Here is a 133,646-nt window from a genome sequence, read left to right on the forward strand (position 1 = left end):
GTCGTTCCCTGGCTTTTCCTTACCACCTTTCTTAAATAGTGGCACCGCGTTAGCCAACCTCCATTCGTCTAGCGCCTCATTTGCAGCTATTGTTGATACAAATATCTCAGCAAGGGGCTCAGCAATCACTTGCCCAGCTTCTCACAGAGTTCTAGGGTGCACCTGATCAGGTCTCAGGAATTTATCTACTTTTATGCATTTTAAGACAGCCAGCACCTCATCCTCTGTTATATGGACATTTTTCAAAATGTTGTTATTTATTTCCCTATGTTCTATATCCTTCTGCACAGTAAACACTGGTGCAAAATACTTGTTTAGTATCTCCCCCATCTCCTGCGGTTCTACATCGAGGTGGCTTTGCTGATCTTTAAGGGACTTCGTGTGGGTATAGTGAAGATCAGGTGTGTGGAAGCTGCAGGAAGGAGCTATTCCAATTCAGTTTTAAAGTTGAAGTCACAAACCTACAAAAGTATTGAGTACAGGGATTCTAATGTGAGTATTATTTCACTTTAAGTATGTATTAAAGCTGTGTTTTAGGTATTATACAGAAGTTCTTTTGTTACTTTTCAATTCATAAAGAAGTGTTTTGGGATTAATGGGATTATATTTTTAATTGGTGTTTAAAATCTTTAAATTTGTATTATAAGTAGATAGTTTGGATTATTCTGTTTTACCTTTGCTCCTGCTGTGATAAAATTCCATTTTATTGCTAAAGCAAAGTCTGCAGCATTGCGTGCTTCAGTTTCAGTGAGAGATTACTTCATTAAAACCAGAACAAATCAAAATAAGATCTATCAATCCAGATTCTTGTGTGGAATCTGACCTGTCTGTTAATAACATTAGTTATGGAAGTGTATCTGGGGCTGGAAATGTAAGGGGAACACAAATGAGTGTTCTGTACAAAGATCAACAATATTTTATGGATCTCATAAGGGAGTCCTGACAATTTATTTAAGAATACATTGAGTCTTGGAGACAATGGGCAAAAGAAAATGATTGACGAACGACAAGCAAGTAAATTGAACCAATGGGAAATGATTTGCCTGTTACTGGTTAAGGAATTCTCCAGCTAAGTAACTGTGCATTAATATTTGTCTGAAGGTCAGTTACTAACGGATGGATTTGCTGTCTTCTTATGAACTAACTATTGGCTGCATATTGTTTGGGTATGGACCAATCACTAATGGAGATGATTTTTGGGTAAGAACCGATTACTTACTAAGATGAACTATGCGTAAGGACCATAGGAGGTGAGGTTGCTAAGGCACATGGGAACAGGAATAGGCCATTCAGCTCCTCACTTGTATTGTGTCTCTCAATTAATTTGTGACTGATCTACATTTGATTTATCTTCTTTGTTACCATAAACTTTTCATATCCTAACCTAATCATCTCAGTTTTCAAATTTTCACTTGGGGTGTCTGTCATCTGCAGTTTCTCTGGAGTATGAGTTCAGCATGTCTACTAGCCTTTCTATGAAGAAGAACTCCCTGACATTACTCCTGTGCTGATTAGCTCTAATTTTAAGATTTGCTCCCCCTAATCTCCTTAACCTCTCTTCAAAACCCGATCAACTCCTTCCATCATCTTTAACACAAAGTGTTTGAAATAATGGCACAGAGGTTTGTATCCCATTGAGTAAAAAGTGAGGACTGCAGATGCTGGAGATCAGAGCTGAAAATGTGTTGCTGGTTGATGAAGGGCTTGTGCCCGAAACGTCGAATTTCCTGTTCCCTGGATGCTGCGCTTTAACCAGCAACACATTTTCAGTTTGTATCCCATCACCAAGTCACCCTTTATTTATATAGGCAGTACGGTGGCTCAGTGGTTAGCACTGCTACCTCACAGTGCCTGGGACCCAGGTTCAAACCCAGCCTTGGGTGACTGTCTGTGTGGAGTTTGCGCATTCTCCCCATGTCTGCATGGGTTTCCTCCGGATGCTCAGGTTTCCTCCCACAGTGTGTGGGTTAGGTGGAACCAAAAGAGAAAATGCTGGAAAATCTCAGCAGGTCTGGCAGTATCTGTAAGAAGCGAAAAGAGCTGGCGTTTTGACAAAGGGTCAGTTCGACTCGAAACATCACCTCTATTCTCCCCTTACAGATACTGCCAGACCTGCTGAGGTTTTCCAGCATTTTCTCTTTTGTTTTCAGATTCTAGCATCCGCAGTAATTTGCTTTTATATATGTGGGTTAGGTGGATTGGCCATGCTAAATTGCCCTGTAGTGTTCAGGGGTGTGTAGGCTAGGTGGGTTAGCCATGGGGATGCTGTGTTACAGGGAAAGGGTAGAGGACTGGTTCTGGGTAGGATGCTCTTTAGAATGTTAAAAATCACACAACACCAGGTTATAGTCCAACAGGTTTAATTGGAAGCACACTAGCTTTCGGAGCGACACTCCTTCATCAGGTGATAGTGGAGGGCTCGATCGTAATGCAGAATTTATAGCAAAAATTTGCAGTGTGATGTAACTGAAATTATACATTGAAAAATTGATTGTCTGTTAAGCCTTTCATCTGTTAGAATACAGTGATAGTTTCACTTCTTTCATGTGTAAATCACAAAACCCTTTTTTTAAAAGTTGCATTCTCGGGTTAGCTGTTAACAATGGTGATAGCTCGATAACATGTTGACCATTGTTAACAGCTAACCCAAGAATGCAACTTTAAAAAGAAGGGTTTTGTGATTTACACATGAAAGAAGTGAAACTATCACTGTATTCTAACAGATGAAAGGCTTAACAGACAATCAATTTTTCAATGTATAATTTCAGTTACATCACACTGCAAATTTTTGCGATAAATTCTGTGTTACGATCGAGCCCTCCACAATCACCTGATGAAGGAGCGTCGCTCCGAAAGCTAGTGTGCTTCCAATTAAACCTGTTGGACTATAACCTGGTGTTGTGTGATTTTTAACTTTGTACACCCCAGTCCAACACCGGCATCTCCAAATCATCGCTCTTTAGAAGGTCAGTGTGGATTTGATGGGCTGATGATGTTTCCACACTCTTGGAATTCTAATTCCAAAAAAGAAAAAATGCAGAGTACATGGGCTTGGAGCCAGTCCCAGATTCTCCCGTTTACTGATTGGCCTAGATTAATAACCCCACTCAAGGATCTCATAGTCATTGAGATCCACCTGGCCCCGGTTCCAATCACTGCATCACTCCCCACCCCTAAGTCTGGGGATGTAGGCCTGTTCTTTCTCTTGTGGCTTCTCCAGGGATGTTTTTGCCCCATGTCAGATTCCACCGACACTGACCCGGACATGGATGGCATGTACCAGACCATAGATCGTCACTTGAGCCCAGAGCATCTCAGGAGAGTTTCTTCCTCTTTTTATGGTATCGAGGCTGCATCCATCTTGGACTCTGAGGTTTCTTTGACACTGGATGGAGGATGGGGTTGGGATCCCACTGTTTCTGACAGGACTTCTGGCTGTTCTGAGGGGGCCAGGTATGTTTTGTGAGGTAACAGTTTTCAGGTGATCCACGTGTTTGATCAGGATCACCTCATCTACCTGAACTTTGTATGTCACAGGGCCTGACCTTGTGCGATTTCACCTCGTACTCATGTAGGGGCCATTCCCATGGTTTCAACTCCAAACTTTGTCCCCTCAGGTAAACTGTCTCTCTCGCTGAGAGGAGACATGTGGTCGGTATTGGCGTTCCTGCTGCCATTTCTGTGTTAATGAGTTGACACCTTTGAAAGATAAAAAAGGAATAAATGGAAACAGGAACATCTGACTAACAGCAGTTGCTATTTCCTGATAGACTACGACTAGTGGAGAGAATGTCAACTATCCCAGCCCCATTTTTTTTGGAGACTGCACTCTATCGCCACCTGCAGTTTGAAATGTGAATAGTGGCTTTAGTTCAATTAGATTAGATTAGACTTACAGTGTGGAAACAGGCCCTTCGGCCCAACAAGTCCACACCGACCCGCCGAAGTGCAACCCACCCATACCCCTACATTTACCCCACCTAACACTACGGGCAATTTAGAATGGCCAATTCACCTGACCCGCACATCTTTGGACTGTGGGAGGAAACCGGAGCACCCGGAGGAAACCCACACAGACACGGGGAGAACGTGCAAACTCCACACACTCAGTCGCCTTAGTCGGGAATCACAGATTGAATCACAGATTGCTCCAGCACCGAAGACCATTCAGCCCATTGAGCTTCTGTCAAACCATGGAAAGAGAAATTAGTCCCATTCCTCTCCTCTTTCCCCACAGGTCTAAACTTTGAGCAGGACAAGACAGTGTCAACACAGGTAAGATGTTCCCAAAGACTAAGTGACTCCAGGACTAGGGGTCACAGCCTAAGGATATAGGATCGGACATTTAGGACTGAGATGAGGAGAAATGTCTTCACCCAAAGAGTGGGGAGCCTGTGGAATTCTCTGCCCCAGAAAGAGGTTGGTGCAAAAACATTGAATGTTTTCATGAAGGAGTTAGATATAGTTCACAGGGCTAAAAAGGATCATAGGTTATGGGGAGAAGTAGGAACAGAGGACTGAATTGGATGGTTAGCCGTGATCATATGGAATGGGGAAGCAGGCTCGAAGGCCGAATGGCCTACTCCTGATCCTATTTTCTCGATTTCTATGTTTACTTATCAAGCCTATATCCAATTCCCTGTTGAAAGTTATAGCTGAATCTGTTTCCACTGTTCTTTCAGGGAGCACATTCAAGATCACAACAATTCACGATCAAGAACTATTTCTGTCCTTCATCTTCAGCTCTTTTGGCTTTAATCCATTTGCTTTGGTTAACAACCTTTCTGCTAACTGGGAAAAAAAAATCTCTTCTTGATTACTCTTGTAAACATCTTTCCAAATTCTCAGCATCTCTGTCAATTTCCCTGTGATTTCTGCTCTGAGGAAAGCAAGCCTATTTTCTTTCATCAGTCCATATGTCTGGTTACATACGTCACTTGTGCTACATGGAGAAATCTCCTCCATTCCCTCATCAAGGCTTAAAGTGAGGTGCCCAGAAATGGACACAATACTCCAGCTGGGGTTGGGCTTTGGTAAGTCAGTTTTATAAGGAATGCTTAGCACTAATTAGTTAATTGCTTTTGTATTCTTTGCACCTGTTCACAAAGCAAGTCGTATGAGGATTGGTTGAGGACTCAGGGTCTGTATTGATGGTGTTTAGAAGACTGAGCTGGGCCTTGGATTATAGTTTACAGAATACTGACAGGCCTAGGTAGAGTGGAGGTGCAGAAGATGTTTTCGCTAGTAGGAGAAACTAGGACCCGAGGGCACAACCTGAGAGTGAAGGGCCAACTCTTTATAATTGAGTCGAGGAGGAATTTCTTCAGCCAGAGGGTGTTGAATCTACAGAAATCACTGTGGAAGAAGGCCGTGGAGTCCAAGTCATTGAACGTATTCAGGACAGAGATAGATAGGTTCTGGATTGATAAGAGGATCAAAGGTTACAGGCAAAAGACAAGAGAATAGGGTTGAGAACATATCAGCCATGCTCAAAGGGTGGAGCAGACCTGATGGGCTGAATGGATTCTGGATCAGTGGTGCTGGAAGAGCACAGCAGTTCAGGCAGCATCCAACGAGCAGCTCGTTGGATGTTGCCTGAACTGCTGTGCTCTTCCAGCACCACTGATCCAGAATCTGGTTTCCAGCATCTGCAGTCATTGTTTTTACCTATCTTGATGGGCTGAATGGCCTAATTCAGTTCTTATTATGGTCTTACGGTGTCAAGTCATCCTTGCTCCAGTACAGAGTGGAAAGACTTTACACTGGTGAGGGGAGAGCCACAAGGAGTCTCACATTGAGAGACTGCACGATATGGGTGGGTTATGAAACATTCAGGAGAGATGTCACAGAGGAAAGAAACAAAGTGTATTGTGTGGGACTGGAGGCTAGCACGTTCTGAGAGGCTGCGTTGGGAAGTCAGAACGGTGAGTAGCTCTCCTGTCCAGTCTTTGATGTAAAAATGAGCCTTTAATTTTGATTAAGAGTGTTGGCCTTCATTAAAAGAGGGTTTGAGTCAGAGTCACAGAGATGTATAGCACGGAAACAGACCCTTCGGTCCAACTCTTCCATGCCGACCAGATATCCCAACCTATTTGAGTCCCATTTGCAGGTACTTGGTCCATATCCCTGTAAATCTTTCCTATCCATATACACATCCAGATGCCTTTTAAATGTTGCAGTTGTACCAGCCTCCACCACTTCCTTTGTGTTGCAACTCTATAACAATATACTGGACCAAAAAAAAGTACGTATTAAAATTACATTAACTTAATTTCAATACCATATAGCACTGTCGTCATTGGTGCCTGTCTTCTTTCAGCTGAAGATTTCCATGGGTCGTCTTCTGTCTTCTACTGTGAAAATGTTTCATCTGTAAAAGGTACCTTTGATTGAGAGTGTTTTTGAATGGCAATTTTTCTCGATGGCAGTTGTTCTCTTGATGGCAGTTAGAATCATAGAATCACTACAGAGTGGAAACATGCCATTTGGCTCAACAAGTCCACACTGACCTTCTGAAGAGTAACCCCCCCAGACCCATTCCCCCATCCCATCTTTACCCCTGACTAATGCATCTAACCTACATATCCCTGAACACTACGGGCAATATAGCATCGCCAATCCTTCTAACCTGCACATCTTTGGACTGTTGGTCTGTCTGACTTTCAAAGTGCCTGACTTTTTTATTTTATACCCCAAACATCAGATCATCTCATTGGTTCGAGGTTGGAAAAAACAATAAATTCAACTTGGTTGGGTTTTGGTATCCTGGGGCATAATTTATACCGATTGGTTAAATTCGAATTATTGTCAAAACAGCAACAAACTCGGGTATCTATTTCACAGGCAAATGTTACATATTTTCAATTTTCCATACACTTTGAGACTGCTAGGTAATCATATGACAGGAGCTTGTAAGGTCTCGGTGTAAAATAGCATTCACTCTCTCTTAAAGGTTAGGACACTCCTTCAACTTCACAATACACTGGCAGTTCATTCTATACACATACCACCCTCTGCGTGAAAAGGTTGCCCCTTAGGTTCTTTTTAAATTTTTCCCCTCTCACCCTCAACCTATGACCTCTAGTTCTGGACTCCCCCACCCCAGGGAAAAGACCTTGTTGATGGATCCTATCCATACCCCTCATGTACAAGAGCAAGGAAGTCATGCTGTAGCTGTATAGGGCTTTGGAGAGGCCACACCTGGAGTAGTGTGTGGACATATTGGTGTCTGGACCTAACAATGATTTACTTGCCGTAGAAGGGGTATAATGAAGGCTCACCAGACTGATTCCTGAGATGGCAGGTTTGTTGATTGAGAAGAGATTGTGTTGCCTGGGCCTGCATTCACTGGAGTTTTGAAGAACGAGGGGAGATCGTGTGTAAAATTCTAACAGGGCTGGACAGACTGGATTCAGGAAAAAGGAGTCACCGTCTCCGATTACACGATAGGTCTTTTTGGACAGAGATCAAGAGAAATTTCTTAATTCAGAGGGTGAGGAACTTGAGCGATTTCTTACCACGGAAGTTGATGGAGACTGAGCCACTGAATATGTTAAAGGAAGAAATAGATAGCTGGCCAGAGGCTCGATGTGTCAAGGGATATGATTCACTACATTGTGGAAACAGGCCCTTTGGGCCAACCAGTCCACCTCCAACCCTCTCTGACTAATGCACCTAACCCTATGGGCAATTTAACATGGCCATGGAAACCAGAGCACTCAGAGAAAACCCATACAGACAGTCACCCGAGGCTGGAATCGAACCTGGGACTGTGAGGTAGCAGTGCTAACCACTGAGCCACCATGCCACCCTAAGTAATTTGATTGCATAAGGCAGCAATACATTCAACATGAGTATGAGGTGAACTTATTGAAGTGAGCTTAAGAGGCCTGCCTACTTTATGTGGTCTCACAATAGAAGCCACGTGTTCATGGCAGACGAGAGAGATCATCTTACATGATTGAATTTCAATCCAAACACTCCTTTTTTTTAAAAAATTAAAAAATGCATGTATTATCATGTACATTTTGAGTTTCCCATGTTACCAAATATATAACCAACTGTTCTCATGTCTTCACAGCTCCCAATGGACTGTTTATATGAATTGAAAAATGTGTTGCTGGAAAAGCGCAGCAGGTCAGGCAGCATCCAAGGAGAAGGAGAATTGACGTTTCAGGCATAAGCCCTTCTTCAGGAATCAGGGGGTAACATTTTTCAGCTCTGATCTCCAGTATGTGCAGTCCTCACTTTCTCCTGTATATATGAATTCTACACATAGTCTTTAAATCAAACTGGCCTTTTAATGGTACCCATGTGTGTTATGTTGGCTGTGCAGTGGGTGTTGTTTCCCGGGAGAGTGTTATTTCTGCATCATTTGTTGTTGAGGTATTATCTATAATATTTTCATTTCTGTTGGGTTGCTGTGGAACCTCTGGGTCTGATCATAGAATCCTTACCATGTGGAAACAGACCATTGGGCCCATCGAGTGGATAATGGAGAGTCTCCTTCCACAATGTGAACACAGCATCATTCAGAGTCATAGAGACATACCATATGGAATAAAATCCTTTGGTCCAACCTATCTATGCCAACCAGATATCCTAAGCTAATCTAGTCCCATTTGCCAGCACTTGGCCCATATCCCTCAAAATTCTTCCTATTCATATACACATCCAGATGCCTTTTAAATGTTGTAATTGTACCAGTCTGCACCGCTTCCTCTGGCAGCTCATTCTGTTCATACACCACCCTCTGTATGAAGACAGTGCTCCATAGGTCCCTATTAAAACTTACCCCTCTCACCTTTAACCTCTGAACTCTAGTTCTGGACTCCCCCACCCCAGGGAGAAGGCCTTGTCTATTTACCCTATCCCTGCCCCTCATGATTTTATAAACCTCTATAAGGTCATCTCTCAGCCTCCGACGTTTCGGGGAAAATAGCCCCAGCCTATTCAGCCTCTCCCCTGTAGCTCAAATCCTCTAAACCTGACAACGTCCTTGTAAGTCTTTTCTGAACACTTTCAAGTTTCACAACATCCTTCCTATAGCTGGGAGACTATACTTGCACCCCATTTGTTTTAATACCCTGAATACAAAGCAATCTTGATTGTGGTCAGCAATGGCTTGATTGTGTTTATAAGCTAGCAGACCATTCACTGTAACCTCCACCCCAGAAAGATCACCAACCAGGTCCATGTTGATGTTCATCTAGAGCAGCAGAAATGCCAAATGGCATGTGCAACCACGTCCTGAACAGCATCCAGAATATAATTAGAAAATTGCTATTTTTCACCTGTTGGTAACCACCGATATACCGAGGGTGCTGAGGATTTTTGCTTTTGTGGCGAAATTACATTGATAGTTGACATAAGGTAATAAGGTCACTTCAGGGCTTGATTTAAATCCTTTGGATCAATGCAAACACACACAGTTTTTCTGTGACCATGCAGCTAATCTGTTCGGTAGGATTTATCGATTTCTCGATTTACTCCTTTCTTTTTCAATACTACTATCTTGTCTTTGAGGCTGGCCTAAAAGGGCAGGAGGAACTTTCCCCAGCAGCTGCTGAATTGATCTTGCTTTTGCTTCAGATAATATTCTCCCGGGAGACGCCCTAGTCCTGTAAACACATCACCAGCAAACTGTGACACATTGTAAATCTCCTTTGGCAAGCTGACAGCTCCCAGATTTGGGGTGAAAAGATGTTTCCTCTTGTGGGTGAGTCCACAACTAGGGTGCAATGTATTAAAATTACACACCACCTTTTCAGGACAGAGATGAGGGGAATTATTTTGTTTTCTCAGACTGTTATGTGAATTTGAAACACTCTGCATCAGAAAGTGGTGGAGGTGAATTCATCATTGAATAGTTCTGAGACTACAAGAGAGTCGTGAACACAGTCCAATCCCTCACACAGACTAGCCTTCCATCCACTGACTCCATCTACACTTCCCACTGCCTCAGGAAAGCAACCAAGCAATCAAAGACCTTCCACTCCCTTATACTCTGTTCCACTCTCTTCTGTTGGTCAGAAGATATAAAAGTTTGAATATGTGTACAAATAGATTCAAGAACAACATCCTCCCTGCCATTATCATTCTTTTTAACAGACAATTTAAATGTTAAATCTGACCTCTCTCTCTCTGCACCTTCTCAGCAGCTGTAACACGGTATTCTATACTCTGTTTTATTACCCTGATGCACTTTGTGAGGTATGATCTGCCTGTATAGCACATAAAACAACACTTTTCACTGCATCTCGGTACATGTGACCACAATAAATCGATCGAACAAGATCGAGATGATGTTAGGTAACGGAATCAAGGATTATCAGGAGGTAAGTGGGAATGTCGAATTTGATCAGATTGAGCATAATTGTATTGAATGATGAAGGAGGCTAGAGGGGCCAAATGCAAGAAAATCAACATTTTGGACATAAGCTCTTCACCAGGATGAAGGACTTAAACCCGAAACATCGAATCTCCTGCTCCTTGGATGCTGCCTGACCTGCTGCGCTTTTCCAGCACCACACTGTGAACTCTGATCTCCAGCATCTGCAGTCCTCACTTTCTCCTGGAGGGGCCAAATGGCTTACTTCTGCTCCTTTTTTCAAGTGTTCATAGGATGACCTTCAAAAAAGATAAATATTTGATAAATGAAGGATAAAATGGTGGCTGTGATCAACTGATCATGTTAAGCCAAGCTCAGGAACCAAACTTAAGGATCTGTTTGTATCTCTCCCAGTTGATGCATATGAGAGATGAAAGGCTTGCTCATCAATTTGCCAGTTTAAATGCACAGTGATGCCAGACACCAGAATCAACAAAGGAACTGCATTTCACCAGCTGTTTGACCAGAGACAGGAAAAACCAGTCTGTATGCAAGAATTAAAAGATCTGCACTCTCGCTTTCTCTTTGCATGTCCCTTTCTCTCTCTCATCAACCTCAAATGTAAGTGCCAAGTGAAAAAAAGCAACTTGAGACAACCTTACACTGAGAGCTCATAGATCTCTGCCAATTTTGATGTGGAGGTGCCTGTGTTGGATTGGGGTGGACAAGGTCAGAAATCACACAACACCAGGCTAGAATCCAACAGGTTTATTAGAAATCACAAGCTTTCAGAGCACTTCTTCAGGTGACAAAGGAGCAGTGCTCCACAAGCTTGTGATTTCAAATAAACCTGTTGACTGTAACTTGGTGTAATGTGATTTCTGAGCCTTTGCAAACTTTGGCACTGATTAAGAATCAAGACAACAACGATAGACTCAGGACTCAAGTCATTCTCACAACTCAAAGCATTTTGCAATTGCCTTATTTATCTTCCTGTTTGTACTAGATATGAGACCACACCCCACTTTTTTTTAAAAAAAAGTATTACCTGTTTGTGTGTGTGTGTGCTTGTGTGTTAGTTTTCTTCACAGTAAGCAGTAATAAAACACCTCTTTATTTCACTCAAGAAAACCTGCAATTTGGCATCTTAACTTTCATGTAGTCAATCGTGTTTGAATTAAGGTGTAACAGCTACATGCAAAACAACAGCCAGCCCAAAGGGTGTTAAAAGAATTATGTTGATTCCCCCTTCTCACCTGGTTATAACATAAACTCCTGGCAGTGGAGGGATTGCAGAGGCTGCAATATGAAATTTACATATAAATTGCCTGTTAACATTGCAAATGCGAATACTGAAAAAATATTGACTTGAATTGAAAAGGTAGTTGAGGCAGAAATCCTTATAGCACTAAGGAAATATTTAGAGGTACACTTGTGATGCCAAGGCATACAAAGCTATGGGCCAAATGTTAGAAAATAGGATTCGAATCGTTAGATGGTTGTTTATGACTGGTATGGATGTGATGGGCCAAAGGGCCTTTTTCCGTGCTGTAGGTCTCTATGAGTGCAGACAGAGAGGTTTTTTTTAGATTGCTAGTATTACTTAACTAATAGCACGCTAAAATAAGAGTAATATGAATGCTTGAGGTACTTGTGATTAAATCATTTTGGCTTTGTAATGTTAACCGCCAGGTCTGCAGGTGAACACATATTTATTAATCTGCTTGCTGTTTAGGGAGACAATGAGTTTTGAATGATTGGTGGTGATGGTAGTACATAAATGCCCTTAACCATCATATCGTAAAGACCCAAAGGTGTAATCTTTGATCTAGAACTTTGAAAGTGTGGAAGTATTCATGTAAACATGAAAATGTATGATTGGGTTTTCCACAATCTGTTCTGACACTAGTCTTACCAGCAAGCTGTTTCAGTTTGAGCTCAATAACCCATCCAGTTTGGTATAGGGTGGTGGGGAATATTACAGGCCCAGGATAGAGTGGACATATACGAAAATCAGAGCCAGGCCATTCAGGAGAGAAATAAGAAAATAGTACTTCATGCAACATGTGGGACACATGTAGAACACACTCTGACAATAACAGTATGCTTTAATATATTTAATCCATGGAGAGCAAAGAATTTTTGTTTGTCTGGGGAGTTATGATTCAGACCAACCTTTATCTCATTTATTGGTGGAAATGGTCAGAAACACACGACACCAGGTTACAGTCCAACAGGTTTATTTAAAATCACAAGCTTTCAGAGCATAGCCCTGTCTTCCAGTGAAGTGAAGAGGAAGGACACAGAACATAGATTTGATAGGCAGGGAGATATCAAAAGATCATATAAATGGTGCGAGTGGAGTGTCAAATAATAAGGCTCTGCAGGTGACCAAGGGTGTAAGACAGTGTGAGTAAAGTGTCAACAGCTTAATAACAAGCAACGGGATGATCCATAATCTGATTAAATGAGGCAGAGAGACAATTACGCAACATTAAAAATAAAGTAGTGTCGGAGACAAACCAAATGACTGGAATAATATGGAACACAAACAGAAGCTGCTGGAAAAGCATCTGTGAAGAGAAACCAGGGGAAGGGTCACCAGACTCGCAACATTAACTCTGATTTTCCTTCACAGATGCTGCCAGATCCACTGATCTCCCCCATCAACCCTGGCCCCTGATCCTGATTTACAGAATTCGCAGGTCTTTCAGTTTTTATTTGTCTGGAATAACATGATAGTATAAGAGTTGCACGTCAAGGGTCTAACCAAAGTAATAAGTAATCCAAAACTGTACAAACTAATTAAGGTAGAGAGATCATAACAATTTTTCAAAGTGATGGTGTCAAAATAGTACAGTAAGGAAGATTGTACAGATACAGTGGGGTCACGCGTAGCACAACATGAACCCAAGATCATGGCTGAGGCCACCTTCACGGGTACGGAACTTGGCTATCAGTTTCTACTCAGTGACTCTGCATTGTTGTATATCTCGAAGGCCGCTTTGGAGGCTGCTCATCCAAAGATTGGAGGCTGAACGGGGGAAGCCTGCTGCCAGTCCAGTGTCGTGCACCATGTGATCCAAGGGTAAGATGGAGACCAAGACATTTATATCCTCAGATCTCATGCTATAAGAAAATAATATCATGAGCATGTCTCTTAAAGGCATCCCACAAGAAAAAAAGTACATTAATTGAAGAGAAACTCCACAAAAATTACAATGATCAAAGAAACTTAAGGTGGAAACTACGGTTGATCTGAACAGACAGGTCCAGCTGGTGACCACCAACAAGAAGGTGAGAGAGTCAGTGTCTGTAGATGTAGTTTCTCAATGACTGACTTATAACATTGCCCTGAATTCCTTAGTTTATCAACAAGTTTATTAATGACAAACTTAATGTGAATGTCCTGAATTTATTAGTGACTATCTTATATTAATACTCAAAATTTATTAGTTTGTTAATAATTTTTGTGTGATTGAGATCAACACCCACATATATTAATTTATTAATACATTTATTATTGACTGAGATTGACTCTAAGTTAATTAGTTAATAAATGGGTTTATTCAATAACCAGAAAAAAAATCAAAGAACTGCAGTTGATTTGATTTATTACTGTCACGTTACCATGGTACAGTGAAAAGTGATGTCTGATGTGCCTTACAGACAGATCATACTGTACAAGTGCATCAGGATAACAGATCAGAATGCAGGATACAGTGTTACAGCTGCCAAGAAGGTGCAGAGAGAGGTCAACATTAATGTAAAAGAGGTCCATTCAAAAGTCTGATAATGGTATGGAAGAGGCTGTTCTTGAATCTGTTCATTCATGTCATAGAGTCATAGACATGAACAGCATGGAAACAGACCCTTCAGTCCAACTTGTCCATGCCGACCAGATATCCCAACCCAATCTAATCCCACCTGCCAGCATCTGGCCCATTTGCCTCCAAACCCTTCCTATTCATATACCCAAACTTTTATATCTTCTACCCAATGGAAGGGTGGAAGAGAGGATAACCAGGTTGGGAGTGGTCTTTATATTGGAATCTGGAAATCAGAAATAAAAACAAAAATTGCTGGAGAAACTCAACATGTCTGGCAGCATCTGTGGAGAGAAAGCAGAATTAATGTTTCAGATCCAGTGACCCTTGTTCAGAATTTCTTCGGGCCCCCTGGCCTTTTACCTGCACTCGACCTGTTCATCAGGAACTATCAAAGTGACATTTCGATGAAGTGACTGATTGATCGCCCTGAGTTTATTACTTACGTTAATACTGACTGATTAATTGATCCCCTGTGTTTATTAATTAATTTGTCTGCACCCCCACACCCATTTGAAACTATCTCCCTCCAAACTGACTGCACGCTGTTCTCTGACTTGGTAGTCAAGCCTGCCGACAAGGACAGTGCTATTGTTATCTGGCATATTAAGCCTGTTAACCTATCTCCCTGGACCATGACCCCACCAGGCCATTATGTTCACAACAGTCACTAATCTTGCTTGATCTGACAATCTTCACCCAACTGCCTCCAAGCTCATAGTCCCCCAAGCTCGCACAGCCTGCTACTCCCTCCTTCCCAACATCCCAGTGTTTCTGCCTGCTCCTGTTCCACAGAACGCACCTCTCCTTACCTCAACACGATTTGTTTTCTCTCCTTGTCCAGTCCCTTCCCACTTACAGCCACAAATCTTCCAAAGTTTCACGTCAGTATCAGTTTCCAGTTTGTGTGCTCCAGCTGTCTCCTCTTCAACATGGGTGTGTAATCCCGTCACACGTTTCTGAAGAAGGGTCATAAACAGAACTAGCTGGAAAAGCTAGGCAGGCCTGGCAGCAACGGTGGAGAGAATTCAGAGTTAATGTTTCATGTTGAGTAACCCTTCCTCAGAACTCAATTCCAGCAATTTCTATTTTAGTCTCTGATTTAGAGCATCCACAGTTCTTTTGGCTTTTATTCTGAAGAAGGGTCACAGGATCCAAAATGTTAAAGTTACTTTATCTCCACAGATGCTGCCAACCTACTGAGTTTATTTCAGCAATTCCATTTTTATAATGAGTTTATTATTAACTGAGATTGATGCCGAGAGTAAGAGTTTATTCGTGACACTAATTGATCCTGAGTTTATTAATTACTTTATTGCTGACTGATTAATTGATCCCGTGTTTATTAATTACCTTATTACTGACTGATTGATTGATTCCCATGTTTAATAATTACTTTATTCCTGACTGATCCCCTGGGTTCATTAATTACTTTATTATCGCCTGACTGATTGATCACCTTGAGTTTATTACCTTATTACTGTCTGACTGATTGATCGCCCTGAGTTTATTAACTACTTTATTACTGACTGATTAATTGATCCCCTGTGTTTATGAATTACTTTATTACAGACGGATCCCACTGAATTTATTAACTAGTTAATCTCTGACTGATTGATTGATTCTGAGTTTATTAATGAATTTATTACTGACTGATCCCAATGAGTTTATTACTTACTTTATTACTGCCTAACTGATTAACCCCCTGAGTTTATTAATTACTTTATTACTGACTGATTAATTGATCTTCCTGACTTTATTTATTACTTTATTACTGACTGATTGATTGATGACCCTGTGTTTATTAATTACTTTATTACTGACTGACCGATCCCGCTGCATTTATTAATTACTTTATTACTGACTGACTGATCCTCCTGAGTTTGTTAATTACTTTATTACTGATTGACTGATCCTATTGAGTTTATTAATTACTCTACCACTGACTGACTGATCCTCCTGAGTTTATAAATTACTTTACTACTGACTGACTGATTGGTCCCCTTGAGTTTATAAATTACTTTATTACTTATGAACTGATTGATCCCCCTGCGTTGATTGATCACTTTATGACTGACAGACTGATTGATCTCCTTGTTTATAAATTACTTCATTACTGACTGACTGATCGATCCCTGTGTTTACTCATTACTTTATTACTGATGAACTAATTTATCCACCTTTATCACTGACTGACTGATTGATTGATGCCTTTGAGTTTATTAATTACTTTATTACTGATTGATGCCACTGAGTGTAGTAATTATTTTATTACTGACTGACTGATTTATCCCTAAGTTATTAATTACTTTATTATTGACTGATTAATCGATTCCCTGAATTTATTAATTACCTTATTACTGACTGATTGACTGATTCCCATATTTAATAATTACTTAATTACTAACTGACTGATTAATCCCCAAGTTTATTAATTACTTTATCACTGACCGACTTTTGTTTGATCCACCTGCATTTATTAATTACTTTCTTACTGAATGGCTGATTGAGCTCTCACCCAAGTTAATTAATTACTTTAATACTGACTGATTGTCCCTTTCAGTGTCTAAAGCACTTTATTACTGACTAACTGATTGATCCCACTGTGTTGATTAATCACTACATTATTGAATGTTTGATTGATCCCCGTGTTTATTAATTACTGTATTACTGGCTGACTGGTCCCCCGGAGTGTATTAATTACTTTATTACTGACTGATTGATCCACTTGAGTTTATTCATTACTTTATTTACTGACTGACTGTTTGGTCCCTCAGAGTTTATGAATTACTTTATTACTGTCTGACTGATTGATCTCTCTGAGTTTGTTAATTACTTTATTACTGACTGACTGATTGATTCCTCGAGTTAATTAATTAGTTAATTACTGACTAACTGATCTCCCGAGTTTCTTAATTACTTTGTTACTGACTGACTGATTGATGACCCTGTGTTTATTAATTACTTTATTACTGACTGACTGATTAATTGCCAAATTTATTAATTACTCTATTATTGATGGACCAATTGATCCTCCTGAGTTTATTAATTATTTTATTACTGACTGATTAATCACTGAGTTTATTAATTACTTTATTACTGACTGACCAATTGATCCTCCTGAGTTTATTAATTATTTTATTACTGACTGGTTGATCAATGCCCCTGAGTTTATTAATTACTTTATTACTGACTGGTTGGAACCAATGTTATAGGAAGGGAAAAGGTTGAGATTTTGAAGGGATATTACAGGGAGTTAGGCAGAAATTTAAAAGGAGGTCCTCAAGAGTAGTAATATCTGGGTTACTCCTGGTGCTATGAGCTAGTGAGGGCAGGAATAGGAGGATAGAGCAGATGAATGCATGGCTGAGGAGCTGATGTATGGGAGAAGGATTCACATGTTTGGATCATTGGAATCTCTTTTGGGGTAGAAGTGACCTGTACAAGAAGGATGGGTTGCACCTAAATTGGAAGGGGACTAATATACTGGGAGGGAGATTTGCTAGAGCAGCTTGGGAGGATTTAAACTAGTAAGGTTGGGGGGGGGGGGGGGACCCAGGGAGATAGTGAGGAAAGAGATCAATCTGAGACTGGTACAGTTGAGAACAGAAGTGAGTCAAACAGTCAAGGCAGGCAGGGACAAGGTAGGACTAATAAATTAAACTTAATTTATTTCAATGCAAGGGGCCTAACAGGGAAGGCAGATGAGCCCACGGCATGGTAAGGAACATGGGACTGGGATAGCATAGCAATTACAGAAACATGGCTCATGGATGGGCAGGACTGGCAGCTTAATGTTCCAGGATACAAATGCTACAGGAAGGACAGAAAGGGAGGCAAGAGAGGAGGGGGAGTGGCATTTTGATAAGGGATAATATTACAGCTGTGCTGAGGGAGGATATTCCTGGAAATACATCCAGGGAAGTTATTTGGGTGAAATTGAGAAATAAGAAAGGGATGATCACCTTACTGGGATTGTATTATAGACCCCCTAATAGTCAGAGGGAAATTGAGAAACAAACTTGTTTCTCAGCTATCTGTAAGAATTATAGGGTAGTTATGGTAGGGGATTTTAACTTTCCAAACAGAGACTGGGACTGCCGTAGTGTTAAGGGTTTAGATGGAGAGGAATTTGTTAAGTGTGTACAAGACAATTTTCTGATTCAGTATGTGGATATACCTACTAGAGAAGGTGCAAACCCTGACCTACCCTTGGGAAATAAGGCAGGGCAGGTGACTGAGATTGTCAGTGGGGGAGCACTTTGGGGCCAGCAACTATAATTCTATTAGATTTAAAATAGTGATGGAAAAGGATAGACCAGATCTAAAAGTTGAAGTTCTAAATTGGAGAAAGGCCAATTTAGACGGTTTTGGTCAAGAACTTTCGAAAGCTGATTGGAGGCAGATGATCGCAGGGAAAGGGACGGCTGGAAAATGGGAAGCCTTCAGAAATGAGCTAACAAGAATCCAGAGAAAGTATATTCCTGTCAGGGTGAAAGGGAAGGCTGGTAGGTGTAGTGAATGCTGGATGACTAAAGAAATTGAGTGTTTGGTTAAGAAAAAGAAGGAAGCATTTGTAAGGTATAGGCAGGATAGATCGAGTGAATGCTCAAAAGAGTATAAAGGAAGTAGGAGTATACTTAAGAGGGAAATCAGGAGAGCAAAAAGGGAGCATGAGATCGCTTTGGCAAATACAATTAAGGAGAATCCAAAGGGTTTTTACAAATACATTAAGGACAAAAGGGTAACTAGGGAGAGAATAGGGCCCCTCAAAGATCAGCAAGGTGGCCTTTGTGTGGAGCCACAGAAAATGGGGGAGATACTAAATGAATATTTTGCATCAGTATTTACTGTGGAAAAGGATATGGAAGATATAGACTGTAGGGAAATAGATGTTGACATCTTGCAAAATGTCCATATTACAGAGGAGGAAGTGCTGGATGTCTTGAAATGGTTAAAGATGGATAAATCCCCAGAACCTGATCAGCTGGGAAGCTAGAGAAGTGATTGCTGGGCCTCTTGCTGAGATATTTGTATCATCGATAGTCACAGGTGAGGTGCCGGAAGACTGGAGGTTGGCAAACGTGGTGCCACTGTTTAAGAACGGCGGTAAAGACAAGCCAGGGAACTATAGACCGGTGAGCCTGACCTCAGTGGTGGGCAAGCTGTTGGATGGAATCCTGAGGGACAGGATGCACATGTATTTGGAAAGGCAAGGACTGATTAGGGGCAGTCAATATGGCTTTGTGAGTGGGAAATCATGTCTCACAAACTTGATTGAGTTTTTTGAGGAAGTAACAAAGAAGATTGATGAGGGTACAGCGGTAGATGTGATCTATATGGACTTCAGTAAGGCGTTCGACAAGGTTCCCCTTGGGAGACTGATTAGCAAGGTTAGATCTCATGTAATACAGGGAGAACTAACCATTTGGATACAGAACTGGCTCGAAGATAGAAGACAAAGGGTGGTGGTGGAGGGTTGTTTTTCAGACTGGAGGCCTGTGACCAGTGGAGTGCTACCAGGATCAGTGCTGGGTCCTCTACTTTTCATCATTTACATAAATGATTTGGATACGAGCATAAGAGGTACAGTTAGTAAGTTTGCAGTAGACACCAAAATTGGAGGTGTAGTGGACAGCGAAGAGAGTTACCTCAGATTACAACAGGATCTGGACCAGATGGGCCAATGGGCTGAGAAGTGGCAGATGCAGTTTAGTTCAGATAAATGCGAGGTGCTGCATTTTGGGAAAGCAAATCTTAGCAGGACTTATACACTTAATGGTAAGGTCCTAGGGAGTGTTGTTGAACAAAGAGACCTTGGAGTGCAGATTAACAGCTCCTTGAAAGTAAAGTCACAGGTAAATAGGATAATGAAGAAGGCGTTTGGTATGCTTTCTTTTTTTGGTCAGAGTATTGAGTACAGGAGTTGGGAGGTCATGTTCCGGCTGTACAGGAAATTGGTTAGATCACTGTTGGAATATTGCATGCAATTCTGGTCTCCTTCCTGTCGGAAAGATGTTGTGAAACTTGAAAGGGTTCAGACAAAATTTACAAAGATGGTGCCAGGGTTGGAGAATTTGAGCTCTCGGGAGAGGCTGAATAGGCTGGGGCTGTTTTCCCTGGAGCGTCGGAGGCTGAGGGGTGACCTTTTAGAGGTTTACAAAATTATGAGGGGCATGGATATGGTAAATAGGCAAAGTCTTTTCCCTGGGGTCGATGAGTCCAGAACTAGAGGGCATAGGTTTAGAGTGAGAGGACAAAGATATAAAAGAGACCTATGGAGGCAACTTTTACACACAGAGGGTGGTATGTGTATCGAATGAGCTGCCAGAGGAAATGGTGGAGGCTGGTACAATTGCAACATTTAAGAGGCATTTGGATGGGTATATGAATAGGAAGGGTTTGGAGGGATATGGGCTGGGTGCTGTCAGGTGGCACTAGGTTGAGTTGGGATATCTGGTCGGCATGGACAGGTTGGACCGAAGGGTCTGTTTCCATGCTGTACATCTCTATGACTCTATGACCGATTAATTCCCGAGTTTATTAATTACTTTATTACTGACTGACTGAATAATCGATGCCCCTGAGTTTGTTAATTACTGTATTACTGACTGACTGATCATTGCCCCTGAGTTTATTAATTACTTTATTACTGATTGACTGAATAATCCCCAAGTTTATTAATTACTTTATTACTGACTGACTGAATAATCGATGCCCCTGAGTTTGTTAATTACTGTATTACTGACTGACTGATCATTGCCCCTGAGTTTATTAATTACTTTATTACTGATTGACTGAATAATCCCCAAGTTTATTAATTACTTTATTACTGACTGACTGATTGATTGATCCATCTGCATTTATTAATTACTTTCTTACTGATTGAGCCCCCACCCAAGTTAATTAATTACTTTAATACTGACTGACTGATTGTCCCCCTCAGTGTATAAATCACTTAATTACTGACTAACTGATTGATCCCGCTGTGTTGATTAATCACTACATTACTGAATATCTGATTGATCCCCGTGTTTATTAATTACTGTATTACTGGCTGATTGGTCCCCCGGAGTGTATTAATTACTTTATTACTGTCTGACTGATCCACCTGAGTTTATTCATTACTTTATTACTGACTGACCGTTTGGTCCCTCAGAGTTTATTAATTACTTTATTACTGTCTGACTGATTGATCTCTCTGAGTTTCTTAATTACTTTATTACTGACTGACTGATTGATCTCTTTGAGTTTACTAATTAATTTGTTACTGACTGACTGATTCCTCGAGCTAAGTTTATTAACTATTTTATTACTGACCTACTGATTGATGCCTCTAAATTAATTAATTACTTATTTCTATGGACCAATTTATCCTCCTGACTTTATTAATTACTTTATTATTGATGGACCAATTGATCCTCCTGATCGTCCTTGACTGATTGATTGAACCCTGCATTTATTCATTACTTTATTACTGACTGACTGATGCCACAAAGTTTATTAACTATTTTATTCCTGACCTACTGATCGACGCCCCTGAGTTTATTAATTACTTAAATACTGATTGACTGATCTTCCTGAGTTCACGAATTACTTTTTTGCTGACTGATTGATCCTCAAGTTTATTAATTAATTTATTACTGACTGAATGATCCTGCTGCATTGATTAATCACTTTATTAATGATTGAATGATTGATTGATCCCCCTGTGTTTATGACTTACTTTATTACTGAATGACTGATTGACCCCACCAATCTCAGTTTATTAACCACTTTATTGTTGACTGATTTGATTGATCTCCGTGTTTATTAACTACATTATTGCTGACTGACAGATTGATCCCCTTGAGTTTATTAATTACTTTATTCCTAACTGTCTGATTTATCCTGAGTTTATTAATTACCTTATTACTGACTGACTGATTAATGTAGTGGTTCTGTTCGCCGAACTGGAAGTTTTTGTTGCAAACGTTTTGTCCCCTGCCTAGGAGACATCATCAGTGCTGTGGAGCCTCCTGCGAAGCGCTTCTTTGATGTTTCTTCCGGCATTTATAGTGGTCTGTCCTTGCCGCTTCCGGGTGTCAGTTTCAGCTGTCCGCTGTAGTGGTTGGTATATTGGGTCCAGGTCGATGTGTCTGTTGATGGAATTTGTGGATGAATGCCATGCCTTTAGGAATTCCCTGGCTGTTCTCTGTCTGGCTTGCCCTATGATAGTAGTGTTTTCCCAGTCGAATTCATGTTGCTTGTTGTCTGAGTGTGTGGCTACTAGGGATAGCTGGTCGTGTTGTTTCGTGGCTAGTTGGTGGTCATGTATGCGGATTGTTAGCTGTCTTCCTGTTTGTCCTATATAGTGTTTTGTGCAGTCCTTGCATGGTATTTTATAAACTACATTAGTTTTGCTCATGTTGGGTATTGGCTCCTTTGTTCTAGTGAGTTGTTGTCTGAGCGTGGCTGTTGGTTTGTGTGCCGTTATGAGTCGTAGGGGTCGCAGTAGTCTGGCTGTCAGTTCTGAAACGCTCCTGATGTATGGTAGTGTGGCTAGTCCTTTTGGTTGTGGCATGTCCTCGTTCCGTGGTCTATTTCTGAGATAGACCACGGAAGGAGGACATGCCACAACCAAAAGGACTAGCCACACTACCATACATCAGGAGCGTTTCAGAACTGACAGCCAGACTACTGCGACCCCTACGACTCATAACGGCACACAAACCAACAGCCACGCTCAGACAACAACTCACTAGAACAAAGGAGCCAATACCCAACATGAGCAAAACTAATGTAGTTTATAAAATACCATGCAAGGACTGCACAAAACACTATATAGGACAAACAGGAAGACAGCTAACAATCCGCATACATGACCACCAACTAGCCACGAAACAACATGACCAGCTATCCCTAGTAGCCACACACTCAGACAACAAGCAACATGAATTCGACTGGGAAAACACTACTATCATAGGGCAAGCCAGACAGAGAACAGCCAGGGAATTCCTAGAGGCATGGCATTCATCCACAAATTCCATCAACAAACACATCGACCTGGACCCAATATACCAACCACTACAGCGGACAGCTGAAACTGACACCCGGAAGCGGCAAGGACAGACCACTATAAATGCCGGAAGAAACATCAAAGAAGCGCTTCGCAGGAAGCTCCACAGCACTGATGATGTCTCCTAGCCAGGGGACGAAACGTTTGCAACAAAAACTTCCAGTTCGGCGAACAGAACCACTACAACAAGCACCCGAGCTACAAATCTTCGCGCAAACTTTGACTGATTAATGCCCGAGTTTATTACTCACTTTGTTATTGATTGATTGATTGATCCCTTTGAATTTATTAATTACTTTATTATTGACTGACTGATCGATGCCCCTGAGTTTATTAATGACTTTATTACTTACTGACTAATTGATGCCCCTGAGTGCAATAATTTCTTTATTACTGCCAGACTGATCCCTGAGTTTATTAAACACTTTATTACTGACTGATGAATCCCTGTGTTTATTCATTACTTTATTATTGACTGACAGATTCCTCAAGTTAATTAATTAGTTTACTACTGACTGACTGATCGATGCCCTGTGTCTATTAATTACTTTATTATTGCCTGACTGATTCCTCAAGTTTATTAATTACTTTATTACTGACTGACTGATTGATACCTCAGAGTTTATTAATTACTTTATTACTGACTGACTGATTGATCCCCTAAGTTTATTAATTACTTTATTGTTGCCTGACCGGTTCCCTGAGTGTATTAATTACTTTATTACTGCCTGATTGATTCCCTTAGTTTATTAATTACATTATTACTGAATGACTTATTGATCTCCAGGTTTATTTATTATTTTATTGCTGACTTTATTACTGACTGGTCCTGATGAAGGGCTTTTGCCCGAAACGTCGATTTTATTGCTCCTCAGATGCTGTCTGAACTGCTGTGCTCTTCCAGCACTACTGATCCAGAATTTATTACTGACTGACTGAGTGATTTTGCTGCATTGACTAATCACTTTATTACTGCCTGACTGATTGATTAATCCACCTGTGGTTATTAATTACTTCCTTACTGAATGTTTGATTGACTGAATTACTATATTTTTGCTTTACTGAATGATTGATGCCCCTGAGTATATTAATCACTTTATTACTTACTGCCTGAATCCTCAAGTTAATTAATCACTTTTTTACTGACTGATTGATGCCCCTGAGTTTATTAATTACTATATTACTGACCGACTGAATAATGGATGCCCCTGAGTTTATTAATTACTATATTACTGACTGACTGAATAATCGATGCCCCTGAGTTTATTAATTAATATATTACTGACTGACTGAATAATTGATGCCCCGGGTTTATTAATTACTATATTACCGACTGACTGAGCAATCAATGTCCCTGAGTTTATTAATTACTATATTACTGACTGACTGAGTAATCATTGCCCCTGAGTTTATTAATTCCTATATTACTGACTGACTGAGTAATCGATGCCACTGAGTTTATTAATTACTATATTACTGACTGACTGAGTAATCGATGCCCCTGAGTTTATCAATTACTGTATTACTGACTGACTGAGTAATTGATGCCCCTGAGTTTGTTAATTACTATATTACTGACTGACTGAGTAATCGATGCCCCTGAGTTTACCAATTACTATATTACTGACTGACTGAATAATTGATGCCCCGGGTTTATTAATTACTATATTACTGACTGACTGAGCAATCGATGTCCCTGAGTTTATTAATTACTATATTACTGACTGACTGAGTAATCGATGCCCCTGAGTTTATCAATTACTGTATTACTGACTGACTGAGTAATTGATGCCCCTGAGTTTGTTAATTACTATATTACTGACTGACTGAGTAATCGATGCCCCTGAGTTTATCAATTACTATATTACTGACTGACTGAATAATTGATGCCCCGGGTTTATTAATTACTATATTACTGACTGACTGAGCAATCGATGTCCCTGAGTTTATTAATTACTATATTACTGACTGACTGAGTAATCGATGCCCCTGAGTTTATTAATTACTATATTACTGACTGACTGAGTAATCGATGTCCCTGAGTTTATTAATTACTATATTACTGACTGACTGAGTAATCGATGCCCCTGAGTTTATCAATTACTATATTACTGACTGACTGAATAATTGATGCCCCAGGTTTATTAATTACTATATTACTGACTGACTGAGCAATCGATGTCCCTGAGTTTATTAATTACTATATTACTGACTGACTGAGTAATCTATGCCCCTGAGTTTATCAATTACTGTATTACAGACTGACTGAGTAATTGATGCCCCTGAGTTTATTAATTACTATATTACTGACTGACTGAGTAATCGATGCCCCTGAGTTTATTAATTACTATATTACTGACTGACTGAGCAATCGATGTCCCTGAGTTATTAATTACTATATTACACACTGACTGAATAATTGATGCCCCGAGTTTATTAATTACTATATTACTGACTGACTGAGTAATCGATGTCCCTGAGTTTATTAATTACTATATTACTGACTGACTGAATAATCAATGCCCCTCAGTTTATTAATTACTATATTACTGACTGACTGAATAATTGATGCCCTGATTTATTAATTACTATATTACAGACTGAATAATCGATGTCCCTGAGTTTATTAATCACTATATTACTGACTGACTGAATAATCGATGTCCCTGAGTTCATTAATTACTGTATTACTGACTGAGTAATTGATGTCCCTGAGTTTATTAATTATTATATTACTGACTGACTGAATAATTGATGCCCCAGGTTTATTAATTACTATATTACTGACTGACTGAGCAATCGATGTCCCTGAGTTTATTAATTACTATATTACTGACTGACTGAGTAATCGATGCCCCTGAGTTTATTAATTACTATATTACTGACTGACTGAGCAATCGATGTCCCTGATTTTATTAATTACTATATTACTGATTGACTGAGTAATCGATGCCCCTGAGTTTATCAATTACTGTATTACTGACTGACTGAGTAATTGATGCCCCTGAGTTTGTTAATTACTATATTACTGACTGACTGAGTAATCAATGCCGCTGAGTTTATTAATTACTATATTACTGACTGACTGAATAATCAATGCCCCTGAGTTATTAATTACTATATTACTGACTGACTGAATAATTGATGCCCCGAGTTTATTAATTACTATATTACTGACTGACTGAGTAATCGATGTCCCTGAGTTTATTAATTACTATATTACTGACTGACTGAGTAATCAATGCCCCTGAGTTTATTAATTACTATATTACTGACTGACTGAGTAATCGATGCCCCTGAGTGTATTAATTACTATATTACTGACTGACTGAGTAATCGATGCCCCTGAGTGTATTAATTACTATATTACTGACTGACTGAGTAATCGATGCCCCTGAGTTTATTAATTACTATATTACTGACTGACTGAGTAATCGATGCCCCTGAGTGTATTAATTACTATATTACTGACTGACTGAGTAATCGATGTCCCTGAGTTTATTAATTACTATATTACTGAGTAATCGATGTCCCTGAGTTTATTAATTACTATATTACTGACTGAGTAATCGATGTCCCTGAGTTTATTAATTACTATATTACTGACTGACTGAGTAATCGATGCCCCTGAGTTTATTAATTACTATATTACTGACTGACTGAGTAACCGATGCCCCTGAGTTTATTAATTACTATATTACTGACTGACTGAGTAATCGATGTCCCTGAGTGTATTAATTACTATATTACTGACTGAGTAATCGATGCCCCTGAGTTTATTAATTACTATATTACTGACTGACTGAGTAATCGATGCCCCTGAGTTTATTAATTACTATATTACTGACTGACTGAGTAATCGATGTCCCTGAGTGTATTAATTACTATATTACTGACTGACTGAGTAATCGATGCCCCTGAGTTTATTAATTACTATATTACTGACTGACTGAGTAATCGATGCCCCTGAGTTTATTAATTACTATATTACTGACTGACTGAGTAATCGATGCCCCTGAGTTTATTAATTACTATATTACTGACTGACTGAGTAATCGATGTCCCTGAGTGTATTAATTACTATATTACTGACTGACTGAGTAATCGATGCCCCTGAGTTTATTAATTACTATATTACTGACTGACTGAGTAATCGATGTCCCTGAGTGTATTAATTACTATATTACTGACTGACTGACTGTCCCTGAATTTACTTCTGACTGTGATTGGTGGCTTCCCATTGTTTATCGGTTGCCATGGCGATTCGTATCAGTAGGGGTGATGTCACATATTTCACTCACGCATTTCGTGCATACGTCACAAACGCTGTTGTGACGTATTTCCGTTCCCTGGCGCTGGGGCCCGGTGCAGGTCGGGATATTGGAGGAGTCCGCCAGTGGCTTGGTGACGTGTGCGGGCTTGAATACCATGGCCGACGGGAGCAGACGGGCCAAGCTGGCGGCTGCCAAGAAGAAGGTGAGGAACAGGGAGGGAGTGAGGGGTCACGGCGGAGTGCGGGAGGCCAGGGGAGTGGAAGCCAAAGCTCCGTGACCGACTGTCTCTCTCTCCACTCGGGCTGATTGGCTGTTTCGCCGCCTGTCCGCGCTGGGGTGGGGGAAGCGGCTTTACGCGAGTCCGGGGTCCCACGGCCTATCCCCCCCCGAAGGGAGTGAGCCGCCGCCTGGGCCTGCCGCCGCCGCCGCCTTGTCCGCCCCACCGGAGAGGGGAGCAGCGGCATGTCAGACAGAAAGGACAGCCCCGTCCCCTGCTCCACTCCCTCTCCCTGTCCCCTGTTCCTTCACTCCCACCTCCACCTGCCACCCCCCATCCCATCCCCTCCCCTCCCCTCCCCCCCCATCCCCTCCCCCCCCATCCCCTCCCACCCCATCCCCTCCCCTCCCCTCCCCCCCCATCCCCTCTCCCCCCCCCTCCCCTCCCCTCCCCCCATCCCCCCTCCCCTCCCCTCCCCCCATCCCCTCTCCCCTCCCCTCCCCCCATCCCCTCCCCTCCCCTCCCCTCCCCTCCCCTCCCCCCCATCCCCTCCCCTCCCCCCCATCCCCTCCCCTCCCCCCCATCCCCTCCCCTCCTCCCATCCCATCCCACCCCCTCCCCTCCCCTCCCCTCCCCCCATCCCCTCCCCTCCCCCCATCCCCTCCCCTCCCCCCATCCCCTCCCCTCCCCCCATCCCCTCCCCTCCCCCCCATCCCCTCCCCCCTCCCCTCCCCTCCCCCCCTCCCCTCCCCCCCCCCTCCCCTCCCCTCCCCTCCCCTCCCCTCCCCTCCCCTCCCCTCCCCTCCCCCCATCCCCTCCCCTCCCCTCCCTCCCCTCCCCCCCCTCCCCTCCCCCCCTCCCCTCCCCTCCCCCATCCCCCCCTCCCCTCCCCCCCCCTCCCCCCCTCCCCGCCCCCCTCCCCTTCGCCCCCCCTCCCCTCCCCCCCGCCTAGCCCCCTCCCCTCCCCACCCCGCGGCTCCCCCCCCCCCCCTCCCCTCCCGGCCCCTCCCCTCCCCTCCCCTCCCCTCCCCCCCCCCCCTCCCCTCCCCCCCCCCCCCCCTCCCCTCCCCCCTCCCCCCCTCCCCTCCCCCCCTCCCCTCCCCTCCCCCCATCCCCCCATCCCCCATCCCCTCCCCTCCCCTCCCCCCCCCCCCTCCCCCCCCTCCCCCCATCCCCTCCCCTCCCCTCCCCCCCTCCCCTCCCCCCCTCCCCTCCCCCCATCCCCTCCCCTCCCCCCCATCCCCTCCCCTCCCCCCCATCCCCTCCCCTCCCCCCCATCCCCTCCCCTCCCCCCCATCCCCTCCCCTCCCCCCCATCCCCTCCCCTCCCCCCCATCCCCTCCCACATCCCCTCCCCTCCCCCCATCCCCTCCCCTCCCCTCCCCCCATCCCCTCCCCTTCCCCCCCATCCCCTCCCCTTCCCCCCCATCCCCTCCCCTTTCCCCCCATCCCCTCCCCTTTCCCCCCATCCCCTCCCCTCCCCCCCATCCCCTCCCCTCCCCCCCATCCCCTCCCCTCCCCCCCATCCCCTCCCCTCCCCCCCATCCCCTCCCCTCCCCCCCATCCCCTCCCCTCCCCCCCATCCCCTCCCCTCCCCCCCATCCCCTCCCCTCCCCCCCATCCCCTCCCCTCCCCCCCCCTCCCCTCCCCCCCCCCATCCCCTCCCCTCCCCCCCATCCCCTCCCCTCCCCCCCCATCCCCTCCCCTCCCCCCCATCCCCTCCCCTCCCCCCCATCCCCTCCCCTCCCCCCCATCCCCTCCCCTCCCCCCCATCCCCTCCCCTCCCCCCCATCCCCTCCCCTCCCCCCCATCCCCTCCCCTCCCCCCCATCCCCTCCCCTCCCCCCCATCCCCTCCCCTCCCCCCCATCCCCTCCCATCCCCTCCCATCCCCTCCCCTCCCCCCCATCCCCTCCCCTCCCCTCCCCCCATCCCCTCCCCCCCATCCCCTCCCCCCCATCCCCTCCCCCCATCCCCTCCCCTCCCCCCATCCCCTCCCCTCCCCCCATCCCCTCCCCTCCCCTCCCCCCCATCCCCTCCCCTTTCCCCCCATCCCCTCCCCTTTCCCCCCATCCCCTCCCCTTTCCCCCCATCCCCTCCCCTTTCCCCCCATCCCCTCCCCTTTCCCCCCATCCCCTCCCCTTTCCCCCCATCCCCTCCCCTTTCCCCCCATCCCCTCCCCTTTCCCCCCATCCCCTCCCCTTTCCCCCCATCCCCTCCCCTTTCCCCCCATCCCCTCCCCTTTCCCCCCATCCCCTCCCCTTTCCCCCCATCCCCTCCCCTTTCCCCCCATCCCCTCCCCTTTCCCCCCATCCCCTCCCCTTTCCCCCCATCCCCTCCCCTTTCCCCCCATCCCCTCCCCTTCCCCCCCCATCCCCCCCCTCCCCCCCATCCCCCCATCCCCCCATCTCCCCATCTCCTCCAACCCCCCCCCACCATCATCAACAGTGTACTAAACCCCCCCCCCCCCCCCGGAGTGTGATCTCCACCCTGCCTCCCGCTCTGGATGCAGTGCCAGCTTATTGGAGATAATCTTTACCCTGTTTCTGAACTGGACACATTGCCAGCCTACTGTCCTTGCAGCCCCAGGCTCTTTGGGGGAGGAGAGGTGGAATTCTATCCCCTTCCTCACCCTCTTTCCCACACCCCAGTCTCACAATGCCAGCCCTGTTGGCATCCCACCCTACAACCTGCCTGATCACTCCAGAGTACTATGCCAGACCGGAGGGGGAGGAATCCAATTTGCATTCCCCTAATCTCTGGCCACAATGTCAGTTTGAGGGGAGTCTTGCCTGCGTCTTATTCTCCTGACTGCCCTGCACATGTCACCGAGTTTCCCTTTCCCTTTCCCAATTTGAGATCAGATGTAAGAATGATGTTCCAAACGTGATCAAAAACCTCTGCTCAACGTTCGAAAGATATCCCAGTGAGTGTTCTCCTGGGAGGTGTGGGTGTCTGTGGATCACATTCGCTCAAAGATTGCCCACCTAATAAGGGGAGTCAGTGATGAAGTTCATTTCCTGTAGCATAGTTCCTCGCCAGGTCAATGTGCATTCCTTTCTGGTTGTTGTTGATTAAATTCCCCTTATTAACTCTATAACCATTCAAGTCAGTGCTGCTATGCTGACAGATCGTGGGAATGTTTCTCATCCTTTTGGCAATTAAGCTGTTGGTTTTAATTAAACACTGAAATGAGGAAATCTAGCAATTTTTGTAGAAAAAATCTTTCCGATTTCTTGAATGTTAACGCATCTCCTCTTGAATTCATTCCTTTTATCCTCTGGCCTTTACATTTGGGTCACTATAATAGTATCTTTATCGACTAGCGCATTATAAATTCCTGACAGATTAGATGACAAAGCTGATATTGAAATCATCTGTTTTCATGATAGCTGGTGCAGACATGTTGGAATACTGTCATTTCTTTCCATGTTTCAGATCTTAATAAGTTACTTTTGGAAGGCTGATATGTGCATTGTCTGTTTAAGTAGGAAGTTAAACTTGTTTTGGACTTGTCAGTTAAACAAATAATTGATCAGCAAGGCAATGTTGTCTCCATTCATGATTTAGAAGTTCAATTTATCAAAAGTCATCAGCTTGCTAGAAGTAGCATAAGAGTGAGTGTCAGTATGGTAAAGTGCTGATATTTTTTGTCATGGAATTGAAATTTTCAATTATAATTATTCATTATAACTTATCCTTGAGAGATACTGTGCCCTGCTTTTCGAGAGGGTGAGATGATCTGCAGATGAGATTCCCAGCACCTGGTTACATTTTGTAATGGACAAGTGGCCATTGTGCCAATTGGAAGATTGATTTATAATCCTGTGATGGCAGCTGTTACAAGTATCAGAATATCAAAATTGCACATGTATCTAAACTACTCTTAGCATGATGGTTTAAAATTTGATGTATTCGTTGTACCCAGATTTGAGTCTTTTCTTGTAATGAGCACATTCTTGAAACAACTTGTGGTGGAATAGAACATAGAACAATACAACGATACTTTGGCCCTCGATGTTGCACCAACCTGTGAATTATTCTCCGCTCATCCCCCTACACTATCACAAAATCATCCATGTGCTTATCTAAGGATTGTTTAAATCTCCCTATGTGGCTGAGTTATGGACTTAAATCTTAGAATAGTTTTTCCAATCATAAGTGAAACCTATTATTTAGGTTTGTAGTTTATTTTAAACAGTGTATTTTAAATATGTTATCTCGAACTAATCTCATGAGACTTTCATGATGCTTAATGATGTTTCTCCTTTCAAAAGTTGAAGGAATACCAACAGAAGAAGGTGGCTCCACCTGCCTCTTCAGGAACCAAAAAGAAGACAGCAGATGACCGATCTGAAACCGCGCCAACTCCAATAGGGAATAATGATGAAATTTGTGAGGTAAAATTTGGTTGATTTATAATATTGTAGTGTTATACTTGTACAGTATTCAATTTTTCCCTCAAAAATGCTACACAGTGACATTAACTTCAGCCCAAATTAATTCCACAAAATACAAATCTCAATCTTCAACTTGTTTTCACATTCATTAACAACATCATCGTTAATTAAAAATGAAAGCTATTTGGAAAATCTGTTTTGAGAGTTTATTTTCTCATTTTGTAAAGAGTTTCTGTTTCTTAAAACACTTTTTTTTTATACAAATGCTTGTAGTGGTGGCAGGTGTTCCACGGCATAACTTTTTTTTTCCTCATTGGTATGGTTTAGTTACTTCTGGACATGTGCCCTGTTATAATAATTTGAGTTGTTTGCCTCCCTTTGTGGAATTTTGGCCTACCTGTTGTCCTGCACACATCTTTGTTCAAGCATGGTATTATTATAATCCTCATCACTTTGGGTTGGACAAGGTGGAAAAATGGTGGAAGTAGGATTGAGGCATTCCCCATCTCTCTTCCCCCCCCAAAAAAAAGCAGGGCAGCCGTGGCCAGCTTAATCCGTGCAGAGTGGTGTTTGACTCTGGAACCACTTCCCTGTGTGGTTCAGTTGTTACACTTCTGACAGGTCGAATGAATTGTGGGATCGGTTCATGAATGATTGATTAAGCATGCATTAAGAAAATTTTTTTTGTAAAATGAATCATTTATGCACTGGATGCCGTAATCTGCTCTGAGTCATGTTGCTGGTGCCGTTTGGTTTATTGTTGTGTAAATCTGCTATCTTTATTATATTTCCATTGCCTGATTCAGAACGTAGTATGTTGAAGCTTGGAACCTCTTAGCTCACTTGAGTTCAATGCAATTGTGGGAATCTGCATAAAATGTAAAACACTTTGGAGTTTGCTGTGCATTAATTTAATAATTAAATGCTATTGCACATTTATTGAGAATAGTAATTCTGTTGAAAATTTAAATTTTTGGTAAATCTTAATCGGGGGTTTTATCGGGCTAGTGTTGTAGAAGGGAAAGGAAAAGATTAGGCTGGGGAAGGATTTGTAAATAGTTATTAGTTAATTGTTCTCTGTTATACTCTAAGAAATAAAATTGTTAATTTTTACTTTAAATAGTCCTTGAGCCCTCTAATTTTCACAGATGACTGCATGGGATAAATTGTTTGTGTTGCTGGTTTTGATTAAGAAGGTGGGCTTACCCCCTGTTGTAACAATGGAATGAGATTTTCCAATATTGAATATGTACAAAGCTGTCTTGTATACTGAACAGCTCTCAAGGGCAAGAGTGTTACAAGTAGATTGTAGTCCAAGTGTATGTGGTTCCTCTTGCATATATGCTTGAGCTAAAGCTGTAATACCATCCTTGATTAGTATTGATCCTAGACATAGTTAAGTCATTGTGCATAAACTAAAGTAACTTGCTTCTGTAGAAATTTGAGATCTACAGGTCTGAAGCACTCTCTTTTTAATTGTTATTAACTTCTGCTGCATTTCTTCCCTTCTTGCCTGAATGTGTTGATACCTTCAACAGCAGAAGGTTGTTGAGGTTGGATCATTTAGGTATATTGAAGTTAGAAATATTTTTAATCTGTAAAGGAGTCGACGTTTGCAGAAAAGGCAGGAAATTGGAGTAGAGGATTATCAGATCAATTATAATCTCAATGAATGGGAGAACAGACTTAATAGGCTGAATATCCTGACAGAAAATGACATCACCAACCCAAAGAAATAAATAGAAAGAAGGAATCATCAACAATGTTTTGTCTGGAGGCTCACTGAAGATGTTACCTAGTGTGGTGACTAAATGTCTGAAAATGAACCTTCCAGCTCAGCGAGCAAATCTACATCCATTTTTTAAAAATTGTTGTATGTTGTGCAGGTGATGGGGCGATGGTTAGATTACTTAGTGTGGAAACAGGCCCTTCGGCCCAACAAGTCCGCACTGACCCGCCGAAGCGCAACTCACCCATACCCCTACATTTACCCCTTACCTAACACTACGGGCAATTTAGCATGGCCAATTCACCTGACCCGCACATCTTTGGACTGTGGGAGGAAACCGGAGCACCCGGAGGAAACCCACGCAGACACGGGGAGAATGTGCAAACTCCACACAGTCAGTCGCCTGAGTCGGGAATTGAACCCGGGTCTCAGGTGCTGTGAGATAGCAGTGCCACTGTGCCACCGTGCCACCCATGATGTCTTTAAAATTACCATCCAGAATCTGTTGTCATCTTGAGATCTCGTTTTCTTGCAGGCATCATTTAAGACTGACTCAATCAACATTAGTTACATTCAGTTGACCAAAACAAAGATTTTACCCCAGTCAGATTTTGAGATCAGTTTAAAAAGAGACCTGCTTTTCTGTTCAGTGAATGCATTCTGAAGGAACCGCACTGCAGAAATGTGAAAAGAAATTATTGCGGGAGTGTTTATTTAAATATAATTATAGTTATGATTATTTTGCCTGAAATGTTTAATGAAATTAGCTCCTAGGCTTATTTATAAGTATTTTCAATTTACATGGGCAGTAAATAAGTATTGAGGGTTCTTGCTCTGTGTAGAGTGACGATAAGTGCCGAAGCAGCTACAGTGACTTAAAACAAGGAAGGAATATGTAATTGTTTTTTGACACAGTTTGCTCAGTTAATTGAACTGTGTAAAGTCTACAGTGTGAAGGAGCTGAAGAATTTGACAGTGACCCAAATGAGAGCTTATTTTTGCTGAAAACTGCCAGAAGTTCTGCCCTTTGGAAGTTATAACTGCTTATCAGTACTGTACTTAATGAACAAGAGTGGGCTTCACTTTTTCAGGATGGTTTTTTTTCTCTCTCCTGTGTTTGCACAAGTGAAACATTGCAGCTGTAAAGAGTTTTGAAGTTGAATTGGATTGTTTAAAATGACTTTGATGTGAGAGCAAACACCACCTGCACTCGGTTAAGGCCATCAAAATTGAAAACTCATCCAGATAGTCAAATGTTTATCCAAAGTGGAAGGAGAGGGCGTAACATTTTTATTTTGAACAGAAGTGCCTCTCAATACTTTAAACTGTACGATATCCCTATCTCATTTATACGGTTACTGTGAACAATTGAAATTCCTTAATTTAAAGAATTGGGGTATACTTCAGGGTTTTAACACAGGTTTGGTAAATTTGTGACAAGACTTCTATGTTTTGCTGGAAAATGGGGAGTTAAGTGGCTACTATTCTTTCCTTTTTATAAAATCAGATTTACAAAAACTACCGTCTGACATCTTTTTTTAATGTGGTAAAAGTTGGCTTCTCTTGTAAGAAAGTAAGACTGTAGAGTATGCCTTTCCTGTTTAATCTTGGGTTCGGTATGTTTGCTGGACTCTACAGTTTCATCCTCTTTCTCTGAGTTACCACTGTCTCTTTACTACTGTTCAGATGCCTCTGCAGAACATTCTGAAGGTGTTGGTGGCAGACCGCAGTAAATCCAATGGGGTAAAACTGCCTTCATTGGACAGGCTGAAGGTGAGCTAGCTATGGATGTAACCTATTTGTTTGGCTGGCTTACTATCATTGCATGTATCTGTTCTATTTGAGTGGAGAGTCGGGAGATGGGTACAGTCTGCTTAAAAGTTTTGCTGTTGCTTCCACCTGCTTGCTTTTCTTTATACTTGTAAGCAAGGCTTTACATCCTGTTGTTGTGACTGTAACTTTGCTCAGGAGCTGGTGTTGCTTCTGCCTGTGAACCATCTATTTTGCTTGACTGGCATTTGTTCAAATTGTCTGTAGATGCTTGTCATGTATGGTGGAGCAAGGTAATGGTGCTGATGAATTGTGGACTCTCAGTACAGAAAGAGGCCACTTAGCCCATCATGCTGTGCTGGCTTCTTGAGAAAAGCAACTGCATGGATTTGTTGGGAATTTACTCTTTGTTTTTGTACATCTTTTACCTGGCACTTGGAGACTGAGGCATAACAACTAGGATTCATCCCATTCCTCACAATGTAACTGTCTGATATGACTTTCCATACTATTTTTTTTCACCTGTTCGGATTAGAAGTTCTGTTCAGCACCAATTATCAGTTTGGGAAGTGGGCAGTCTTTTTAAAATAGTTTTTTGTTTTTAAAAAAAAGAACTGTAGCCTCGTTAATGTTGTCATTAATGCTTCTAGTTCTTTGCAATTCAAATGAACTGAAAGTGGAATGAGTGGATATATCAGTGTTTGAGGAACTGGATCCTGTTGTCTTCAGATATTTTTGGCTGTTTGGCACATCTCTGCCTTTTGGATTATTCAAACCACTATAAGTGCCGAAGGAATCAGCACCGAAGTGCTTCACAGGAGGCTCCCAAGCACTGAAGATGTCACCTAGAAAGGGGACGAAATGTTTGCAACAAAAACTCCCAACTCGGCGAACAGAACCACAACAACGAGCACCCGAGCTACAAATCTTCTCACCAACTTTGAATAATCAAACCCAGTTTGTTAACTACTTAAATAATTTTTCTTTACCTGAAACTCTGTCATCTGTTTAACTGTGTATTGTAAAGGTTAGCAAATTTCATCATCATGATCCATGAGTTTAATAACTCCTAAAACATTGGAACAAAGTACGGGAGATGGTGGTCTAGTGATAATGTCAGCACAAGGGGGCACAGGATAAAAGCGTAGGGTGTTAGATTTCGGATAGATGTCAGAGGTGGGTTCTTTACTCCGTAGTAGGGGAATGGAACGCCTTGCTCCTTAGATGCTGCCTGACCTGCTGCGCTTTTCCAGCAACACATTTTCCGCTCTGATCTCCAGCATCGGCAGTCCTCTCTTTCTGCCTGCAACAGTAGTAGACTTGCCAACTATAAGGGCATTTAAAAGGTCATTGGGTAAACATTTGGATGATAATGGAATAGTGTAGGTCAGATTGGTTCCACAGGTTGGCACAACATCGAGGGCCGAAGGACCCGTACTGTGCTGTTATGTTCTATGTTCTCTATCTTGGTTTAGTAAGTCAAGGCCCAGGCTAATCCTTCGCGAACAAGGGCTCAAAACTGCAGTGGCATCTGGTGAAATTTAAATTCAGTGATTAAGTCCACAGTTGGAAACTAGTCTCTGTAACAGCGAGCAAGCTGTCATCAACTGTTGCAAAAATTCACCTGGTTCTCTAAAGTCCATTTTAGGAAAGGAAATCATCTGTTCTGACCTGGTCTGGCCGGCCTGTGATTGCAGATCGACACCATGGTTGATTCTTAACTGCCCTCTGAAATGGCAGAGGAAGCCACTCAATTTGAGAGCGGTTAGACATGGAAATCACAGGCTGAGACTGCACTGCTGCCCACATACCTCCACAGTATAAAGCAGACTTGTGACCAAAAAAAATTCCAACATAGCACAAAGCATAATCAGTGATACTGCGCCTCAAGGATGATACTTAATTACTAAGTTTTGAAGGAGGTTTAGAGGAAAAAAAAAGCTCATTTTCATTGGTGCAGAGGCTATTATGATCAGATCTGGTAGAAGCATTCAAAATGGTCGAGATTTTGTTGTGTTAATGAAATGTAAACGTTACTTTGGCTGATTGAGTTTTTAGTTTTTTTTGTTATTCAGTTCTTAGCTTGAGGCCAGTGAGAGAGTTAATTGACATTACAAAATATCTTTTTCAATGCATCATGTTGATGAACCATGGACGACTTCAAATAAGCCTCGATGCACCCAGAATCTGTGTAGTTTTTGAAAAAATATTTGGAATAGAAAATCATGTAGAGAAGAATGTAGAGGGTTTTGTTTATTGTTTAGCTGAAGTGTTGGGACCATCAAAATAACCCAGAGTGCCCTTTTGAAATGCATGTGGTGCATGAAACAGGAAAACTCTATAAATTGGTTTAATTGATTTTTCTGTGACCAGTGCAGTCATCAAAGATTCTAAATTTAACAATGCAACAGCACTAATGCATCAGAATCCTTTCACCAGAGAAACCTGTTCATTTCAAAGTATATAAAAAAGCTGCTACTTTCAATACCACATTCCCAACCCTTCCTTATTCCAGTTCAGGACGTGCTCTTGTTTCGTCACTGTCTTTCCTTCTCTACAGAATTTCACAACCTAGTTATTGTACTCTGAGATAATTGAACTGTTCTTTTGTTATTATTGCAATTGCAATTAACTGCAATTATTAGAACCCAAGTGGTTGGTGCTGTGGTGTGATTGCTATTGGAACATGCTGCAAACTGCCCACCACTGATCCTTTGCTCCTGCACCAAGTTTTAATTTCGTGTGCATCGTGCACGCTGAGAGCAGACAATAAACTGGCATGGAGTGACTAAGCCAAATAGCTATTATGCATGCATTTTGGAAGAATTTAGTTTAGGAATTCATTTGTTTTACTGCTTCCTGCTTTCTCTGCAGGGGTGAGGGAGATTCAATTATCCTACTTGCCCCTCTTCGCCATTGCCTTGCATGTTATTGAAAGTTGATTTTTAACGATGCTTTCATCACTCTATCAGGCAATAACATTGCCCTACCGGGTCTTAACAATTCTTAGAGTAAAAAATGAGGTCTGCAGATGCTGGAAATCACAGCTGCAAATGTGTTGCTGGTCAAAGCACAGCAGGCCAGGCAGCATCTCCAGTCCCTCCTCCCTACCTTTTATCTCCATCGCCCCTCCCCCTAGTCCCTCCTCCCTACCTTTTATCTTAGCCTGCTTGGCTCTCTCTTATTCCTGATGAAGGGCTTATGCTCGAAACGTCGAATTCTCTATTCCTGAGATGCTGCCTGGCCTGCTGTGCTTTGACCAGCAACACATTTGCAGCTTAACAATTCTTAACCCAGCAAATCCCTTTTACTTTTGACTTGCTTTGTAAACTGTTGAACCAATCCTGGTTCTGACTGTCATCAAGAGCTGAATTGACTGGCACTGTGTTATCCCTGCAGCGTCGGAGCCTGAGGGGTGACCTTTTAGATATTTATAAAATTATGACTGGCATGGATAGAGTAAATAGAGAAGGTCTTTTCCCTGGGATGGGGGAGTCCAGAACTAGAGGGCATAGGTTTAGGGTGAGAAGGGAAAGATATAAAAGGGACCTAAGGGGGAACTTTTTCATGCAGGCGGTGGTGTATGTGGAATGAGCTGCCAGAGGAAGTGGTGGAGGCTGGTACAATTGCAACATTTAACAGGCATCGGGATGGGTATGGGCCAAGTACTGGCAAGTGGGATTAGAGTAATTTCGGCTCTCTGGTTAATAAGGACAAGTTTGACCAAAGGTTCTGCTTCCGTGCTGTACATTTCTATGACTGTATGACTAAGAACTGTTTTCTTTGTGTATGTGGTGAGAAAATGACACCAAACAAGAAACCAAATGTTGTGTCATATTTGGAATGTTGGCGTCTACAATATTTGATTGTGGGTGTAAAGCTGATAGCATTCCTAAGAATTTCATTACCTATCAGTGGTGCTTTTTTTATTCTTAGCATATTAATACTGATGCAGAAAAATTCTGCAGCCATACTGAGGATACTGTTAAACTATACAAACTTTGAACAGTTTGAGCAACTTGGGACTGGGCACCCATGAAGTGCTGTTAGTTATTATCAGCAGAATTACACTCCACGATCTGCAAGCTCATACATCGCCATATCCCCCTACTCAACCAGTACTATCAAACCAAGAGAGCAATCCTTGTTTTACAGTGCTGGAGGATGTGCCAGGAGTACAACCGGGCATATCTAAAAATGAGGTGTTAACCTGGTGAAACTATCACACAGGACTACTTGTGTGCTAAACGGCATAAGTAACAGGTGATAGCCAGAGCTATGTGATCCCACAATGAACAAATCAGATCTAAGCTCTGCGGGCCTGCCACATCCAGTTGAACGGTGGTGGACAACTAAACAGCTCATTGGGGATATTTGTGAATCCTCCTCCTCCAAAGTCAATGATAGAAAAACCCAATACATCAATGTAAAAGATAAGGCTGAAGTTTTCACAACAGGTTTTGGGTGGCAGTGCCAAGTGGGTGATCCATTTCGGCCTCTTCTATGGTCCCCAGGTCACTGGTGCCAGTCATCAGACAATTTGATTCACTCCCTGACATGACGTGATATCAAGAAACGATTGGAGGCACGGGGTAGTGCAAGGGCTAGGGGTCCTGACAATAGTACTTGTGCTCCAGAATTAGCCAAGCTCTTCCAGTTCAGTTACAACACCAGCATCTACCCGGCAATGCCTCGGGATGTCTCCTGTACACACAGGACAATCCAACCCGGCCAATTCCCGCCACATCGATCTGTTCTCGATCATCAGTAAAGTAATGGAAAATATTGTCAATATTGCTGACAAGCAGTACCAGCTGAATAATTCCTGATGAAGGGCTTATGCCCAAAACGTCGAATTTCCTGTTCCTTGGATGCTGCCTGACCTGCTGCGCTTTTCCAGCAACACATTTTCAGCTGAATAATAACTTGCTTACTGTCACCCAGATTGGATTTTGTCAGAGCCACTCGGCTTTCCTGATCTCGTTACAGTCTTGGTTCAGACATAAACAAAAGAACTGAATTCCAGAGATGAAGTGAGAATGCTAGCCTTTCATGCCGAGGCTGCATTCAGCAGAGTGTGGCATCAAGGAGTCTGAGCAAAACTGGAGTCGGTGGGAATCGGGGGACAAACTCTCCACCAGCTGGAGTCCTACCTGACATATAGGAAGATTGGTTGTTGGAGGTCAGTCACCTCTGGTCCAGGACATCTCCACAGAAGTTCCTCTATACTGTCCTGTACCCAACCATCTTCTATGGCTTCATCAATGACCTTCCCTTTGTTAAAAGGTCAGAAGTTCGAATGTTTGCCCATGATTGTACTATTTGCAACTCCCCAAGATACTGAAGCAGTCCATGTTCAAATGCAACAGAATCCAGGCTTGGTCTATTAAGTGGCAAGTAATATTGATGCCCACAAACGCCAGGCTATGATCATCACCAATAAGAGACCATCTAACCACTGCCCTTTCACATTCTATGGTGTTACCAGCCCTGAATTCGCCACTATCGACATCTTTGGGGTTTCCACGGACCAGACACTCAACTGGACTCTCCATATAAATACAGCAGCTGCAACAGAAGGTCAGAGGCTATGAATCCTGCAATGAATAACACACCATCTGACTCATTTGTACTATCTCCAAGGCACAAGTTAGGAGCGTGATGGAATACTCTCCATCTGCCTGAATAAGTGCAGCTCCAACAACACTCGAGTCTGTCACCATCCCGAACACAGCATCACATCCACCCCCTCCATCACCGAAGCTTAATAGCAGCAGTGTGTACCACTTACAAAATGCAGTGCTGAAATTCACCAGGTTGTTACATAGCACCTTCCAAACCCACAACCACTTCCACCTAGAAGGACAAGGGCAGCAATTGCATGGGAACACCACTCCCTGCTCTCCAAACCACTCACCATCGTTACTTGGAAATGTATCATCATTCTTTTTGCGTGCTGTTTGGTCAAAATCCTGGTCTTTCTAGCAAACAGCTTCCCCCCCCCCCCCCCCACGCGCGCACACCCGCACACAAAATGGCATGGTGGGTCGATCTGCAGTTCAAGAAGGCAACTCACCACCAGAGCAGCTAGGGACAAGCAATAAATGCTGGTCCAGTCAGCGATGCCCGCATTGAGTGAATTTAAAAAAAACTAAGTTCCTATCACATTGAAATTCTTTCCACCCATGTGAACCTTTTCACATTATTCGATAAATGTTCCTTGCTGATTGTACAACTGTGTCTAATCTTGTCGTGAGGGTGTGTGGTTTCAAAGGTTGCGAGGGAACAGGTCACTTTTAAGGATTGTGAGGAAGAAGACTCAATGAATGGTATTGCTACTTGGTGTCTCAATATTTTCCCAGCCAGAATTGGCCTATTTTTCCACTTTAGATGCCTTCAATTGCTTTCATTTAACTGCTGCAATCTTTAATTTGTAGCATCTGATTACTAGTTCAAGTTACAAGTGTGAAAACTGACCTGACTTCATTGTAAAACTGAAAGGCCCCAATCATACTGCTTGGCTTGCATTTAAAGCCACAGTTATATGCTGTACTTGGTGTATAATATGGTGTAATGGATACCTTTTTTTTCTCTTTTGTTAAATTCTACCAGAATGGTTTTCTTTTATCCCTTCCACAGCCTGAAAGTGGGCTAACCGGACCACAGTCAAAATGAAAACCCCTATGTTCAGCCAGCTCATTTCAACAATGCCTCCATGAAGGTAGTTTCTTGAATTATCAGGGACATAGTACAGGTTTGTGTAGGTTACAAGGGTATTCATTGTATTGAAATGTAAAATAACTTTGCGAGGAGTAGTGAGATCTTTGGCGTTCCGGCTGTTTCAAATCCAGCAAATTACTGACTTCCAGTGTTTTTTTTTTGGCAGGCTTCCCTAGAAAATGATGTTGACAATCTTGGTAGAGGACAGAGGCTTGATGATGCCACGTCTGCTCATTTCAACATCTCCAACAGCAGCTTGCCAAATACTGTGTCTGTAACACAGCACATTGATCTGACAGTACAGAATGAAGCTTCCTCCCAGGTCTCTGCTCTAAGCGTTTGTAACGTTATCAGTGTGCTCATTTTGTTTGCAGTTTGCTGCTGTGTGGTTTCGGAGTTTTTTTTTAAAAAAATTTCCACTTGATGGTGATTTCAGTTTTTAGTCAACTACTTTAACTCACTTGCCCACCCCATCAATGACATGCAAGTCCTGGGCTACCTCCTCCACTGCCAAATCCAAGCCATCTGATGCCTGGAGGAAGGACACTTCCTCTTCCACCTTGGGACCCTTCAACTGCATGGCATCAATGTCAGTTTCACCAGTTTCCTCATCTCCCCTCCGCCCACCTTGTCCCAGATCCAACCCTCCAACTCGGCACCACCCATTTGAACTGTCGTTCCTGTCCATCATCTTTCCCACCTATCCCTGCTGCACCCTCTGTTCTGACCTATCACTATCAACCCCCCCCCCCCCCCCCATCTCCCTATGCCTTCTGAGCCATCTTACCCATTTCCACCTAGTTCCCACCCCTCCCATTTATCTCTCAGCCCCCCCTTATGCCCTCCCCACGTTCTTGATGAAGGGCTTATGCCTGAAACAGCGATTCTTCTGTTCCTCGGCTGCCTGACTTGTACTTTTCCATTGCCACACCTTTTGACTCTGATCTCTAGCATCTGCAGTCCTCACTTTGTTTTCTCCTCCAAATAAGATTTTAATTTGGGATATGCAGAAGACAACTGCAACCTTGGCATGGTCATTGCATTCACTGCATCTTTGAGTAATTCTGAATGGAATGATTTTCTCTTCAGCACTTTTTGTTTTCTCTTGATGCATTAAATGATGTTGTGTAGCTTGATTTCAGCTGTCTAGATTTCAAAACTTCAAGCACGCTAGCGTTGAGGGAGAACTTCACTTCATTTAACCTAAAGTTTTTAAATTTCTTTCCCTCTGCAGATAATCCTGCCCACAGAGGAAAATCAACCCGAAGAAAACAGGTAGGAGAACACCTGGGATTTCATTAGTGTGTATCTCTTCTATGTTTGAGGCTGGACATGAAATCCAATTGTACAGTGATTATGTTCTTGTTCACTAGTCTTTCAGTGAAGTGTAATGGACAAAGCAATGAGGCTGTGGGTTTTGGCCTTTTCAAATTTGTATTGTCTGCTGAGAGGATTTGAGACAGGAAGGGGGTGAGGGGCAATTTATAATTGATGGATTGTGATAGATATAATACAGCAGGGTAGCATGCATGTCACATGATCAGAACTGATTTGCTAGTTTAATCCATTGACTGTCTGGGTTTTTGGCTGTTTGAAGACTTAAAATTGACCTTCTTATAAAAGCAATTCAGAAGAAACCTTCTTGTCTCTCTTCTGCTCATTGCTTACCACTGTTTAGAGGTGCACTGTAACTTGGCTTGCTATCGTCAGCAAGAACTAATTCATTCAAGTCCACTCCTGTTCTCTTTACACGTGTAAACTTTCTCTTGGGATTAAGAATTTCATCTGATTTTTTTCTTGTCCTGGCTTCTTTTGTGTCTAGAAAGATCATAGCTTTAGACCAGCTAACAGGCATTCAATCTGGGGCCAGCATAGTTAAAATCTTGAAAAAATACATTGCTAAATCATTGAAAGTGGTTTTATTTTGCTTTTTTCTACAGGGGTGTGTCCTCCACAGAAAGTCTTCGACAATTGTCCACTCAGTTAAATGGCCTGGTTACTCAGGTAAGGCTGTTCGCGAAAGCGGTTAGAGTGCATGTCTAAAATATGAAAGCAGGCTTTACTTCACTTAATTTAACCTTTTGCAAAGGTGTTGAGTACCGTACATGCTACACTAAGTATGCAGAGGACTCTTCTGAATATGCTACCCTCAATTCAGTTGGTATGATCTTTTGACCCCTTTACCCACAGTGGTGTGGCTAAAATCAAGAATAAAGGCAGACTGAAGACAGTCAAATCTCGAGTTTCGTTTTCCTTTGGATTCCTGGACCTACTAAAGACGCCATAGTCCCCAGATGACCATAGCACTGCTGTCTCATTAAACAGCTGGTTTAACCTGAGGGTCACTGTGTGTCTCTGGGAAGAGGTTGAGAAGGCAAACCCTTTGTGGTAAAGTTCAGCAGGTATGGGAATTGAACCCATGCTGTTGGCATCACACTGCGTCACAAACCAGCTGACAATCCACAAAGATGCACGAGGACTTGTTTGTGTATTGCTCTTTCCTACTTCAGTCTTCCCCTCCACTGATATTTTTGAGATTCTGTGGTGAGCAGTCTGCCCGTCTGTACTCGCCACGCACTGCCACCTAATCCACTGTTGGTCCGTGAATTTTCTTGTGAGCTTCTTCTCACCGTCCTTCTCAGTGATCTCACTTCACTGCTTTAACCTCACTATTTTGAAATCTGGGCATATGGCTTTGTTTTTTCAATTCTTATCGTCTTTCCAACATCTGTAAAACTATGAAAATGCCACGCTGCAGAGAAACACAGTTGATGTAACCTCAGCAGAGTTAACCCCTCCCGCACTGGTGGTATTTGTACTTTGTGGAAGTCTTGTATTGAATGATGATACAATAACATAAACATCCCTACAATGTAAATCATATCCCATCTCAAAAAAAAATCCAAGTTCCTGTCCACATAAAATATAACAAGATATTGGACCTGCAGAATTTTATCAATTAAAGTTTGTAAAAGAAAGTTTGATGTTTTCAAGTTATACTCTTGACTTAACAGTTTGTAGATTGTTTGGTTTTCATTTTGGCTTTCTAGCCATGGAAAACAATGAACAGTAATCAATTTGTGGGTTTTGAGTGACTGACTGCTTGACCTGCAATTTGATATGGCACCTGAACTTCTAAATTAGATTTTCACATTGCAATCCACTCTTTCCTCTCCATGTATTCTTTACGTATCCCAGTTTTAAATAAATGAACCGAAGATTATGCAGTCATTGGGAGTACTGTTCAACCAAAAGAATTTCTCTGATGCCGGTATTTAAATTGCCCTCTGTTCATCAAAGTTCTCTTCCTCAACTTCCTCCTTCTCCTGTTAAGGTGTTCTTTAGAGCTTACCTCTTTGATCAAAATTTTGAGCACTTGGCTCTGTCAAATTTTGTTCTGTGAAACTGCGAATCACCTTTTAAGATTGTTAGAAGTCACAAAACACCAAGTTATAGTCCAACAGGCCTATTAGAAATCACAAATTTTCATAGTGCTTCATCACCTGGCGTTGTGACTTCTGACTTTGTCCACCCCACTCTAACACCGGTACCTCCAAATCGTGGCTGTTGCCTTGAGATGTTTATCTATCTTTATAGTGCTGTATTAATGCAAGCTGCTGTAACATCTCAATTGACTCATCAGCTGAATTTTTTTGTTTCTAATTTCCTTACTTAGACCACTTACATGAATGGTGAAAGTGCAGCCTGTACCATAAGTCCAAGTGAACTGGAGGTAAGGTGACAGGTGAAGAATATATCAAGAATGATTTTACTGCAAGAAATAAAAGTTACACTGTAGTTTATTTTAAATAACTTAATGCATTTTACCTGTATTGGGTGGCACTTTTTAACATGGTCTTTTCTCACATCTTTGTATATTTGTCAAGGTTCTCTGAATCCAAGTACATTTTTAATATTCTGCTCATGTGTAGAATGTGACTCTTGAGGTGAAAAATAGCTTCGCTTTGCTCCAGGTTAGACTCCTGTAAAACTGATCATCCATTTTACAAATTTGCTTTCATCAATAGTCCCAATCTTCTTGTGTAGAAGCAACTTGACAGTAGAATTATGCAGTTCTTTGGTTTTGTAAGATGCTTGCAGCCTTGAGTAATGTGGCCTTATCAATGAGTATAAATCACTTTAAGCCTGACAAATGTTTTATGTATTTTTGTTTTCCTTAAACTCCCTCACCAGCCTGGCATAACTTTTTTTTGCTGCTGTTCCTGAAGCCCTTCATTCTTAACTGGTGTTCTGTTTGTCCCCATTATTAGTGAGGTTTTGTTTTGAAGAGGTGTCCGTGTACAACACCCACAGCAGTTGGTTAATGGTGGCAAGGAACTTGCTACTTGTCCCCTCAAACAACCAACTCAACCAATCGAGTTTGAACCCAAAACAAACTCCAGAATCTATGTTTGTATCACTCAGTTTAAAAGGGAAGTGGTCTGAGAGATTATAATAACAAAAAAAGTGCTGGAGAAACTCAGCAGGTCTGGCAATATCATGGAGAGAGAAACAGTTTTAATATTTTGAATCCAGTATAACTCCACTGCAGAATCCTCTTCTAACTTCCGTTCCGGTCAGACCGAACGGTAATTCAATTTCTCTCTCCATATGCTGGCAGTCCAGCTGAGTTTCTCCAGCACTTTGTTTATATTTCCGATTTCCAGCTGTGCAGTATTTTGTTTTTATCGGTCTGTGATACTTGCTCAGTGGTTTTTGTTTCCAGTTGATTTGAGCCAAGGTGCAAGCTATTAGAAAGAGGCTCAGGTGCTGATATTAAAATATTTCTCTGGGTCTGAATTATAGCACTCAACAAGCTGATGCTATTTTTGGTTTTGAAGTTGCTGCAATGCTAATTGACCATATTTGCTGGGGAGGGAAAATGAATTCTAACTTTATAGCATCTCTGCATCAGTTAAATAAATTATTTTTAGTCTGTGATTACATGTGACTGATGTGACCCATGAGTATGACTTGTATCTAAATAAAAAGTAAATGAAACTGTATCTTGTGTGTTGAAATTAAAACGTGCACTCCTGGCTTCTGCCATTATTGACATTGTTTAAATGCTTGTGCTTCCATGTATGTCTTTATTGGATTATGTCATGCATCGCTGAACACATTTGGTCATTCACGAGTATCTTATTGTAGATCTAAGATCTAAAACGTTTTTAGGTTAATTACTTCATCTGAAGAGTAGTCTATGCCCTCATGCTAACTTACATTCGAAGTTAATAACCATGAACTTCAATGCAGTTCAGAACTTAGCTCTGCACCCCCCACCCACCCCACCAAAATAAACCCTGCTCAAAAATTTCCTCCCGCGCCAAGTGAAATGGAGAAGTTCTGCTTTCCTATTGGGCATCAATCCAGATAGTCCTAATGACTGTTAAATGATATTTGATACTTGTACCTACCGCAAGTTTGTAAAAACTTTCACCGTTTGTAACCAGTCGTCTTTAAATTTGGAAAAAGTGCAGACTGCGGATGTTGGAGAGTCGGTGTGGTGCTGGAAAAGCACAGTAGGTCAGGCAACATCTGAGGAGCAGGAGAATGGTCATTTCAGGCATTAGTCCTTCATCAGGAATACTCGGTGGACAGGGTGATCGAGCATCTACTCGGGCTGGAGCAGCCCACATTCCTGATGAAGGGCTTATGCCCAAAATGTCGACACTCCTGCTCCTCGGCTGCTGCCTGACCTGATGTGCTTTTCCAGCGCCATACTTTTCGATTTCTTTAAATTTGGTTCTACCTGTCGTATGTCACCAGAATGCAAAGAAATTTCAGTGGATGGCAGTTTAAGTTCAAAGAATTTTTGTTGACTGATGTAAAGATTTAATCTAAAAGATAAAATTTTAAATTCTTATTTTTAAGGCAGTGCATTTGTTTTTGCCACTTAGATGTACAGTCCTGACAAAACATTTTATACAAGTAGACAAAACCACTGGATATTCAGACAAGTCAATTTTTATTTCATATATGTTCGTCTTTTACAATCTAGTATAAGCTGAAAATGTGTTGCTGGTCAAAGCACAGCAGGCCAGGCAGCATCTCAGGAATAGGGAATTCGACGTTTCGAGCATAAGCCCTTCATCAGGAAGGGCTTATGCTTGAAACGTCGAATTCCCTATTCCTGAGATGCTGCCTGGCCTGCTGTGCTTTGACCAGCAACACATTTTCAGCTGTGATCTCCAGCATCTGCAGACCTCATTTTTTACAATCTAGTATAAAGCAACCTTTATTGTATAGAATGTAGTTAGTTGCCAAACAGTGTTAATAATGTTCACCATTAGTCCTCTTGTTACATCAAAAACGCCAGAACTGATTATTTGTTGGGAGTGCCGAGATATCTCTGAACCAAATGGTTGGCTATTTCTGGCCTCTACACCTGTCTTCACTAATGCAGCACATGTAGACAGCAGCTGCATTAGGTGTCTGTTCGGGATTAAGCCCTGACGTGCAAAGATTTGTCAGACCTCTTCTGTTGTTATGAAATCTTTAAAACTTAATGAAAGTCAAGTGCTGTCCTGGTGATGAATTACTGGAATATCTTTATTTTACTGGTTGATTAATGCCACTCCACAGATCTGTCCAGATGTTGATTATAATGCATTGCTACCAGAAGATAAATGGTTGTGTCCACCAATTAAATTTATTCTGAATTTGAATGAAGAGGAGCTGGTTGACACAACATGACTTTTTTTAAGAAAAAAATTTCTTTCCACTGACTTCATTGACCTTTATTGTGAAGCTTCTGATAGCAACGCTTTTCTAAAACAAGAAAAATGAACGTTAAACCAATAGCACTGAGCAAGAGCTTGGATGAACTTCTACAACTATCCAGGGTAAAGATTCCAGACATTTATTATCTTTTTTAGGGGGGAAAAAAAGCTTTACATCTCAGTTTTAAATGAAAGTTATGGAATAAGGCAACAATGTTCCCAGCTGGAGATTCTACCCCCCTCCACACAAAAAAAAACTAGTGGAAACATCAATACCTACCCTGTCAAGTGCCCTTCCCAATCTTGTGTTGCGATAAAGCCTTGCACCAGTGTAGTGTTCAACCTCAGTAAGCGAACTGGGAAGTAGATAAATAAAACGTGGAAATCTTGGGCTCAGTACTGCCATCAATTCCTAGCAGAGATTTCTCAATTTAGGTTAAACATTTTTGAATTCTGCAACCTAAAATAATTCATAAACTTGTCTTAAACTTCTGTTTAATTTGACCCTGTGGTTAATTCAAAGGTCAAAGATGTTCAAAGGCTATTTTGGATTAAGTGGAGCAGAGACTAAATTAAACAAAACAGGAAAAGCATAACCCTTTTTGAAGAAGTAAATAAACATTTTAGCATAGTGATTCAGAAGTAAAGGTTGGAGTGCAGTGTAAAGCCAAAGATTCCATGGATGGATGGGTGCAATTTCATTTACTTTTTAAGCATGCATTGATTTAAAAATCAACTATATTTCACCATTTTATTAATTTACCTTCTCTTTCATTTTTGTTCCTCTGCTTCACTCTGTGCATGTGCACAAAGGCACGAAACCAAGAGTTGACTGTAGCACTTGACTCCAGCAATTTGACAAATAGAGAACAGAGTGCAAAGATAGAAGAATTGGTAAGGGAATGTAGAGTTTGATGTAGCAATGTACCATATCATCACTGTATATTAGGCAGCCTGAAAAAAGACGTTGATCAGTTATTACCACATCAAATATGCCGAGGCTTGATTGTTATTACGAATACCACAGATTCCAAATGGTATTGAAAGAGGGGTGTAATTGAGGCATGTGTGTCTGATATACTTGATATATCCTCTTGAACAGTTGTATTCTCAAAGATGAAATGTAGCATGAGTAAGTTTGCCAGTGGATGTTCTGCAATTAGCTGATTTAGTAAATGTCCTATTGGGAAATAGCCCTGATTTATTGGCCATGTTGTCTTTCTGTTGTTCCTTCACTTCCGGTCAGTATGGTGTTTTTTATCCCTAATGAGAGAGACAGATAACACAGTTGCAGGTTCCTGGCACTATAACTGAATTTTGTTATTCATTCATGGGATGGGGGCATTGCTGGCTAGGTCAACATTTATTACCCATCCCGAATTGCCCAAGGGCATTTACAAGCCAACACATTGCTGTGGGTCAGGTGTCACATGTAGGCCAGACCAGGTAAGGACAGCTAGTTTCCTTCCCTAAAAGATTAGTTTTTCCAACAATCGACAATGGATCCACAGTCATCGTTGGACTCTTAGTTCCAGATATTGAATTCAAATTCCATTATCCAGGATTTGAACCTGGATCCCCAGGACATTTCCGGGATCTCTGGATGAACAGTCCAGCGATAACCGCACAGTGCCGGTTACCCGAGTTCAATTCAACCCTCGGGCGACTATCTGTGTGGAGCTTGCACATGCTTCCCTTGTCTGTGTGGGATTCCTCTAGCTGCTTTGGTTTTCTCCCACAATCTCAGGTGAATTAGCAATGCTCAGTTGTCCAGGGATGTACAGGTTAGGTGGATTAGCCAATGGGAAATGCAGGAATGGGGAGTGGGAGGTGGGTCTCGGAGGGATGCTCTTCAGAGGGTCAGTGTGGTCTGGATGAGCTGAATGGCCTGCTTCCATACTGTAGGGAATCTATGAAGAGTACTAGGCCCTTGCCTGCATGTTGCAGTGTTCAGTAGGTAATTATCTGAGTGCAAGTTTCTGAACATCCCACTTTTTCTCCATGTGCTGGGACAAACTGTGCTGTTCCGAAGTTTTTTGAAGAGAAAACCTGCAGTCTGAGCAAACTTATGTTGTGTGAGATTTCCCAACACCACTTCTCTTCCCCCCCCCCCCCCCCCCCCCAACCACCTCAAAAACACAAAACTGACAGCCTATTTCAAGCCTCGAAAGTAAACCAGATGGATGTGAGGAGAATGTGGAATGAAAAGAACTGAGGAAGTTTCACATTTTCCTCAAAGCACGTAAAGCTACTGTTTGTAGTGTCACACAAGCCAGGCCTCCTGATTTTGAATAGTTTTGGCTCCGCCCACTTCATTGAGGTCATGACCCCCTGTTTGGGAAGCCCTGAGTTGCCTGGTTTCCTTGGTTCAGTAAAACCTTGTCAAGGAGCATGATATTTTAGTATCAATTTCAGCCCTACCTCCTCGATCCAGATGTATATCATTAAGTTGCAGAAAAACATAAACCTTGCAGCTGTATAAATACCGAGGCTGCAAATTCTGCAGGGAGAAACTCACCTCCCGACTCCCACCATCCACAAGGCACAAGTCAGAATTGTGATGGGATATTGCTCTCTACTGTGTTGGAGCTGCACACATCCAGACAACACGAAATGCTTTCCGCCAGACCAATTGATTAGCACTCCATTCTCCACCTTCGACATTTGTTCCTTTCAGCACTGAGCAGTGGCTGCAGTGTACCACCTAGAAGATGCACTGCAGTTACTCACCAAGGCTCCTTGACAAAATCATCCCAATGGCAACTTTTACAGCTAGAAGGTCAAGTGCAGCAGGTGCTTGGGAAGACCATCCGGTAATTCCCCTTCAGTCTCCTTGGAGTTTTGTGTTTCCTTCATTGTCATCGAGTTCGAGTCCTGGAGTTCCTCTCCTCGCAATGCTGTGGCTGTCTCTGCACTACCTGGGCAGTAGCGGTTCAAGAAAGCATTCGCCACGACCATCAGGGTAATTAGGGATGGGCAATAAATGCTGGCCTGACCAGCAACATGCACATCTTATGAGCAAATTTTAACAATAAAAGCTAGACTGTTACACTGTGCGTGTGTAATAATCCGCTGCGAGTCCAGCATTGTGGAAAACACAGTAACCGATTTGCACATACAATTTCCACAAACAATGATGTGGTGATCAAGATTTATTTTAGTTGATGCTGACTGAGTGAAAAATGTCATTGAGGATTACTCTCCAGCTGCCCATGGAATTAGGACCAATGAGCTTTTACAGTCCCCTCTCTGCAAGGTCAGATGGACCTCAGTTTAGTGTCTCATCTGAAAGTCTTGTCTCTCAAGCAGTGTAGCTCTCCCTCAGCACTGCACTGGATGGTCAGTTTAAAGTGGCCAACTCTGTAAAAAGGCAAGGAGCAGTCTGACTTGACTGTGAGGCGGGGATGCTACAGAGACTGAAGTTGGGGAAATCCAGTGCATGTGAATGTTGCACATGCACCAAACTCAAACTGTCGCTCAAGTTACTCAAATCCGAGACAGTTTATACCTCCATTCATTTCATTCCACCCTCTCCTTACGTCCATCTGATCTACTTTCCACCTTTAAAGTCCTGATATTGGCCTAGATTTTTCTTGCTCAAATGGAAGGTGGCAGTAACGTGTACCATCTACAAGATTCACAGCAGTAACTCAGGCTCTTCTAACTGAACTTTCCAAACTAACATCAATCAATTAAGGCAACAGGTGAATAAAATTTCTTGCAATGCGCTATTGGTTACATTACTAGGAAACAGGGCAAGATTGTGTCTTGTAGTTTTAGATCTTGATGACCCTCGGTCTTACTTCAGCATCGTTAAACTGCATGGCCAGGTTGGCACTTTGTTTCTGTTAGCATCTCTGTTGAAGCCTGTGATCTTTATTTCATATCAATGGCAGGTCTGAAATCAAAACTACCTTTTAGAAAATGGAGCCCTATTTTTGGTTTGTGATATTAACTGATCAACTTCTTGTTGTCTTTGAATTTTCAGACCACAAAAAAGCTGCATGTAATGTCATGTTTTTATTATCTTGTGTGCATGCCTGTTATACACTGCATGACTGTTCCACCTGTAAACTAATTCCTTACTATGATCTGTAAACTGGCTGCACTTTTTTTCAGTTTTTCACCTGGAATGCATACCGAATTCTGTATGAAAATGGATCCTTTACTTAAATTTTATTGGAGCCAGTTCAGAGAAGGTTCACTAGGATGATCCCTGGTAGAGAGAGATACTCTATGAGGCGAGGTTAAACAGGTTGGGTTTTTACTCATTGGAATTTAGAACAAGAGGTGATCTCATTGAGACATATAGAATTCTTAAGGGGCTTGACAGGCTAAGTGCTGAGAAGATGTTTCTCCTCATTGGGAGAATCTGGGACCAGAGGGCATAGTCTCTCAATAATTTAAGACCGAGACAAGGAGGAATTACTTCTGCGGCTTGAGATACTCTTTGGAACTCACTGCAAAGAGGGTTGTGGGGACAGAGTCTCTGTGTATAGTTAAAGCTGAGAAAGATTCTTGATCAGTTGGGAATCAAGGGTTATGGGGAAAGGACTGGAAAGTGGATGTGAGTGATGTCAGATCGCTATTCAATAGGATTGTGGCTGGAGCAGGCTGCCAGACCAAATGGCCTACTCCTGTCCCTATTGCTTCTGGTCTTATGTAGTCTGGTGAAGAAACTATAGGTGAATAATGATTTGGGATGAGATTGGGAGTAAGCGAAGCATTGGCATGTTCGAGATGACCGTTGCGTTCATGATCTTTATCTTGATGGTGATTTGGGTGCTTGGTGTTTCGTCTGGAGGGGATGAGAAAGAAAGGTTGGAGGAAGTGGTTGATTGCTGCAAAATAGCAGTTGGGTTTTTTTTTTAACCTCTAAGGTGGTCTGGATATGGCTGAAGAGAGCAAAATACAATTTTGGTGTGGTCAGTCTAAACCTGACCATGAGGCGTTTGGTCAGTTTTATACCTGGTCCAGTCAAGTTTGCATTCTGATTTGAGGGAGAGGAAATTGTGTTGCATTGAAGAATTGCTGGATGGTAGATAGTGCTCATGCTTCTGGGTACAAAGCCTAGAACACATTGCTGTTAGACAACAGCATTTTCCGTCTCTTGCTGTGAGCGATAACAGGAGATCTGCCAGTTTGTGGAAGTATATGGCTGTGTTTTCCCCTGCACCCCAAACTTTGAAACTGAAATGTTGCATCAAGTTGATGGAAACAAAATTTTCTCAAGTACCTTCTTAAATTGAGGACTCCTTTGTTGAATGTGCATAGAAAGCCACCTTGAAACTTACTTTGCATTGAAAAGTAGCAATCTCTTCTGAATATTTTTGAGGAAGTAACAAAGAGGATTGATGAGGGCAGAGCAGTAGATGTGATCTATATGGACTTCAGTAAGGCGTTCGACATGGGAAACTGATTAGCGAGGTTAGATCTCACCGGAATACAGGGAGAACTAGCCATTTAGATGCAGAACTATCTCAAAGATAGAAGATAGAGGGTGGTGGTGGAGGGTTGTTTTTCGGACTGGAGGTCTGTGACCAGTGGAGTGCCACAAGGGTCGGTGCTAAGTCCTCTATTTTTTTGTCATTTACTTAAATGATTTGGATGCGAGCATAAGAGGTACAGTTAGTAAGTTTGCAGATGACTCCAAAATTGGCAGTGTAGTGGACAGTGAGGAAGGTTACCTCCAATTACAACAGGATCTGGACCAGATGGGCCAATGGGCTGAGAAGTGGCAGATGGCGTTTAATTCAGCTAAATGCGAGGTGCTGCATTTTGAGAAAGCAAATCTTAGCAGGACTTATACACTTAATGGGAAGGCCCTAGGGAGTGTTGCTGAACAAAGAGACCTTGGAGTACAGGTTCATAGCTCCTTGAAAGTGGAGTCGCAGGTAGATAGGATAGTGAAGAAGGCATTTGGTATGCTTTCCTTTATCGGTCTGAGTATTGAGTACAGTAATTGAGGTCACATTGCGGCTGTACAGGACATTGGTTAGGCCACTATTGGAATATTGCGTGCAATTCTGGTCTCCTTCCTATCGGAAAGATGTTGTGAAACTTGAAAGCGTTCAGAAAAGATTTACAAGGATGTTGCCAGGGTTGGAGGATTTGAGCTACAGGGAGAGGCTGAACAGGCTGAGGCTGTTTTCCCTGGAGTGTTGGAGGCTGAGGGGTGACCTTATAGAGGTTTACAAAATTGAGGGGCATGGATAGGGTGAATAGGCAAAGTCTTTTCCCTGGGGTGGGGGAGTCCAGAACTAGAGGGCATAGGTTTAGGGTGAGAAGGGAAAGTTATAAAAGAGACCTAAGGGGCAATGTTTTCTCAAAGTGGTGCGTGTATGGAATGAGCTGCCAGAGGATATGGTGGAGACTGGTACAATTGCAATACTTAAAAGGTCTCTCTGTCTGTCTGTGTGTGTCTGTCTGTGTGTGTCTGTCTGTGTGTCTGTGTCTCTCTCTCTCTCTCTCTCTCTCTGTCTCACTGACAGCAATTATGCATCAGTGACTTTGTTGGTTTTGTCTGTTGTTAGAAATGAATTTATATTCCGTGGTAGTTGCTGCTTCACGTTTTTATTGGAATACAGGAGTAAATCGTCAATAGGTTAGTTTTGATATTTTACAGTAGCCTTCACCTCTACTTTTTATTTACCTCACAGGACAAACACATTCAAGAGCTTAAAAATCAGCTGGAGAAGGTAAAAAGAATTTAAAAACAACTTTTCTGTTCACACTGCTGTCTGTTTTGCCAAATTCTGTTGGTTGTTAGCTTATCTCCAGTTAGTAAGATAACACTCTCTACCTGTGTCTAGAGTTTGATTAGATTAGACTTACAGTGTGGAAACAGGCCCTTCGGCCCAACAAGTCCACACCGACCCGCCGAAGCGCAACCCACCCATACCCCTACATTTACCCCTTACCTAACACTATGGGCAATTTAGCATGGCCAATTCACCTGACCCGCACATCTTTGTGACTGTGGGAGGAAACCGGAGCACCCGGAGGAAACCCACGCAGACACGGGGAGAACGTGCAAACTCCACACAGTCAGTTGCCTGAGTCGGGAATTGAACCCGGGTCTACAGGCGCTGTGAGGCAGCAGTGCTAACCACTGTGCCACCGTGCCGCCCAACCACTGTGCCACCGTGCCGCCCAAACCACTGTGCCACCGTGCCGCCCAAACCACTGTGCCACCGTGCCGCCCAAACCACTGTGCCACCGTGTCCTCCCAATTCCCTTTTCAAATTGGGGTTTTGGGTCAATTCCCCTCTTCTCTGTGCCCACCTCACTTGTAAAGTGCCACTTTTTGCGTTTTGATAAGGCCTCTTACATTATCCTGGCATCAATTTTGTTTGTAAATATGATAATTCCCCCACAGAAGCAATTCTCATGAAGTGAGCATTCTTTCAAAAACCAATTGAGCAATTTCTCTGAAGTGTAATGGAACAATACACCGTGCTAAGGCTTGAACTTCTAAGCATTTTAGATATTCTTAACCAACCTGTTCAGAGATGTTGTGGAGCAGGTGGGACTTGAACTTAGGCCTCCTCCACGAATTCCCTCCAGCATTGGCAGCATACTGATCAGCCCTCAACTTTAGGGCAGATAGCAAATGAGTTGAATTGTCCTGGGGAATTGTGAAAGAGGGGGGTGGGAAATTGTCGGGGTTGGGGGGGGGTTGGGGTTGGGGGTGGTGTTAGTGTTGGCTTACTGGGCAACCTGGGGCATTTCACTTCGCCTGGGTATCTGTGAGCCAGTTTTACAGCTCCTGACTACCATCCAGTCGTCATGTCTGGAATGTTTATGTAAGGGCGGTTAGCTCAGTTGGCTGGATGGTTGGTTTGTAATGCAGGGTGATGCCAGCATCGTGGGATTAATTCCCACACCAGCTGAGTTTGCCATGAAGGTCTCTCCTCCTCCATCTCTCCCCTTACCTGAGGTATGGTGACCTCTCTCCAATGAAAGAGCTGTGCTGTGGACTGTAAAGACTCAGACTCTGGCTCTGTCTCCTTCCCTAGATGAGAGCGATATAAGTCATACTTTTGAAGATACTTTAGATGCTTGTTTCACTTGTTTAATTTGTGAACTATCATACAGCCTTCAATAATACGTTAAAATAAAACAATAACGTGTTAAATTAGTTACATTTAAAATTTAGTCATGATTTGTGCTGTTGGTGAAATGATTTGTTCTGCATCATCAGACATGATTTGTGCATCTCTCTTTCTGCACAGGAAAAGCAAGCTTTTGACCAGAAGTCCAACCAAAAGTGTGAGTCCATGAAAGAGCAGCTTAAAGTAAGTTGAACTGGTTGGGAAATTGATACTCCACGATTTTTCTCTCTACTTCCCATGTCCTCTTGTAAAGACCTTAAAGGCGCACCTATTTCTTGCTAAGTTAGTTCTCTGTGGGTGTTCTTTAGTACTTGTCGATTTTGCCTTGGGGTTAGAGTCCAAAGCAAGTCAGGAGGTTGTGAATTCGATTCCTGTTCCAGAGGTTTGAACAGAATACCCTGGTATTGCCATCTTTCAGGTGAGATGTTAAACTGGGGCCTCACCTGGTCTTATAGCATGCTTGTAAAAGATCCCATGGCACGTCCACTTAATAGCAAGGGAATGCTCTTGATATTCTCACCAATATTTATTTTTTAATCCACATAAAGCAAATTTCTGATCATCACTGAGTCTGGGGCCATGCTGTACACAAACCAGTACCACCTTCACTTTCGTGTATTTTGTAACTGAGTTTGTTCATTATTTTCTTTTTTTCTTTCCACTCCCATCAAGACCCATGAACTAGAGGATTCCTTTCCTTTCTCTTGACTCTCCTTCCAAAAGCTCGAGCAGTGCCGTGCCAACTGTAGGGCCTTCCTGCCATCCAAGTAGAGATTTCTGATTGGCAGAATTCAGACTGAAAAAGAGCGAATTTCAACCCGAATTTAGTTTTAAAAGGAAATTCTTATTAAATGATAATCATGGATATCAAAAATTCGCTTTTAATTCCTGACTAGTGTGCTTGAGTTAGATGTTTTAACCAAAAGGGCAGCACATAATTAGATGCATCTTCAACATCGCTTTGATTCACACTCGATGCATTCTGCTATTTAACGAACTTCATTGGATAAACATATGGAATAGTGTAGGTTACATGGGTTTTAGATTGGTTTCACAGTTGGCACAATATCAAGGGCTGAAGAGCCTGTACTGCATTGTAATGTTCTATGTTTTGTCAAAACTACTAATATCAGACAGCCTTTCTTTTTAGATTAGATTAGATTCCCTACTGTGTGGAAACAGGCCCATCAGCCCAACCAGTCCACACTGACTGTCCGAAGAGTAACCCACCCAGACCCATTTCCCTCTGACTAATGCACCTAACACCATTGGCAATTTAACATGACCAATTCACCTGACCTGCACATATTTGGACTGTGGGAGGAAACCCACACATACACGGGGAGAATGTGCAAACTCCACACACAGTCTTCCGAGGCTGGAAGCGAACCTGGGACCCTGGCGCTGAGAGGCAGCAGTGTTAACCACTGTGCCTTTGTGTCTTAATCCTATCTGTTTTCTAAAATGTTTACTATTAGCCAGACGTACGGTACAACTGCATTGTTTTTCGAGAAGTGAGGAGTAACTTGCACATTAGTCATGACTTCCAGTCTAAAATGTTGAATAGTTATTCATTGTAATAGTTACTGAGCCAATGATTATATCATTTTGGTTCTTCAGCGGTCTGAATAATTTTGATTTGCAGCTTCACGTAGACACCATTGAGATTTTGGTTTCTGAGAAATCGGAGCTGCAGTCGGCGCTGGCTCATGCGAAACAAATATTGCGGAGTAAAACAGGTAAAGCTTATTAAGTTAAATATCAATTGATCCACATGCAAATGATCCCTGTTGCTAACTGCTTTAGGCACAGACTTTGAACAAAGGAAAGATTTAATACTGCAAAGTTCAGATTAATGCTTTTCGTCCTTTTCTGTCCCTTTCCCCACCCACAAAATCAATGCCTTCTGAAATCTGGGTAACATGGAGGCCTCAGCATGTTTTCTTCAAAACAGAAGACCCAAATTTGCAAGTATTGTAATGTTTTGCTTCATTTACAAGGATGTTGCCAGGGTTGGAGGATTTGAGCTATAGGGAGAGGTTGAGTAGGTGAGGGCTGTTTTCTCTGGCATGCTGGAGGCTGAGGGGTGACCTTATAGAAGTTTATAAAATCATGAGGGGCATGGGTAGGGTAAACAGACAAGGTCTGTTTCCTTGGGGTGGGGGAGTCCAGAACTAGAGGGCATAGGTTTAGGGTGAGAGGGGAAAGATATAAAGGGGATCTAAGGGGCAATGTTTTCATGCAGAGGGTGGTACGTGTATGGAATGAGCTGCCAGAGGAAGTGGTGGAGGCTGGTACAATTACAACATTTAAAAGACAACTGGATGGGAAATGAATAGGTAGGGTTTGGAGGGATATGGGCCGGGTGCTGGCAGGTGGGACTAGATTGGGTTGGGCTATCTGGTCGGCGTGGACGGGTTGGTCCAAACGGTTTGCTTCCATGCTGTACATCTGTGACTCTATTTGCAGTGGGCTTTTGTTAGCACGGAGAATGATTCTCTGAACTGTAGATTCATGTAGGGCAGTGCCGGAATGAACAATTCTGGCAGAACCGGTTTTTAAGGTCCCGGTATGCATGGCAACCTGAAACCAGGGCGTGTCTTGTTGTAATACACCTGTAAAAATTAGTTGGGATCCATATTGTCTGTTTGTAAATGGGATATAGATTAGTTTCCAGTACATGGGTTTGAACAAAATTGTACCAAGGATTCCAGAGCTTGTGGAATTAAAATTGGGAATCTGTGGCATTGAAACATCTTGTGGCTCAGTAAATGACCTTGATCCAGAAGTTCTTTGTTCTGCCACCACCACCTCACCCAAAAAAAACCCCCTGTCACCTACTGGAAGTAAAGAAAATTTGAAAAGCTTGCATCACAGTTATAGAGCATTGCAGATGGGATAACATGGTGCAGGGCAGGACATGTGCTCAGTGGGAGACCCTCCCCCTCTGGAGTTGCTGGCCCCTGCTTGCTGGTACAGCCAGCAGTCCTGATGATGACTGCCTCGTGGTAAGCAAAGTAAGCGAGATTGTCAACACTCCCAGGAAGAAAGGGCCCAGTGTACCCCTTACACAAGGAAGTAAGGAGAATTGGGCAGGCAGAGCATTTAGCAAAGCGAAAGTGCGTACTGCAGATGCTGGAGATCAGAGTCTAGATTAGAGTGATGCTGGAAAAGCACAGCAGGTCAAGGAGCCCGAAAATCAGGAATGATGAAGGGCTCCTGCCTGAAATATCGATTTTTCTGCTCCTCTGCTGCCTGACCTGCTGTGCTTTTCCAGGAGCATTTAGCAACTGTAGATAAGGTAACAAATGGGTTGGGATGGTGGCTTTTTTCTTTAAAAACGTCTCTGCAAGGAGACAAAAAAGGGATGTATTATCACGTTTTGGCATGCATCCAGTACGCAGTGGGAGCTCTCCAAACCCAGTATCCCCTTTCCTGTCATTCTTTTAAAGACTTTTTAAAAGAAATGGCTGCCTAAGCCAGCCGCATGATAGACATATGGATGAAAATGGAATAGTGTTGGTTAAATGGGCTGCAGATTGGTTCCACAGGTCGGTGCAGCATCGAGGGCCGAAGGGCCTGTACTGCACTGTAATGTTCTATGTTCTGTTATGCTGTGGGCAGCGTCACATGGTATCAAGTAATTTTCATACCATTTTCCTACTGTTTCCTCCTGTCTCTTAAGGCGATAAAGGATAACCCAAGAAGCTACAGACCTGTCACCTTGATGTCAGTAGTGGGAAATCTAATGGAGGCCATAGTACAGGATAAGGTAGACGTACACTTAGAGAAAAATAAGTGAACTTAACAGTGAATGGCATTTGTCAATGGCAGGTCATGTCTGACAAATGTAATTGAGTTCTTTGACGAGGTGACACAGGCAGTAAATAGGAGGGTAATGGATGTTGTATATTTGGACTTCCAGAAAATGTTTGATATGGTGCAACATGACACGTTGGTTAGAATTAGGAGAAAGTGAGGACTGCAGATGCTGGAGATCAGAGTTGAAAAGTGTGGTGCTGGAAAAGCACAGCAAGTCAGGCAGCATCCGAGCAGCAGAAGAGTCAGCGTTTCAGGCATAAGCCCTTTATCAGGAGTGTTACAACCATGATGAAAGGCTTATGCCCGAAACATCGACACTCCTCAGATGCTGTCTGACCACCTGTGCATTACCACCCCCACACTTTTCGCCTCTAACAAATTAGAATCGTTTGGGATTGCTTGGCAGCATGGTTTAGAAGTTGGATAAAGGATTGTAAACCGAGGGAAGGTGTAGATGGGCATTTCTCAGATTGGTAATGAGTTGAAAGTGGTGTTCCCCAGAGAAAGTGCAGCACGCTGCTGTACAGAGGGACCTGGGTGTCCTTGTACATGAATCACAGAGGGTTGGTCTGCAGGTACAACAGGAAAGCAAATGGAATATTGTCCTTCATTGCTTAAAGGCTTTGCATTTAAAAGCAGAGAGGTTATGTTATGGCAGTACAAGGTGCTGGTGAGGCCCGTGTGCAGTTTTGGTCACCTTATTTGAGAAAGGATGTAGTGGTACTAGAGGGAGGGGGGGGGCGGGAGGTGGAGAGGGAGGTTCACTGGGTTGAATCTGGAGTTGGCTAATGAGGAGAGACTGAATAGACTGGGATTATATTCATTGGAATTCAGAAGAATGAGGGGGGAATCGTGAAAGGAAGAGATAAGGTAGAAGTAGAAAGGTTAAGCTAGGACAAGACGGCATAGCCTGAAGATCAGAGGCAGCAGTTTTAGGACTGGGTTGAGAAGGAACTTCTTCACCCAGAGGGTTGAGAGTCTGTGGAATTCCCTGCCCAGTGAAGGAGTTGACGCTACTTCAGTAAATGTTTTTAAAACTGAGGTAGATTTTTTTGGACGATTAAGAAATGAAGAGATACTGTGAGGGCGTGGGTAAGTGGATCCAAGTCTATGAAAAGATCAGCCATGATCTTCTGAATGGTGGAGTGGGCTTGAAGGGCCGGATGGGAGAAAGTGAGGACAGCAGATGCTGGAGATCAGAGCTGAAAAATGTGTTGCTGGAAAAGCGCAGCAGGTCAGGCAGCATCCAAGGAGCAGGAGAATCGACGTTTCGGGCATAAGCCCTTCATCAGGGCCGGATGGCCTACTCCTGCTCCTAGTTATGTTCTTATCGGTGTTGGGACTCTTTTTCTGATTTATATAAATGATTTGGAGGTGGGTGTTGAGGGTAAAAAGTTTAAATTGGTAGGTGATACTAGGGAGAATAATGAAATATCAAGGGAATGCTGAGTGACTTCAGAGGACGTTGACAAGTTAGGCAAATGGGCAGGCACCTGGCAGATGGAAATTCAATGCAAAGAAATTGGAGATAATGCAGTTTGGTAGAAGCAATGTGGACAGACAGTACAGGCTCAGTAATACAACACTGAGAGGAGTACGGGAGCAGAGGGACCTCGGGTTTCATGTTCACTGAGAGTGGCCGGGTAAGTTGAAACCATTGTTAAAGAAGGCTTGTAGGATCCTAGACAGTGTATAAAGGCAAGGAGGTGATGTTACACCTTCACAAATCAATGTCGAGACTGTGTTGCTGGACAAACACACCAGGTCAGGCAGCATCCGAGGAGCAGGAGAATTGATGTTTCGGGCAGGAGCCCTTGATGGCCTCTGGCCCGAAATGTCCATTCTCCTGCTCGGATGCCGCCTGACCTGGTGTGTTTTTCCAGCAACACACTCGACTATGATTTCCAGCATCTGCAGTCCTCACTGTCTCCTAGTTGATTTCAACCTGACTGCGAAGCCTCTTCCAAGGATGCCTACCTTGAAGAGGAATTCCTCCTCGCTCTGCAAAGATCTCAATGGGTCCTTGTCTCACTGTACTCCCCCAAGTCCTCTCCTCTGCCCTGGAGCTCTTTTTCGAGCAGACTCACTGCCACAGTCGCATCTCCTTCCTTAGTACCTGCCTACGGAACTGTCTGATCTCACGCAGACTCCGGACCACATTCAGACCAACACAGTTTGGACCTGAACAGGATACACAGAACACACTGCAAATCTGAAACCTTCAACAACTATTCACTTTCCCGATCCTCCGCCCCACGCTATCAGCCATGTGTCGCCACCTACTCTACCTACAGTCAGTCCTGCCCCAGCTCAGAGCCTCACTTTCCTAGACCTGCAGCGGATCTCTGTATTTCGACATCCTCAGGAGGATACACTCTCTCAACAAACAGTATTTATCTACTGCATCGGACAGAAAAGAACAAAAGCTAAACAAACTTTCATGTACTTCCCTCCATACATGGGTTTCCTCGAACCTTCCAGAACCTTCTCCTGGCCTTTGGAACCAGCCAGACGCCATTAGCCATGTGGCCGTTCCTTCCACGACTGCCAGGGCATTCGATGACATCACTTCTGCCCGCGATGCCGCTGCATAGTTTGCAGCCGTTACCGACTGTACCACCTCCAAGATCAGTGTCCACCCAACCATCTCCACGACTACAGAGAAGACTACCACTGCAGGATATACTGGCACCGCTGGATTCACTGTCACAGACGTGGTACCTACCTTGAACATCATTTCCACCCTCAGCTGCCGCCGCGACAGTCACTTCTGTCCCGCTGGTAGAGCCCATTGGTGATGTCACTTCCGCCTCCACTGACATCAGCAGCCAAGTACCCAACAATCACATTGCCCTTCCTGCCTGTGGCATTACTTCTGACCACGTTAACTCTACCATCAGCACCACTTCTGCCCCCTTTGTAAGTGCCCCCGCCTTTCGGGGCGTCATTACTGACTCCATAACCAAGCCCACTCACCCATTGTCTCCAGTCCCACTCCAGGTCCCAGTTCCCATCCCTGCCGTGTCTTCACCCTTCTCCCCCCACCCTCCCCACCTCCAGACCTCCTCCTTCCCCCCCCCCCCCCTCACTGAGAACGAACATTTAGTCCTCAGTAAAAGCCTCACCTTTATCCCTCTACAGTCCCAGATTAATGAATTCGACACACCCTGTGACCTTGAACTTCTGCCACCCCTGCCTCTGTGCCTACTTTTACAACCAAGACACCCGTCCACCCACAGAGGACCCCTTCTCCTGCCTCCAAAACACTCCATCCACTTGGACACCCCATGCTGGCCTACTACCCGCCCTTGACTACTTCATTTCAAACTGACGCCATGACATCTACTGCCTTAACCTGTCCAACCTTGTCACCCAATCCAACCTCTCACCCTCACAACGTGCAGCCCTCCACTCTCCACTCCAATTCCAAACTCACCATCAAACCAGCGGACAAAGGGGGTGCAGTGGTAATTTGGTGCATTGACCTCTACACTATGGAAGCCAGACACCAACTCGAAGACACCTCTTCTTACCACCTCCTCAACCATGACCTAACTCTCCCCACCCCCCAAATCACCAAACCATCATCTTCCCCCAGACCATACACAACCTCATTACCTCAGGGGATCTCCCACCCACAGCTTCCAACCACATTTTTCAGGATCCCCGCGTCACCCAATTCTACTGAAGGGCTCCGGCCTGAAACACCGATTTTCCTTCTCAGATGCTGCCTGATCTGCTGTGCTTTTCCAGCAACGCACTCTCAACTCTGATCTTCAGCGTCTGCAGTCCTCACTTTCTCCTTTACAAATCACTGGTCAGACCATATTTGGAGTATTGTGTTCAATTTTAGACACCTTATTTAAGGACGGATGTTAAAAACCTGGAGAGGGTTGGGGGTGGGGGGGATTTAATCGAATGATACCAGTAATGAAGGATTTTTGCCACCATGAAATATCAAAGAGATTGGGCTTGTCCTCCTGTAGCAAAAAAGATTAAGCGGTGACCTTATTCAGGTGTTCAAAATTATGAGCAGTTCTGACTGGGTAAAGAAAAGTGTTTTATTTCCCACTAGCTAGTATGTCAGTAACTAGGGGGTCACAAATTCAAGATTGTCAGCAAGTGAGCTAGGAGTGAGATGAGGAGAAACTACTTTATTCAGAGAGTTGTTAGGACTTGGAATGTGCTGTCTGGGAGAGTGGTGGAAGTGGATTCCATAGGTTTCAAAAGAGGGCTGGTTTTGGATGTAGGTTTGCTCGTTGAGCTGGAAGGTTCATTTTCAGACGTTTCATCACCATACTAGGTAACATCTTTAGTGAGCCTCTGGATGAAGCATTGCTGGTGTTTCCTGCTTTCTATTTGTGTTTGGGTTTTCTTGGGTTGGTGATGTCATGTCGTGTGGTGATATCATTTTCTGTTCTTTTTCTCAGCGGGTGGTAAATGGGACCCCATTTATCACCCCCTGATATAAAGAACAGAAAATAGTAACTTGATGTCCTCTCTGACCTATCACCTCCATCCCCACCCCCATTCACCTGTTGTACTCGATGCTACTTTCTCCCCACCCCCACCCCCCTCTCTTTATCTCTCCACCCTGCAGGCTCCCTGCCTCTATTCCTTGAATGGCTTTTGCCCGAAACGTTGATTTTCCTGCTCTTTGGATGCTTTCTGATCTCCTGTGCTTTTCCAGCACCACTCTAATCCAGAAGTGGAACTAGCTGCATAATTGTTTTGGAGTTGATACAGACATGATGAGTCGAACTACCTCCTCCTGTCCTGCAAAATTCTGACACGATTCAGTTGTATGAATGAGCCTCTTTAATGGGTGGCAAACCGAGGTGTGTTGGGCACCTGCCCTATTATACTCTGTCCTGCAAAGAATGCATGTACAATCCAGCCTCAAGACCTTTTGAGCCCAGATGGAATGCTCATGGTGCTGATTGACAAGTCGATAAACAGCTCGTAAATCCTTCCAACACTTCCTTGCTATTTCCCAAAGAAAGAGAAAATGTGCATGAAGATGCTAAACAAATGGTGGCTCGATTTCTGCTGCATTTCCTTGTATGGCTGGATTTGGATGTCCAAAGCAGTTCACATAATGTTACTGCACTCACTAATGCAAGTTAATGGCTATCTGCCATCGGACATGCAATATGTTCCTATCCTCCTATATTTGTACAGGATTTGTAGCACACAAATGGCCTAGTGTCTCATGTTAATGCCCCTCTCAACCTCCTCCCACCATAACCCTCCAAATCCCTTCTGCTCTTGCCTCCAGTCTTTATCAATCTTTCTCTTAAATGCGTTTGTGCTATTTATAAAATGGAGACCAAACTGGTCATAATATACTTTTGAGAACTCTGAGGAAAAAGTGAGGTCTGCAGATGCTGGAGATCAGAGCTGAAAATGTGTTGCTGGTTAAAGCGCAGCAGGTCAGGCAGCATCCAAGGAACAGGAAATTCGACGTTTCGGGCATAAGCCCTTCATCAGGAATGATGAAGGGCTTATGCCCGAAACGTCAAATTTCCTGTTCCTTGGATGCTGCCTGACCTGCTGCGCTTTAACCAGCAACACAATGTGCACAGTTCTCAAAACTGAAAATGTTCCTGGCAATTTTCTATCAATTTTCCTACCAATCAGTTGAATTCTTCTCGAAATGAGTCTTTTTACTTCTTGAATGGCTTTATTAAACTGGGAGACTATTGTCGTGATTTAAGTATCTGCATCTCTTCTGTGTCAGCTATTAATATTTAAGCATTATGCCTCCCTAACCTTCTCAAAATGCAGTATATCTCTCATTCTGCAAATTTATTAGTGCGTATTTTGTCACATTGCCAATAGTTTGACATTGTTCTCTGGTGCTTCTAGAAAGCTAATATTCACCTCCATGAAATCTGTTGTTAGTGGTATTGAAGTAGCTAAAGAGATTACTGGTCTAGAACTGACTGTGCTGCCTTTAGTGACTATCTAATAGCAGACGATGGAGAGAGGAGGAGCTGCTTGAGAAAGCACTGTGAAGTAAATTATCTCTGAAAAAGAATGCTTAACCTTCAATCAGTCTCACGAAAACAGGTGGTCTAGTCAGTGTCACATTGCCTGTGGAAACACATCTTACACAAATCGACTGTTACAATTCCTGCAGTCTAATGAGGAGCATTTCTAATTTCTTCAAAACATGGGCAAAATTTTGTTTTATTTTAAATTGTATCGATTGTCAAGGGATCAATTTACAATTTTTCTGGAATAATAATTAGCTTGACCCTGGCAATCCTTGACGTGGAAGCAGTATCACAAGGAAGAAAGTTGAGATCAAAAGCCATATGGCCAGGCCCAAAGGAGAGCTGAAGCAGGGGAAGAACCGGGAACAGGCATATGTATAAGGAGCTGTGTGTGTAATGCAGTCACCAAGGACAGAAAACTGAAGACTGATGAGTCAGATAATGTAATGGCTGTTTGAGTTTTGCGAGAGTGACCAGGTTGTTTAACAAGGCTTGTTGAAGGGGTGAGGTGTAGGAGTCTTTTGGGTGTCTGTGCCCCAAGACTGTTGTGAACCTAAGCCAGGGATACTGTACAGGAATGTACTCTTTGGATAATTGGTGTGTCGGTCTGTGTGGACCACAGACATAATCCAGCTGCCAGTGAATGTTACTAGTGGGACAAGTTGAGCTTTTTTAAAAAAAAAAGTGAGCCATTCCAAGCCCCAGAGCTGAATGAGAGAACTTGGGAATTGCATGTGGTGCCAATAAACTACAGAGTTTGATGTGTGTGTTTCATTGTAAGATTAATCTCTATTAATTACTTTAAAATTAATTCAGACTTTTTATTGAAAGTATCACTTGCCTATTTGTTCATGTTAAGTCTGCATTTGTTCTTATTTGTGTTGACATAAAAGATGCAAAAGCAGAATCTTGTGGTTAACTTCATTCAGGTACAAGGTGCATTCAGTAAAGTTTGGTACTTTGATTTACAGTTCTCCAAGAGGATTGTAACAACAAAAATGACCAAGTAAAACCAAGCTGTCTTGGCATTCTGCTTATTACTGCATGGTGCGTTGTGAATTTGACGGGAATTGTACTTGATTGCAACACTGAGGGAATGTTTCATTGTTGAAAGTGCTATCATTCAGGCAGGTGGTGTGAAATACTCCAGGTGTGTATTTTGGGGTGAACAGCTTGTGCCGCCAGCATCTTGATCAATAGTCTTCCTGGGCCTAAGCATGGGTTAATTGACAACTCAGTAACAGCAATAAGGTTAATTATGTACAAATTCTGATTGCTGTATAATATATTGTTGTACTGTTAAATATTTGAGCATAAAATGAGACATGACAAGTATTGTATAAGCAAGTTAATTTTTAAATTGTAAATTTGCCCTTTTTTTCCCAGATGCTTGCTTCCAAAGACCCCTTTCTCCTTAGATTCACAACTTGAGAGTATTTGTAAGTTGGGAGGAGAACACTATGGAACTTCAGAAGGGCATTGACACATTGGTGGGGAGGGCAGATGGCAGATAAAATTTAGTAAAATAAAAGGTACTATTCCAGAGTGTGCAGAAGCAAAGACCTGGGTGTTCATTGAAGTGGCAGGGCTGGTAATGAGAGAGATTAATTGAGGATACAGTATAAAGGCTTCATAAATGAAGGTGCAGTGTTCAAGAAGAGGGAGGTTATGATGAACTTGTGTAAACCACGGATTAGACCTCATCTGGAATATTGTGTATCATTCTAGCTGCCACACTAGGAATGGTATCAATGTATTGGCGAAAGTGCAGAAGAAGTTTACAAGAATGGTTTCAGCGAGTCAGTTATGAGGAAAGCTTAGAAAAGTTGGGACTGATTTCTTTGGAGAGGGTGAAGAGAGATACTCTAAAATTTTTAAAATGAAAATCATGAATAGAGATGGAAAGAAATGGTTCCCACTCAAGTGGGTAAGGACCTGGGTTCAGTTTGTAAATTATTTTGCAAAAGCAAAGTGAGAAACTTGTTCAACCACTATGTGGTTACAGTTTGCAATGTATTGCCATTGCAGAGACAGTGGGTCAAAGAGCAGCCATCCTGCACTGTAGCAGTTTTGAGGTATATGTTACAACATGGAGGTCAAACCTCTTTGTTAATTAAAACCAAACACCCAGAAAAGCTCACCTCTCCTTGTAATCTGTTAAAACTGAGGGAATGAAAGAGTTCTTAATTTCCATCATTTAAAGAAAACTAACAATTTTCATAACAGAAAGCTAAACAAAACTAGTAACAAACTGCACACAAACTGAACACAATCCTATTAACATGCTGTTCCAATAACACACTTATCAAACTTTACGTTAACTTAATCTCAAGTCCACATGTCTTTGTCTTCGCTGTCCTCAGTCTTGCATCTGCTGATCTCCCTGTGTTTCTTCCTCCTTACTGTATGTTTTACAGGAAAGAATACCTTTTGATACAGAGTGCCTTCTAATTTCTTTTGAGAGCAAGATTTTAGATGGGCAGTTGGTTTTTCAACTCCATGGCAGTTGCTGTGCTGTTCAGTGGCAATTGCTCGCTGACCAAATTTTGCAAGTGTCCTGGCTTTATACTCCCTATCATTCCCTGTAATTGGTCCGATGTTGTCAAAACAATAAATTTAAACTCGATTGGGTTTTAGTAACCTGGGCATACTTTAAATTAATTGGTTAAATTCAAATTGTCAACAGCAACCAAAACTCGGGTGTCATTCTAACAGCCAGTTGTTACATGTATCTATTTGGGAATAGCCCGTCTCCCAGTCTTTCCATTTGGGCAGCTGAGCCTGCACTAAGTTTACTTCCAAATTCAGAAAACGTTCCCTATTTTAAAGTGAACATAAATGCTTTTGACTTCGTAACATGTCTGAAGAAAGATGTTCTGGTCTTTTATTTTTGCCTCTGTCTCTTTCTCCAGATGAAACAGGAGAACTCCATAGCAAGCTGAGTGCTTCCACTCAGAGAGTGGCAGAACTGGAACAAACTCTATCCAGCATTTCATTCCAACAGAAGCAATCTGATAAAGTAAGTGGCTAAATCTCTCTTTGTTGCAAGAGTTAAATTAGTTATAGAAATAAAATTTTGCTGTTATATTTTGAAAGCATCTTCTGTTCACAGAATTACAAAGAACTTGAAAAGGAGAGAGAGAATCTCAAACAAGAGGTGGAGAAACTAAAGTGAGTGAGGAAAAAAGTAATTTGTAATGCCATTATAAAATCATTAATGTATTCCTGAAGAAAAGCTGAGCGGAGAGATAAACCAGGCTTTTTTAAATTTACAGTAAGATGAGTGACGAGATGAGGCAACAGAACTCTGAGCTTGCAGAACAGTTGAGCTCCAAGGTATCAGAAAATGACTTGGTGAGGAGGAACATTCAAGAACTTCAGAAGAGACTGGAAATGGCAGAATTGACAATTCAGCAGGTAGAACAACTTTTTGTTTGCTTGACCTGGTTAAAGTGATCCATCTGACAGCCATAGAGCATGTTAGCACTTGTGTGACTGCGATTCCATTAACCTTCTAATCCCCAATTCCATGTTCACACCACCTCCCCCTTTTTGGAGAGGATTTATTTAGGCTTACAGCGCAAAACGTAATATTGCGAGGTAGCTATTTGGGTAATACCTAGAGTGGGACAGGAAAGGGGAAGTGTAGCAATGTCTTTTAAAAGCAGCAAGTAGGGACAAAAAAATGGTAAAAAAGGCTAAATTTATAGATTTTTGCTTCAATGCATATTATATTCAGAACAAAATAAATGAATTAGTACATTTTAGAGGTTAATGGATATGATCTTAGAACCATTATGGAGACATCGTTTTAAGGTAGGACAACTACGGACAGACAATAGAACATAGAACATAGAAAGATACAGCGCAGTACAGGCCCTTCGGCCCTCGATGTTGCGCCGACCGAATCCTACCTAACCTACACTAGCCCAATAACTTCCAAATGCCTATCCAATGCCCGCTTAAATGACCATAAAGAAGGAGAGTTCACCACTGCTACTGGCAGGGCATTCCATGAACTCTCAACCCGCTGTGTAAAGAATCTACCCCTAACATCTGTCCTATACCTACCACCCCTTAATTTAAAGCTGTGTCCCCTAGTAACACCTGACTCCATTAGCGGTAAAAGGTTCTCAGTGTCGACCCTATCTAAACCCCTAATCATCTTATACACCTCTATCAAATCTCCCCTAAACCTTCTCTTCTCCAATGAGAACAGCTCCAAGTGCCTCAGCCTTTCCTCATAAGATTTTCCTACCATTCCAGGCAACATCCTGGTAAACCTCCTCTGCACTCGTTCCAATGCCTCCACATCCTTCCTATAGTATGGCGACCAAAACTGCACACAATACTCCAGATGAGGCCGCACCAGAGTCTTATACAGTTGCAACATGACCTCAGGACTCCGGAACTCAATTCCTCTACCAATAAAGCCCAGTACACCATATGCCTTCCTCACAGCACTATTTACCTGGGTGGCAACTTTCAGGGATCTGTGTACATGGACACCAAGATCCCTCTAAATTGCAGACCAGCTAGCGACACCCATGTCCCATGAGCAAATTAAAAAACACAACTGGAAACTAAATACCCAACCCTGTGTGACTTGTTGAAAAGACAGCCAGCAAGGGAAGGGTGATGGGGTAGCTAGTTAGTATGAGATCAAATAAGTACAATAACAAATGGTCGTGAATTGGAAGATGTAGTAGAATCCGTATAAGTGAAAGTAGCAAATAACAAGGGGAAGAAGTCAACTGTTGGAAATTGTCTGTAGGCTCCTAACAGTAGCAATATAGTGGTACAGAATAATTATGAAGTGATTAGGTTTTGTAATGAAGACAGTGTATCGATCATGGTAACTCTAATCTTCATGTTGATTTGAAAAATCAATTGGCTAGCAGTAGCCCACAATGAAGAATCCTTCATAATGAATTTGGGATAGTTTTTAATGGAACAGTATCTGGTAATGTGTAATGAAGCAGATTTAATAAATGACTAGACAGTGAAAGATCCCCAATGTATCAGTAACCCTGTTACACTAAAATTTTGAGTTTGGCTTGAGAGTGAGAAATATTGGTCAGAAGCAACTCTGCTAAACCTATCTAAGAGCAATTCTGGAGGCATGAGGGTAAAATTGGTTGGAGTGGACTGGGAAGGAGTTTAACGGGAAAACCAGTTAATGAACAACGGCAGACATTTTTCAAAAATGTTCATTACTTGCAGCAAAAGTTATATCCGGTAAGGAAGAGGAGATAAACTAACCATGGTTAATCAAATTAAGGATGGTATCAAATTGGCAAAAAAAATTACCATTAATCTTTGTCACATGGTAAGATAACCAAAAATAGTAACAAAGAAGAAAATAAACTGAGTGTAAACAAGTAAGATCAAGCAAACTATAAGCACCTCTTTAAATATATAAAAAGGAAAAGAGAGGCTAAAGTGAACATGGCCCTAAGACAACTGGGACATAATGGGAACCTGGAAATAGAGGAAACAAATAAATACTTTGCATCAGTCTTCATGGTTGAAGACTATTAATATATCAACAATACCAAATAATCAAGGAACATAAAGGTGGGGAAGAATAAATACAACAGTCATCACCAGAGGGGAGAGATGAGTGAATTCATTGGGGCTAAAAGCCATTCGATCCCCTGGACTTGATGGGTTGCATGCGAGGATATTCAAGGAAGTAGGTACCAAGGTGGTGAATGCATTCATAGTAGTCTTTCAAGAATGATACTTTCTTGAGAACGTCCCAGAGGATTGTAAAAGAAGACAAAAAACAAACCATTTTAGGGTATTTTGCATAACCTCTATCAAGAGGGAAATCTAATAGCAGAGCACTTAGAAATGCATAATATAAATAAGCAGAATTAAGGAATGTATCCCAGTAGGTAGTTTTCTGCCTGTTTGTCCTAATGTCATTTACAAAATACCTTGCTAGAACTGTAACAAACACTACATTGGACAAACAGGCAGAAAACTAGCCAGCATGAACATCAACTAGCCATAAAACAACATGACCCACTCTGATGAGGAAGGACACTACTTCGACTGGGACAACACATCATCCTAAGACAAGCCAAACAGTGACACGCATAAGAATTCCTAGAAACATGGCATTCCAACCAGAACTCTATCAACAAACACATTGACTTGGATCCCATTTACCACCCCCTGAGAAAAAGAACAGGAAATGACATCACCATATGAAATGGCATCACCAACTGAAGAAAACTTAAAACATATAAATAGAAAGTAGGCTACACCACTGTTGTTTCATTTGGAGGCTACTGGAGATGTTATCTAGTATGGTGACGAAATGTCTGAAAACAAACCTTCCAGTTCAACGAGCAAACCTATATCCAGAGTGAGAATATTCTGGAGTTGTCGAGGATAAGACATTGAAAGAATATTGAGTAGGAAGGATCTGTTTTTGGGTTGGAGTGTGAGGAAAGAGAGATTGATGTTTATTGTTGTTTTAAGATAAATGTTGCACAGCGTGTGTTATATGTGGGTCAATGTTTAACATTTCTTTATTGCATGTTTTATCTTCTATCATTTTCTCCAGTTCTCAAATCAGTCGGAGCTTCCAGATGCTAATCAGCAGCTGCAACTGGTTCTTGAAGAAAAAGCTCATTTAATGGCACAGATGAATGAAGTAAGGATTATTTGGCTGAAAAATTGCTGAGCTTGGCTTCAATCTGCGTGCACGTTTTTGTGTTCAGTCAATTTCCTGGGTGCCGTGGTAACCAACAGCATAGAATTATGGGAAAATGTCTTGCAGATAAATTGATTCCACCGTAATAAGTAGTTTTGCAATTGGAAGTGGTTTAGGAGGGACATATGTACCTCAAATAGTTTCCTGTATTTTCTGCCATACCCTTTGACTCCCTTGTCAATCAAGTAGTATCTAACTCCTCTTTAAAAATATTCAGTGACCTAGCCCTCCGCTGCTGTCTGGGAGAGAATTCAACTAGCCACAAAACAAAATCTAATTTCCAAACTTGAGAGAAACTTCTTGTCCTTAAACTGTCCCCTCTAGTTCTATTCACTCCCACAAGAGGAAACTTTTGATATTCACTCTTCCCAATCCTGTCAGGATATTAAAAACAAAAACAAAAATTGCTGGAAAAGCTCAGCAGGTCTGGCAGCATCTGTGAAGAGAAATCAGTTAACATTTTGGATCCCGTGACCCTTCCTCAGCACCCGAAACATTAACTCTGATTCCTGTTCACAGATGCTGCCAGACCTGCTCAACTTTTCCGGCAACTTCTGATTTACAGCATCCCTAGTTCTTTTGGTTTTTAATTTAGTATTCCCCGCAGGATATTTGTTTCAATGAGGTCATCTTTTGTTCTACTGAATTCCAGTGAATACAGGCCCAAACTGTCCAAGCTTTCCTGATCCGATAATCCCTTCATCCCAGAACTGCCAAGTGAAACCAGCTTGCATGGAACCCTGCTTGTTAACACAGAAGTAAAGGGAAGGAGCCGCTGGATGTTGCCAGAGGTGAAGTGAAATGAAATACAGCCCAACGCCAAAACTTGATGTGAGGGAACTTTTTGGATGATGTTCCACTCTGCATAGATTTGGGAATGCTCATTTGAGTCACCCAGAACTTGATGTACAATTGGTCAAGCTCACTACTTCAGTGCCCAAACATTCCATTGTCTGCAGAGAATTGGATAAAATGTAGAACCTTAGAAACTAGGAGCAGGAGTAGGCTATTTGGCTAATAGAGCTTGTTGCAACATTCAGTGTGATCATAGCTAATCTTCCAATCGGAAAGATGTTGTGAAACTTGAAAGGGTTCAGAAAAAATTTACAAGGCTGTTGTCAGGTTTGGAGGATTTGAGCTACAGGGAGAGGCCGAACAGGCTGAGGCTGTTTTCCCTGGAGCGTCAGAGGCTGAGGGGTGACCTGATAGAGGTTTACAAAATTATGAGGGGCATGGACAGGATAAATAGGCAAAGTCTTTTCCCTGGGGCCGGGAGTCCAGAACCAGAGGGCATAGGTTTAGGGTGAGAGGGGAAAGATATAAAAGAGACCTAAGGGGCAACTTATTCGCACAGAGGGTGGTACGTGTATGGAATGATCCGCCAGAAGAAGTGGTGGAGGCTGGTACAATTGCAACATTTTAAGAGGCATTTGGATGGGTATATGAATAGGAAGGGTTTGCAGGGATATGGGCTGGGTGCTGGACTAGTTTGGTTTGGGATATCTGGTCAGCATGGACAGGTTGGACCGAAGGGTCTATTTCCATGCTGTACATCTCTATGACTCTATATCCCTGGTGCCTTTACTATCTATAAATCCATCAATCTCTTTCTTAGACATATTCAATTACTTGCTTTCCACAGCCTTCTATGTTAATGAATTGTACAGGTTGACCACAGGTTGAGTAAAGAAAGTTAAAAATCGCACAACACCAGGTTATAGTCCAACAGGTTTACTTGAAAGCACTAGCTTTCGGAGTGCTGCTCCATCATCACGTAGTTGTGCTCACAGTCACTGGATGAAGGAGCAGCGCTCTGAAAGCTAGTGCTTCCAAATAAACCAGGTGGACTATGACCTGACGTTATGCGATTTTAAACGTTGTGCACCCAATCCAACATCAGCATCTCCAAATCGAGTAAAGAAATGTTTCCTCATTTCATCCCTAAATGGCCTATCCTGTATTGTGAGACATTGACCCTGGTTCTAGCCAGGGGAACTCCTCCCTGTGTCTAGTCTGTCTAGTCCTGTAAGAATCAGCTAGGCAAAAGTGAGGACTACAGATCCTGGAAACCAGAGTCTAGATTAGTGGTGCTAGAAAAGCTTGAAGGATGAAGGGCTTTTACCCGAAACGTCAATTTTCTTGCTCCCTGGATGCTGCCTGACCTGCTGTGCTTTTCCAGCACCACTCTAATCTAGTCCTGTTAGAATTCCAATCGGGTCCCCTTTCTTCCTTCTAAACTCTCATGAATACAGCCCCTGTTGGACTAATTTCCCCACGTACAATAGACCTGCCATCTCTGGTATGAACTTAGTTAACCGTCACAAATTCCTCTCTCAGGTAAGAAGGCCTAAATTGCGCACACTACTCCAGAGATGGAGTCTCAAAGTTTTGCTGAAAAGACGGTAACTTGTTACCTTGCTTAAATGATGGGTGAATATTCAAAATATTTTAACTCTCAAGATCCTTTTTTTTTCTGACTTTGTGGTGTAATACGTTTAAAAATCAATGTTCTTTCATTGCTATATTAGTAAGAGAATCAAACTGGGGAGGAAAGAAAAACGAAGTTTAAATCAAACTCAATGTTGTCTGTCCCAATAGAAAATAGAAAGTGAATTCGACAGAGGGGTGAAAACTGTGTTCTCAGAACCTTCAATATAGTGCCATTCTGTTTGCAGCTATCAAAAGCACAGCAGCTGCTACTTGTTGAGCGAGATCAGTATGCCCACAAGCTGATGGAGGAAGGCAATGTTTGGCAGCAGAAAGTTCAGCAGCTGGCAGAACAAGTAAGTGACAACGTGAGGAATTAGGCCTGTCATTGAAAATGCTGTTCCAATCCCTGCTCAATCATATATTCCAATTTTGCAGTTTCAAAGACAAAATCCACATAGGTCATGTGTTCAGTTTTCAAGTAAAGTTTTAAAGAAGCCTGCACCATAGATTGGATATACTCATACAGAACTGTGGGAGGGCATCCTCCCTTTGGGTTGTTTCAAAGGAGACTGCCTTCCTTGAAGCCTGATGAGTATTTCATTTTAAATTATATGTCCACTTTATTCGAAAATGAATTAAGTTTTCCCTTTTTATTTTTCAGGGAGTTGCCATAGTTTGCGGTGTGTAGGGGTGTGGATGATTATCTTTTTTTCTCTCTCATCCACTGTCCTGCACCCAACTATTTTGAAGGTTATTTTACGCATTTTTTTTTGAATGTTGGCTCTGTGATTCTTATTGTGATGTTTTGAGATACTGTTTGTGACATTTTGATATTTGTGGAAGGGCAGTACAGGTTAACATTGGCAAAAGGCCAGTGACTGACCTGAAGCTGGAGACTGATGGATCACCTTTCATAGTCAGCATCACCAGGGCCAGACCAAAGGACAATGCAACTGCAAAATTACTTGGAATCATACAGACAGAAGACTATATGATCCATTATACCTGTGATGGCCCTTTGTAGCAACAACTGTATTTGCAGTAGTTTAAAATTAAACAATATACAAAGTCCCACTTTTTTTGTTTTAAAAAAGGCACCAAATTTGTACAAGTACAAAATAGCACTTTCAAACATCCTACTGGACACATTTTTGTAATGCATATTTGATTTTTAATTCTTGGCTTGCATGCAGTGCGGAGTTATCTTACTCAGGAATTTAATTGGGTAAATAATCTTGGGAAGCACTTGGACAATTTACCTAAGTGCACTTTTAACTAATGTGGCTTTGCTTTGGGAGCACACTGGGAAAATTAATTTTGTTCTCTCCGTGTAGTCATTTATCGTTTTGTCTTTGCAGGTAAATGCACTTTCAGAGGAGAGGGAGCAGAATCTCAGTCGTGTTCAGGAACTAGAGGCCTCGTTGACTGATCTTCAGAACAGATCAGGTAATTCTATAGTTCTTGCACCAATGGCTAGAAGTTGTCTGCTTGCAATAGGAATTGAAATTAGTTCATTTGTTCATATTAGCGAATCTCGCTAAGGAATTCTGGCTTTATTTCCTTATTTCTGAAAGCTTATCACTCAGAATTGATTTACTCCAGTGGAACTATGGAAATGTGGTAACTGTGATCCAAGGAATTTATACTGCATCAACCATTCAGCCAAATGTTGTACCACCTTGTGTATTTAATTTGTTTTTTATTCATTTAAGTCAATTGATGAGCAAAACTGATAGGACCTCAATTCTTAGTGAGATCTAGCAAGTCCTGTTGCCCTGCTGTCTCCCAGTGGCCCTCAAGCAGGGCTTAGAGTAAGCAGGGACAGCACATAAATTCCACTCAACTTCAAGTACATTTGCAAAAAAAAACCAAAGCCAAGGGTAAATATTTCAAGGATGTTCTCACAGCCCTGTTCATCTATGGCACAAATGGGGAAAGTGCAGGTTAAAACTAGCAAAAACTCCAACGGCCAGTTCCCTCCCTTCCACTCTTGCTGCTCCCTCCGAGAGAGAACCTCTCAATGGGGAGCCGCAAGGAGAGGAAGAAGGGGAACCTCTGACTGGAGTTCAAGGACCAATTCGCTTGGATGACGACTTTTTCATATACTTTATTCTCATTAATTCCTTTAATTTTATGATGCAGTCAAGAATTGTATTACCTTCTGTATTTGTATTGAATTTTTTTTAGTTTTCTGTAGGAAAATGCAACAGTGCAATCGCAAAAATCGTGTGTGTAATGTGTACACACACACACACACACACACACACACACACACACACACACACACACACACACACACACACACACACACACTTCCCAAATTATATACTCACCACAATAATCCTTTTTTCACCATGCACAGTGACCACTTCTCATTCCAGAATGGTTAGCTGATCTTGTGCATCAAAATTGTTGGAATAATCAAAAGCCCTTTTAGTTTGGGGTCACCAATATTTTTCTTTCTTGAACTGCTTGATCTAAGATGGTCATGTGGTCAGTTCTCTATGGTTCAATAATATGTGTCTTTTGGAGCAGTTTGTCGGCTTTTAGTTCGAGCCTGTGTGTAGTGCCAGCATATTTTGATTTGACAATGTGACCATCAATATCCTTGTCTCCTACTGTGCAGCCATTCTTTGGAGGGAGTTTGATTTCTTTGGTAAAGCTACATTTAAGTTCAGCGTCCTTTAAAATACATGAAAGGCTGGATGAGTATCAAAGCCATGCCCAAGGTGTCTACTGTTTGATCATTTAAAAATCAGATGCTGCATTGTTAAATACAGAGTTTATAATTAGCCCCTCTTCTCCCAGCTAACTGACACTGAATGGGGGTATTCTGTTTCACCATCACTTGTCAGGTCAAAACTTCAGCCCTGATGTTTTCTCAGGCTGCCTAGCCGATACCTATCCTCTGTTCTTACCATCAAAGTTGGCAGTGGAAGGAATGCATCTCTCTCTGAATTGTCCATTGTGTGATGGTGCTGGATCTGCCAGAGTAACTCCCTCAGCTTATAAATCAAAGATCCTGCGTCTTTGGAGGAACGACTAGGATGGAAGAGACAGAATTGCGGACTGGACCAGCTGGAACAATGGGCGCAGAGAGACACTATCTATGATTGAAGGAGCGACAAATTTATTTCCCAGAAGTGCTGCTGCAATCTCTTTTTGAAATCATTGACAATCTTCCACATCCACCAGTCTCCATTAATTTCACAAATCCTAGGGTTACTACAGTGTGGAAGCAGGCTAATCGAACCACTGAGTCCATACCGACCCTCTGCTGAGCATCCCACCCAGACCCAACTCCCCTAATCTATGTCAGTAATTTTGTATTTCCGGTGGCTAATCCACCTAGCCTGCGTGTCTTTGGACTGAGGGAGGAAACCGGAGCATCTGGAGGAAACCTGATAAAGTCACATAAATTTGCAAACTCCACATAGACAGTTGCCCGAGGGTGCACCCAAACCCATGTCCCTGACGTAGTGAGGCAGCAATACTAGCCTTTGAGCCATCATACTGCCCTTTGACAGGAATACCCATTGTTGGTGGAGGATGAGCTAAACATGAGGGGCCTCATCGAGCATGTCTATTCTTATTTCTTCCTTTTCCTATATGTTTATCTCCCTTAAATGGCTGCTTATTGTCTCTCCTACTCCATCCAATAGAACTTGTTCTTGATGTGTAATTTGTTGTGGTTCTGTTCGCCGAGCTGGGAGTTTTTGTTGCAAACGTTTCGTCCCCTTTTCTAGGTGACATCCTCAGTGCTTGGGAGCCTTCTGTGAAGCGCTTCTGTGCTGATTCCTCCGGCATTTATAGTGGCGTGCTCTGCCCCTTCCGGTTGTCAGTTGCTGTCCGCTGCAGTGGCTGGTATATTGGGTCTAGGTCGATGTGTTTGGTGATAGAATTTGTGGATGAGTGCCATGCCTCTATCACCAAACACATTGACCTAGACCCAATATACCGGCCACTGCAGCGGACAGCAACTGACAACCGGAAGGGGCAGAGCACGCCACTATAAATGCCGGAGGAATCAGCACAGAAGCGCTTCACAGAAGGCTCCCAAGCACTGAGGATGTCACCTAGAAAGGGGACGAAACGTTTGCAACAAAAACTCCCAGCTCGGCGAACAGAACCACAACAACAAGCACCCGAGCTACAAATCTTCTCACAAACTTTCTGTAATTTCCCTAAAATTCTGAAACCACAGCATTGCAGTTGGATGTTTTTAAGAGTTCTACACATTAATTTATGGGGAGCCAATGGCCTATGGTAGTATCTCAGAACTGTTAATCCAGAAACCCAAGTACAATTCTGGGACCCAGATTCAGATCCTGCCCTGGCAGATGATGGAATTTTAATTCAATAAAAATCTGGAATTAAGAGCCTAACGACCACAAAACCTTTCTCAATTTTTCGAAAAACACATTGATTCACTAATACCTTTAGGGAAGGAAACTGCCATCCTTACCTGGTCTGGCCTACACTTTTTGGTCATGGTGAATGATCATGCACATTAACTTAGGGGAAAAATTAAATTGGCGAGTGTAGCCTGGAGGCAGAGTTCATTGAATGTACGTGAGATTGTTTCTTAAAGTAGTATGTTGGGGAACCTGATGAAGCGCTCTGGCCCGAAACGTCGAATTTCCTGTTCCTTTGATGCTGCCTAACCTGCTGTGCTTTAACCAGCAACACATTTTCAGCTCTGATCTCCAGCATCTGCAGACCTCACTTTTTACTGTTGGGGAACCGACCAGGAAGCAGGCTACCTTTAATATGGTATTTTGTAATGAGAGATTAATTGATGACATTATAGTAGTGACCATAGTATGACCGATCTCAAAGTTCAGTTTGGGGTTAAGAAAGTGAAGTCCAGCAGTAGTGTTCTGGAATTAAACAAAGGAAATTACATCAACACGAGGACAGACTTGGCCCGAGTGGATTGACCAGGAAGGCTAAATGGTAAGACAGAAGATGAGCAGTGGTAGAGCTATAAGGAGCTACTTGATACCCCTCAACTAAACTTTATTAGAGCTAAACTGTACAAGATGATGAAAGGCATAGATAGTGAATAGCCAAAGACTGTTTCCCAGGGCAGAAATAGTAATCATAAGGAGGCATAATTCTCGGGTGATTGGAGGAAGGTTCAGCGGTGATGTTACATAGTAATGGGTGTGTGCAATGCATTGCCAGCAGTGGTAGAGTCAGATACATCAGGAACATTTTAAGTGACTGTTGGATAGGCACGTGGATGGTAGTAAAATGTAGGGTATGTAGGTTAGTCTGATCTTAGAGTAGGATAAAAGGTCGGCACAACATTGAGGGCCAAAGGGCTATACTACTCTATGTAAAATATACCCCAGTGAGAAAGAGATGGTAAGGGGATGGGGTGGTTGGGTAAAAAACATGCTTGGCTAAACAAGGAAGTCATGGATCCACGTATAGCCAAAAACTAAGGTATACCATATTGCAAAGGCCAGTGGTAGAATGGGAGATTGGGATACCTTTAAGCATAAACCAAGAGATATGAAAAAATTAATAAAAAGAGCTCAGGTAAATTACAAAAGAAAACTAGCGCAAAATATCAAAAAGGATAACAAAAGCTTCTACAGGTATATAAAAGGGAAGAGAGTCACTCGTGAATGTTGGTTCTTTTGGAAGATAAAACCAGAGAGTTAATCTTGGGGAATGCTGAGATGGCAGAATCAATACTTTGCCTCCGATTTCACGGTACCATTCCTGTTAGATAAGGTAGAACTTAGAACAATCAACGACAGTGAAAAGATACTATGCAAACTATCAGGATTGAGGGTAGACAAGTTCCTTGGACCTCATTGCCTACATCTTAGAGTATTAAAGGAAGTGGCAGCATAAATAGTAGATCAATATTCCAAAATTCTGTGGACATGGGGAAGGTTCCAGTGGATTGGAAAATGGTTAATATAACGCCCAATATAATGGAGGGAGGCAAAATGTGCGAAATTACAGATCCATTTTATTAACATCTGTTTTTGGGAAAGTGTTAGAATCAATTACCAAGGACAGTTGGAAAGTCAAAATGCTATCCATCAGTCAGTGTGGTTTTGTGAAGGGCAGATCATGCTTGACTAATTTGCTAGAATTCTTTAAGGAAGTAACAAGCAAAGTGGATAATGAGAATGCTGCAGATGTCATTTATCTGGACTTCCAGAAGGTGTTTGATAATGTGCGGCACAAAAGGCTATTTCACAAGGTTGGATCATATGGGGTTAGGAGTAATTTATTAGCCTGGATAGGCGACCTAGTTGATGGACAGAAAACAAGGTCAGGGTAAATGGGTTTTGGCTGGATGGCAAGATGTAACTTGTGGGGAGCCACGGGGCTTGTTCCTTGGACCTAGCTATTTTCAATCTACATTTGACTTAGATACAGGGATAGAAGGCTCTGTGGCCAGATTTGCCGAAAGCACAAAAATAGCTGGGACACTAAACTGCAATGAGGATAAACCTTAGGGATAAGTGTGAGGTTGTGTATTTGAGCTGAAAAAATGGGAAAGCCATCTATTACCTTAATGGGGAGAGACTTCGGGGTGCTCTGGTGCAGAGGGATCTCTGTATTTATTCGAGTCCCAGAAAACTAGCACATAGGTACAGCAGATAATAAAGAAAGCAAATTGAATGTTGGCTTTTATTGCTAAAGGAATAGAATATAAAGGGAAGGAAGTATTGTTGTACTAATCCAAGGCATTGGTGAGACTGCAAGGTAAAAACAATGACTGCAGATGCTGGAAACCAGATTCTGGATCAGTGGTGCTGGAAGAGCACAGCAGTTCAGGCAACATCCAACGAGCAGCGAAATTGACGTTTCGGGCAAAAGCCCTTCATCAGGAATAAAGGTGAGACTGAAAGGAATTGGTGAGACTGCACCTGGAGTACTGTGTGTGGTTTTCATCCCCTTGAGGAACGATGTAGTGGCATTGGAAGCAGTTCAGAGGAGATTCACTAGATTGATCCCAGAGAGGAGAGGTTTGTCATATGAGGAGATTGAACAGTTTAAGCCTGTACTCTTTAGAATGAGGGAAGATCAAATTGCGGTATTCAAGATGATAAACGATGTGGATAAAATAGATATGGAGAGGATGTTTCCTCTTGTGCGTATTCCAGGAAGAGAAGTCACTGTCTTCTGGTAAGGGTTAGCAGATTTAAAACTGTTGAGAAACTAGTCTCCCAGAGGGTTGTGAATCTGTGAAATTCACTATTCTGAAGTGTAGTGGATGCTGGGACGGTGAGTAAATTGAGAGGAGGAGTTAGACAGATTTTTAAATTGGTTGAAGGAATATGGTGAGAAGGCAGAAAAATGGGGGTGAGGAGCATCTCAGCCATGATCGAACGTTAGAGCAGACTCCATCGGCAGAATGGCCTAATTCTGCTCCTGTATCTTATGACTCCAGACCCACAGCAATGTGACTGACTGACTGCTAATTGACCAGAGGACAGTTAAGGATGGGCAATAAACGCTGGCCTAACCAGAGATGCCCTCATCCCATCCATGTGTTTTATTTAAAAATAAAACTTCAAATTGGAGGAACCAAAGAATAGCTGAAGCAGATAACACAGAAGGAGCTCCTCTTCTCTGAGCATTCTCATTTTTTTTATTTGAGAATGTAGTACTGAGTTGCCTTCTTGGACCACAAAATTTGAGTTTATGGGCACCCATATCACTGTCTGGAAAAGAAATTCTAGGATTTAGACCCAGTGACTGTGAAGCAATGGCAGTATATTTCCTCACCACAGTGATGTGTGGCTTGAAGAGTGACACTGGAGATGATGTCCCCATGCATTCTTGTAGGGTTCAGAGTTTTCAAAGATGCTGTTAAAGGAATATGTTGATGGAAAGATTTGTGTGATGAAGCAGTTGCCACTGATTGGTTAAAAGCATCTTTATTAACTGTGAAATATTTGCATAACTTTAGCCTCTGTATTATCAATGATTACAAAATTGCCTTGGTATTTTGCTCCCTCTCATGGTTCGATTTGGTAATTTCTGAAGGTCGGCTTGTGTATTCTAATCAAGCAGTAGATTGCAACAGAAGGTGGCGTAATGGCGGTTTTATTTTCTCTCCTGTGAGATCGAGTTGCAAATCCAAGCCCCTCTACCTGTTCCGTGCAGTCATAATCTGGTACATCAATCTTGAAATTCTTCCAATTTTGTGAATTGTGAAAATGAAGAGAAAAGAAAATTTACATTGAGAGCCTCAAATGCAGGATATGCTGAAATGCTTGCTACCATGGGTTTATTTTGTTGGAAGTAAAGTCAATTTTGTAAATCAGAAGTAATCTCTCTCAACCTGCACTGTGCCAATGACCAGATAATCTGGTCTGGAATTATGGCTGAAGATGAAATTTTGGTGTGGACGCTTGGGAGAACTGCGTTGCTCCTTCTCAGAAATAGTGTGATAGGATCTGTTGGACTCATTTAAAGAGGTTTTGTTTAATTCCTCATCCAAAACTGAAATTCAAATGACCTTGCTGGAATGGTTGGTGCTCTTTTGTAGTTGGGTCTGAGTCCCTGGAGTGTGAACTTTAGTCTGTAACTGTCTCGGAGTGTTTGCTGCTATGAGATGCCTGAAATTACTTGGTACTACAGAGGAACCTCTATTATCCGAATACCAATTATCCAAAAATCAGATTATCAGAAGGAGATCTCAAGGTCCCGACAGAAACATTACAAAGAGGTGTGTCCAACACTGATTGTGTCTTTTGTTTACAGTGATTAAAAGTGAACTCAATGCTGCTGAGAACAGTCCTGGACTGATGGGAGCACAGGCACCGTCTCTAAATAACACTAATTCCCACATTTTTTCCCTGGCGTACACAGGCGTGTACCCTAAATGCCCCCTTCTCCAGATAATCTACCATGGTCCTGTACAGGCAGAGGTGGAACCTGTCAAAAAGTTATAGTAAAAAGGTGTGTGTGCGTGTGTGAATGCGCGCTATTTGAAGACTTGCACCCCAAAAGGCCGTAGCGGCAGCACTTGAAGGTCTGTTGTTAGTTTTCAAAGTTAAGTTCATGTCAAGTTATATAAATTGTTGGAGACTACATGTCAAGATTGTCAGTTAAGATTTGCACTTAGAAATCTCAAGAACTTGTGTTATTGATCAGTATTGAAACTTTACAAATCTCCTGGCACATAGATGTGATTAGATTTTTCTCAATAGCCAAGATCTTGGGTTTGCCGATTTTACGGGATGCATTCCTAAAGTTTGGCAGCTATACAAAACCAGGTAAATGATCTTGTAGTGCAGATTGAAATCGGCAGGCACACGGTGTGTCACAGATGTGGTAGCAAGGGGATCGGGGCTGGCAGCTAAATATCCAAGGACATGTGTCCTAATGAAAGGACATGCGGATGGGCAGAGGGGACGGAGTTGCCTTAAGAAATGAAATTACTTCAAAAATAAGTGATAGAGTCAGAAGGCATAGAATTTATGTGGGTAGATTTGAGGAATTACAAAGGAGAAAAGAGCCTGATGAGAGTTATGTACAGACTTTCTAGTAGTCATGAGGATGTGGGAAGAAAATAAGTTGGGAATAGAAATGGTATGGAAGAAAGGCACTATTGCAAAAATCATGGGGACTTCAATATGCTGGTGAGCCCACTACGGAATAGGCGTTTCTGGATTAGGTAATGTGTAATGAGGCAGACTTGATTTAGGGAGCTTAATGTTTAGGAACCCCTAGGGAGCAATGACCACAATACGATAGACTTCACCCTGCAGCTTGAGAAGGAGAGGCTGGAATCGGATGTAATGGTACTACAAGGACATGAGGGAAGAACTGACCAAAGTTTTGATTTGATTTATTGTCACGTGCATAAGTACAATGAAAGGTTTTGTGAGCAGTACAGGCAATCATAAAATACAAAGACACACAGATCATAGAGCTTTGACTGTTGGGGAGCTTAGCAGAGATGACAGTGAATCAGCAATGGCAGGAATTTGAGTAATTTGGGAGGCATTGCAGAAATTCATCCCATGGAAGAAGAAACTTATTAAAGGGAGGATGAGGCGACCATAGCTGACAAGGGAAGTCAGGTTCAGCTTAAACTAAGAAGCATACAATGTGATGAAAATGAATAAGAATCCAGAAGATTGGGAAGCCTTCAAAAGCCAGCAGGGAAAAAGCAAAGGTTGGGGGTGGGGGGAGCAAGGATGAAATATGAGGGTAAACTATATGTAAGATTGCAAGAGTTTTCTTCTATATATCTAGAAGGTAAAAGAGGCAACAGTGGACATTGGACTGCCGAAAAATGAGGCTGGAGAAGTAGCAACAGGGAACAACGAAATGGTGGAGGAACTGAATAGGTACTTGACATCAGTCTTCATGGTGAACAATGCCAGCAGCATACCAGAGGTTAGAGTCAGGAGCAGAGGTGAGCGTATTGGCCATCTTTAAGGAGAAGCTACTTGGGAAACTGGCACGTCTGAAGGTGTATAAATCACCCGGACCAGATGGACTACACCCCTGAATTCTGAAGGAGATTGTCGAGACATTGGTGATCTTTCAGGGATCATGGGAATCGGGGAGGGTGTGTAACACCAGAAGGGAGGGAGGCAGAAGGCAGGAAACTATAGGCTAAATAACCTGACTTTGGTAAGATTTTAGAGTCTGTTACTAAGGATGAAATTGCAGAGTGCTTGGTAAAATAGGGCTGAGTCAGCACAGCTTTGTCAAGGAGCAGTCATGCCTGACAAATCTGTTAGAATTCTTTGAGGAGGTAATGAACAAGTTAGACAAAGAGTCAGTGGATATGATCTACTTGGATTTCCAGCAGGCTTTTGACAAGGAGTTTGCTGCGTAAGATAAGAGTTTGCTCCCTACCTTTTTATTTTAGCCTGCTGGACACACTTTCCTCATTCCTGAAGAAGGGCTTATGCCCGAAACATCGAATTTCCTGTTCCTTGGATGCTGCCTGACCTGCGCTTTTCCAGCAACACATTTTCAGCTCTGATCTCCAGCATCTGCAGACCTCACTTTCTCCTGCGTAAGATAAGAGCCGGGATGTTTGGAGCAAGGAGTATTGGCAGAGATAAAGGGGTTTTCAGAAAAGAATGGCGGCCAGTGACTAGTGGAATATGGAATACAATATGGGGAAGTGAGAGATTTTGTAGGAACTTTGTTAGAGGAGTTGAGGCATAGACCATTTTCTAAATGGGGAATTGTTTTGGAAATCTGAAGCACAAAGGGACTTGGGAATTATAGTCCAGGACACTCTCAAGGTTAATGTGTAGGTTAATTTGGCATTTAGGAAGGCAAATGCAATATTAGCATTCGTTTCAAGAGGGCTAAAATACAAACACAGATGTACTGCTGAGGTTCTCCCAGGCTCTGATCCCACTGCGATTGAATTATTGTGCGCCGTTTTGGGCCCCGTATCTAAGAAAGGAGGATGTGCTGGGGTTGGAGGGGGTTCAGAGGAGCTTTACAAGAATTTACCAGAGATGAGGAATTTGTCGTATGAGGAGCGGTTGAAGTCTCTGGGTCTGTACTATATGGAGTTAAGAAGGATGAGGTGTGATCTCTTTGAAATTTATACAATACTGAAAATCCTGGATGATCAATGTGGAGTTGATATATTTTTGTCAGGAGACGAGAGTAGGACCTGAGGGCACAGCCTCAGAGTGAAGGGACAACCCTTTAGATCTAAGATGTGGAGGAACCTCTTCAGTCAAAGGGTGGGGAACCTGTGGAACTTATTGTTGGAGGAGGCTGAAGAGGCCAAGTCTTTGTGTGTATTTAAGACCGAGAGAGAGATGTTCATGATTAATAAGGAGATCGAGGGTTATGGGGAAAATGTAGGAGAATGGGATTGAGAAACTTATCAGCCATGATTGAATGGTGGAGCAGACTCATTGACTAAGTAGCTTAATTCTGCTCTTTTTTTCTTAGTCATATAGAGGTCATGAACTTAAGGCATTCCATAAACAAGGGAGAGCTTAGAAGTGCATTTTGAATTGCACAGGACTGTTGGAACACACTCTGCTCTTCCTTTGGAAGTAAAATCCAAAATGGTTTTACAAGGGAAGTCGCTTAATATTTTTAAAAATCTGTGTAAGTGGATTTCGTTGGATATTCCTAAAAGCTGATGTTGATTTACTGGAGGAATGGATTTCTGAGATATATAGTTGTAAGAATGTCTGCTTTTAAAGAAATATAATATTTTGTTACTCCAAGGGGAACTTCACATTTAATTAAATTGACTTGACCTTTCTCATAGCGAATGGGTGGTGATGATATATTCTGAAGACTGAGTTTGTAATACCCTGTGTTGTGCAGCACAACAGAGTGAGGTCAGTGAAACCCGCACCATTCCCGAGCCAGAAGGCCCCACTGAGCAAGAGCGGTTACTAAAGGAGAGCATTCAATCCCTGCAACAGGAGAAGGAGGAATTGTATTCTCAGTACCAGGCACAGGTAAGCAGGGCTTCACTTTCATGTCAGGTGCACAAGCAATGGCTTTCTCAGCAGGCCACAGTCTTGAAAAAGACTCAGGAGTTTTAACTGCACCAAACTGTATTGAGAATTGACAGCAGCTACTGTTCACATTCCTATCCTCTTGGGACTCGAGGCAAAAATGTTCTAGATTAGATTACTTACAGATTACTTACGCAGACACGGGGAGAATGTGCAAACGCCACACAGTCCGTCGCCTGAGTCGGGAATTGAACCCGGGTCTCGGGTGCTGTGAGGCAGCAGTGCTAACCACTGTGCCACCGTGCCACCCACTAAAACAAAAAATGGGAGCGGACAAAGTGAGTCCTGGAGCAGGGTCAAAATCCTTTCACTTCCCTGAAAGGCTGAATGCATGCAGATGAGGAGCGGGGGGGCATGGATCCCTAGAAACTTGCAATGCCAAAGTTAGATTTGCCCAGATTGTCTCAATTTAAGAATGGTAACATCTTAGTCAGGATTCCCATCCTGTAATTTGCTGTTAAGGGCACGTGCTTGGATGTTGAGCATGTTAGGATTAAGCTCAGCCCTGTGATGTGCTCCATAGTTACACAGCACGTTGACAATGGATCTCCAAGTTTGCATAAGAACAACGTCCGGGAGAGTAGTCAGCACCTGTGGAGCCATACTCCAGTGAGTAGTCAATAATCAGAGGGGAGAGAATGAAAAATTACAAATAAATTCCTGTGTGATTAATGCAAGGCTACATGGTGCTACCAAGTGGCAAAATATGGATTTGAACCCCAACTTTGTTCTCTCGCAAAATGCCTGGATGAGAGAAATCTGCATGAAAAATACAATGTTGGAGATATGCAACAGGTCTTGCAGCAGCTCTAGAGACAATTAATGTTTCTGGTAGTGATGAAAGGTCATGCCGTGCCTCCGATATGTTCATTTCGTTTCTCTTTTCACAAATGCTGCCAGACCTGCTGAGTATTTCTAGCATTTTGTGTTTATTTTTTCAGGTTTACAATATCCTCAGTATTTTGCTTTGCAATGGTTACATCTCCCAATGGTGTTGGCCGAATGCCATGGGCCTTTCTCAGTGCCATGGGACAGATGTGATATCTGTCTAGCCATGTCAGACTTTTTCAAGAAGATTCATGTTTAATCATTTATGATCACTCTTCAGGTTCACGACAATGAGCAGCTGAGTCATTTGAACCTGGAATTGGAAGAGAGACTGCAGGAACTGGAGAGGACAGTGGAACGTTACAATGACAATTCTGTAGATCGAAAGCAACTCCTGGAAAACATGCAGAGTGACAAGGCTACAATAAGCAGGGCTCTGACTCAGAACCGTGAGCTCAAGGAACAGCTGGCAGAGCTTCAAAATGCATTTGTTAAACTTGTGCGTATGTTACTATCACCTCTTCCCAAAACACATTGCTTTTGCCATAAATGTGCTGTTGCATCTATTCTTGCTGTTGTTGACAAACTGAATCCTCTTAAAATGCCCTTGTTTTCAAAATGCTGAAGTTCCATCTTGCATTTTGATTGATTGTATTTAGACTTTGTTTTTAATCAGCGTAGTGTTTTCAACTTGTGAATTCAGTGGGTATGTAATGCCTAGCTTCAAAAATGGTGACATAGTTAATCTGAATTTTTAGAGAATGGTTAGTTTAACATCTGTGCTAGTTGTGAGTTTAAGATTGCCCTTAAGATGTATTGATTTCAATGAGAAACCAGGATGGGTAGGGAAACAGGCAGAGAGTTGATTAAATGAGCAGGAGAAGACCATCCAGCCCCGAAAGTCTACTCTTCTCATTCATCTGTCTCGATGCCATCTTCATGCAGTATCCCCATATCTCACTCATATCTAGAAATCTATCTGACTTCATTTTGAACATACTTCATGAGTAAGCTTCCACAGCTTCCTACTATCAAGAATTACACAGATTCATTACTGTCTAAGCAAAGACATACTTTTCCCCTCAATCCTAAATGCCTTGCCTCTTATTCTGCTCTGTCACCTGACTCTAGATTCTCCCCCCACCTCCCCACCAACTCCAGCAAAGGACAAACCTCTCTGCATGCACCTATCTACCTCTTTGAAGAGTTTTCTAAGTGTCAGTGGGATCACCCACATTATTTTAAGCTCTCGAGAATGCAGGTCCAACTCCTTGATAGGACAGTCTGACAAACCTGAATTAATTTGGTGAACCTGTGCTGCTTTTCCTCAGTGGTAAGTATATCCTTCCTTGAGGAACCATAATTGCACACAGTATTCCAGATGTATTGTCATTATGATTCTATACCATTAAAGCAAGGCCTCTTTACTCCTACAGTGAAATCCTGTTGCGATTAAGGCCAACATACCATTTATCATCATCATCGTTTGTTAAGTCTGTGATAACTGTCAGTGACTCATGAACGAGGGCATCTGGGTCCCTGTGGACTTGCCACTTTCTCAACAGTTAAGGATTCATCTGCACCTCCATGTCTCCTTTTATATAAAAAATGTGACCTTACACTTGTTCACGTTAGATTCCGTCTGCCATGTTCTTACCCACTCAACCTGCCCATTCCCTATGAAGCATCTTTGCGTCATCTCAAAACTCATTTATACCTAGGTTTGAATCACCTGGAAATATTACCATTAGCCCATGAATTTAAATCATTGACAAATTGTGAACAATTAGAGCTCAAGCATTGATCCTTGTCGTGCCCCACTGCTCACAGCTTGCCAATTGCGTGGAACCCATTTAGTCCCTCTATTTCTTTGTTCACCAGTGCTCAATCCATTACGTTATATTACCCCAGTCTTTCTTGCTAGCATCTTATGCTGGACCTAATGAAAAGCATCCAAGAAATGTAACCAAATTGTATCTACTTTGATCATTATCTTCGAAATGTTTGGCTTCCATGTCCCTTAAATTGTACTTTCTCTATTACTGATATAAGATTAGTTAAGTTGGCTGGACAACTGGTTTGCACTGCAGAGTGAGTTGAGCTCCTGTAGCGGCTGAAGTCACCATGAAGGACTTCTGCCTGAGGCTTGGTGACACAGAGATCTTCCTTTTAATATCTCTTCCCAGTAGACCACTCCATGCTGGTCCCTTCTTGTTCTTACCTCTGATAAGCTGGACACTGCATTACTACAATGTTTTATCCTTTTTCCTGTCTGCATGGTCCCCTCTGGCCTGCCTGAAGAATCTGCCCCAGTCACAACTTTACCATCCACATGCAATCCCTTGGTGTGAGTTTTTAAAATGAGAGATCTGATTCCTTGCACGTTGATAGTGTTTTGTCATGATAGTACTTAGTGTTTTGTCATGATTTCTCCATCAATTCAAGTATTATTGCTGTGCACTTCAATTAGATATCTGACATCAGAATTAGTTTAAAAACTTTCTCGAAACATCCTCAGCAAAACTAAAGTAGGTATACTTGGCTGCTGCTGACCTTGTGTTTCTGGCTCAGAATCAGCTGTGTTCTCTGCCCAGACTATTAGAAGCTTTGAAACTGTCTAATCCAGAGCTCTGTGTTAACAACAGTATGTTCATCTGCCTCTGCTCCTACCTTCTCGCATTCCATCAATGCCTATTCCTCTTCACCTTCCCTTTGAGACTGGATTTCACTATTTTCAAACTGGCTTCCAACCTGAGCAATCATGACCATGAACAATTTAAAATATTTTGACCCCTAGTTGTGCCTGCACTGTTGCCTAGCTTCCATAGCGGTCACCCCCCCCCCCCCCCAGCATCTATTATTTATTTATTCTTTTGTGGGATCTGTGCATCACTGTCAGGGTCAGCATTTGTCACCATTCCTACTTGGCTTGCCAGACCATGTCACAGGCGGTCAAGACTCGGCCATGTTGCTGTGGGTCTGGAGTCACCTGTAGGACAGACCAGGAAAGGACTGAGGATTTCCTTCCCCAAAAGACTTCATTGAGCCAGATGGGTGTTTATGATAATTGAAAATGGTTACCATGGTAACTATAGTTGAGACCTTTTTTTATAGTTGAATTTAAACTCTGCCAAGTACTGGAGCATGGATTTGAACCTGCTAGTCCAGTGACATGACCCTACCCACCATTTCCCTCCCAAATTGCCTTGGCCAATTGGAGTTGAATTGCCAATCAGTATCTCTTTCTGCAGTGGTGTAAATTGTTGTATTCAGTATGTTTTTTTTCGTTTTAGCAATATTCAAGTTTTGTACTTCTAAGTGACACTTTTAAATCAAAGTTAAGTTTTGAACCTTATTTGGCACAATGATTTGACCATTTTAACAAATCATGAAACAAAGTTGCACAATACTTCTGCCATATCGTGTGGAGATTACAACAAATTGTTCCAAGGAGGGGGGAGAAACAGCATTTTGCTGTTTTTTTTTCAAACGTGTGTGCAATCTGCATTAATTTTCCACAGACCAACGAGAACATGGAACTCACCAATGCATTGCAGTCGGAACAGTATGTAAAGAAGGAGTTGGCTAAGAAAGTAGGACGAATGCATGAGGACGTGGCGGATTTGAAAGAAAAGGTATAAATTCCTCTTAATGGGCAAATGTAAAATATTTTACACTTTTTTTTTCTGTGCATCCTGAACCAGTTGCTGTTTCCTTTGAAATGTTATCATACCAAAGCTCTGCTTAACAGGTAGCTTACATTAACGTCACAGTCTGCTTCAATACAGATTTTACTCACATGTATTTGTATGTGTTTGGGTATGCATTTGCATCTTGCCCTTTGATTGGATGGAACTGAAGCACCCCTTTGTGGAAAACTTGTACATTTCCTGCTATAGTGGTCCAGCATGCATAATGCAACAGAACAAGTTATTTTTCTAGTCTAGTCGAGTCCAGCAGATCAGGGAGGGGGATGGGAAATAGTCCATTATAAGAAATTGTGATTATCTCCCGAGGTGCAGGTTTAATAGTAACGTTTCCGTATTGTTAACAAAGAAATGGTTGGGTCCTGGCGAGTGTTGCTGAGCAAAGAGGCCTTGGGGTACAGGTTCGTAGTTCCTTTAAGTGGTAGACAGGGTAGTGAAGAAGACGTTTAGTACGCTTGCTTTTGTCAGGGCTTTGATTTTAGGAGATGAGATGTATGTAGCAGTTGTACAGGTCATTGGTTAGATCTCTTTTGGAATACCGTATGCAATTCTGGTCTCCCTGCCACTGGAAAGATGTTGTAAAACTTGAAAAGGTTCAGGAATGATTTAGAAGGATGTTGCCAGGTGTGGAGGGTTAGAGCTGTAGGGAGAAGCTGAATAGGCTGGGCAGTTTTCCCTGGATTGTTGGAGGTTATTCGTAGAGATTTATAAAATCATGAGGGACATGGACAGTATGAATAGCCAAGGTCTTTTTCCCAGGGATGGGGGGGGCGGGGGGCCCAAAACTAGAGGCATAGGTTGAGGTTGAGAGTGAGAGGAGACCTAAGGGGCAACTTTTTCAGGCAGAGGGTGATGAGTGTATGAAATGAGCTGCCAGAGGAAGTGGTGGAGGCTGCTACAATTACAACATTTAAAAGGCACCTGGATGGTTATGCGAATAGAGGGATATGGGCCAAGTGCTGGCAAATGGAACTAGATTAATGTGGGATATCTGGTTGGCATGGGCAAGTTGGACCAAAGGATTGGTTTCTGTTCAACTGACTCCAAATATAACTGGGAGGGGTAATCAAAACGAAGTCATTGTTTTCATCTGTTGGAAACATGCAAAGTGGTACACAAACTGTTAAAACACAGCAGTTTTATCATTCCTTCAGATGGTCCTAATGCCACTTGTGTGTTTACAGCTTGAGATAAAGTCGCAGGAAGCTCAGACCCTGCAGGGAGAGAGGAATGAGGTCTGTACTCACCTGCAGCAGTACATCGCGGGTTACCAGCAGCTGGTGGCTGAGCGAGAGGAGTTTCACAAACAGCTACAACAGGCGCAATTCGTGAACAGGTTGCAGCACGAAGAGGCACAGGACGGAGTGCGAAATGAGTTGGAACCACAGGATCACCTGGTGACGAAGGTGAGGCTAAATACTTAGCAAGTCTCGGGGTCTTAGGTGAATCGTAATGCACATGTAATTATCTGAATTTGTTCTGCTGGCAGGAAGCCTCACCTGCATGTACATAACATTGAGAGCGTGATTTTCTGTCTCTCAATTTAGCTGTATTGATCCTGTAATGCCAATTCTGCTGCATTCAGTACTTAATGGCATTTTATCAGGAAACTGAATAGGAATAAATCATGGTAAAATGAGCAAATGCTTGAGATTTAAAAGCAAGAAAAGGGAAGTAGTCAAGAATATGCCAAGGCAGCAAGGAATAGTCCACTCAGTCTCTCCCTGTCTTCCAAGCTCCATTTCATAATTGATGCAACCGATTTTAAACAAAACATTGCCACATTCAATGAATGACATTGACTGTTTGAAGAATGGAATTGATTGCACATCTCTGCCATTTTATACTTTTAAATTTGTAGATAGAGAGCAAATAGGAGACTCAGACTGGTATCTGCTGTTAACTCTTGATGACAAGATGTGTCTGTCCACAGGAGCAGCTGGAGCGGTTGAATGATGAAAACAAAGGTTTGAAGTCTATGATCAGCAGACTGTCCGCGGATCTGAGCAAGATCAGTTGGCAGCTTGGAGAAGGTATGGGAACCTCAGCTTCCATTCTTCAACATCCTTTTATTTGCTGTCTCGTGAACGTGGTCCCCAGATCCTTTTGTAATTCTAAGAGGTACATTCACCCAAGGCTTGGGGATTCCAGTCAAGTTGCACCCTGCAGTTCAATTCCATAGGATAATGGGGCCAATAGCGTGTATTTGTTTGTGCTCAAACCTTTCATTTCCAGACAAGAACATGACCTGTTCTCTGCCGCTTAGTACAAGGAAAGAAACAACAATTCATTTTTGATTTAATATTCCATGATTTTATTTCACATTAAATTATTTTGATCATGCGTTGTTCCTTTAAATTTTAAAAGCAATTTTTCAGACATAAGGAGTGGCTACTGTTATGGATTTGTTGTTTAGGTGGTTTTGTAATTCTTGGGCTGTGATAGGTTCCTGATGAGGTTGACTAACATTAAACCTTGTGCCAGCAGAAGATGAGTTGGAAGGTCAGCTCGCTCCCATACATGGAAATCAGAAGACCCATCATGTTACAACACCAACAGATCTGGAAAGTCCAGAGGAACTGGTGAGCATGTCTTTGTGGTCATTCAAGAGCATCTTGAGATGTCCACTTTGAGCATCAGCTGGAGATAACTTGGAATAAAAGTTGCTGGTTCAGTTTCTCTCCTATGCTGTTGTGTTGTCAGAGTTGAGAAGTGTGGTACTGGAAAAGCACAGTAAGTCAGGCAGTCCCCAAAGAGCAGGATGTTGACCTGTGCTTTTTCAGCGCCGCACTTTTCGACTCTGATCTCCACCATCTGCAGTCCCCCAGCTGTCATCAGCCACACTGAATGGAGAGAAATGTTTTTTAGGAGAGGGGGGATGCAGGTAGGTAAGTTTTCTCATGGGATTTTTAAAAAATGTCTCCTGTCCAACCCTAAAGCACCATTGGCTGAGGTTGTTGGACATGAGCTCAGACCAGCAAAGATTCAAGAGGCTTAATACTGAAGGAGTTCAAAAGATTTCACTGAATAAGTTGTCTCTGAGCAACCCGACATAATCTCCCGAGCCTTTTAGTGACAGGACTTGACTAATTGAATGGAACATGGAAATGCACAACAAGTAGATGAGCACTTAAAACAAAATATTTGTACAGTAACTTTTTTTTACAACCGAAGGCTGCATTATTAGATCTAGGGGAATTGTTAAAATATTTAAAAGACTCTAGTTTGTACCATGTCTAGATTCTCTACTGAGGCACAAATTTTCAACTAGGTACAGGGCTTATGCCCGAAACGTCGAATTTCCTGTTCCTTGGATGCTGCCAGACCTGCTGCGCTTTTCCAGCAACACATTTTAGCTGCATTAATCATCACTACCATGAGGTGGTGCAGTGACCATGCAGAAATGTGGTGTTGCGGTGCTGCATTACCAGAAAGCCATGGAACAACAGCACAGATTACTACTTAGTTTTAATGACCTGTAACAGTTGAAGCTATCTATTTTATTGCTCAAGTGGCATCACTAGCAAGCTGTGAAGTTGCGATTTGCATAATCACTTGTAGAATTTAAGTCAACAATTCAGCAACAATTCTTGATCCCTGCCCAGGGCTCTCCGAATGATTTGAATTTACAACCCTACAATTTACTGCAGGCCTCTTTTTGGTTCGAAATAATCCAAACAAGTGAAGTAATTGGAGCAGTCTAGCAACAAAGTTGTTTTGATGAGTGGGTGGACATTAAAATTTAAGCAAATTAAAGTGAATTGAAATTTGTCAGTCATCAGTTTAGAAGCCTCCGTTTTCAGTATTAGCAGACGGTCTAAGTAGCTATGGGCCAATGCAAAATGGAAATGGAATCCTTTTGGGGCATTTGAACTTCGCACTCTTCAGTCTTACTGCTTGAATTCTCATTTCAACAAAAGGACATGAGAACTCTGAGCAGGAGTAGACAATTCAGCCCCTTGAGTCAGCTTCACCATTTAATACGATCGTGGCTGATGTCATCTCTGTCTTAACGCCACTTTCCTGTCTGCTCTCCATTACCTAATTAAAGATCTGTCTGTCTCCTCAAATTTACTCCCAACATCCACTTCATTCGGGGTAGTGAATCTACAGATTCAGCACATTAATTCTCCTCATTTCCGATTTGATTCAGTGACTCTTATCCTAAAGCTATGACCAGTTATTCCTCGTGAGTTAAGGATGGATAGTTGGAGATTGAGGAGTTACTGTATTCTTTGATCCCAAAGTAGCTCCTGCTGATGCTCTAACCTGGAAAAATGGATCAAAACACCATTGTGAACAGCAAATATTCTCTTAAACTGTCACATGGGCAATAACCATCTGGGTAAAGTGATGTGTCCAGTGACTGTGAAATACAATCTTACATTCCTTTACTATTTTGTGTTGTGCCAGTAATTAAGATGAGTTCTACGTCCTTTTGATTTTGTACATAGTTTAAAAAGAACTGTCTGATCCAGACTGATTAGATGTTTGTCATCATTGACAGTGCCCTGTATGTCTTTTGTCTGAAAGTTTCTTCCTGTCTTTTGTTCTGGTTTATTAACAGAATTTAACACCAAATCAAGATCAACTAATACCGGAAGCATATCCGCAACATGAGATGCTGCTATCTGAAATGTCAGCTCTGCAGGACAAACAAGAAGAATTGGGAGGTACCTAAATTTGTAACATCCTATGGAACACTCAGTCCTGTATTTTCACTTAGAATTCTGTCATCAACATTTCAATTCCCTGACATCCTTTCCTCTCTTGAATACAATTATTCACTAGTCAGATTCTGGTTTGCTGTAATTAATCATTTTGTTACTCCTGTGTAAAATGATCATGCTCATTTTCTGATATTTAGTTTTCATGTAACTTTATTGTGTGTTACCTTTTGGAGTTAGCAGTCAAATAGTGTTACCTTCTAAGATTTTCCTGACCTTATTTTTGTCTTCGCAGGCGATGCAGACACAGTACCAACAAATCTGTACGAAGCTTTAAAATCTACAATGAACAAACTGCAGGTTTGTAAATGTAGATTTTATTTTCCTTTGGTCCAACCTTTTACAGGCTTACTCTTAAAAAGGAATGTTTACCTTCAGCTATACAATGTATTATATTTTGTGCATTTTTAGAGACTACTTTGTAATGAAGGGGCCAGGCAGTATCCTCCCTAATCCATCTAGCATCTGCAGTACTGGCATAATTCAGAGGGTTTATCAGCTGTAACACTGACAAAGTAGTTGGAATTGTATTAGGTGGTAAAGGAATCATTGCAATTCTCTGGAATAACATATTTTCATCTCATGTTCCAAATCACATTGAAAAGCTCCCATGTTGATGCTTTCACATGGCCTCCAGCAGTGTGACAAAATCTCCAGTCCAGCTAAGGCAGGGTCCCAACCCTGCTGCATTACACCGATGTAACCTGGTAGTTTATTCTGCTGGAAGCTTGTCGGTCCTGCATTAAATGGTCACCTTTGGTCGCTTGTTCATGTTTTGCTTTGGCTAATTGCAAAAACATTTCTATAATCCTATTATAATGAATTCATTCCTGTTTAAAAGGAATGCAAGGTGGAAACAGCACGGTAAGTGTTGTAAATTTCTGTCTCTCGTGAGCATATCGTTTGAAGTTTGGGAGAAGATTTGTAGCTCGGGTGATCGTTTATGTGGTTCTGTTCACCGAGCTAGGAATTTGTGTTGCAGACGTTTCATCCCCTGTCTAGGTGACATCCTCAGTGCTTGGGAACCTCCTGTGAAGCGCTTCTGTGATCTTTCCTCCGGCATTTGTAGTGGTTTGAATCTGTTGCTTCCGGTTGTCAGTTCAAGCTATCCACTGGTTTTAGTTTTAATCCCACCCGCGAGGGTGGGACTGGTGAACTTACTGTGTTTATACAATATTTGAGTAATAGACAAGTTTTTTTTCTTTGGCATTCTGGTCAGTACTTGCCCCTTAACATCATAAAGACATTGTGGTCGTAGATATAATAAAGTGGAATCTGTGCAATCATTGTTATTTCCTATAACAATGAAAACAATTAATCAAATACCTTTTGAAATGTAAAGGGATCAGAAAATTTTGATGTCATAAAATGTACTTTAGGTATTTTTAATCAGTCTGAGAATTTTACAAAGTTAAAGATCACACAACACCAGGTTATAGTCCAACAGGTTTAATTGGAAGCACCAGCCACTCCTTCATCAGGTGGTTGTCCCTGAACACTAGTGCTTCCAATTAAACCGGTTGGACTATAACCTGGTGTTGTGTGATCTTTAACTTTGTACACCCCAGTCCAACACTGGCATCTCCAAATCATGAGAATTTTACAGTTGAGACCTTGCATGACTCAGATGTTGAGAACAAAGATGATGAGGGAATAGCATTCACTGTAGGATCAGACACTGACAACAGAGTTTGAGTAACTTCCAATTTATGCTGGGTAGGATATGGGAGATTGGGTAGGATATGGGAGATTGGGTAGGATATGGGAGACCAGCCAGGGTGCAGTTCAGTCCAATCTGGAGGTAATGAAGGCCCACAAGAGTTTCAGTAATAGAAGAGTTGAGATTGGGATGAAGCCATGTGGTGTTAGAGGTGGGTCTGAATGTGAGGTAAGAAGCTACCTCCGGATCAAATGTGACACCGAGGTTGTGAACATGTCAAGGCATCTCACAGAAATATTATCAGACAAGATGCTACAACGAGCCGTGTGGATATATAATAGGTTGGCGACCTAAAACTTGGTGAAAGATATCTGCTTAAAGAAATAACTTGCAGAGAGTTTACAGCACAGAAGTTGGGTATAACTCCCAGCTAGTGTATCCTGGCATTCTTGCTTCCTCCATAGTACTCTGCAATGGATTTATTGCAGGAGGGGAGAGGTAAAGAGGCAGTGAGCTTTAGAGAGGGAGCTTAGTGTTTAAAGAGCTGAAGGTTTAGATGTCAATGGAGGAATGAAAGAAACCAACCACGTGCAGTGGCTGGAGCCAGAAGACCTTTGACTATTCTAGGTCTTGGTTTGTAGAGTTGGAACAGAACCATGGCAGGATTTGAACAGTGACAGATAATGGATTTTGAAACTATCAAAAGAAATAACAACAGGGTAATTGTCTTTTGGTCACTTTGGTTTTGTCACACCACAACATTTAACGCCACTTCATTTTCTGTCACAAAGGTTCAACTAGCAAACCTCTTAGAGGAGAAGGTTGATCTTAAGAAGAAATTGGAGCAACTAGAGCATTACTGTACACAGCTATCTGGGGAGACAGATACAATAGGTATGTGATCTTATTAGAAAGAATTGTTTGCAGTATTCCTGACGACAACAAGTTACATTTTCTAACCCCAACCACTGAGATTGCTCTTAAAGCTCTAGAAGTTTGAGTAATTCTGTTCACTTTTTATACTTTTGTTTATCAGTTTTAAGGAAAAAAATGTTTTTATTCATTTTTGATCACCGACCATTGCCTGCACCTTCTCTTTTCTAAAAGAGCTAGAACAACAATTGCTCTGTAGCAACTGAATTGAAATTCTAGACTTCTTTTCTCTGCGTCCCTCGCGCTGCTACATCCAGCACGAGGAGGCAATGGCCTAGTGATATCATCGCTAGATTGAGGTAATATTCTGAGGAACTAGGTTCAAATGTCGCTACAGATAGTAACATTTGAATGCAATAAAAATCTGGAATTCCGAATCCAATGACGACCATGAATCCATTGATTGTTGGAAAAACCCATCTGGTTCACTAATGTCTTTACCTGGTCTAGCCAGCACATGACTCCAGACCTACACCAATATGGTTGACTGAGCTACCAGAGGATGTGGTGGAGGCTGGTACAATTGCAACATTTAAGAGGCATTTGGATGGGTATATGAATAGGAAGGGTTTGGAGGGATATGGGCCACTTGCGAGCAGGTGGGACGAGATTGGGTTGGGATATCTGATCAGCATGGACTGGTTGGACCGAAGGGTCTGTTTCCATGCTGTACATCTCTATGGCTCTCAATGCCCCCAGGGCAATTAGGGATGCTGACCCAGTCAGTGCTAGCCTCCTCCCGTGAATTAAAAAAAAGACTGACTGACTCCCATTATTGAGGGGGTTTACTCTTTAATGTGTTTCTAAGTTTGCATTGTAAAGTCTGCCACACGTAATCCCTAAAGTTTACATATGAATGCAAATGCTGTAAGTCATTGGAGGCACATCGAGTTCCTTTTGCCAAAATGCATCAAGTCGATGAAAACTCCAATATTTAGCCCAAAAGAGTGGCTTTCTGGTTTTCAGTGCCGTGGTTCCTTTCCAGCCCAGTACTAATTGAATGCTGGTAACAGGTTGCACAGAACAGAATTAGAAATAGATTGGGAGTTATAAATTCGACAGGTTTGCTATTTTACAAAGAATGGTCAGTGTCTCTTCCTTTCCTCTTGTCGAGAGGTGATTTTGCAAGTGATTAGTGACAATATTTAACATGTGGCAAATCACTGGGCTATGTGCCAAGGTGGTGGTGGTGGCATAATGGAAGGCGCTGAAACCAAAATGCACGGTGCGGAAGAAATTCAGCAGATTGGGCAGCCTCTGTGGAGAGAGAAATAGAGTCAATGCTGTGAATCCAATACAACTGCTGGAACTTAACTGCAGCCCTGTTAAGAGTTCACTAACCTTTTAAAACATTCTGTGGCTTAGATTTTTAGTTCACATAATACAGCTGTCGTTTTGACACCATTAAAAAGGTATAGTACAGAAAAAGCATTGAGTCTTTTATTCCTGTGTCAGCCCTCAAAGAGCAATCCATTTTGATTCATTCACACCCCCACAGTCCTTCAGATATTTTCTACTTATGCTTTCCATCCCCCTTTTGTTTGCAGCTGAGAAAGGAAGTGGTCCGATAGATGTGTTCGTTTCATCAAACAATCTAAGTTCTACTCTGTAAAGGATTGCAGTTATAACAGGATGAGTAAATGAATTGGAAAGGTTTGGAAGGATACAGGGGAAGTGCTGACAAGTGGGACTAGGTTGGGTTGGGATCTCTGGTCGGCATGGACGAGTTGGACCGAAGGGTCTGTGTCCGTGCTGTACATCTCTGTGACTCTAGGACTCTTTCCTGTAAACACTATTATTTCTGTTTCTCATTTTCCTTTTTGCCCTCTAGGTGAATACATTGCACTTTATCAAAAGCAGAGAGCGATCCTCAAACACAGGCACATGGCGAAAGAGGAGTATATCTGCAAGCTGGCTCAGGATAAGGAGAAGTTAAGGGTGAGTTTGGTGCTTTCAGTGCTGAAAACCTGCTGCAATCTTGTAAAACGCCTCCATGCTGCTTCAGAATCTGTTGTGGGGACAGCATGACCACTAGACCAGAAAGCCGGACAGCTGTGGGTGCTGGAAAGTAAAAATTACTCAAAAGAAAACTCAACAGGTGTAGCAATTAATGTTTCGGGATCCAGCAGGCTTGGTTGAGAACTGCTTCAGCCCTGAGCCACTTCACCTGCTGAGGTCTTCCAGCAATATGCTCTCGTATCATAAACAGAAGGAATTGCTAAGCCCAGTTTTGTGAAGATTCTGAATTGGTATCAGTGGAATTCTGATGGTTGTGGAAAGTTGTTTCAGCAATGAGGTCACATTAATTCAGCTCCCCTCCAATTGTCCTCAATAACTGAGATGGTGTCTTTAATATTGATACTTGACTCAAAACAGGGTAGTTCCAAGTTGATGTATTTGACCTGTTGTTGTACTCCCCCATGGTCAGTTGTGACAAATCAATATTGCTCAAGGTGCCATCTGTTTGATTGCTACATGTTTGGCCAGCTGTATGTTCACAGAATCACAGCAGTGTTACGGTGCATAAAGAGGCAATTCAGCCTGTTGTGGATGCACAGACTCATTTAAATGAGCATTATTAATGCCAATCTCCCCCTTTTACTCAATACCCTTGCATCTTATTTGTATCCAAATAATCATTCAGTGCTCTTTTGAATTGTCTGAATCGGACATGGCTCCACCACATTTCCAGGCATTGCATTCCGTACACACATTACTCACTGTGGGGAAAAAACTCTTCCTCACTGCACCCGTATCATGGAAATTTAAACAGCTTTTAGATTGAGTCGAAAAATGATTTCCTACATGCTATTCCCCCCAGCATTAAATGGTTCACCAGCTGTGATACAGGCTGATCAGCTGTTGACAGGGTTTATTCTCTGATTCAGTGGGTTAGGTACACGCAGAGCTGCTGCTGAGTTATTAATGCCTCCAGTTGCTGTTGCTCGTAGCTGAGACTTGATGCTGAATGTGTTGAGAGTCACTGGTTTAAGATCGCTCCAGTTATTTGTGCACCACATAACTTGAACCCTTGAGCGTTTAGTGAATTGTTTCAGTATTGGCTTTAAACTCAACTGAGCCAGAGCAGTGAGGGAGAAAGTTGGATCTCCAGGCTCATTATTTAATAAATGTACAGACACGAATTACCAGAACCACAATGTACAGAGGAACCTCGATTATCCGGACAAGATCGCAAAGTCCTGATGCTTGGCTAAACTTTGTTATCCGAGCATTCGATTATCCGAACAAAATTCTCCCTGCCTGTGTCGTTTGGATAATCGAGGTTCCTCTGTCATTGGATCATGGCCCACTGACCTTTTGGACTTTATAAATCAGTTGGAAAGTATTTCGGGCAGCTTTTCTAGTGTTCTGCCCATTTTGTTCATTCAGCCAGTGGCTTCCAGGAAGACTCAAAAATTGCAAAGTTGCAATTGCAATTCGGGTGTGGTGCGGGACAACTCGAAGGAGTGCGAGAAAGTTCAGGTGCTGTAGTTTTCTGTGCAGAACTTTCACAGCTAGCCCAAATGATAGTTAAGGTAACCCAAATCATGGAAACCAGCTTTAACATTGAATACTGAGTTTTAACTCTGCAGCAAACTTAGAATGAGTTGGCATTGTATCTGTTAGATTGAAAATAGTTCCATTTATAAAGAAAACAAACTCTTCAGGCTGTGGAGAAAACACTTAGAGCAGTTTTCCTTCCGACACTGCATTTATTGTAGTCCGAATTTTCAAAAAGCAAACAGAAAAGAGTGTCTAGTAGTTTATAATGTTTTAAAGTTGATCCGTTATTATCTTTGCAGAAAAAGTTAGGAGAATTGCAGGAGCTTTCGTTGGAATTGGCAGCTGAGAGAAAGAAGTGGTATGATAGATATGTTCGTTTCATCAAACAGTCGAAGATCCCATTAACACCTGAAATGCGACAAGATGTACTGGAAGAAGATCTGGTGTCGAGCATTGAAGGTTTGTATCACTTGAACAAAGGTTCCCTGCAGCAAGGTCGCTCCTCCTCCTCCTTCTCACATTTGTTTTCATTACCCAAGGTACACTGTTTGACCAGTGATGCACCAGGGCTTTCTTTTACTGTATATTTATCAGCTTAGCTTTTTTTTTGGGAGCAACCACGTGGCTGGTGTCAGTGGATTCAAGCTATGCCCCAGCAATAACGTGCTTGATCTGAGCTGATAGCCTGTGGAATGCCTTTTTAGTTTCAGCTGCTCCTCTACCTGTAGCAGGTTGAAAATCCCACACTGTTTTCCCTGGATCTACTGGAAATTTCCTGGTGTACTGATGCCCTCAATTAGTCCCACATTGAAACCAAGGCAACTGAACGCAACTGACTTGGGCAAGCTGATGAAAGGGTGCAGCCAGCAACTACTCATTCATATTGCTCCTTTAACATAAAATGTTCTCAGTGCTTCATGGCGTTTGACACGAAGCCACCTGAGGTGGTAGTGCGCTTGGCCAAAATCTGCTCCGACATTAGATCAAATTGAGATCTAATTAAAGGAGCAGAGAGAGAGAGAGAGAGATGAAGTTAACATGAATTACAGAGCTCCAGATGCAGCATTTCAAGGCAGCCACTATTGGGAAAGCAGGTAAAACAGGCTCTGCACTTGAGGTGAGACTGGTGTTGGGGGAGCGCAGAGACATCCTAAAGCGTTCTACAGCTGGAGGAGTGTCGATCTGGAAGGGCAAAAACCTGGCAGTATCGGCACCTGCACCAAATACATGGCAAGGTCTATTGCAGTAAGTCTTAGGAAGAGCATTTACAATATTGGAGCAGGAAAATTGCCAGGTGTTTTACTTAATAAAAAAAACATTAAGACCTTAAAAATAAATATTTTATAGTGAGGTTTTGGAATTTCCCTGCAACGTTTGGCTCCACTACTTTGGGTTTCCTGAATCACACTGTGCCACTGTCGGTTTTGTCTGGGAGGATGAATGTGTATTTCTGCTTCTAGCAGAATCAGCACTGCTGCCTTCACAGGTTCAGTGATGCGTATTTGCCCCAAGCACTGGGCTGATCACTGTGAAAACATCCAGCCAATAAATCCTTTCCAATGGTAGTTCCATTTTAACAATGTCCACTCGAAGAAGGCAGCTCATCGTTAGCTCCTTGAGGACAGTTCAAGGTGTGAAATAAGTGCTGTCTGATGCAGTGAATCCCCAATTTGCTCATGGAATCTAGAAGATAGATTTGGCCCACCTCATTGCCCTTTAATGTGGTGAGAAGCAAAAAATGTGATGCCCCCAGTTTGCATGTTTTGAATTGGCTCTAGTTTAGAGGGAGAGAGAAGGCACGTGGCTAACCTGTTCCTTGGTCAGTTCCAGTTTTATTTTTCCAGCCACTCGGGGCTGCCCAAGCTCTTGGCTAGGGATGACTTAGGGTAAAATGCAAAAATACACAGCTTTAAGCCACACATTCTTGCCTCAATAGTGAGGAGGGGGGAACGTTGACACAATCTAAACTCATTCACATACACAGTTTTGGTCTATTAGAAGTCTCGGGAATAAAGAAATGTATTTTTTCTCTACAGAATGTAGCACTTTGATTCAGATTGAGTGACAAAGTGATGGATTTTCTCAAACTGAGAAATGGGTTATGTCAAACCATTGTTCCTCAAACTGAGTTTGAGCTTCACGCTGAGCCAGAGCACATCAGCTGCAGCCTGAGAAACTCAAACAGTGACGTTTTTACGTTCTTCCTCCTCCCCAGATCTTGAAGATATCCCTTTGGCGGATGACGCTGAGTCTGCAAGCTCTTCACCCGATTCTCGCGCTCCCGGCAGAGGATTTGTTGCGAAAGCAGGCTTACCCTCTGAGGACTACACTACAAAAAAGATCATAGAACTTACTGAAGAAATCCAAAACCCACAGGCTCTACCAAGCTCGACCCTGACCTTTATCAACTGTGTCCCACTCTTCTACAGACTGGCTGAAAATAGGGTAATGAAGATTGAGGTTGTCTAGAGATCTAATCCAGTCAAGCACAGGGAATGCGATATTTCTTTGGGGGATGGGAGAGTGTTGTAAAAAGTTACTTAGTTACGGCTTTCAGCGGTTAAGTGAGTCAATGTGCAACATTGGTACACCACAAGGGACTCTTGAGACTAGAGAAGCCATGGTTGTACCAAGTACCAGTGTTAATCTAGCATGACCTCTAATGATGCCTCATCAAAACAATTACCATAATTCTAAATAGTTCCTTTAACTGCTGCTTTGAAACAGTTTACAAACATAATCATTTATATTATGGATTTTTAAAATCCTACTCTGATAAATTCATCTCCTTTTCCCTTCCCAAAGATATGGGTTATTATTTTCAAATGACAATGATCGGATTGTCCCAATCAGTAACCATTTGACTTGACTGCTTTTGTAGATTACTCACTTGCTTTAAAGCTGTATGGCAACTTAGTACATTTCTGCTCCAAAATGAATTGTGAAAATAATTTATACTTGTAGAAACTCTTCCCACATTTTATATATCATGTGTTAAAAAAACAAAAATGTTTATTTCAGCTGTTTTTAAAAAAGGGTTTGAGTTTTGAAATGCAATTACAGAACTCTGTGAAAGTAGCCTAGCGTTGAAAGGCAGAGCCGTGCATATAATGTTCAACCATGTCAACTGAAGGAACTGGCTTGGCCCCGAGGTCCTGTTGACTTTTGTTGTCGCTCTCCTGGGCTCTTATGTGAAGAATAAGACAATCGGGAAAGGTTGTGAGGGCTGTCAGTACCTGTTGAAACATTACCCCAGCAAGAGTTGATCCCTTCAAGGAAGCTGTCCTGCCATTTCCCCTCACTCTTTTCAGGCGGTGCAGACTCGTAATTGTGCCAGAAACTGCAATGTGATGCAAATGGTGTCTTAGATTGCGAGAGGTTTTATAGTCCAAAACTGTAGAATTACACAGTAATTTGATAATTACAGCACAGAGGGGCCATTCAGTACGGTCAGTTTAAGTAGTCGCTCCTTTTCGGTCTGTAGCCCTTTTAAGTTATAGCACCTTGAGTGCATACTTGTGTTTCTTAAAATGCAGTGATGAGTTGTGTTTGTACCACTCTTCAAGCAATAATTTCTGGATGCCTGCAGTCTACACATGAAAGAATTTCTCCTTGACTTCCCTCTAATCCTGCCACCAACTCATTTAAAACTTTAATTCCACGGTACCTGCCTATCGTTCTTTTTAAAGCATTGGGAAAAGACAAACTGTCCCTGTTTAGGCATCTCTGTTTTAGACACTTCGATAAAATCTTTCTTCGTTTGTTCAAAAGAAAGGAAACCCGACCTATCCAATGTTTTCTCACACCAAAAAAAATCTATAAGCGATGTTGAGAATCTCCTCTGTACCTTTTTTTTTTGTAATTTTGAACACACCTGGTAACTTTGTTTCATAAGGTGAAGTCCTTCAACCAATGAATCTTTTATTATTAAATCCATTCTCTAATCCTTGATGCACCCTCTTTTTCAGAGCTTCAGATTATTCCCAAAATATGCCGCCCAGATTCGGACGTAATACTCTCATTTGAGGTTAAGCTACTTTGACTTCTACTGCTCTCCTTTGTTAATTTAAACATCTCAAAGTGCCTAATACATTTTTCTCTGGTTATTGTTTCAAAAACCATACCCATCAGTGAAACATATCCCGTCATTCCTAGCTGTGTCCTCGTACCCTTCCTTGATCAAGTGTGTTAACATTAGCCACTCAACAATCTGCTGTCACTACCCGTATCGGAATTTGGAAAATCAGGCTACTTGATTATCTCCAGCCCCATTCATAAATATGTGCCAGTTTCTCTGGACGTGGGAAGATTGTGAAGGTATGCCTTTGCCTATAAATGGGCAGAATGTGAAGAGGGACCATGGTTACCTTTTTGTCGTCAGATTAAAGTGTGCTGTGGTTACCTGTACATGGGGGGGAAAGTAATGTGAAGGTGTCAAATTTACCTGGACAAGTTGCAAAGGTGTTGAGTTTACCTGCGTATGGTCAGATTGTGAGGATGTGCCATAGTTACCTGGTGCATGGTCAGGTTGTGAAGAAATGCTATAGTTACCTGGTGCATGGTCAGGTTGTGAGGATGTGCCATAGTTACCTGGTGCATGGTCAGGTTGTGAAGATGTGCCGTGGTTACCTGGTGCATGGTCATGTTGTGAAGATGTGCCGTGGTTACCTGGTGCATGGTCAGGTTGTGAAGATGTGCCGTGGTTACCTGGTGCATGGTCAGGTTGTGAAGATGTGCCGTGGTTACCTTTGCTTGTAACTGGACAGATTGTGAAGCTATTGAGCTTACCTGTATATGGTCAGAATGTGAAGGCGTGCTACGCCTGCATGTGGACAGATTGTAAAGGTGTCATGTTTACCTGTACATGGTCAAAGTGAAAATGTTATGTTTACTTGTACGTGGTCAGAATGTGAAGTTATGGTTCCCTGAATGTAGACTGATTGAGAGGGTGTGAAGTTGACCTGTACATTATCAGAATGTAAAAGTGTGCCTGTTGACCTACCTACATACAGGTAAACCTCCTAGTCTTCCCGTCTGCAAGAAAACATGGTGCATCTGTTAATTGTACATGAATTGTGTATCATTGTATATAAGTGGTGCCACTAACTGGATGTTCATGTACCCTGTGGATGTGGACTGTAACTGGCTTGTGAATTAGGTGGTGTATATGTATAATATATAATGATGTAAATAAATTATTTTAAAAGTAAAGATTGCAAAGATTGGCTTCATCCTTCAGTTCTTTTGACATTCAAATGGCTTTGTTTGTGAGCAGATTCTCCATGTACCATGTTTTCTACATCCTTACCCGGTAAGGATTGTCAGAGCCTCCACTATTATGTCCCTCAGTGATCTGAGATCTATCTTGTATCGGGCAGGTGATTTATTCACTTTCCAGCACGATAAATGTCCTTAATTTTCTCTTTCAATGTTTATCCGAAGTACTACTTCAGTCTTCTCCTCCTTTTATTTCTGAAGTCTGCTGTGAACCCTTTGTGACAACAAAAGCAAAACATTCTTTGTTCACGTCTCACACCTCAGCATACACGTTACTTCCTTGGTCTTGAACAAGTACACCTGTTTCCTTAGTTTTCTCTTCGTGTTACTAACTTTTGGAATTTTCCTTGCTTTTATTTGCCAGCATTTTCTCATTCCCTCTCTTTGTTTTCCTTCTGTTCTTACAGCTCACATTTTGAGCAAGTTTAATGTTTCCTGTATTGCTGGATTGTGGAGATAGTGACAAGCCCTTTCACTATTTCCCCATTTGCTTCCCATTTGCAACCTGGGGCACAAGTCTTCTGGGCATAAAACGTATCCATTCTAGGCAAGAGCCAGCCTTTCCAATCAATCCTGCCTATTTATTTTCATCCCATCCCTTACCCTTCCGACTGCTATTGACATTTTGTCATTATCCTCTTCATCAGTGTTTAAGGATGTTTTGCACGTTCCAGATCCTGTCATTTCTATATGTGGATGATTTCAATCAATGTTTCAGCAATTTAAATTCCCCATTATTGCCACTTTATGGTTCTCACATAAGCCTGCGATTTTCCGTGCAACTGTTGTTCTGTTTTGTGAATTAAAGGCCTACAGATTACCAAGTCATGTGATCAATCCTTTGTTTCCGAGTCCTAACGTATTCTGTCTTTGCCTCCACCCTGGACATTCTCTCCTTCCAACATTTTCAGAAGTATTTCATTCAGCGTTGAGTTACTTGGGTTCAACCTGAAAATTGTCTGACAGTTCTGACTTTGTTTGAAAAGTTATGATTTCTGCAGGCTGTTTTGCTGATCCCCAAGTAGCATGCATTCCCCAGTTGAAAAATGTGACCGTGCGACCGATTTTCATTCACTCCCTTGACACGGCTGGTTTAATGGTGTTTGAATAAGCTTTCCCTTGGTCACAATTCCAAATGCCACACTTTGTGAATTTTGCCAGATTTGTTTTGATTTCCCAATTTTTAAAAATTTTCATGGAACACAACAGCCAGAATAGCTGATGTGGTCTCACTTTACAGATTTTGTGCTACTCCACAGAGGTGGAAGCAAGTCCCCTTTCACCTGACTGGGGTCGTAGGCTTTCTTTCATCTCAATGAGCGGGATAATGCACACACCGGAAGCATAGTGTTTTGTGTGATTTGTTTTCTGGAATGCAGTTCTGTTCTGAGTTGCCATACTGTGTAAATAGGAAAAAAGAAATAAAGACAAAAACTATGTATAGCCTTGCAATGCAAGGTGCAAGCAATTCTGTATATGGCATACTTGTGTAAGAGTTTGTAAATTCATCACAGGGAAGAGATTGGCAGCATTTTGAGCTGTTCCTCATTGGTGTATATCATAACTTTAATTCAAAGGAAGCAGGGGCAATGATTTTAGTATATTGCGGTATTTATTTGGGGGTGAAGAATCCATTTTATTAAACAATGTGAAACACAGAAAAAATAAGTCTATTATAATACTGATGTGATCCTGGTAGCCTTTCTTGTTAAATAAACTGATTTAATAAATTGAACTCATCTTAGTCTTGTCCTAATTTTGTACTTTGGTTTATACCTTGTAAAATGTTAGAAATTAACTGAATCTTGTCTTTTGCAATGTTGGTGTTCTCACCTGAAGAGTAACCCCTTGGCACAGATGGAGTAGCCGACTCAGCATTGGACAATGAGAAAGGAGTCCAATTGAAAAGGTGAACTTGGTAAAATTTTAGTAAGAATTGATTTGAAAGCAATGATTAACTAGACAGCTTGGTTCAGACACAGCTCTGGGAGAAAATGGTTCCTTTGTAAAGAGCAGCTTCCAGTTGCTGCAAAGGGCTAAACTGATTAAGATTTGATTACAACCTGATTATTGTTCCTTCATTACTATGAGGTGAGGATCCTGGGACTCCCTCTCTAACAGCAGTATGGATGTTCCTGCACCCCAGGAATGCACTGGATCAAGGCAACTCGCCACCACCGCCCAGGGCAGTTAGGGATGGGCAAGAAATACTGGCCTCACCAGCGGTGCCCACATCCCATAGAAGATATCTTAAAAATATATGCATACCACAGAGTGACACCAATACATTAGATTAGATTACTTGCAGTGTGGAAACAGGCCCTTCAGCCCAACAAGTCCACACCGACCCGCCGAAGCGCAACCCACCCATACCCCTACATTTACCCCTTACCTAACACTACAGGCAATTTAGCATGGCCAATTCACCTGACCCGCACATCTTTGGACTGTGGGAGGAAACCGGACCACCCGGAGGGGACCCACGCAGACACGGGGAGAACGTGCAAACTCCGCATAGACAGTCGCCTGAGTCAGGAATTGAACCCAGGTCTCTGGCGCTGTGAGGCAGCAGTGCTAACCACTGTGCCACTGTGCCGCCCAATAGTTATGGAAAAAAAAACATCTTTTATTTCAAACGGTGTCCATTGGACTTGGTGCTGTCAGTAAAGATTTTGCGATTGTGCAAAAGACAGAACAAAAACCAGTTGGATGTGTTATGGTTTTCAACTGCTTTCTGAATAGGGGAGGTTTAGTGTGATCCTTGTTCAACCAGTATTGAAAAGGTGTACCTGTGTATCAGCATCTCCAAGTTCCTCCATGTTATGTGTCAAATCACCATGGGTATATATCATTCACTACTGGCTTGCAATCCTGGAGTATCCTATTGATGGCCCTCCACAGTATAGACTGGTAACATTCATGAAACTACCCACCACCATTGTGGGCACTAAACGTGGTCTTGCCAAGTAAGCCTGCACCTTTTTAAAGATGTCTTTTCAAAGAATTATTGCCCTATTTGAAGCATTGTATGCAGTTGATATGAATTGATAGCAGTATTCTTTCCTTGTTTAGATATTGCACTCTATAACTAGTCACAATAGACTACAATGATTGGTAGTGTAGTAATCCAAAACACTCGCGAATGTTCAGGGTGCATGGGTTCAAATCCCATCATGACAGATAGTGGAATATGAATTCAATTGGATTAAGGGTGTTGGGCAGTCATGGTCAGGTTGTACAGGACATTGGTGAGGTCTTTTCTGGAGCACTGTGTGCTAAACTATTATAGGAAGGATATTAAACTAGATAGGGTGCAGAAAAGATTTACCAGGATGTTGCTGGGAATGGAGGATTTGGGATATGAAAATAGGCTGGTACTTTTTCCACTGTTTGTAGGAGGTTGAGGGGTCATCATAGAGGTTTATAACATCTTGAGGTGAATGGCAGGTCTTTTCCCTAGGGTGGGGAAGTTCAAAACAAGGGGGAACATTTTTATGGAGAAAGATTTAAAAAGGACTTGAAGAGCAACTTTTTGATGGTTCGTGTGTGGAATGAACTGCCAGAGAAAGTGATGGATGCAGGTTCAGTTACAAGGTTTAAAAGGTATCGAGGTAAGTTCCTGAATAGGGCAAGGTTTAACGGGATATGGGCCAAGCGTGGACAGGCAGGACTAGTTTAGTTTGGAAATGTGGTCGGCATGGACAGGTTGGACTGAACGATCTGTTTCTGTGATGTATAACACGATAACCATGTTGTAAAATTCGAGTTGATTCATAATGGCCTTCAGGCAATGAAATCTGGCCTCCATGTGACTCCAGACCCACAGCAATGTGGTTGACTCTTAACTGGCCTCTGAGCTATTAGGGATGGGCAATAAATGTTGGCAGCCAACATCCAATGAAGAAATAAGATGTCCACAGTGAAAAACTAATGTGAATTTCTTTCTGATGTGACTGCATTGTGTCAATGATCAAGAAACAACTGAATTGGTATTTATCAAAGGCAACTTGTTACTTGTATGTGTCAATGGAGTTGAATTTTTTTTTTTACAATTTAATGTAGTCTGGATGATAACTTTTGATTCTAAATTCTCATGTCTGAAAGTTATATTTTGGGTCACCATTTAATGTTCTCTTTGTTTCATTTCAAATGTTGCTCAAATCTACTACCAAAAGAATTAAAATGTGACCTTGTGTCTTCAATTCTGCAGATCAATCTGAATAATGTGTTGGAAAAACACTGCTGTTCTGGTGTCATTTACATATCTCCAAGTGATCAAATTATGCTAAATATATTTTTTATTATTCCTAAACTTCCTAAGTCTTTGGCAACAAAGAATTTGCATGAAGTTCAGATATCTATAAGCCCTTACTTCGCTGTCTCAGCAAGTATTTAAGAAGGTAAGTGGAATTTTGGCCTTTATTACTTGGAGGTTGGAGTTTAAGAATAGAGCAGTCATGATTAGATTAGATTAGATTAGATTCCCTACAGTGTGGAAACAGGCCCTTCGGCCCAACCAGTCCACACCGACCCGCCGAAGAGTAACCTACCCAGACCCATTTCCCTCTGACTAATGCACCTAATGCTATAAGCAATTTAACGTGGCCAATTCACCTGACCTGCACATCTTTTGGACTGTGGGAGGAAACCGGAGCACCCGGAGGAACCCCATGCAGACACTGGGAGCATTTGCAAAATTCACACAAGCAGTCACCACAACAGTGCAGAATATTATGGAGGCTATCCATGCAGAGCTGTGTGCAGTTTTGGTCTCTATTTAAGAAAAGAGATGGGGCTGGCATTGGAGGCAGTTCAAAAGAGATGTACCAGGCTAATTCCTGTGGTGAAGGGATTGACTTGTTAAGAACAGCTAAATGTTTCGAGCCTTTATTCACAGTTTAGAAGAATGAGGGATGATCTTATTGAAAAAGGCAGCGTGACAGCTCAGTGACTAGCACTTGCCTCACAGTGCCAGGGACCTGGGTTTGATTCCAGCCTCTGGTGACAGTGTGTGTGGAGTTTGCACGTTCTCCCCAAGTCAGAGTGAGTTTCCTCCAGGTGCTCCGGTTTCCCCCCTCAGCCCAAAGAAGTGCAGGTTAGGTGGATTGGCCGTGCTAAATTGCTGTCCAGGGATGTGTAGGCTTGGTGGGTTAGCCATGGGAAATGCAGGGTTACAGATATAGGGGTTGGATGTGGGTGGGATGGCCTCTGGATATGTCTGGACTATCTGGATTCTGTAAGTTTGTGTTTCAGCATCACTAACTCTTTAGTCTGAGTGTTGACTCAATCTTGAGGAAGTGTTTGAGGCATTTCCCAGGGCATTACTGCTGCACTCATCATCTGGATGAGAGCTACGTAACAGGGTCAGAGTTACTACATGCTGACTTGTCTTATTTGGTTCTGGTTCTTTATATCCCATCTTCTGGTCGACATGGACGAGTTGGACTGAAGGGTCTGTTTCTGTGCTGTACATCTCTATGAACCATAGACCCCAGAAGTGAGGGTTCTACCAAGTGAGCTAACCTGACAAATTGCCCAAGCTAAGCCATCTAGATATGTCTATGAACTAAGGAAGAACATTGGCAATGGACAGTAGCAGATTGAGGAAGAAAGACTTCAGCTGGCTGTAGCGAGGCTCGTTCAATTCCATGTCAATGATTCTCCATTTAGAAAAGTCATCGCCGACACATCATTTGAGTCATTTAAAATAATCACGTATAATTAAGTGAAAAGATACATAATTACAAAAATCTGACTAATTAAAGATGTTAAAATATTTGCACGTTTAAAATAATTAAGGAATAAAGCCATTTTAAAAAGTCACATTCCTTACAATTTCTGAAGATCGCTGGAACTGAAGACCCCTTCTGTAAATCTTTACAGCACCTGATCATTCCCTTTCACTGAATTCACTATGACTTTGCTCCCAACAAAATCAATTAATGGGTTCCACAACGTAGTGATGAACAAATTAAAAGTGAGAGTAAAATGGATAGAAGATTAAAAACTGTAGTGCGATTCTGACATATTTCAATAGGATACCTGTGTCTATTTTATAAACTGTTACTTTGGCAATCTTATTATTCCATAACACATTTCTGTACTGAACTCATTTAATGAAAGTATACCATTCATTCAGTAACAGCAGCTTTGAAAATGTCATCCATCAGTCCACTGCTTCTAATCCCATCCCATCGAGTTGCAAGAAATAAGGAATGGGAGGATCAGACAGGCGATGTGTCCAGAAGTGGGTCTGAAAGAGAAATCTTGAGGCTTCTTCAATCTGTTGATGTTGCACACAGCTGCTGGATATAGACTGACAGTTCTACGCTTGCCTTTGGAAGGGGCAGATGTATTCTGTGCAGCTCCCAAGAATCCTGGTGATTATGCCTGACTTAGTGATGTGGTGATACCAGCTTTGGCATCTTAGACAAATTCAGAAGTCTCACAACACCGGGTTATAGTCTAACACGTTTTTGAAATCACAAGCTTTCGGTGCGCTGCTCTTTATCAGGTGAAGTTGCCCGATGAAGGAGCAGTATTCCAAAAGTTTGTGATTTCAAACAAACATGTTGGATTATAACCTGGTGTAATGTGACTTATAATGCAAGTTGCGTTTATTGCTAATCATGTAATACAGCACCTTTGTTAACTAAGAACAGTGACAATTAGTAAAAACTGTACAGTGGTCAATCCGGTACCATGGATCATTAGACCGGCTGTAGTACATTGAGAGGGAGTGAATGATCTCCAACTGTGCTGGCTCTGAGACCCACATTGCTATTACTGGCTTTCCTCATGGTATCCACTACCACAGTCAATCAGGTAATACACATGGGGGAGAATAGATGGGAGCAAAAGGTGAAGAAATAAACTTGAAGAATGGTGATCTTACTGAGATATAGATAGAAAGTGGAAGATGTGGAAAGGGTAAGTTAATCCCATCACGATATAAATTGCATGGTGACCCAGTGATTAGCACTACTGCCTCTCAGCGCTAGAAACCCTGGTTTGATTCCAGCCTCTGGCAACTGTCTGTGTGGAGTTTGCACATTCTCCCCGTGTCTGTGTGGGTTTCCTCCCGGTGCTCTGGTTTCCTCCCATAGTCCAAAGATGTGCAGGTCAGGTGAACTGGCCATGCTAAATTACCCATAGTATCTAGCGATGTGCTGACTAGGTGAGTTAGTATTGGAAAGGCAGGGTTACAGGGATAGAGTAGGGGGGATGGGTCTGGGTGGGATGCTCCTCAGAGGGTTGGTATGGACTTGATGGGCTGAATGGCCTGCTTCCACACGAGGGATTCTATTATTCAAATGAAGATGTGAAATATGAGAACACACAAACTATGTCCATCCAAAACAAACCATGGGCATGTTATTCAGTATTTGTCATATTCCTTTCAATTTTAGCCTCAGAGAATTACACGGATTAATCTTAATTCCACAATCCTTAAAGGAGAGTATATAATTGGCAAGGTGGAGAAAACAATTTAAGACGAGCTGAAAACTGTGATGAAATGATGTACCTATTGTAAACCTGGATGTGAGTAACACTTCCAGAAGAGATTGCGAGCAGTGAAATGTACTCCGTCCACTCATGCATTTACTTAACAAGATGTGTTGAAAGTTCTTGCAGAAAGTGGCACATTTGAGGTCAAGAACTGATTTGACCTGGTCCTGTGGGATTGTATCATCTTTCCTGAGCACATCTAACATTGTTACTGAGGCAACACATGACAACCACTATTCATGAAATGCTTTACATTCGGTAATATTCTTCATGAAACTATTTTCCTAGGACTGTGTATAGATGAGTTTCATGATTGTGTTTGTGCTACTGCACTTTTACATTGTCTTCGATACAACTTTCTATTCTTCTTCATCAACTTTGCCACCTAGAATCCCTACATTTGGCCCGTAGAATCCATGCTGTTCCTCCCCTACCTCCCGGAAGAGCATCCCCCTACCCTTTATCTGTAATCTTGCATTTCCCATGGCTAATCATGTAATCTACACATTTCAGTACGGCCAATCCTCATCATTTGCAAATCTTTGGACTGTGGGAGAAAACCAGAGCACTGGAGGAAACCCACAGTCACGGGGAGAATGTGCAAACTCCACACAGAGTCACTCAAACGTGGAATTGAACCTGGTCCCTGGTGCTGTGAGACAGCAGTGCTAACCATTTAGTTACCTGTAGCTGATAGATAATTGAAAGTCCATGCCATGAATCTTCAGGAGGACCAATGCTATGAATTAACTTTCACCTAACGTCCAGAGCTAATGATTTTGACTTCTTTTTGCTCAATTGGAGAGAATTGTCATCACTGCATTCTACGAACATCTCCACCAGATGGTTCAAATATTTTCTGGGCGAAGGTGAGCACTGCAAATGCTGGAGATCAGGGTTGAGAGAGTGGTGCTGGTAAAACACAGCAGATCAGGCAGCATCCAAGAAGCAGGCAAATCGACTTTTCAGGCAAAAAATCCTGATGAAGGGCTTTTGCTTGAAACGTCAATGCTCCTCGGATGCTGCCTGATCTGCTGTGCTTTTCCAGCACCACACTGTCAACTCGAATATTTTCTGATCGAGCTGTTCAGAGATGTTATGACCCATCTCTGGAGGAGGTGGGGATTTGAACCCAGGCCTCTTGGCCTAGAGGTAGGGACATTGACTTCAACTGGTCTCAGCTGCTAGCAGCCGAAGTCAAACTGGATGGTAAGCACTATCCACTGAGTCGTTCAGCCAGCACAAGCCTTCCATGGTACTTCATTTTATTCCTTCATCCAGAAAATTCTCTTGCTTTCCAACAGCCAGTGGGATTGTGGATGGTTAGAAGGTTCTGACACATTTGTGGAAGTACTCACCTCTGTGTGTGTGTGTGTGTGTGTGTGTGTGTGTGTGTGTGTGTGTGTGTGTGTGTGTGTGTGTGTGTGTGTGTGTCTCTCTCTCTCTCTCTCTCTCTCTCTCTCTCTCTCTCTCTCTCTCTCTCATTCTCTCATTGCCCTGAGCCCCGGCTGCTGCTGTTCTGGTGGTTTCACCAACTCAAATAACAGCATTTGATTAGCTTTATTAGTGTTACATGTACCAAAGTACAGTGAAAAGTTTTGTTTTGCATGCACTACAGGCAGATCATACTGTGCAAAGGGCATTAGGGTAATTGACCAGAGCAAGAATACAATGTTACAGCTGCAAAGAAGGTGCATAAAGAGCGAGATCAACATTGAAATTTAACATTTGAGAGGTCCATTCAGAAGTCTGATAAGAGAGGAAGAAACTGTTCTTGAATCGGTTGGTATGTGTGTAAAACAATATTTATATCTTCGGTCTGATGGGAGCCCATGAAAGTATTATGGGGTGGGAGGGGTCTTTGATCATGTTGGTTGCTTTCCTGAGGCAGTGGGAAGGGTAAATGGATGGGAAGCTGGTGTGATGGACTGCGTTGTGTTCACAGCTCTTTGTAGTTCTTTGCAAACTTGGGACGAGCACTTGCCAAGTCGTGCTGTGATGTACCCAGATAGATTTAGAAATATTATCGATCGCCAAAATATCTTTTCACATCCATGTGAAAACACGAGGTTGCTATTGTGGGATATAGGTAAATTAATGTTACTTCTGCAATTCTGCAATTATAATTGATTATATAAAAATAAATGAACTCACATCAGTGTGTAATAGTTTCAGCCAAGAGCTGAGTCAACAAGAATAGAAACTATGTGGAGGAAATGTATAATTTTTTTTGTATTAGCTAAAAATGTATGCAAGAAAGAGACGGGACTGCAAAACAATGGCAGATATTACAGGCACTAGATAGGATGCTGTGAGGAGAGGCAGTTAAACTCAATACGCCTGTATAAACAGTAGGTATAAACATCTGTTTCCCACTTTTACAGAAACACAGGAACAAGCCCCAATTAAAAGGGCTTAGTGATAAGATGCTGTGAAGGGCAGCACAGATGGAGGGAGTAGATAATGGTAAGGCAAGGATGTGCCCACAGCAGAAGGAGGTCAAATGGCCTTGAGAGAACAGGAATAAGCATTTTTGTCATAGACCAGGCCGGATAAGGCAAGAGATAAACCGGAGTAATGGGTACCGGTCTTAGGGAAGTGGAGGATGTAAACAGGGGGGGAAACAATGAAATAAGAAAAAAAAATGTAGGAACCAAATTATATAAATACCGAGTATTTGTTGAATTCGGTGTGTTTTGTCCCTGCCTTGTGGACATCATACCCACTTGCAAGTGTGAAATAAATGACACTACTGATTCAGATCTTGTCTCGGACTGAAATTATTGAAGTGTGTGAACTTTGTTTCTCACACTATTAATTTAAAGAGATAGTAAATGTGATAACGTCACACAGAAAATGGCTTTACTATTTTCACCAGGACCTGAAGTGCTTACCTCCCTTAAAAATGTAATTATTCGCACAACATAAATTTATTCTAAATTTGCTGGGGAATTCAAGCACCTGTTAGCGTTTTAAAGTTCTCTTTTACTGATTGGGTTAGATTCTAAACAAATTAAAAAGCCAGCTATCCCTAGTAGCCACACACGCAGACAACAAGCAACATGAATTCGACTGGGAAAACACTACTATCATAGGGCAAGCCAGACAGAGAACAGCCAGGGAATTCCTAGAGGCATGGCATTCATCCACAAACTCCATCAACAAACACATCGACCTGGACCCAATATACAAACCACTACAGCGGACAGCTGAAACTGAACCCGGAAGTGGCAAGGACAGACCACTATAAATACCGGAAGAAACATCAAAGAAGCGCTTCGCAGGAGGCTCCAGAGCACTGATGATGTCGCCTAGCCAGGGGATGAAACGTTTGCAACAAAAACTTCCAGCTCGGCGAACAGAACCATAACAACGAGCACCCAAGCTACAAATCTTCGCACAACCCTTGAAATTAAAAAGCTGTTCACTGAAAACGAGAGATCAGATATCGGAAGATGCATTTTCATTCATGGAAAGGATTGATTGATGCTTGCACACAGGGTTTCCTACACTGAACTATCCTGTATGTCCACTCACCAGCAGCATTTAATCAGTAAACCGAGGAACGGCTGCACTGGGACTGGCTCGTTATTATTCAGCAGCACAAAGCTCATGAACTCAGCTTCTAATCTGTGCTGGTAGAGACACCATTGTGCAGGAGAGTGGGTCTACTGACCGTCTGGGGTCTGATAGCCAGGCGGTGCTGTGATTTAGCAAAGGCAATTCTCCCAATTTATTCTCTCTCGCCCACCCCAGAGGACAAGTTGTAACCTCCACCCTGCCTCATCCAGTTACACTCATCAAAGATTAGAAGCTGAATAATAACGAGCCAGTCCCAGTGCAGCCGTTCCTCAGTTTACTGATTAAATGCTGCTGGTGAGTGGACAGACAGGATAGTTCAGTGTAGGAAAGCCTGTGTGCACGTGTCAATCACTCTCTTCACCTCCTCACCATGAAATGAAAATGCATCATTAGATGTCTGTCAGATATGAGTAGATTGCGCTTAGCTCAAGGATATCTACAGGTTTGAATTAATGGAGGGACAGATTCCAATGCAGCGCCAACTATACCGACCAAGTAATTCTAATTTCAACATTGATACTGTGACCCGCTGGTCACCTCAACAGAGACATCAAAGCCTGGCTTTTTTATTTTGTGGTGGTGTTTATCGAGCGTGTGCGGTCTCGCAATGCTGAGAACTTGAGTTTATATATTCATGGCTTCTCAGAGCATCACACCATATTTTGTCGTCAATTACGTAGGTTTGAAATGTAACTGTGTTGAGTTCTGAACAAGCCTGTTGCTGCACAGCACCAACTTCTGACATTGGGAAGCTCGGCCAGTTACCTTGTCTTTGCTGTAAGGAAGAAAAAGACGTGCACTTATTGTAGCACCATACACATCCTCAGGGCATCACCAACCTCTTTACGACCAATGAAATATGTGAGGAACGAAGCTCACTCTTCAATAATTTCAGTCTGAGTCAAATTCTGAAGCAGTCTTTATTCATACGGTCTTGCAAGCCAGGTGACCGTAAAGGAGGCACACCGGATCAGGAGGATACATTACAATTTATACAGTTCAGTTGAGTGTTTTGGTACTCCCCTTTTACTTCTGCTAATGTAATTGGCTCACCACATCTTCCCCCCCCCCCCATGACTCAGTCTTATGATATTTGCAGAAACAACAAACTTCGCAAGGTCCACTCACAAAGTACTTTTGAGGTGTGGTTCAGAGAGAGAGATGTTGTCCAGGACACCAGCTGTGTGGGTTTTTTTTATATATATGTATAATCTCATGAGATGTACAATGTGAGTGGTCAGGCCAGCATTTGTTGCAATTGAACTGAACAGCTTGCTGTGCATTTGGAATCATAAGTTACAGCTTCTGACTGGGTAGAGAGCCAGCTCCACTTTCCCCTCCACGCTCAGTCTAGGGACCTACTCAATCAGCAGGGGTCTACCCAATCAGCAGGGGCCTACCCAATTAGCAGGGACCTATCCAATCAGCAGGGGCCTACCCAATCAGCAGGGACCTACCCAATCAGCAGGGGCCTACCCAATCAGCAGGAACATACCCAATCAGCAAGGGCCTACCCAATCAGCACGGGTCTACCCAATCAGCAGGGGCCTACACAATCAGCAGGAACCTATCCAATCAGCAGGGGCCTACCCAATCAGCAGGGACCTATCCAATCAGCAGGGACCTACCCAATCAGCAGGGGCCTACCCAATCAGCAGGGGCCTACCCCATCAGCAGGGACCTACCCAATCAGCCGGGGCCTACCCAATCAGCAGGGGCCTACCCAATCAGCAGGGGCCTACCCAATCAGCAGGGGCCTACCCAATTAGCCGGGACCTATCCAATCAGCAGGGGCCTACCCAATCAGCAGGGGCCTACCCAATCAGCAGGGACCTACCCAATCAGCAGGGGCCTACCCAATCAGCCGGCACCTATCCAATCAGCAGGGACCTATCCAATCAGCAGGGGCCTACCCAATCAGCAGGGACCTACCCAATAGCAGGGGTACTATTGAGTCTTCGCAATAAGAAGCACTTATTGTGCTCAATGATTTTATCAAGTTTCATTGCATGTTGGGAATAGGTACATGAATAGGAAAGGTTTGGAGGTGTGGGATATAGGTAAATTAATGTTACTTCTGCAATTATAATTGCTTATACAAAGTAAATGAACTCACACCAGTGTGTAATTGTTTCAGCCAAGAGCTGAGTCAACAAGAATGGAAACTATGTGGAGGAAATACATAATTTTTTTTTTGTATTAGCTAAAAATGTATGCAAGAAAGAAACGGGACTGCAAAACAATGGTAGATATTACAGGCGACTAGATAAGGTGCTGTGAGGAGAGGCAGTTAAGCTAGATACGCCTGTATAAACAATAGGTATAAACATCTGTTTCCCACTTTTACAGAAACACAGGAACAAACCCCAATTAAAAGGGTCTTAACAATAAGATGCTGTGAGGAAAGGAACAGATGGAGGGAGTAGATAATGGTTAGGAAAGGATGTGCCTAACAATGACCCACAGCAGGATGAGGTCAAACGGCCTTGTGAGGCCAGAAATAAGCATTTTGTCACAGACCAGGCCGGATAAGGCAAGAGATAAACAGGGGTAATGGGGACCGGTCTTAGGGAAGTGGAGGATGTAAACAGGGGAGGAGCAATGAAATAAAAAAAAATAGGAACCAAATTATATAAATATCGAGTATTCGTTGAATTTGGTGTGTTTTGTCCCTGCCTTGTGGACATCACACCCACTTGCAAGTGTGAAATAAATGACACTACTGATTCAGATCTTGTCTCAGACTGAAATTATTGCAGTGAGTGAGCTTTGTTTCTCACACTGTGGTCTTACCAGATCATCGGGCTGCTCTCTCAGACGGTCACATGACACCAAGTTATAGTCACATGACACCAGGTTACAGTCCAACAGGTTTATTTGAAATCACAAGCCTTTGGAGTGCTGCTTCTTCATCAGGTGCAGTGAAACATCCCCCTCTGTATGAAGAAATCGTCTCTTAGGTCCCTTTTAAATCATTCCCCTCTCACCTTATACCTACGCCCTCTAGGTTTCAACTGCCCCCACCCTATGAAAAGACCGTGTCTATTTACCCTATCCATGCCCTTCATGATTTTATAAACCTCTATAAGGTCACCCCTCAGCCTCCAACGCTCCAGGGAAAACAGCCCCGGTCTATTCAGCTTCTCTTTATAGCTCAAACCCTCCAAACCCTGGCAACATCCTTGTACATCTTTTCGGAACACTTTCAAGTTTCACAACATCCTTGCTGTAGGAGGGAGACCAAAGTTGCACACAATATTCCAAAAGTGGCCTGGCTGATGTCCTGTACATCCACAACATGACCTCCAGCTCATATACTCAGTGCACTGACCAAGAAAGGCAAGCATACTGAATGCATTCTATTGTAGGCTGGGAAAACATGTTCAAGACATGAAAGAAGTTAAATTAATGCCTGCTAGTTTCCAAAACAACAGAATCCAGCAGTAAATAAAAATCAAATCATTTGGGATCAATAATAAAGCCATTACTAGTCGTTCTCATTATGGTCTCCTCTTAGCAGCAACAAGGAGTTTCTCCCTGTCCCTTTTCACCCCACTGTATTTTCAAATGGAGAATGGACATATTTCTATCTCAAATCGCAAACCCAGAACAGTGCAACACCTCACCATGCCTGTAGGATATCCACCTCCTGGTGGGAAAGGGAAACTCTCTTCCCAATGGAACAGTGTGTGATTGGCAGCACTGGTTCCAGGTGCTACACCAGGGAATGTGAATGTTGCTTGCACTGGGAGTAGAGATACCAAGACAGCAAGCCAGGCAGACAGCAGGACTTGGCATTTTCCAAACAGCAACAATGCAGTGATGAAGAGAATGAGCATCAGCCTAGATTGCAAACTTCAACCTTGCAGCATGAACAAAAGCCAAATACTGCAGATGCTGGAAATTTAAAAATGTGCTGAATGGGACCCATTTAACAATGAACCTATTTTATATAATTTCTTTACTCCCATTGGCACTCCCTTTGCCTTTCGCTCTAGGAACCTTCATGGTCTGTTTGCCTTAGTCCTCCTCCTCTATCCACATACTACCATTTTCTAACTCCTTTCAGTCCAATCATACTGGACTCAAAGCATCAAAATTTTTTCTCTCTCCACCTCTTTCTCTCTTCACCTCTCTCTCTCTTTCTCTTCCCACCTCTCTCTATCTCTCCATCTCTCTCTCTCTCTCCATCTCTCTCTCTCTCTCCCTCCACCTCTCTCTCTTTCTCTCTCCACCTCTCTCTCTCTCTCTCTCTCCCTCTCTCCCTCCCTCTCATCATGGATTGTGCCAGACTTGCTGGGGTGTCTATGGTACTTTCTCTGTTTATTTTGGTATTATAATGCTCTGATTTAAAAGCAAGAGTGTTTCCTTTGAAACTAACTTGCCTCTGACTGTACTTTGTGAAGTCTTTTTTGTTTTGCAGTTATAAGGAGACTACTAAAGTGTATCATTGATCCTTACCTTTTTAAGGATGTTGGTGTGGTGTATTGGGTACCCCTCCAGTTTCTGAACTAGAGGGTCCTGGGTTCAAGATCTGATTTTGGGCTCGCTTGCTAGAAAGGAGCTCCAATTTGGTCTAGCTAAACTGGCTTATTCTGGTTGTAACCTGGATAAATTACTAATATAAAGGACATCTAGCTGTAAAACAACCCAATAAGTGTAACAGCAATTCCTCATTTGGAGGTGACTAGCATGGTGGCACAGTGGTTAGCACTGCTGCCTCACAGCGCCAGAGACCCGGGTTCAATTCCCGCCTCAGGCAACTGTCTGTGTGGAGTTTGCACGTTCTCCCCGTATCTGCGTGGGTTTCCTCCGGGTGCTCCGGTTTCCTCCCACAGTCCAAAGATGTGCAGGTCAGGTGAATTGGCCATGCTAAATTGCCCGTAGTGTTAGGTGAAGGGGTATGCGTGAGTTGCGCTTTGGTGGGTCAGTGTGGACTTGTTGGGCCAAAGGTCCTGTTTCCACACTGTAAGTAATCTAATCTAGACAGCACTATGGTAACAAGGAAAGAGCTGACAGAGTTCTGCTACTGATCCAAATGATTTGAAGGCTGCTGACCGTTGTTTTGTTTTGGAAACAATAGCCATTAACTAAACTCCAGTATTCAGCAACTTGATGCTTCTTAGGTTACACTGGGAATAGCTGCCTCTTAAGTTTCCAAAACTTGGAGTTCAGCGTTTGCCCACCTCTGAATGACAACACTTTGTAGTACTGAGCCATTTTGGATCAATACTCTGCCTGCTGTGGGTGGTCTAATTTTGTCTGGTACTCAGCAGATTCGGTTAAGACCAGAGATACTAAATAAATGGCCAGGAGATGACTGGAATGATGAGTGACCGAGAGACTGGGGCTGACTGGACTCTCACACAAGTGAAACACCACCAGCAAGTCCACTCCTGCAGAGGGCAGCATTTCTGCACAGTGAAGGAATGCCACCCGCATGCAGAGAAAAACACCCTCCTCCTGTCAGGCAACATAATGGTGTGGTACAACCAGGCACAGTGAGACAGACGATTCCACTAACCACTGGTTCTGGTTCCTGGGCTAGATGAATACCTGTAATTTCTGGTGAGCAGATCCCGGAGTACCTCAGTCAGAGCTTTCTCGGGTCAGAAAGCAGAGGGTGGTAAGTTGTTGGAGAAATGCACTATCCCAGACAATGCTACTTTTGGCAGAAAAAGCTTGACTTCCACAGCAGCTCTGGCATTCTTGGCTTGATGCTGGGAAGAAAACAGCAGCAGTTGCTGTACTGTTGGTGCAAAGCCTCAGAAATCCACGTCACTGCTCAGGGGCACACACATACACATACATATATATATATATATAATATATATATATATATCACCACACAGACACACATACACACACACATATACAAATACAAACACACATACATACACACAAACAGACACACACATACATATGCAAACATGCACATACACATACACATATATTCACATATACACATGCACACACTCTCTCTCTCTCTCTCTCACACACACACACATCCTGCTGATCTTAAGGCAGGATTACATTACACAACACCTTACCACATCCCCACCCCAATTTCAAAATTCTCCAAGTGCTTTACCTATACAATGGAAGACAACAAATCCTGTGGGCATCCGATTTGTACACAGTAGGATCCCACACTAGTTTAGAGTAAAGGGGAAGTGTCTCAGGCAGGAATGTTGGCCGGATCACTTCTGAAATCTGTAAGAGAATGAAGGGTGGTGGAGAAAAAGTGGGAAAGTGGGCTCGAGGGTGATCAGATCAGCCATGATTCCATCAAATGGTAGAGCGATGTGATGGGCAGAAAGGTCTACTTCTGCTCTCATGATGTTCTGGGCACCAGGTAAACTATAACATTCATCAGAGCAATGGGAATAGGCAGATGGGCATTCCATTTCCTGAAAGACTATGCACGGGATTAGCTGCACATGGATGGCCAGTAGATTTGCCTTGACTCCATGAAGTTCTTTGAGATGATTTCCAGCACTGCTGTGTGTTTGTGAAGCAATGAACCAAAATCTCACAAGTAGAAAGATCCTTCCACAATGACTAGGCATCTCGAAGCACTTTACCATCAAAGTAAATCATTGTGAAGTCTAGTCACTGGTTAAATGTAGGAAATTCTTCCAGTTTTTATCGATGCACCATAGAAAGCATCCTATCTGGGTGCTTCACGGCGTGGAATGGCAACTGCTGTTCCCAAGACCACGAGGATTACAGAGAGGTGTGAACACAGTCCAGTCCATCACACAAACTGGCCTTCCTTCCACTGAAGAGCTCATGCCTGAAACGTCGACTCTCCTGCTCCTCAGATGCTGTCTGACTGCAGTTGCCATTCCACGCCGTGAAGCACCCAGATAGGATGCTTTCTATGGTGCATCGATAAAAATTGGAAGAATTTCCTACATTTAACCAGTGACTAGACCTCACAATGATTTACTTTGATGGTAAAGTGCTTCGAGATGCCTAGTCGTTGTGGAAGGATCTTTCTACCTGTGAGATTTTGGTTCATTGCTCCACAAACACACAGCAGTCCTGGAAATCATCTCAAAGAACTTCATGGAGTCAAGGCAAATCTACTGTGCTTTTCCAGCACCACACTTTTTGACTTCCTTCCATTGACTCCATCTATACTCCTGCTGCCTCAGGAGAGCAGCCAACATTATCAAAAACCCCTCCCACCCCAGTTATACTCTCGTCCACCCTCTTCCATTGGACAGAGGTTTGTAAGCACATATTAACAGATTCAAGAACAGCTTCTTACCAGCTGTTATCAGACTTTTGAAGGGACCTCTCAAGTATATTGAAAAGGTCACCTTTTTCTGCAATTTTTCTGTAGCTGTAACACTACATTCTGCATTTTGTTCTATTATCTGGATGTTCTTATGTAAAGTATGATTGGGCTGATAACACATAAAATAATATGTTTCACCGTATCTCGGTACATGTGACAACAATAATTCAAATCATATCAAATGTATTACCTAAACTGCACACTGACAACTTCAATAAACTGCTATAACCATGAAAACACTAAAGAATTGTGGTTAGAAATGGATTTTAGAAGGTTAAGATGTGAAATGAAGATTAGTGGATGTACTCTAGACAGGATAAGAAATGAGAGTAAGACACAGCTAATGATAGGGCCGTGGGTAGTGTTGTAGAACACAGAGACCTCGGAGTTCAGGTACATAATTCTTTGAAAATAGAGACAGGGTGGTAAAGAAGGTGTTTAGCATGTTTGCCTTCATTGCTCAGACCTTTGAGTGTAGGAGTTGGGACATTATGTTGAGGTTGTGCAGGACGTTGGTGTACTGTGTGCAGTTTTGGTTCTCCTGTTACACAAAGGATATTATTAACCTGGAGAGGGATTAGTAGAGATTTGCCAGGATGTTGCTGGGGATGGAAGGTTTGAGTTATAAGGAAAGGTTTGATGGGGGGGGGGGACGTTTTTTTCACCAGAGCTTAGGAGGTTGAGAGGTAATCTCATGAGGTTTATAAAATAATGCGAGGTAGAGTCAGAGTTAATGGTAGTTGTCTTTTCTCTAAGGTGGAGGAATTTCAAGACTAGGTGAGAGGGGAAATATTTTTTAAATACATGAGGTGCAAATTTTTTACACAGAGGGTGGTTCACGTGTGGAATGAGTTTCCTGATGTGGGCACAGTTATAACATTTAAAAGACGTTTGGATAAGAACATGAGTGGAAAGGCTTGGAGGGATATGGGCCAGGAGCAGGCAGCTGGGACTGGTTTATTTTGGGATTATGGTTGGCATGGACTGGTTGCACTGAAGAGTCTGTTTCCGTGCTGTATGACTCTATGGCTCTATGACTGTGAAACCACTGCCATTTGTCAAGTTCAGTAATGTTCTTCAGGGAAGAAAATGGCCTGACATGGGACCCCAGACCCACAGCAATGAGAGATGAGCAAAAAATGCTGGCCTGGCCAGTGATACCCACATTGCGCAAATGAATTTTAAAATTCTATTTTCATTACATTGTTTGTTTAGATTAGATTAGGTTCTCTACAGCATGGAAACAGGCTCTTTGACCCAACAAGGCCACAATGACCCTCTGAAGAGGGATCCATTCCCCTAGGAGAAAGTGAGGGCTGCAGATGCTGGAGATCAGAGCTGAAAATGTGTTGCTGGAAAAGCGCAGCAGGTCAGGCAGCATCCAAGGAGCAGGAAATTCGATGTTTCGGGCATGAGCCTGGTATCACAGCTGTTCCCATTGCACCATCTGAAACTATTAATGGATCATTTCACTTGATATCCATCTATAACTGCTTCTCCCAATGTTCAAATCGACGTTTTGGGCATAAGCCCTTCTTCAGGACTTTCCTCATTCCTGAACAAGGGCTTATGCCCAAAACGTCGATTCTCCTGCTCTTTGGATGCTGCCTGACCTGCTGCGTTTTTCCAGCAACACATTTTCAGACCCATTCCCCTACCCAACATTTACCCCTGACTAACACTATGGGCAATTTAACTTGGCTAATATACCTGACCTGCACATCTTTGGACTGTGGGAGAAAACCAGAGCACCCAGAGGAGACCCACGCAGACATGGGGAGAATGTGCAAACTCCACACAGACAGTGGCCCGAGGGATTAATATATGATCCAGGAAACAAGGATGACCCTCTGTGTAAAAACAATTCCACCTCATGTCTGTTTAAAATTTTTCTCCTCTCACCTTAAAAATGGGCCCCAGTCTTGAAGTCCCAACCCCCCATCGCCCCATCCTAGGGAATACACATTACCATTAATCTACCATTAACTCTATCTATTTCCCTCATTATTTTATGAACTTCTATAAAGTCAAATCTCAACCTCCTACACTCTAGTAAAAAAAAAGGTCCCAGCCTATCCAGTCTTTCTTTATAACTCGGACCCCCCATACCCATTCCATAAGCCTGCTCTTCTTTGAGGTAGGGGCCATGATATTTTAACAGCTCCTCGAGCTGCCTTGGTTTAGGGTCAGGAGTGAGAGACTGCACACCTCAGCATGCAGCACTCCTGCAGTACTCCCCCCCCCCCTCCCCCCCCCTCCCCCGGACAGTCAAAGGAGATAGAAACATGAATAGGCTGACAGGCGTGTGTTAATGCAGGCTGTATTTCTTCAAATATTAATGCTGCTCCTGACGCAGGCGCTGACCAAAGGCCCACTGACTTTCCATGAAAGCCAAGCCTGTTTGCTGCCACTCTATCGGGTTCCTGTTGTTTTTTTTAATGTAAGGTGATACAGTCAGACACAGTGTACACCACTCTACAGCTCAACAACACATCCTCCAGCTCACATCTTCAACTTCCCTCCTGTTCTACTGCACTTTTTGTTTTCTCCCAGACCGTCTTTTACTGTGAACAAGCCCTTGTCCTTCATCTTCAGAACTGTCTGCATCTTCAATCAGATTAGTTCCAGTACCTGACAAAACAAGTTCCAAATCTATTGATAAGTTGTGTACATCGGAACGGGGGTAGGCCATTCAGCCCATTGAGACTGCTCCACCCTTTAGTCCAATGACTGATTGAACACTTAGAACATAGAACATAGAAAAATACAGCGCAGTACAGGCCCTTCGGCCCTCGATGTTGCACCGACCGAAGCCTACGTAACCTACACTAGCCCACTATCCTCCATATGCTTATCCAATGCACGCTTAAATGACCATAAAGAGGGAGAGTCCACCACTGCTACTGGCAGGGCATTCCATGAACTCACAACATGCTGAGTAAAGAATCTACCCCTAACATCTGTCCTATACCTACCATCCCTTAATTTAAAGCTGTGTCCCCTAGTAACCGCTGACTCCATTAGCAGAAAAAGGCTCTCACTGTCAACCCTATCTAAACCCCTAATCATCTTCAATAGCTTTTACTCACCCCATCCCCATAACCCTGTAAATCCCTGGGAATCTGAAGACTATCCATCTCCACCCTGAACCTCCTGAAAGACCCAGCCTCCACAACCCTTTGCGCCAGAGAATTCCAGAGGTTCACAATCCTCCGAGTAAAATAATTTTTCTCGATCTTGAACTTAAATCGTACCCCCTACCCCACTGGGGGAAATATATTTTCTGCCTCTACTCTAACTGTCCCTTTCAGTATTTTCAGTATTTTCTTTAAAAGAATGGATTAGTAAATTTGCGGATGACACGAAGGTCGGTGGAGTTGTGGATAGTGCTGAAGGATGTTGCAGTATATAGAGGGACATAGATGCAGAGCTGGGCTGAGAGGTGGCAAATGGAGTTTAATGTGGAAAAGTGTGAGATGATTCACTTTGGAAGGAGCAACAGGAATAAAGAGTACTGGGCTAATGGTAGTGTAGATGAGCAGAGAGATCTCGGTGTCATAGAACATAGAACAGTGAAAAATACAGCACAGAACCGGGCCCTTTGGCCCAAGGTGTTGTGCCGAGGTTTAATCCTAATGTAAAATATAATAATTTAACCTACACACCCCTCAACTCACTGCTCTCCATGTGTATGTCCAGCAGTTACTTAAATGTACATGGATCCCTGAAAGTTGCTACCCAGGTTGACAGGTTGTTAAGAAGGCATACGGTGTGTTAGCTTTTATTGGTAGAGGGATTCAGTTTTGGAACCACAAGGTCATGCTGCAGCTGTACAAAACTCTGGTGCGGTCACACTTGGAGTATTGCGTACAGTTCTGGTCACCGTAGGAACTGGTTCTGGTCATTCTTCATCTGAAGCTTTGGAATGGGTGCAGAGACGATTTACCAGGATGTTGCCTGGTATGGAGGGAAGGTCTAATGAGGAAAGGCTGAGGGACTTGAGGCTGTTTTCGTTAGAGAGAAGGTTGAGAGGTGACTTAATTGAGACATACAAGATAACCAGAGGGTTAGATAGGTTGGACAGTGACAACCTTTTTCCTTGGATGGTGATGGCTAGCACAAGGGGACATCGCTTTAAATTGAGGGGTGACAAATATAGGACAGATGTCAGAGGTAGTTTCTTTACTCAGATAGTAGCAGGGGTGTGGAACACACTGCCTGCAACAGTAGTAGACTTACCAACTTTAAGGGCATTTAAATGGTCATTGGATAAAAATATGGATGAAAATGGAATAGCGTAGGTTAGATGGGCTTCAGATTGGCCACAGGTAGGTGCAGCATTGAGGGCCGAAGGGCCTGTACTAAAATGCTAGAGAACCCACTCCCAATTTTCCCAATCTCTCTTCAAAGGACAGTCCTGAGAACAACTTTCATTGCATTTCTTCTGTGGTGGTCATGTTTTTCCTGAGATGAGGAATCTGCTGAGTATATTCCAGATGGTGACCTGTCCCACCAAAAGCAGCAAATTCCCAGGAACAACATTACTTCCCTCCAAATCGTGCACCTTCTCAGCTTTGACAGTCATCAGTGTTCCTTCAAAATGACTGGGTCAAAAGAAAAACCCTTCTCACCTCCAATAATCATCACAGCAAGGGCCACAGCAATTTAATTAGGAAGCCCATCATCACCAACTTCCTGATCCAAGTAACTGCAGACACTAAATGCCACCTTGGCAACATCAGCCACGTTCTATGACCAAACGCACAAAAGAAAATCCAGATCAGATTAGCTCCCAGGCACCAAAACTAAGAGGATTCTCAAAACCAGCATTTTAAAAATATTGAACTATAAATTCATTCTGGAGAGTGTTGAATTTCGCCTGTTTCAGGGATAGGTACAATTCTGTTGTGAATGATGAAAGTGTGAAATCTGTATCTGTTCCTTCAAAGCCCGTTGACCTTATACACTGAAGCAATACTAAGAGTGTTCTCCAGGGGGCACTAATTTAGTGCTCAGCACGCAGACAGGGTGAAAACTTGACAACTGCATTCTCTATTTCCATAGATACAAAGCGATAATTTTGAAGTTTGCAAAAAAAAACATAATGTGTAAATTATATTACCAGCTTGATTCTCTTACGGCTCAATACGATCCCTCTGGTGTTGGAAGACAAGTATCAACAAGGTTTGTAGAAGGCACTTAAACCCTTTAATGATGAAGGCAGGGTAACAGAATTCCCAGCTCCTTGTATGAAGAAACACAATGGTCTCAGACCACAGCAGCTACAATTACACAGAATCCCTGCAGTGTGAAACAGGCCGTTCAGCTCCTTGAGTCCACATTATCGCTCTGAACAACATCCAATCTAGCTCCACTACCCATGCCTCTTATCTCCATTACCCATCGCAAATCCTCCTAGCCTGCACATCCCTGGACACTATGTCCAGAGCCAATCCAGCCAACCTGCACATCTTTGGACTGTGTGAGGAAACCGGAGCACCCAGAGGAAACCCACACAGACACGGGGAGAATGTGCAAACCCCACACAGACAGTCACCCAAGGCTTGGAATCAAACCTGGGTTCCTGGCGCTGTGAGGCAGCAGTGCTAACCACTGAAACACTGTGTCACCCATTACTCTTCCTAGAGAGGTTCCGGCTATCTCCCACCCAATTCAGGTTCAGTAAAATGTTACAAAAAGCATTCGACAATTGACCAATACAGAACCATTCCTTTATTAACACCCCACTCGTTACCCGATAAAGGAGCAGTGCTCTGAAAGCTAGTGCTTCCAAATAAACCTGTTGGATTATAACCTGGGGTGTTGTGTGATGTTTAACTTTGCCCACCCCGTCCAACACCGGCACCTCCACATCATCCCTTTGTAACAACACTGTGGATGTCTCTATATCCCGGGAATTATTTTACTCAAGATTGCCGGGAAGTTTTGGGATTCCTTACCACAGAGGGCT

The 133,646-nt window shown here is 42.5% G+C and overlaps 1 protein-coding gene across 3 annotated transcripts; it reads left to right on the plus strand.

The window, feature by feature from the left end:
• The first annotated feature begins 27,613 nt into the window (after nt 1–27,613).
• golga2 (golgin A2) lies at nt 27,614–109,212 on the plus strand. Of its 3 annotated transcripts, XM_060841528.1 has the most exons (29): nt 27,614–27,691; nt 31,981–32,103; nt 35,519–35,605; nt 42,489–42,644; nt 43,557–43,597; nt 44,263–44,326; nt 45,999–46,055; nt 49,858–49,938; nt 55,704–55,742; nt 57,279–57,341; nt 58,804–58,897; nt 69,892–69,998; nt 70,092–70,150; nt 70,255–70,396; nt 73,557–73,646; nt 76,382–76,489; nt 77,495–77,582; nt 88,446–88,582; nt 89,751–89,969; nt 92,992–93,105; nt 94,362–94,583; nt 95,111–95,210; nt 95,665–95,759; nt 97,745–97,850; nt 98,140–98,204; nt 100,356–100,458; nt 102,329–102,435; nt 104,301–104,460; nt 106,217–109,212. In XM_060841528.1, exons 1-29 carry the CDS (start codon nt 27,644–27,646, stop codon nt 106,468–106,470), a joined length of 3,129 nt encoding a protein of 1,042 aa, XP_060697511.1. In that variant the 5' UTR covers nt 27,614–27,643; the 3' UTR covers nt 106,471–109,212. The 3 variants fall into 3 exon arrangements, with proteins under 3 accessions (XP_060697511.1, XP_060697512.1, XP_060697513.1); XM_060841529.1 differs by lacking the exon at nt 49,858–49,938; XM_060841530.1 differs by lacking the exon at nt 35,519–35,605.
• Nucleotides 109,213–133,646: the final 24,434 nt, after the last annotated feature.

This window comes from Hemiscyllium ocellatum, chromosome 21, assembly GCF_020745735.1.
Source record: "Hemiscyllium ocellatum isolate sHemOce1 chromosome 21, sHemOce1.pat.X.cur, whole genome shotgun sequence".
NCBI classification, from domain to species: Eukaryota; Metazoa; Chordata; class Chondrichthyes; order Orectolobiformes; family Hemiscylliidae; genus Hemiscyllium; species Hemiscyllium ocellatum.

Excerpts from the sequence above, each read along its gene's own strand:
- golga2 (XM_060841528.1), top strand. The coding sequence starts at position 27,644 with ATGGCCGACGGGAGCAGACGGGCCAAGCTGGCGGCTGCCAAGAAGAAG. Across the intron at positions 89,970-92,991 it reads AAAATGCATTTGTTAAACTT|ACCAACGAGAACATGGAACT; the intron begins GTGCGTATGTTA and ends AATTTTCCACAG. Across the intron at positions 102,436-104,300 it reads AGGATAAGGAGAAGTTAAGG|AAAAAGTTAGGAGAATTGCA; the intron begins GTGAGTTTGGTG and ends TTATCTTTGCAG.